This window comes from Saccopteryx bilineata, chromosome 6, assembly GCF_036850765.1.
Source record: "Saccopteryx bilineata isolate mSacBil1 chromosome 6, mSacBil1_pri_phased_curated, whole genome shotgun sequence".
Taxonomy (NCBI): domain Eukaryota; kingdom Metazoa; phylum Chordata; class Mammalia; order Chiroptera; family Emballonuridae; genus Saccopteryx; species Saccopteryx bilineata.
The window spans coordinates 4274192-4413715 of NC_089495.1; the positions used below are offsets into that span (position 1 = coordinate 4274192).

Below are 139524 nucleotides of genomic sequence, written 5' to 3' on the forward strand. Positions count from 1 at the left end.
AGGATAACTGCCTGTCTCACCCAGCAACTTGGTTGTCTCACCTGTGTTGTGGAATGCTGACATACCTGGTCTACCTGTTTTTCCCTGATGGTGCACGGGACCTCAGGAAGCATCTTCACAGATGTAGGTAACCATTCGGCTACTCAGGTTCATTTAAGTAGACTTCCTGATCCAAAGACTACTTGTCCATGTTCAGTCAACACTGCCCCCAAAGGGCTGTCCCGAGGAGCTCACTTCTTGGCCGTCCACTCGTGGTCCAAGTCTAAGCACAGTGGTGTTCTCTCTAGCTGGGGGGCCGTCCACTCGTGGTCCAAGTCTAAGCACAGTGGTTCTCTCTAGCTGGGGGGGCCGTCCGCTCGTGGTCCAAGTCTAAGCACAGTGGTTCTCTCTAGCTGGGGGGCCACCCACTCGTGGTCCAAGTCTAAGCACAGTGGTTCTCTCTAGCTGGGGGGCCGTCCACTCGTGGTCCAAGTCTAAGCACAGTGGTTCACTCTAGCTGGGGGGCCGTCCACTCGTGGTCCAAGTCTAAGCACAGTGGTTCTCTCTAGCTGGGGGGCCGTTCACTCGTGGTCCAAGTCTAAGCACAGTGGTTCTCTCTAGCTGGGGGGCCGTCCACTCGTGGTCCAAGTCTAAGCACAGTGGTTCTCTCTAGCTGGGGGGCCGTCCACTCGTGGTCCAAGTCTAAGCACAGTGGTTCTCTCTAGCTGGGGGGGCCGTCCGCTCGTGGTCCAAGTCTAAGCACAGTGGTTCTCTCTAGCTGGGGGGCCACCCACTCGTGGTCCAAGTCTAAGCACAGTGGTTCACTCTAGCTGGGGGTCTAACATCTGTCTCCAGCTGCTCCCAGTCTACTCCTCACCCAGCCTAGAAACCCATTTAAAAAAATCAACTTTAATCATAGCAGTTCCCTCCTTAAAACCTTTTAGTAGCTTCCCAGGACCTCTGGGATAAAGTCTAAAGTCATCTGAAGGTCGTGTAAGGCCCTGCCGTCACCGAGCCTGGCCGTTTCCTTTCTGGGGGACTCAACCCCGTCATCTTCGTCTCCTTCCCTCGTTCCGCCTACTTCTCCTGCCGTGATCTTCAGATTGGGCCATGGGATCCCAGAAAATAAGTAACGGTGTAGTCATGAGTTTTAAGGGACCCAGTTCTCAGACGCTTACCTTTTGTAAAACTGAGCTATCTGCAACTTCCTGGAGCCCAGACCCGCCTTACATTGGCAATGGCCCCCGGGCTGGGCCCACCCCAGATCTTACCACACAGAACTGCACTGGGTTAGGGACGGGTGGGACCTGAGAAAACCAAAACATAATCTGACAGTTTCTTTTATTTAAGGCACCAGTATGACAGGCATTTCAGGAAAAACTTTAATTTACAGTAATTACGTATCAGATTTCACCATATATATTGACTAAATGGTATTGCTGACAAGAGTAATACCTCAATCCAGAAGAAATATCTACTCTTAAAACTTGAAACAGTCTGATCAATAAAAGACTCTGAAGCAAAAAAGATATTCTGTGGATTGAAAATGTTTCCAAATAGACAAAGGATCAATGTAAAATTCTAATAGTTAAAAATCTTGAGTACCTTTTAATGGATGATAAGGGGTATTAAATCAATGAGTAATTATAATCTAGGGGGTCCGTTTAAAAGATCTGTCACCACTTTATTTTAAAATGTCATTTACAAGCCCTGGCCGGGTTGGCTCAGCGGTAGAGCGTCGGCCTAGCGTGCGGAGGACCTGGGTTCGATTCCCGGCCAGGGCACACAGGAGAAGCACCCATTTGCTTCTCCACCCCTCCACCGCGCTTTCCTCTCTGTCTCTCTCTTCCCCTCCCGCAGCCAAGGCTCCATTGGAGCAAAGATGGCCCGGGCGCTGGGGATGGCTCTGTGGCCTCTGCCCCAGGCGCTACAGTGGCTCTGGTCGCAACATGGCGACGCCCAGGATGGGCAGAGCATCGCCCCCTGGTGGGCAGAGCGTCGCCCCTGGTGGGCGTGCCGGGTGGATCCCGGTCGGGCGCATGCGGGAGTCTGTCTGACTGTCTCTCCCTGTTTCCAGCTTCAGAAAAATGAAAAAAGAAAAAAGAAAAAAAAAAAAAATGTCATTTACAACTCATCAGAACTTCTTTTGTAATTAAACTTATGATGAAACAATTTTAGATATTAATTTAAAACTGTGTGGGGAAATACCTGCTATTGTTAGAGGGCATCTGAATTCAGAAAGAAAAGCGGCCCCGAGGCCTCCAGGTGCGCTGTCCTCACCTGACTGCTCTGCCTCACTCTGGGCTCTAGCCTCGCTCACCCCACCCTCAAGTTGCATCTCAAATGTCACTCTGCTTGAGAGGCGGTCTTTGTCCCCAGAGTCAATGAGAGCTCCATAATGTATGACCCACTGTGCTGTGGACTTCCCCTCCCATAACGGCCACAAGTAGCCCCTTGGCAAATGTCAGCACCAGGGACAAGCGGACAGTCTTCTGTTACCCCCGGGGCCAGTGAGGGCAGGACAGGTTAGCTGTGCTCCTCAAAGGAACCACTGGGGGGGTGGGGGTGGGGGTGGGGAGAGGTCAGCACGCAAGGGGTTAAAATGGTGCCAGTAAGGAAGTGGAGGCAGAGGGTGTGGGTCTTTGAGGGGTCACCTGGTCACCAGGAGGGAGGGGCCTCTCTGCAGTGCAGAGCACAGGGAACAACCTAGCAAGGGGGGCTGGGTCTGCACATACAGAGATGAGAGACTCAGTTCTCAGGTGCCAAGACGCAGCACAGAACCTGACGGCTCGGGGCTAAGAGCCACAAGGGGTCGGCCATGGGGAGTAACACGCTGACACACTCGCGGGCACTTAGGGACTTCATAGCGTGTACCTGCACACTGAACCTGCTTTCTCTCTTCACACCCCTTCCGAACTGCGGGGATGTCGAGTCTCGGTCACCGGAAGAGCGAGAGCGGCTCTGGCTGTGCCCATGGTCCACACCCATGACATCCTCCTCGAAAACGAGGCCCGGTGCTCACAGGAGCAGAAGACGGGAACCTGACCAACACCTTTCTACTGCGCCGCTTCCTGTTGGCAACACAACTGCGCAAATACTTTTTCCCTGAGCAGTCTCGATCCCCTGACTTTGTTCCCCAAGGTCACCCTCTATCAGTCCTGTTAAAATCATGCGTAGTCAGTCAAAGAACGGAGCCACTATTGTTACCCTGATTAGAACTTCCCACTAAAATGCCTTCCTGCATAAAGTTACTCTATGGGTTTACATTAAGAAAAAAAAAATCCCCCCCCCCCGCCCCCACTGAAAGCTTTTGGCCTTCTTTTAAAGTGCAATTATCTCTGGGCAGGGTTCCACATGACACCACACTCCCTGTAGTCCAAGAGCCGTAGAAGGGTCCAGAAAGCCGCAGGATCTGTTTCGCATCAATAGAAGAGCAACCCAGCCTTCCTGGTTTTGGGGACGGTGACAGAAGCAGGTCAGCACCTTGTGTACTGCACGTGCACTCGCAAAGAACATTTAAGTACGTACTACACAGAAAATGAGGTTCCTGGTAAAAAAAAATCAGAAAAAGTGGAAGGGCCAGGCCCTTGGGAAGTGAAGCAGGACAGACATGCAAAGGTGTGCGGGTCACCCGTGCGGGAAGAGCCTCGTAGAAAGGCTGGGCAGCTGCAGTGGAAGGAAGGGGCCCCGCGCGCCAGCTGAGCGGAGGAGAGAAGCCAGGGTGGCGGGGAGCCACCGAGAAGAGGGAGGTGACCACGTGGCTGGGCTGGCCTTGGGCAGATGACCCGTGGCCAGGACCGTGACAGCGCTTATCTCACCCACCCTACGTGACTCCCCCGAGCCTATCCTGCCGTCCTCCCCACGGGAAGCCCGACAAACGCCCGCTGCGTGTCCGAGTCCTCCGAACTGGGGACCGCACGTCTGCAGGTCGTTGCACGTGCAGGGCGGACCTGCCCCCTGCATTTAGGGGGCGTCTCGGCTTCGGGCGCATCCCCCCGGGCGACACGCAGACCGTGCGAACTGCAGGCCAGCGTCCCTCCAGCCGGCCGGTACCTAGAATCCGACCCGGAGGGCAGGCGGCCGGCTGCGTGGCCCCTCTTCTGGCCGGCACCACCTTCACCCGGCTCAGCAAGCCGACCGGTCCGCAGCGAGGCCCAGCTTTGGAGCGTGCGCAGAAGCCAGAACCGGTGGTTTCCCGCGTCCGGACGACAGTGGCTCTTCAACCGTCAGCCGCACGTGACCAATCAGGAGACGTGTTGTTGCCGAGGAGTCCCGCCCCCACCGGGGGACTATGGAAACGGGAGGCCAATCAGGGAGCTGGTTGTTGGCGCGGAGCCCCGCCCCCCGGCAGGGTCCAGGGTGACGGGATCCAGGGTCATGGGGTGTGAGCGCTCCTGAGCCAGCCCCGAGGGCCGCGGCGTCCCCTTGCCCCGCGGCCGCGAGCGGCGCCGCCCGGCCCCGCACTCGCCCGCCCGCCCGCCGGCCCGCGCTCCCTGCGGCGGCGGCGCGGCCCATGCGGCTGGGGGCGGAGGCCCGAGCGGGAGCGGGCCGGACGTCTCGGGGGCGGTGGCGGCGCGGGGCGCGCGGGGCCCGGCGCGGTGATTGGCCGCGGGCGGGGCGGCCGCGCGGGCGGAGCGGCGGGGCGGCCGGCGCGCAGCCGGGAGGATGCTGCTGTCGCTGGTGCTCCACATGTACTCGCTGCGCTGCGTGCTGCCGGCCGCCGTGCTGCTGGGCACGGCCCCCGCCTACGTGCTGGCCTGGGGCGCCTGGCGGCTGCTGTCCGCCTTCCTGCCCGCGCGCTGCTACCAGGCGGTGGACGACCGGCTCTACTGCCTCTACCAGAGCATGGTGCTCTTCTTCTTCGAGCACTACACCGGCGTGCAGGTGAGGCCGCCCGCCGGGAGCCGGGCACACGTGCTGCGGCCCGGCCGCCCCGTCGGGGGCATCTCGGCGCTCACTTCTGCGCTTCGGGCCGGGGCTTCCTTGCGGAGACCCCGAGATCGCCTGGAAGGTAGCAGCCGCGCTGAGCTGCGGATGGGACCCGCGCCGCTCCCTCTGTCCCCTTCCCCACCCCCTTCTCCCCCTGCCCCTCCCCCTCCCCCTGCCCATTGCCCCTGCCCCCCTGTCCCCCTGCCCCTCCCCCTGCCCATTGCCCCTGCCCCCCTGTCCCCCTGCCCATTGCCCCTGCCCCCCCCGTCCCCCTGCCCCTCCCCCTCCCCCTGCCCATTGCCCCTGTCCCCCTGCCCATTGCCCCTGCCCCCCCCCTGTCCCCCTGCCCCTCCCCCTGCCCATTGCCCCTGCCCCCCTGTCCCCCTGCTCTCCCCCTGCCCATTGCCCCTGCCCCCCTGTCCCCTTGCTCCTGCCCCCCTTGCCCCTGTCCCACCCCCTCCTCCTCATCCTCTTCCGCCTGGAACCCCGGGTCGCCGGGCTTGGCGGAGTAGGTGCAGAGGGGCGTGCAGGGAGGGCAAGCGCTGCACGGTGTTTGGCGTCTGGCCTAAGCAGGTGGTCCTGTCTGAACTCCAGAGTGCACTTCCCAAGCCTGGAGGCCCTCTCCTGAAACAGTGTGACCGTTTGGACGAGAAGCCCGCTCTGCCTCGGCCTTCCTCCCCAGTGTAAGGGACAGCTAGGCGAGGAAATGAAGACGTGTGTCACTGTAGAAGCCTTGCAGGAGTCGAGTTCTGGCCAGCTGGGACCGGGTTTAGATGGGAGGCTGATCTTTTTGTATTTTAGTCTGATTATCGTCTGTCTGTTTCTTTCTCTATAGAGGATGGAGTTGTAGATTAACTTTGTAAAAAGTCGAAGGACCTCTTTATTTCTCTGAAGTCTCATACAAAAACAGCAATTGTGAATTTTCCTTTTATCTTCTAAGTTGATGAAAGAGCTTGATTCTTGGTTATAAACTTCTATTCAGGGACTCTCTTTTTTCTTCTTTCTTTTCTTGTCACGGTTTGGTGGTGTGGTTTGGGAATGGGATGGCATTGTTTTGTGTCTTTGTCATTGTCCCCCCCTTTCCCCAGAAGCTCTCTCTTCCACCCTGGTGTCAGTCACCCAGTTACTTTTGATTTTTTGCACTGCTGTTGATCCCTGATGACTTGAGTTTGCCCCAGTTAGAGGTTTTTCTTGGGGGGGGGGCGGGGGACTAGGAGAAGTCTGAGTATCTGTGTTTATTGGGAGATAAAGATTGCTTCTCCAGAAAATGATTTAATGATAGTTGACTTTTAAAATGGGCCTCATTTAAAATGTCCCCTGATGCAGATCTATAATTTCCCCCGGTGCTCTTGACAGTTATCTAAATGTATGGTTTTACCATGATTTAAAATTTAATTTCACATCATAGGACAGCTGGCCTGGACTCGGGACATATGACAGTCAGTTCCCTCTTACAAAAATGATTGTACCTGTGCTGAGTTATTTTATCTTTCCAAGATTATAGCATGTCTCGTGCAATATAATGTAAAATACGCTGTTGAAGTACTTTGTGTTTAGCAACTTCCTTTTTTTAAAAAAAAAGTTGTAAAGTTTCAGTGTTTCTGAAATTGTGCATCGTGCACCGTGTTTAATGCAGACCTCCAGTTTAGTTTTGAGTTCTCAGCGTATTTTATTTTTTAACGTAACCTGTTACTGATCATTGGGTAGTCAGTCCTGGGACTCCTCACAAGCTTCCCCCTGGAACCCATGTTAGATAAAATTTTGAATCATAAGTGAGGGCATCAGCTCTCCATTTATAAATGTGGGTCCCGTGCTGAAGATTGTGGGGAGTCCTGGAACTCAGTGCCCACTGATCATTAGTGCAGGTTATGGACACTTAGTATCAATGTAGGCCTGGGAGTGTCTAGTCCATTCATTTTTTTGGCAAGGAATTGTTTGCTGATAACAGAGCAGGATGTTTTTTTTGGGGGGGGGAATCTTTTTCTAGAATCTAGCTAGCGTTTGTAGACAGACATGGCTACTTTCCATTAGTTCTAATGATTTCCTTTATGATTAAATTAATGGAGGAAAAGTAGCTATATTAAAATATAAGACCAAAGGAAAAGGCTTTATACGGTTGGACATTCTGTCACCTTATTCTTACTGTTTAATAGTTTTCATGAGTGACTTTGTCATTGCAAAGTTTTGATTAAAATTTTAGCTTGTTTGCTGGGGGATTTTTATTTTTTATTTTGGTTGACTTGTTCACCAGCTTTCATTTGCAGTGCCAGTGACAATCTTCTTGTTTGTTCTCTAAAAAAGAATGTTGACTCACTTCTGAAGAAATTTTAGGTATTTAAGGGAACATGTTTTTTTTTTTTTTTTTTTTTAAATAATTTTATTTTTTTAATGGGGTGACATCAATAAATCAGGATACATATATTCAAAGATAACAAGACCAGGGTATCTTGTCGTTCAATTATGATGCATACACGTCACCCAAAGTCAGATTGTCCTCTGTCACCTTCTATCTTGTTTTCTTTGTGCCCCTCCCCCTCCCCCTTTCCCTCTCCCATTCCCCCCTCCCCCCCGTAACCACCACACTCTTATCAATGTCTCTTAGTTTCACTTTTATGTCCCACCTACGTATGGAATAATGCAGTTCCTGGTTTTTTCTGATTTACTTATTTCGCTTCGTATCATGTTATCTAGATCCCACCATTTTGCTGTAAATGTTCCGATGTCATCATTTCTTATGGCTGAGTAGTATTCCATAGTGTATATGTGCCACATCTTCTTTATCCAGTCATCTATTGACGGGCTTTTTGGTTGTTTCCATGTCCTGGCCACTGTGAACAATGCTGCAATAAACATGGGGCTGCATGTGTCTTTACGTATCAATGTTTCTGAGTTTTTGGGGTATATACCCAGTAGAGGGATTGCTGGGTCATAAGGTAGTTCTATTTTCAGTTTTTTGAGGAACCACCATACTTTCTTCCATAATGGTTGTACTACTTTACATTCCCACCAACAGTGTATGAGGGTTCCTTTTTCTCCACAGCCTCTCCAACATTTGCTATTACCTGTCTTGCTAATAACAGCTAATCGAACAGGTGTGAGGTGGTATCTCATTGCTGTTTTGATTTGCATTTCTCGAATAGCTAAAGAAGATGAGCATCTTTTCATATATCTGTTGGCCATTTGTATTTCTTCCTGGGAGAAGTGTCTATTCATATCCTCTTCCCATTTTTTTATGGGATTGTTTGTTTGTTTGTTGTTGAGTTTTATGAGTTCTTTGTATATTTTGGATATTAGGCCCTTATCTGAGCTGTTGTTTGAAAATATCATTTCCCATTTAGTTGGCTTTCTGTTTATTTTGTTATCAGTTTCTCTTGCTGAGCAAAAACTTCTTAGTCTGATGTAGTCCCATTCATTAATTTTTGCCTTCACTTCTCTTGCCATTGGAGTCAAATTCATAAAATGCTCTTTAAAACCCAGGTCCATGAGTTGAGTACCTATGTCTTCTTCTATGTACTTAATTGTTTCAGGTCTTATGTTTAGATCTTTGATCCATTTTGAGTTAATTTTAGTACAGGGGGACAAACTGTAGTCCAGTTTCATTCTTTTGCATGTGGCTTTCCAGTTTTAAGGGAACATGTTTTTGAGTGAAAGGAAGTTCACCATTAAAGTGTATATATTGCAAAAATATTTTTGAATTAGACTTTTTTTAAAGAACAGCATTTTAATACTTGCAAATTCTATATTTAAAAAAGATTTTCCTAATAGTAGTGAGACAGTATTTTCTTATGCGTGGAATGTTTAAGCTAAAGACAACAGGTAGGCCCAGGAAGTTCATAACCAGTGCTTGGCAGGTAAACCTCCTTCCCACAAGTAAGTGCACTCGGTGGATCTGCGGGATTCCAGGAAGCATGTCCTTTCCTGGTTTCACTGCTTTGTGTGGGTGGGTCTACGAGACAGAAGCACATGGTAACTGCTACTGCTGAAATTGCTGTTCAAGTTCTCCTAAGAATCTCATTAGTCCTGAACCTCAACGAAGTATCTTCTTCACCATTATTTCTTTGGGATTTAAATAATTTTACGTATCTATTTCTCGAGACCCACTGACAACTAGAACCACCTTATGTGGTATTTGGGGGAGCACAGATTTATGTTCCTGTGTATGCCATAACAAAGCACCTCAAATTTAGTGGCTTAAAACAATAGACATCTGTCCTGTCACAGTCTCGGAGGCCAGATGTGGGCAGTCAGGGTGTCTGTGGGTCTACCCCCGCTGCGGCTCTGGAGGAAAGTCCTCCTTTCTTTCTGTCTCAGATCTCCCCTGCCTTTGTCTTTTAAGGACATGAGTCACTGGGGATGGGCCGCACCCAGTAATCCAGGATGATCACCCCAACTCAAACTCTGTAACAACCTGCAAAGGCCCTTTTTCCAAGTAAGGTCACATTCATAGGTCCTGTGCTTAGGACGTGGATGTGTCTCTTTGGGGGTCATCATTGAAACCGCTGAGTAACAGCTCCTGAGTTCTGCTTACTCAGTGCTCTGTTGTTTCCTGGTTAAACCTTGCCCCGTCTCTGCAGCCTATTCGGGCATTGTGGCCTCCACGCTCTTCCACGTGCTGGAGTAAAGGGGTCTGGCCCCATTCGCCAGGGTTCCTTTTCAGATTATTTCCCATAAGTTTTCAGGGTCTAATTTTCAAATTTACCTTCACATAGTCCTCAAATAGAGCATATGAATAGTTCTTTTCAGAACCAATCTGTAGGGCATGGACACACCGGCTGGGTTACACACACCTGCACACCATGTAAGGAAAGGATGTGTGTGCTTCCAGACTCCACAGAAGAGGCCGCACCTGTGCCTTGGAGCTGGGGCTTCGGGAAAACCTGAGGAAGCTGAGAAGGGCCACAGGCAGTCAGTACAGAGTGGGAACTGCGGGAGTGGAGGTGACTCATCACTGTGACCGCTGGGTGATGGGAATCCAGCTTGGTCGTGTTTCTGTCCTCCATCTGTCCTAAGTGTTGAGGTCGCCGCATGAGCAATACTTGTAAATAGTTGTGATAGATAATAAAAAATCTCCTTAACATGGTTTGGAAGCTGATAAAAGTTGATGTAATTTGTCCTTAATGTCGACTTCTCTTTTTAAAATGCCTGCTCTCTCTCCTACTGCCAGTAGAACACAGCGAAAGCAGATCGTCAATATTTGCAGGCCAAGAATATCTAGTGATGTGGCGGGTGTCTTCTCACCAACACCTAATACACGTTTTAGTCTCTGCTTTCTTCTGCATAAGTCATTTGGAATTTACTTTAAAATGTGTTTTACCCAAATGGTAGCATAATACATTATAACAGTAAAATGTGAAATTTGACATAAAATACATTAGTTTTTCACCTGACCTGCTTCATGTGTAAAATAGCAGGTGGAAAGTGTACACACAATTTACTTTGGCTCTCATAAATTTGTCTACTTTTGTGGCGCTGAATAAACTGAGAATTGACTCTTCAATGGAATTTTCTCATTATATTATGGTTTCTTTTTTTTTCTTTCTTTCTTTTTTTTGTATTTTTCTGAAGCTGGAAACGGGGAGAGACAGTCAAACAGACTCCCACATGCGCCCCACCGGGATTCACCCGGCACGCCCACCAGGGGCGATGCTCTGCCCCTCCAGGGCGTCGCTCTGCCGCAACCAGAGCCACTGTAGTGCCTGGGGCAGAGGCTAAGGAGCCATCCCCAGCGCCCGGGCCATCTTTGCTCCAATGGAGCCTTGGCTGCGGGAGGGGAAGAGAGAGACAGAGAGGAAGGGGGGGGGGTGGAAAAGCAAATGGGCGCTTTTCCTATGTGCCCTGGCCGGGAATTGAACCCGGGTCCCCCGCACGTCAGGCTGATGCTCTACCGCTGAGCCAACCAGCCAGGGCCTATACTATGGTTTCTTAAACAGAGGCTGCTATTAATAGACAGTCCAAAACCAGTGGCCTCTCCCTATGGAGTCCCTAGACCAGGGGTCCCCAAACTTTTTACACAGGGGGCCAGTTCACTGTCCCTCAGACCGTTGGAGGGCTGGACTATAAAAAAACTATGAACAAATCCCTGTGCACACTGCACATATCTTATTTTAAAGTAAAAAAACAAAATGGGAACAAATACAATATTTAAAATAAAAAACAAGTAAATTTAAATCAAGAAACTGACCAGTATTTCAATGGGAACTATGGGCCTGCTTTTGGCTAATGAGATGGTCAATGTGCTCCTTTCATTGACCACCAATGAAAGAGGTGCCCCTTCCGGAAGTGCAGCGGGGGGCCGGATAAATGGCCTCAGGGGGCTGCATGTGGCCCGCAGGCCGTAGTTTGGGAACCCCTGCCCTAGACCCTGCTCTACACTCATTCATTTAGGATCAGAGGGGACATCTCGCTCCTGGTCTGTGCTGGACACTTCGGGATTCAGTGAAGAAGAGCGTGACAGGGCCTCTGCCCTTGCGGGGCTCCCATCTGGTGGGACACGGCCCCCCAGAAGATGAGAATGTGCTGTGCTCTGCGAGGTGCTAGCCTAGTGGTGGGCGATGGGAGTTTGGGGTGGCTTCCCTAACTAAGCAGGTGGCAGTGCCCGGAGCTCTGAGAAAGAAGCAGTGGCCACCCAGGAGGCTGAGAGCGGAGAGAGCCCCAGGTCTGCCTCAGAGCTGGCTGGCAGGGCGCTGTGGTTGGCTGTGAGGGAAAGGAGAGGGTGGGTGGGAAACACTAGCCGTTAGTGGGTGCTGACTGGGCCGCGTACTGTTCTTCCTGTAAGTCACTGCACTCCGCAGGGTAGCGCCATTCTTCCCATTTTACAGGTGAGGGAACTGAGGCACAAATAGTTCCCAGTTTTAGTGGCCACACCAGGATTTGGTCCACAGAAGTCTAGCTTCAGGGTCAACTTTCCAAAGATGCTTTGCTAGGTGGTATAGGTGTATTGGTTGAAATGATATTCTGTCTCTCAAGGTATTTATACTAGGAAAAAAGTGGACAGTTAAGATAGAAGATCATACTGAAATTGGAGAGTCTGTGTTTATTAGCTTTGTGACGCAAAGGTGAAGACTGCTTGGGTTAGTAAGTGGGCTGTGTCCCTGCTTTGACACTCTGTTTCCAGAAGGAGGAGGTAGCCTGGTGTGTTCAGGGAAAAGAGGTTCTTAACTGAAATAAAGATGAGGACTCCTGGGTTCTGCCCTGGCCAGATTTCCTGGGGGTTGGTTTCCCTCTGCCCAGCTGCTGCTTCCGCCCGCTGCCCCTCCCGAAGGACCTGCCCCCCTCAGCCAGCTGCCTCTGGACTGCTCCTTCCAGGTCAGGCCCCAACCTGTCCTATCGGTCAGACTCTCAGCCCATCTCAGTGCCTGGGTCACCTGCGTGTAACGTTAACATGTGTCCTGCTCACGTTAGCATACTCTGATACAGCGACTTTCCCTTCTACAGGATTGTAACCCCCTGGAGGTGGCAATAAAGGGGAGAACTATTTGATTTTTTATTTTCTTGTAGCAAAAGGGCAAAGCAGTCTACAGCAGAGTCTGCTCTGTGTTGGTGGAAATGTTGGTGACTGTCATTTTAAAGGGTAGCCTTACTAGTTGACAAGTTTTGATCTAACAGGGTCTACAGGTGTAGTGAGACTAATTGTGTTCTTAGGTAAAGGAGGAAGAAACGTGAATTCCGCCCTCAGAAGTAAGAAGGAATAAGGTCAGAGACCTGGTACAGCAAGAGGGCATTCTGGGACGCCCCGCAGTAACACAGAGCAACCTTTGTTTACTTGCTAATGAAGACTTGCACTTTCTGCAGTGTTTGAACCCATCCAGTTGTCTCAGGTTTATTACGCTTCCTGTTTCTCTGTAGGAACTGGCCGGGAACAGCCCAAGCAAGCAGGTGTTGCTTGGATATTTTCGGGGGGCTGTTGTGTGTGTGAGTGTGGTGGCGTTGGGAAGACAGCTGTGCTCTGTCCTGTCCCCGGTGGGCGTTCAGGCGCTTAAAGAAAGGAGGCGGTGATGCCTGGTCGGAGAGAAGACCCTGCTGAGTGCTGAGCACATGGCGGCTCTCACGTTTTAGTTTGATAAGGTATCTCCAAATAACACACACGTCAGCAGTGTGGAAGTCCGTGTAAGAGCCAAACTGTATAGTGAGACAGTGTTAGCAATTAAGCGAGCTAAAGAAGTGGAGCGAGAATTGGGGAAACACAGGAGCAGCGCGGCTGCTCCCCCCCCCCACGCACTGCACGGGGGGCGGGGGGGTGGGGGGTTGGGGTACAGTGTAAGCAGGTGGGTCCTCCCGGTGGACGGGCACCCGGCAGTGCCGCCCTTCCCGCACCGCGCGGGGCTCTGCTGCCGCTCCGGACTGCTGTTTCTGTCGGGAAAGTGTCGTTATGTCAGTTTTTCATTTTAGCGCACAAGTTTTCTTACCTCTTGGTGGGTTTTCAAAGTGGAAAAAGTTATATAAGCTTCTAATACATGAGCAACCTCCTCACTTGACATTTTATATTTGGAATTTTTGCATAAAATAGTTTTGTAACATTTGAAGGAGTTTTAGATCTCAGTGTGGGAAACCTGGGTGTAATTCCCAGTTCTGTGCCACGCTGCCAACCTGGAGAAGTCAGCCGCTCAACTCCGGTGCCCGTCCGAGCCGGAGTGCCACTGGCACGTCCTCTGGAAGGCTGGCTGAGGCAGTGTGAGGAGCAGCCTCGCTCAAGGACTAGCACAGGGGTCTCAAACTCAACTCAGCATGTGGGCCGCAGAGCAAGATCACAGCCGTTCGGCGGGCCGCACTAGGTCTACAAAAGGCAACTGTTACGCAACTTTTCTCACTGCAGTTGAAAACAAAAAAAAATCAGTACAACAAGCACAATCGTATATGCAGTTTACTCAGTGTCACAAAACGACCAGAAACTGTAGTTCGCATCACAACTGCTGTTAACTAAGCTAATATCTAGCTAGGATGCTAGAGAAATGAAAAATACAAGTAGGCCCTTAGGCTTACTTAATTTTATCCAAAATATTTTGAACTTCATGGATTAGTCTGCAGGCCGCACAAAATTGTTCAGCGGGCCGCAAGTTTGAGACCCCTGGACTAGCATATCACAGATGCTCGAGAAAGCACACCCTGTGAAGTAAGCAGTGGGTGTGATGGGTGTGTAAGGAAGCTTGATGAGGCCCTGGCAAGTTGACTCAGTGGTAGCACGCCAGCCCAGCACGTGGATGTCCCCAGTTCGATTCCCGGACAGGGCACACAGGAGAGGCGACCATTTGCTTCTCTACCCCTCCCCCTCTCACTTCTCTCTCTTTCTATCTTTTTGTCTTTCTCTCTCTCTCTCTTTCTCACTGCTCTCCTCCCGTAGCCATGGCTTGATTGGAGCAAGTTGGACCCGGGCAGTGAGGATGGCTCCATGGCCTCTGCCTCAGGCACTAGAATGGCTCCAGTTGCAACAAAGCAACACCCCAGATGGGCAGAGCATCGCCCCCTGGTGGGCATGCCGGGTGGATCCTGGTCGGGCGCATGCAGGAGTCTGTCTCTCTGCCTCCCCTCCTCTCGCTAAAATAAAATTTAAAAAAAGAAAGAAGGAAAGCTTGATGATTGGTAAGGTTCCGTTTACATGTTGTGTAATAGTTACTTTGCATACTGATACTAGACCAGTGCCTGTGTCACGTTTTGATCTTGTCTCAGAGGGGCATCATAATTTTCCTAGTCAATGAAATGTTTCAAATTGGGTGGGAAAAGACTGGTTTGTGTATACATTCCAGTAGAAACCTTATACCGGGTAACTGGTGATATATTTTGTTGGCATAAAGACACATTTTAAAATGCATTTCAAATGACTATAGAGTGTAAATTATATGTGTATATATGCAGTCTTACTCAAACTGAAAATCTTTGAAGCTGCATTTCTGCATAATCAGAGACCTTTATTTAGGAAGACAGACTAGACAGCTGTTTTTCTTATTCGTTCATCATTTAAGACTGTCTTGAATGAAAACTTCCGTTTCTGGGGTGATAACAGCAGCCACACTGCTGTGGACGGTCACTGTGTTCCAGGCGTTACCTGGACTCATTTGTCTCCCCGGGGCCCTGTGAGGAGTAGTCACCATTAAACCACTCATTTCACGGGTGAACAAACGTGTGCTCAGGTCACAGTGGGGTGATGGACCAGGGTCAAGTCCCAGTGGCCTGTCCGATGCCCTGTCCCCATCCGGTCAGCTTGGCACAGTGGCTAACTGGACACTGGGCGGTGTGGCAGAGCCTTTCTGGGGCGCAGTCTACTGAAGTTACAGTTGACCTTCCTAAAAATGAAAAGTTTGAGTTTCATAAGGGAGAAAATCAAAAGTCTTGTGACCAGTAGGGTGTTTCTCACCCTTGTGCTGCACTTTGGATTGAGTTGTGATCAGTTCTAGCAGTTTGCTTTTAGGAAAATCTGTGGTCTCACGGTAGCCCGACAAGCACCTCCCCCCCCACTCCTCCTGCTAAGCACAGTGGGCCGGGTCTGTCCCCGCCCCCCCAGGCCTGCCTGGCTCTGACCTGCCCTGGGCGCAGAGCCTGTGGACTGGATGCGTGGAGTGGGGCTCGTCTCCCCAGCTCCCCTGCTCGCTGCGGCACCCACTGACAAACACCCAGTGACAAACACCCAGACAGCCACCTCAGAGTGCCGGCCTCCTGCTTGCTGCTTCCTCCTCGCTGGCTCCGTCCCGCCCAGGCGGGTACCTGGAAAGGAAAAGCAGACAGTGTCAAGTAGACATTTTGGAGCCTGTGTTGTTACAGCGTGGAGGACAGCGCTTCTCTCCCCTCCTGGGTGTGTTGTTGGGGCTGCGGCCAGACTGGAGAAAGCAGGATTCACAGGAGAAAAGCCACACGTTTTATTGGTGTGACTGTATACACAGGGCTTCAGAAAAGAGACGAAAGTCGAGAGCTTTCCACTCCTCGGTGTCCAGAGGCCGCGGTGTCGGTCTTGTGTGCGCCTTTTCGTGAGCACTCTTCCTTCTCACCCTGGCGGAAGTCGCACAGAGCAACACTGCCTTTGCTCTTCAGTGCTCAGCTCTTTAAACTGCTGTATTTTCATGACGTTTGCATGATGTCTCAGCACACTTGTTCTGTATGCACCTGTGTCTCCCATGGCACTGGAGGGTCTTTGAAGGAAGATATGTCTCAACAGTGCCAGTGAATTACAGCAGCCAGTAAATGCTTGTTGTGTTTCACTATGACCATTAACCTCTCCTACCCCAACTACGTTTTTGGTTTTTTTTCTACAAGAGAAGGTTTATTTAGAAAGTCATGGAGGTAGAAGAAGTGAGCCAGCTGGGCTGTGTGGGCTCGGGCACAGGTTACAGAGGCGAAAGGAGGGCCCTCGGAGCTCAGGAGAGAGAAAGGCAGAGAAAACGCACCTGGGAGAAGAAGGGGGCATGTTCCCGGGAGGGAGTACGAGCTGCGGGAGGGGGTAGAGGGGCAGGTGCATTCGAGAGAGAGAGGAAGAACGTGCCTTACTGAGTTCCTTCTCAGACATACACCACTTATGCTCTGAGACCCGTAAGAGAAATCTAATTTCTGTTCATCGTGATTGGACATAATCGTGACGTCATGTGTTTGTCAGGTTTTTTTACATTGTCCTATTTTGTTTTTACTGCAGTAAGATATCAAAGTAATGTTTCTTTTTGTTTTATCTTTTAGATATTGCTATATGGAGATTTGCCAAAAAATAAAGAAAATATAATATACTTAGCAAATCATCAATGCACAGGTTTGTATTTCATTTGCTTGAAATTTAGGTCTTTTTACAGAAAGTACGTGGGCATTCACAGTAATGCTATTTTTCTGACAGGGCCCCGTCTGCCCTGTGCGGGGGTGGGGCTCCCGGGGGGCGGGGCCTCAGGCGGGGCAGGGCGGCGCTGACCTGCTGTGTCTTTGCAGTGGACTGGATTGTGGCGGACATCTTGGCCATCAGACAAAGCGCCCTGGGCCACGTGCGCTACGTGCTCAAGGACGGGTTAAAGTGGCTGCCCCTGTACGGCTGTTACTTTTCCCAGGTGACTTTTTCCTGTGTATTTAAAAAATGTATATGTTGCTTATAAAAATTTTAGGTTTTAAAATTGGACATACACCTAATATAAATGTATGGGTTGGGGTTATTTTTATGACTTTAATAGCTTCTAAATTGAAATAATTTTATTGCAGGTTTTTCACGGTATATTTTTATATACATGTCTACCCAGATAATTACATTAAACAGCAAAAATGCAATGTATAAAAATTAAATAGGAAATTTACCAGCATAGAATTGATAGAAAATTACCTTATGAAACTCTAATACATAATTATGAACTTTAGGATATAGAAAAGTAGCTTTATATGTAAAGTACTTAGCATGTATTCAACATACATGATTTTCCAAAATGCTCTTTAAAATTACATACCAATCTTCAGGTCATGAAACTGTGTAACAGGCTCTGAGAGGGTTTGGGGCAGGGAGTACATGGGAAATAACCTTCCACTCTATTTAACAGTTAACTTTAAACTCTGAAACAGTCTGTCTTCAGAAAGGGATTGTTAGCATTTGCTATGCCTTTCCTAAATAAATTACCTGATATTTAATTTTTTAAGTATGAAGTAAAAGTTTATGTGGAAGACGAGTTAATAAGACTGTAATAGTAGATAAAAGAATAGGGCTGAAGTTGCAGTGAGTTGGAAAACCGTGAGTGTGAACGCCATCGCAGACAGCGAGCGGCCCACGCCCGCGCTCTCGCTGGGTGACTTGGTGGCGGGCATGGACCTGTGTTGGAGGTTGGAGCACCAACAGTCACTTCCTCTTCCCTCTTCCCGGTGCGATAAAGGAAAGTCAGAGTCACATGTATTTTAATGAAGTTGTTTTAAATGCTGGGTGCCTATAAAAGTGAAGTGGTTACTAAGCGTTGGACTTTATGCCAGGAAGTGAAATTTTCTTTTAAAGACTTGTTTTTCACAATTTTTATGCAGCAGAAATAATGCTATTCACAAATACTTATTTACAAGCAAAATTGAGGGATCAGACTTTCAGGTTTTGGATTTCCTATAATTACTGTGTTTACAAAAAATACTAAGCATTTCATATGCATAGAAAAACACTGTTAATATGTTCTGTTCAGAAAACTAAACATTTCCAAACTGCCAGCTTGTGAGTATTGTAAGGTGCGGCTGAACTTCAGAATACATCACAGGGTCCTTCTTGCCCTCCTCCCCGCGCTCCCCGACCAAGCCGTGGCAGGGGCCGAGAGCTCTTGCTCTCCTGAGCCCTGTGGACATACTGGAGACTTGTAACAGTTGTGGGTGACTTGTTTAGTCACTGATGCTATTTGTAACTGCGTCTTTTTATATTCTTGTGCAGGAATGCTGATGCATTCTAAGTAGGTTACAGATGAGTATTAAAGAATATATGAATTATAAGTGATAAGCTTCATCGAAAGAGGTGCTTTTCCTCCTCTGGTTGTATCTTTACTCTTTGGCTTGGCGTTTATTATTTCTTCCTTTATTGTTTTAAATGCAGAAGTCACTATTATACATCATCAATATTAAGTGTTTTGGACTTCGTTGGTCCTTCCTGTAACTTGATGAACAGACCTATACAGTTTAAATGGTTTTATAGCAAATGTTGTTTGATAATTAATACAAGTGGAGGAAGGCCTGGGATTTAGACGTAGTCGAGGAGAGGAATGGGGTTCGTCTGAGACTGTCTCCTGAGCCCCGTGAGCAGGAGTCCCAGCAGAGGAAAGTCTTTGGTGGAAGGAGGGCCACTCAGAAATAGAGTATGTAATGCTTGGAGATTCTAAAGGAATAGGAAGTCAGAGCACCTTTTAAAATAAACAGTTTTTACCCGAAGTTCCCAGTCAGGGGCTTGTGTCTCACTTTTCCTTTTTTCTTTCATTTCCATTTTGCTAGGAGCAAAATGTTCTCTCCCCTGACTTTCTTAGGTAGGTTCTCAAAAGGGAGAAAAAAATCACAGTTCTATGAAATATTTGAAAACCAGCTTAAACATTCAGAGTCCCTAGAAGGATGCTTAATTTGGAGGGTGGTGGGATTCTAACCATTTAAGTAGTGATCCCCCGGAAGTTACTGCAAAGAGTAGCCTGGGGTTTTGGCCTATTCTGGGGGAGGCATTAAGGTCCCATGGTCAACATTAGAAATCTTACTGACTTCAGATGTAACTGGACATTTCATGTTCGTACTTGAGGTTTCTGAAGCTGACTGGGGCTTTCGCCAGGGTTACTTTGTAGCCTGATTTGTGCCCGACTGACCGGGAAGTATAACATCAGGGATCTGCAGACCCGCTTTAGCTGTTGACTGAATAGCCTGCCCTGTTCTTTGTGTCTCCAGCAGACAGGCTTCTCTGGGGGTGTGCTCACTGGCCCCCACATCCCTGAGGGGCTGCCGTGCTGAGGGGCAGGCTGAGTGCAGTGCCCACTTGCACCCCCCCACGCACTACTTGCTCCTCCCCACACCTGCTCAGGACCGTGTGTCCCCCGCTGCGTCACGTGCTGTTCCCTGGCACGTGGGGCCCACCGTGAGCTCTCCCGTCAGCTGCCTGTGTAGCCCGCCTCCGTTCCTCACTCCGCCTGTCTCCGGCTGTTTCTTTAGCGTTACACCCATCAGGGCCCAGGGTAGGTGTCATCGTGAAGCCCTTCCTGAGCCTACCAGCCCCTCTTCTTCCGTCCTGTTTGTCGTGTGGACTACCTTTATTAAAACCCTTACCAGTTCTCTCTCTATCACAGCTGTGTACATGTGTCACTTCCCACTAGTCGGTAAGTTTCTTGAAGAAAGGTAACTGGTCTTCACTTCAGTATCTTGCAGATATTTTTGAATTAAAATAGATTTTAATAAGCAAGTTAAATGACCAAGAAGAAATATGTAAAGAATAGATGTCATAATGTCACTGAGAGCTTGGAGGAAATTCTGCATTGCATTATATGCATGCTGTGACTTTTAATTCTTGTTCTTGATAGACAGACCAGAATCCCGTGTGTGCCCTGCCCGGGAGCCACCTGACAACCCCATCTGGGGCCAGCGGTTGGACCAACCGAGCTGTCCTCAGCGCCCAGGGCCAACACTTGAATTAATCGAGCTATGGCTGCAGGAGGAGAAGAGAGAGAAAGAGAGAGAGAAGGGAGAGAGAGGAGAGGGGGAGAGGGAGAGAAGCAGATGGTCGCTTCTCCTGTGTGCCCTGACTGGGGATCGAACCCAGGATGTCCATACACTGGACTATCCACTGAGCCAACTGGCCAGGGCCAACTTTTAATTCTAAAGTGAGTTTAATCTCATCAGTCCTCTCTGGTAGCGCACTCTGAGCGTGGCCTCTGCACTCAGCAGCCAGCTTGCCTGTGGCAGGAGCCACGAGCAGCATCGAAGGTCACTGTGCTTCCTCTCTGTGCTGTCCCCCGGCTTCTCTCTGTCCACTTCCTTTCACTCACATTCTCGATCAAGACAAAATCAAACTGCTCATTTATTTTACAGATGAGTTCAACGTAGCGCAAGGGAAAGAAAAGTTTCTGTGAAGTTCAGTTATGAACTTGAGGTGAGGTTACCTGAGCCTTTATGCAGGGGCCTGTCCGTCGCTCTGGCTGCCGTACAGAGACCACAGACGGGGTCACACACAGACACCAACTTCCTCCTGGGTCTGGGGGCTGGGAGTCCACGGCCAAGGTGTTGGTGGGTCGGTGTCTCTTGAGACCTCTTCTCCCTGTGTCCGTCGCTCTGGCTGCTGTACAGAGACCACAGACGGGGTCACACACAGACACTTCCTCCTGGGTCTGGGGGCCGCAGTCCACGGCCAAGGTGTTGGCGGTCGGTGTCTCTTGAGGCCTCTTCTCCCGTGTCGTCCCTCTGTGCTCGCATGTCTGTGTCCTCACTCCCCTCACGTGGCACTCGAGGGGCCTCGCCTCCCCTCCGTGTCTCCCAGAGGCCCATGCCTGCACCCCGTCACCCGGCGAGTCGGGCTTCAACACGAGGAGAGCACAGTCCAGTCTGCCGGGGCTGCATAAACATCTGTGGTTGGGTTCGTTTTAAAAATCCCTAAAGACCGTGAATGTTGGCATTTTAAGAACACTTTTCAGCGATTTTTGTAATTACTGGGAAAACTGAGAACTAAGATCCATCTGCAGTCAAGTTTTGTATTTTACAAATGTATTTTTAAGAATCAAAGTATTTTTAACTACCAGCTAAGTGTTATGTACTTTCCAGTACACTGTGCAGTTTTATTTGAATTATGTGGAAGCATCGGAGGGTTTTCCTCTGATGTTCTTCAGATGCTAATACTTGAATTATTAACTGTAACTTTGTTCTGCGCTCGTGGGAGCCGAGTAGCCTGTGTGCTTCCTGGCCGCTGGGTGTTTCCGTGGTGACCTCTCTTCTCCCGGTTTCTGTGGCAGCATGGAGGCATCTATGTCAAGAGGAGCGCCCGCTTTGACGAGGCCGAGATGAGACGGAAGCTGCAGGCCTACGTGCACGCCGGGACGCCCGTAAGACGCCCTCCTCAGCCTGTTCTCTCTGCAGCGCAGGAAGTGCTTCTAAGTGCCTTGTCCCATGCGTGTCACGAGGAACGATAACACAGTTTGGTTAAGGCCGCAGAAGCCCTCCCACTGGAGGGAACATTCCGTTGGGCCGCGAGGAAGGGGCTGCAGACCTCCAGCCCTGGGTCAGCTGGCAGGGGACAGACCAGGACACTGCCGTCCCGAGTCCTGCAGGGGGGGGAGGGACACTGCCGTCCTGAGTCCTGCAGGGGGGGGGACACTGCCGTCCCGAGTCCTGCAGGGGGGGGGAGGGGAGGGACACTGCCGTCCCGAGTCCTGCAGGGGAGGGGAGGGACACTGCCGTCCCGAGTCCTGCAGGGTAGGGAGGGACACTGCCGTCCCGAGTCCTGCGGGGGGGGGAGGGACACTGCCGTCCCGAGTCCTGCAGGGGAGGGGGGGGGAGGGACACTGCCGTCCCGAGTCCTGCAGGGGAGGGGGGGGGGAGGGACACTGCCGTCCCGAGTCCTGCAGGGGAGGGGAGGGGAGGGACACTGCCGTCCCGAGTCCTGCAGGGGAGGGGGGGGAGGGACACTGCCGTCCCAAGTCCTGCAGGGGAGGGGGGGGAGGGACACTGCCCTCCCGAGTCCTGCAGGGGAGGGGGGGGAGGGACACTGCCGTCCCGAGTCCTGCAGGGGAGGGGGGGGAGGGACACTGCCGTCCCGAGTCCTGCAGGGGAGGGGGGGGAGGGACACTGCCGTCCCGAGTCCTGCAGGGGAGGGGAGGGGAGGGACACTGCCGTCCCGAGTCCTGCAGGGGAGGGGGGGGAGGGACACTGCCGTCCCGAGTCCTGCAGGGGAGGGGGGGGAGGGACACTGCCGTCCCGAGTCCTGCAGGGGGGGGGGAGGGCCACTGCTGCCCGGAATCTGTAAATAACAAGTGGGGCTCCTGTAACCTTACACTCCAGCCAGCTGTCCTGCTCATCTTCAGTGTCAAGAGGGCGTTTTAGAAGGAACAGCTGTTTTCTGTCTGAGTGTAAATTTAGATTTCTAGTGTATATTGAGTTATTTAGAAAGCCAAAAATAGTATCAATATCTACAAAGGCTTATTCAATATAAATATTGTTTTATAAAATTTGCTCCCCAAAAGACTGTCGGTGTTCTGTTAGGAAGATGCCGATGGCTGCCCAGTGGCCCTGCCCCTGGCTGCCGGAGGACACCAGGACGGCGTGGCCGCGGGCTGTGCTGCCCAGTGCCTGGGGCTCCCGTCCGGTCGCTCACAAGCCTGCCTCGGTGCCCAGGCCTTTTTCTTCTTTCCACGTGTCCCCCTCTGTCCACCTCCCCTCCTCTCCCCTCCTCTGTGCAGCCCTCCTGGGTGGCAGCTCATCCAGTGCCCTATGCTCATTGCTTACAAGCATCTCAGGTTTCTGCGTCACCACCGCCTGGTGACCCCTGCTGAGGGCGTCACTGTCGATATCCCGGCGCTCTGCTGGTGTTTGGGTTTGGAAGCAATATTCTCTTCGCATTCCATATGCTGATGAAGGCGCCTCCTATTTTTTAAAATAAATTTAAAAGCTTGGAATAATTTTAGGTTTACAAAATCAAGTGAAAAAGCCACCTATGGAAAGGGAGAAAATATTTGCAAACCACACATTCTGTACGGTGTTAATTTCCAAAAGATGAGAAATTCACGCAACTCACTCACAAGAAAACAAATCATCCCCAAATGGTAGAAGGACTTGAATCGGTATTTCTCCAAAGCCATAGGAGGGGCCAGCGGTAAATGAAGAAGGTGTGTTGCATCATTGGTCATCAGGGCGGTGCCAGTCACGGCCACAGTGAGCCCTTACCTCACACCTGCTAGAATGGCAGGTATCAGAAAGCCGGGGATGACCCATGCCGGGCAGGATGTGGAGGAAGGGACTCCCGGGTGCTGTTGATGGGATGTGAGTTGGTGTCGGTGTTACGGAGAACGGAACGGAGGGACCTCCACGAAAGAAGGGAACTGGAGATTCCCTGTGTCCAGCAATTCTCTGAGTGCATATCCAAAAAATATACATATAACACTATCTTGAGGAGATAGCTGCACCCCCATGTTCATCGCAGTAATAGTCACAGCGGCCAAGATACGCAAACCACCTATGTGTCCATCAGGAGATGAGGGGAGAAAGAAAATACGGTATATGTGTATGTACAATGGGATATTTTTCAGCCTCAAAAAATAAGGAAATGCTGTCATTTGTGACTGCAGAGCACAGGAAACTTTTCTATTTATTGGAGTATTCATAATGATTGGTGACTGAGCACAGTGACTGCAGGGGGCTGCGGTGTAGAATTTGGTGAACTTGGCACTATGTGTGTACCCTAACCCTGCCAGCTCAGTCAAGATGACGGACACGGGTCAGTGCCCTCAGTTTCCTCCTGTGTGTTTGTGCCTTTTTTCTGCAGGCAGTCGCTGACCTGCTTTCTGACCCTGTAGATTCATGTGCGTTTTCTCCAGTTTCACGGAACTGGAATCATACAGTTTGCACTCTTGGAGGCGTGGCTGACTCCTTCCACTTAGCCTGATTGTTTTGAGCTTCATCCATATTGTACGGATCAGTATTTTTGTTTCCTTTACTGCTAAGCAGCGTGACATAACTTCTGTTGTATCTGTGAGTTTCCTTTTCATATTCATTGTGTCATAAAGAACAAAAGTTTTTAATTTTTTACAAGTCCAATTTATTGATGTTTCATAATTTCTGCATTTTGTGTTCTGTTTTAGAATTCCTGGCCAAATTCAGGGTTATGAGATTTTTCTCTTGTTTTCTCCTGAGGTTTTATAGGCTTAGATTTACATTTAGGTCCATCATCCACTTTGAGTTAATTTTTGTGTATGGTATATTTGAAAAAACTTGATGGAAGTCTTATTTTGTCTTTTGGCTACCAAGCATGTTGGTGTAGATTTTGTAACTCAGTTCTTTTTTTCTTTTTTTTTCCTTTTTTTTTTTTTTTTGTATTTTTCCGAAGTGAGAAGCGAGGAGGCAGAGAACAGACTCCCGCATGCGCCTGACCGGGATCCACCTGGCATGTCCACTTAGGGGGTGATGCTCTGCCCATCTGGGGCATTGCTTCACTGCAATTGGAGCCATTCGAGTGCCTGAGGCGGAGGCCATGGAGCCATCCTCAGCGCCCGGGCCATCTTTGCTCCAATGGAGCCTCGGCTGCGGGAGGGGAAGAGAGAGACAGAGAGGAAGGAGAGGGGGAGGGGTGGAGAAGCAGATGGGCGCCTCTCCTGTGTGCCCTGGCTGGGAATTGAACCCGGGACTTCCACACGCCGGCCCTACACTCTACCACTGAGCCAACCGACCAGGGCCGTAACTCAGTTCTTAAATTAGGAGTTTTTCACTGTATAGTTTTACTATTTCTGGTTTGATGTTCCCTAGCAGATAAGTGTAAAAGCTTAGACTAATGGATTACTTAGTAAACATCTGGCTTAATATTCTTCTTTATTTACAAGTACATTATTTTAATTTATGAAGTAGCTTATAAATCAAGTCATTTATAATGTATTAAGGAAACTATAAAATAATACTGTGATTTTTGAAATGTGAACACTGGCTACCTTATATTGTGGAAATTTACATATTTATATATGGTTTTTGTAAATAAGATGTACTTAGGGACACATATATAAAATTTGCGCCTTTTTAAAAATCATTTTGAGAAATAGGAGGGAACTCATTAATTAATGCAGACTTTGTATGAGTCAGCATTTCATGGCCAAATTTCCATGTAGTGAATATTAATGTATGATTAGAAATGTTAGATTATTTTTGTGAAGTTTTTCCATTGATTTGCGAGAGAGAAGCATCAACTCTTTCTTGCTCTTAGTTCCATTTAGTTGTGCACTCATTGTTTCTGGTACTTGCCCTGACCCGGGGTCAAACCCATGACCTTTGGTGCACTGGGTTGATACTTGATCCACTGAGCCATCCACCCAGGGCCAGAAGTACTAGGTTGTTAATGACAGACCTATTGTGAATGTAGGATTGCATTTTTTTTTTTTTCAGAGAGAAAGAGAGAGGGGTAGACAGGGACAGATAGACAGGAACGGAGAAAGATGAGAAGCATCAATCATTAGTTTTTCATTGCGCGTTGCAACACCTTAGTTGTTCATTGATTGCTTTCTCATATGTGCCTTGACCGTGGGCCTTCAGCAGACCGAGTAACCCCTTGCTGGAGCCAGCGACCTTGGGTTCAAGCTGGTGGGCTTTTTGCTCAAACCAGATGAGCCTGCGCTCAATCTGGCGACCTCGGGGTCTTGAACCTGGGTTCTCTGCATCCCAGTCCAATGCTCTATCCACTGCACCACCGCCTGCTCAGGCTAGGATTGCATTTTTAACATAGTCTGTGTTAAACTCACTTGAATTTTCCCAGTTGGGTGGTTCTGTCTGAAATGAAGCTCATATGTAAATGAGATACTCTTCCCACCCAAGGACACACCCTTGTAGCAGGAATAGTGTTGACGCTGAGTTAGCAACAGCGGTCGCACTCAAAACAAACCGGACTTTCTCTGTGCTCACAGATGTATCTGGTGATCTTCCCGGAGGGGACGCGGTACAACCCAGGGCTGACCGAGGTCATCTCCGCGAGCCAGGCCTTTGCTGCTCAAGAAGGTAAGACGTCTCACTGTGTCTGAAAAAGCCATTTCTAAAGATAGTGACCTTTTTAAATTTTTGTGCCTAGAAAAGATATTTATGTTTTACAACAATTGAAATGAATTAACGTATTTTTTCTTGAATGACTGTATTACCTCTTGGGAAGGAAGCTCCTTCTCTCTAATTCGCACACGTGAGCACGTCTGTGAGATGAAACTCGGCAGCTCACGCGGTACAGATTTTGGAGTGTGGATCCAGGTAGTGTGTCTAGGCCCATGCCTGCAGATGAACCTTTCTGAACAGTGTGGGTTCTGTGTGACGGAGCTTCCGGTCTGTTGGCTGACAGACCTGGATCGGAACCCGATTCCAACAAGTATTCGCTCTCTGGCTTCAAGCTGCCTGATGCTCCTGCGCTGCAGTTTCCTCAGCTCTTAGGAAACAGGTGCCCCGCGGGCGGGCGTCAGCCTGTAAGGCTTTGTGGGTTAGGAGACGTGTGCAGATTCCAGTGGAGAATGTCACACAGTTGGTTCACCGTGCCCGGAAGCTGTTTTATGTGCCTAATAGGAGACCGTTCTTGACATCGGTATTTTAGAAAGGTGGATAACTGATACCCGAGTGAACTGTCCAACCTCACTGAGCCGGAAGTAAGCAGAAAGGGGGCTCTGCTGTGTCCTCCCAGGCGTCTTTGAGGACCGACTGAGTTAGCATGTCACCTCGACACGGAGAAGCAGGGACTCAGTGAGCACGTGCCGTGTTCCCGACACTGAGCTGGGCCTGTGCAGTCATGCGGTGTGCCCTCTGCGCTGACCAGCATGGCGGCCCTGCCCGCCGGGGCTGGCGAGCATCACACTGTGGCCAGTGCATCAGAGGACATCGGCTTTTGATTTTCTCTATTTCTAGTGAATTCGTTGTGATCTAACGTGAATCCTCCCCAGAGTGTGCTGACTGTAAGGGTAGCAGCCGTGCACTGGCTTGCATTCTGCCCTTCTCCCGGGCTCCGCAGAGAGGGGACCTGGTTAGCCTCTGCCCCGGGGTGGGCCGTGAGCGCTCGTTCTGCTGCACTGGGGGGGGGGGCCTGCCTGGGACCGAGAGTCCTGGGTGACCGTGCTCGTACGTCAGGCAGTCAAGTCCCGCGGGAATGCACCAGCTCACCTGGTGGGCTATGCCACCTGGGACTTCACCAGCTCACCTGGTGGGCTATGTCAGCTGGGACTGCACCAGCTCACCTGGTGGGCTATGCCACCTGGGACTTCACCAGCTCACCTGGTGGGCTATGTCAGCTGGGGCTTCACCAGCTCACCTGGTGGGCTGTGCCAGCTGGGGCTTCACCAGCTCACCTGGTGGGCTATGTCAGCTGGGACTGCACCAGCTTACCTGGTGGGCTGTGCCAGCTGGGACTGCACCAGCTCACCTGGTGGGCTATGTCAGCTGGGACTGCACCAACTTACCTGGTGGGCTGTGCCAGCTGGGACTGCACCAGCTCACCTGGTGGGCTATGCCACCTGGGACTTCACCAGCTCACCTGGTGGGCTATGTCAGCTGGGACTGCACCAACTTACCTGGTGGGCTGTGCCAGCTGGGGCTTCACCAGCTTACCTGGTGGGCTGTGTCAGCTGGGAGTGGTCAGGCCTCTCTCCTCACATTCCCTTCAGCTTCCCCTCACGTTCTGTATGTACCAGATGTCACTGTCACACCAGGAAGAGTCTCAGAAGGACTCGCCAGTAGCTTCGGGCCACGTTCCCAACCCCTTCCTTCCATAACCTCAGGCTTGTGCTGTTTCCTGATTTGTAGGCAAGGGATGATGATATCTGCTTTATAAGGCTTTTGTGAGGTTCAGTGACATGATGTCTGCAAAGAGCAAGTGTGGAGGGCCCACTGCGGGTTGTCCTGTGCCACTGTATGGAAGGGACGGGAGCACCAGGCCCACTGCGGGTTGTCCTGTGCCACTGTATGGAAGGGACGGGAGCACCAGGCCCACTGCGGGTTGTCCTGTGCCACTGTATGGAAGGACGGGAGCACCACAGACTTGGGTGTCCTCAGGTGTGCTGGAGTGACAACGGGGGTTTTTATGGACTCAGAGTTACAGGGGGATTTTGACTGGGGGAGGTGCTGCCCCTAACCCACGTTGTTCAAGGGTTAAGTGTTCATTGTGTGTGTGTGTGTGTGTGTGTGTGTGTGTGTCTTCCTATTTAAATATTGGCATACTTTTCCAGTTGGGTAAAACAAATGTTTATATGCAGTATTTACTGTGGTATATTTATTCAGTCTCTGTTTCAATCCGGGTTCCAGGCCGGAGACGAGGTGGTGAAACGACAGATCTTCTAACGGTTTTCTGGAAGTCTGAGGGGGGACAGGTGTCCGGGGGTCGGTTGTTTACAGTGAGGACTGTCCTGGCTTGCCGAGGGCCGCCTTCTGGCTGTGTCCTCACATGGCCTCTCCGCAGTGTGCTCACACAGACGTCTCTGTGTCTCCCTCTCTCTATGAGAACACAGGTCCTGTTGAAGTCAGGCCCCACCATGGTGACCCCTGAACCTCAGTCACTTCCTTAAAGACCCCGTCTCCGAGTTCCGGCAGAATGAGCTGCAGGAAGGGCTCGTACCAGGGCCTCAGGTTATGCTCCTGTCTGTAATAAGATTGAAGACTAGTATTTCTCAATTTACTATTTTAAATCAGTTTAAGATGTATCTTTATCATTTATTGTTTAATCAGTAACTGAGATGACTTTAATATATGTACTAAGAATTATTTCATTTTAAAAAATCCACAGCAGTTTTGTAATGCATTTTAAAAGAAGTACTTCTAAGTAAGTCTTACAATAGTGTAATGATATATGTATATTCTAGCTTTTTTAGTTTAATAAGAACCTAGTCACCTATAATTGATCAATTATTGGTTTGTATTTTTCTTAGTTGTAGATCCTTCTCCTTTTAGTGAAAAATTTCGCTAAAATTTTTAGCGAAAGGGGAAGAGAAATCTGTCTTATGGATATAATTTCTAACTGCCTACTGTTCTTCCTTTAAATTCTGTAACTTTGAACACTGTTGATATCTATTAGAAGTATATTTCCTTACGACTGAAGGTAATTATTCCCACCATACACAGAGGAAGTTGGTTTGTGAACAGTATATCTTGAAAAGTGTTTCCTGTTTTCTTTCCTCTTCGGTCACAACTAAATGAGATTACTTGAAACTAACCCAAAAGTACTTGTTTTTTCATCTGTTAATTTTTCTTAAAGAAAGTTGAAACTTACAAACTTACAGCACTTGTTAGTCTGTGATGTGTTTTGCTTCTAAATATTATTAATTTTGTTCCTAAAGTACTTTTATTTCATTCTGACTTAAAAAAAATAAGTAAAAAAAAAACCCAAAACCGACTTGAAGTGTAGGTAATTACAACTTGGTACTTACTCATACGGGTAAGTCATTATACCATGTGCCACCCTTCCGCTCTGTTGACAGTGGTGTGGGCTGGCTTACGAGGTAGGAGGGGTGGGTGTGGAAGTGGCTGGTGTCTGTCTGAACCCTAAATATTTCAGGGCCCTGGTTATAGCTTTTTCCTAGAAAAGTTTTGCTTAAAAAAATAATAGGCAAAAATATGCTGATCCAGTATTAGAGTTATTAAATTGAAGATATATTTGTGTTATAGTGTCACAAATTATTAATATTGTTTACTTCAAAGATTGTCATATTAATGGTTTCTAAATTCCCTTTTTGAAACTAAATGTTAGTTGTTCCTTTAAAAAAGACTTAATCACATTACCACTGAGATCGGGTGTGTTCAGGATGGTCTGGTCGTAGACTTTTTGAACTGCAATCTCTCCAGGACAAAGCTTAAAATTTTGAGAGGTCTGAAATATAGGTAGATTCTTCATAAAACTAATGTCAAGTAAGCAAAGTATATATTGAAGGCTGCTCATTTTTATAATAGTAAATCAGGAAAAGGAGAATTTTCAGAAAGGCTAACATGGAACTTGCCATGTAAAAAGCAATGGTTAACGTTTAGTAAGGAGAGCTCTACATATGATAGTATGTGATGATGATAGTATAACAGTGTATAAATATAAATGTATAAATATGTAAATATAATGTACTATGTAGTGTAATAGCTTTATTTTTTATTTTTTAATATTTATTGATTTTTTTAGAGAGAGGAGTGAGAGAGAGAGACAGAAAGAGAGAGAAGGGGGAGGAGCAGGAAGCATCAACTCCCATATGTGCCTTGACCAGGCAAGCCCAAGGTTTCGAACCGGCGACCTCAGTGTTCCAGGTCGACGCTTTATCCCACTGCGCCACCACAGGTCAGGCCTGTAGTGTAATAGCTTTAAATGAATGGAAATAAAGTAGTGTGGTCGCTAGATGACCGTTCTGTAAGTAGTTTCTAGGCGTCCGCTTTGTTACGTGACTGAGATTGTCCGGATTTAAGTCCAGCCGACCTGTCAGTTGTGCCCCTCCTCCCCCAACCCCCAGCGCAGTGCCCTGTTCGCGGAAGTGTGATCAGGTGTCTGTCCGTCTCCGCAGTGATGGCGGAGTGCTGGAGAATACTGCCTGTTCCCAGGGAGGCCGCAGTGCCTCTCCCGTGGGCCTCGGTCGCGTGGACTCGGACACCGTGAGGAAGGCCACACTGAGCCCTCACGTTCTTTACTGTGGTTGGCTGGTCATTTTCGAATAAGAGTAGGGATGAATCTGGGGAGGGAGGAAGCTGCAGACCCCCTTTATGAGGCACTGGAGAAACTCTTCCACTCTGCACACTCGCTTCTCCATAGTGTCTGACTGCGGCTGCGTGTCGTGTCTCGGCCTTGGCCGCCTTGTTGTTTCTGTGGTGCGGCTGCAGCTGGCTGGGCAGATCCCTGCCGCAGGGGGTGTGGCAGGCAGTGTGCTCGTGAGTCTGGGGGCACAGCAGACCAGGGCCCCTGTCAGATGTGCGCGTGGTGCTGTGGACACAGCCAGTGTGCAGTGCCTTTGAGAGCTGAGTTTTACTTCTGAGGCTGATGCCGCGGGAAGTGTTCTGTTTTCGTGTTAGAGGAATTTCGAAGGACTTGCATTTGGAGAAGCTTAGCCTGGTGCAGTAAGATCTGCTTGGGGTGGAAACAAGGCTGCTCAGAGGTTGCCAACGTCTTCTTCCCATCTCCCCCATCAAGGAAAACGCCCCATCTTGTCTTCACGAAGCCCAGTGTCAGGACCCGAGTCCAGACAGTCTGCACCACGGCTTAGCCCCTATTGAAGCTCTGCCCAGTCCAGGCGCTGCTCCAAGCCAGAACTGGGGACACTGTGTGGCTGCCAGCCCATGTGGCATGGGAGCAAATGGGTCCAGCACCTGTCTCCAAGCGAGAAGGCAGATCTTGCTTAAAGCTTCTGTCTATACTGTTGGGCTGGAAAGGACTAGCTTTTCTTTAAGCTGACCAATGGCTTTCTTTAGGATTTCACAGTTTACACTGGTTCCTCCCACGAATCAATCAGATCCTTCTTCTAGACTAGATGACAGGCTTTTGTGGTGCATCTTGGCTTGCACTGCACATGCCCAGTAGAAGAGCTCCCCACATGCTCCCCTCAGCACTGACCCAAGGTTTTATTATCTGGAGGGTCCCCCTCACCGGTTTCCTTGAGGACCCCTAGATCAGAGACTGTAAGTCACTGTCTGTGTGGGTTGGAGGAGCCCAGGACTCAGATTTATGATCTTGAGGTGACTTCTGATCATCAAAGAAGGGCCAGATTCTGTCTTGGTGCCCTGGTAAGGGTGCCTGACATGACTGGCCGTGAAGGGTGAATAGACCATGTGTTTGTAAATACACACAGGAAACTGTTTTCTCACCTCACACTCTGATCCCCCGCTTACCCCTCTCGAGCTGGCAGTGCTGCCGCTGCCCTGAAACACCAGCTCGGCAGGCAGCCTCGTTGCCCAGGCGCTCACTGCTGGTGCTGGGCCTGCCGGTGTCCTCAGGGAGCATGCCCGGCCTTTCCTGCAGACGCCTTCCTCTGCTCGGCTGTGCTGCCCGGTCTCCTTGTGCTTCCTCCTGGCCTCCTGGGAGCAGAAGCTGCGAGGGGGACGCTGCAGCAGGCGGGGTGGGGGGGGGGGACTAGATAGTGTTGGAGGGTGGGAGCAACCCCCAGTGTGTTCTGCAGACAGTTTCTGTGAGTGCTGGGTCCATGTTAGTGCTGGCAGCTCTCATCTGTCACAGTGATTTTCACTAAACCTTTATTATGACACATGTTTTGAGATACACTTTCTGTTTTTTTATGTTCCTACTAACTTACTTAGATTCTACTAATGAATTGTTCTTACTGAATATACCACAGGGTGATTCTGTGAAGCTGCAGACCTACAATTGGCTGAGATTACATTATGCTGTACACCTGCGGCCAATACAAAATAGTATTAAAAAAAAAAAAAAAGCCCTCGCTGGGTGGCTCGGCTGGTTGGAGCATCGCCACAAAGTGCAGAGGCGGTCAGTTCGACCTCTGGTCAGGGCACGTGCAGGAGCAGCTACATGTTCTGTCTCTCTCCCTGCCTCTCTCTGTTTCTTTACTTTTTAAATTGTGCTCCAGTAGCAAAGAAGGAAGTATTAACTTATTTAATTCACAAATATATACATGTTCCCAGCCTGGTGCACGATTCAGATTTTTTTTTATAAGTTTGTGAGTAAGTTCAGTGGCTCCTGCCCTGGGGATTAAGTCGGATATGTGGTGTGGGAATGTCTGTTTTCCCACACCAGTCTGCATGTTAAAAATTCTTCTGCGGAAGATCCCAACAAGCTGTAACCGTTCTCCCTGTGCAGCTGACATTCCCTGGAGAGGGGAGTGGAAATTCTAGATGAAATTTCTTTCTAGTCTGGGTTCCTGGCCCTCTTCAGAGAGCGGCCCTTCCTGGGACAGTGTCGGGAAGTGTTCTGATCCGGGCACGGGGCAGCAGGACCAGCGGGGAAGAGCAGGTTCTTAGCGCCATGGGCCCTGATGGCCATGGGATTAATGACTAATTTGCAGTGCTTTCTCAGTTAAAGAAGAATTTTAAAAAGAAGCTTTAAATGTATATCCACACAACTGTATCAGATATACTCGAGAATTAAAATCACATGTTCATACAAACAGTTGTTTATATGCAACATTCACATGTACTTTATATGAATGTTCATAGCAGCATTTTTCATAATAGCCAGAGCGGGGGGCGGGGGTGGGGGGTGGTACAAGGGTGCATGTCCTCCGCCACGGGCTCGGGGGTGTCTTTTGGGAGTGATGAAATAAATGGTGGGGATTTGATGGTAGTGGTTGTGCAGCTCTATGAATACACTATAAATCTCACTGAATTGTATACTTTAAAACGGTAAATTTTATGGTATGTGAATTAAAAGTAAAGTATTTCAGGAAACGGGACTCGTATGTTTGTGCTGAGAGCATCAGGCCAGTAGTTCACTGTGTGGGTCACACCACTTCCTGCAGTGGGTCAGAGAGGGCCCTGGTTTGAACAGAAGTAGAGCTAAAAGAACCGTGGGTGTGAGTGAGAAAAGGCTGATTTCCACTGCAGGGCCTTGGCTGATGGTGGCCGGGTGCTACCACCCTTACCCTGTTGCCAGAGGTGAGGAGGTACCTGCCCTTGGCAGGCTGTGCGGGACACGAGGCTTTCTGAGGGCCCATGTTCTGACAGCTTCCCAGCGTCCTGTACAAGGAAGTGTTTAATAAATAGGTGTATGCGAATGTTGGTTTCAATAGTCACGTGAGAGTCCTTCTAAACCCCAAGGCCTGTAGATACGAGATCGAGTCAGTACTATACTCGGGTCAGTGTCTGCGGACCTTTCAGCTGCACATGTTTAGCCTGGAGGTGTTTTGTAACTAAGTTATGGCCACACTGAATCAACTTCTTTTCTAGGCCTTGCAGTATTAAAACACGTGCTGACACCGAGAATAAAGGCCACTCATGTTGCTTTTGATTCTATGAAGAATTATTTAGATGCAGTTTATGACGTCACGGTGGCTTTTGAGGGGACCGTGGATGACAGAGGGCAGCGGAAGGAAGCGCCGTCCATGATCGGTGAGTCTCTAAGTCACGTATGTTCATGAGTGCGTAATTCAGTTTTTAAAAACAGCTACGTGGGCTCTGTTTGATTACATTTACTTGATAGATACTCCCTAGTGAATAGACTTATGTATTCTTCGCGTGTTTTTATTCGTCCGCAGCCGTTTGGCTTTCAGTAGCCCTGCTGAGTTCGGTGCTTCTTGGCCGCCACCTTGGTCCTTTACACCTGCCATTGTCACTAGCCCACCGCTCCTGCCGCAGTCCACAGGGACACGTGGGCGCTCCGTAGAGGGGGGGTGGTGTGGGGGGGGCCACTGCAGGCTGGGTGCGGACACACGTGCTCACCTGCATGTGCGTGTTCGTGTGGTGTTTGCAATTTAATGTCACTGACGAGAAGAAAACAGGGAAGTGGGATGTTCTTTCAAACTTGCTAAGTTTTAAGGACCTTTGAGCTATCGTCTATGTGTATGTCAATTATAACAAGAAAGAGAATTTTAAGTGGGCAGAAAATTTTAGTTAAAAAGAACCAAAGCCGCTCGTGCGTGTCAGAGAGCCTGAGCCAGAGACCCCGGCAGCGGAGTGCGGGGCTGCCCACCCCCCACAGAAAGGGCGCGGGGAGAGCTTCCAGGGGGGCCACGGCCGCCCGCAGGCGTGGAGCGTGACGCCCCGGTCTCGGTCTCAGAACCGGCTGTCAGCACGTCTCAGCCTCTGAAGTCTGAGGGACACCGCCTTCTTCAAGGAAGTGAGTTCTGTAATGTTCTCACTTCTCCGCAGAGAGCTCCTACAACAGAGGGGGTCCCGGCCTCAGGGGCCTCCCCGTCTCCAGTGAATCCTGGCTGTCCAGGTGCCCCAGGCTGGACAAGGGCTGCCTGCCCTTTCAGCGTGGTGTGGAGAGACCTGCAGGGCCGTGGGTCTCCCCGTGAGCTGTGACACAGCAGGGTCAGGGAAGCGGGCAGCGCTGAAGGACAGAGACCAGAAGCGGTCTTGGGGCACACCTGGCCCCACGGCTGTGGTCGCAGGGGTGTCAGCGGCAGGTGGCTTGTGCATGGTCTCAGGGACCGGGACTGGGACGGAGCCCCACGCTTTCCAGAGCACACCACACACACAGCCCCTCGCCACGCTGTGGGCTCGCTGCCTGGTGGGAGCAGGGGTGACAGGTGCTGTGCTCGGGCACAGGGCCCGGTGGTCTCCGGAGACGACCGCTGGGTCTGATGGTGGCTGACAGGGCTCGTCAGAGGGTGGGGACGTGCGTCTCGCAGTCCAGCTCCTGGTCCTGGCTCGGTCCTGGGCTGGCTCAGAAGCCAGGTGTTTGTGGACGTAACTGGTCTGCTGGTTCAGCTCAGTGACGAAGGCGGTGGCGGGGGACATTGACACGGGGGGGGGGCACCGATGTGGGGGCCTTGACCAGGGGGCTGAAGCCCCAGCCACCAGTTATAATCCTTATTTTAGCTACTTTTTTGCTAAGGTATCTGTACTGTCTTGTTTTTAAGCTTTTTAAAAATTTTTGCTTCTTCATTGTTATTTTATATAACCATTAATTCTAAAATAAAAATATGAAATTTTTTTTGTTAGAATTTCTCGGCAAAGAATGTCCAAAAATCCATATTCACGTTGATCGCATAGACAAAAAGGATGTCCCGGAGGAGCAAGTGTGCATGAGACGATGGCTCCACGAACGCTTTGAAATAAAAGATAAGTGAGTAGCCGCAGCTCTCCTTGGGACCCCGGTTCCACCCCGGCCCCAGAGCGGTACACAGACGGTGTGGGACAGACTAGCGGTCTGCCGCAGCTCGGCCCTGGGACCCCGGTTCCGCCCCGGCTCCAGAGCGGTACATAGACGGTGTGGGACAGACTAGCGGTCTGCCGCAGCTCGGCACTGGGACCCCGGTTCCGCCCCGGCCCCAGAGCGGTACGCAGACGGTGTGGGACAGACTAGCGGTCTGCCGCAGCTCGGCCCTGGGACCCCGGTTCCGCCCCGGCTCCAGAGCGGTACGCAGACGGTGTGGGACAGACTAGCGGTCTGCCGCAGCTCGGCCCTGGGACCCCGGTTCCGCCCCGGCTCCAGAGCGGTACGCAGACGGTGTGGGACAGACTAGCGGTCTGCCACGCCTTCACAGTCAGACCTGTTCTGCACGTGCCCGAGCATCGGGACCTTGACTGTGCGCGTCACTGAAAGAACCTGTTGTCCCTTCCTCCGAGCGGCACGATGGAAAACGGAACTTAAAAACGTAATGCGCTCTGAGAGGCCCCGTCTGCCGTCCAGGCTCAGACACGGGGTTGGCACTCCGGGAGCCAGCTGTCCCATGGTGGGCGGCCGGGGGAGAGCGGGACTGCTGTCTGGGCTGCCGCTGAGGCGCACGGGGAATGGCATAGGCGTTTTTGTCGCGGGAGGAAGGGGCAGGTGATACTTTTCCGGCCACAGTGTCTTTCTACTGTTACTATTTTTGGGTCTAAACATTTGCTGGGATGGCCATGCCTGGTCCAGGGGAGACCATGTGCAACAAGGGTGATGGTGGGGTGGGGGCTGCGGGGAAGGGGCGGGTGTTCCCCGGGGAGGGGGAGGGGCGGGTGCACCTGGGCCAGGGAGGCCCCGCCCACGGAGTGCAGAGGGCGTGGCCACCTGAGCAGGCACCAGTCTTGTAGCGGGGACATGGGTACAGCATAGCGTCTGGTTCGCATACATTTCTAAAGGTAGAAACTTTAGAGTTTTCTCTTGAGGAGGCTAGAAAGTGGGTCTTGGGTTTACATATGACATTTAGAAGTCTCATGTTCTTAGGTAAAAACATCAGGACATATGTGTTTGCTGTTTGTTCTGCTGCCACAGGAGATTTTATTCTTTCTGACACATACTGTTTTTTTTAAAAGATACTGTATTTTCACATGTATAAAACGTACCCCTTTTCGAAAAATTTGGGGTCTAAAAACGGGGTGCGTCTTATACACTGGTTGTATCTTTTTCACATGCATTTCCCGCTTTTTTGTGCTTGTTTTTGGGCTCATTGTTGAAGACAGGGATTCGTCATCAGACACAGATGAGGACAAACTAATACATGGGAGTTTTGACAGTTAAGAGTTGTATGAATTTTATGATGAATAAAACTTGAGTTCAATTACTTTATGTAATACTTTCTTATTTTTCAAATTTTGAGCCTCCAAATTAAGGTGCATCTTATACATGGGAAATTGTGGTGCATTTTATACGTTGTGGGGCAGCTGTGTTAGGCTGCTGGCTGGTCTGCTGGCGGCGAGCACTGCCTGGTTGGTGCGTGAGCGCATGTGGCTGTGTAAGGCTCGGGGTGCGTGCGCTGGAGAGAGATGCGGGGTTACAGACGTAGGGATGGCCTGCCCACCCGCCATGGGAGGGGCCCTCTTGCTGTCTGTTTGCTGAGAGGCGGTTCCCTGGGCTCGTCCTCCCTCGCGATTGCCCGAGAGGCGGTTCCCTGGGCTCGTCCTCCCTCGCGATTGCCCGAGAGGCGGTTCCCTGCGCTCGTCCTCCCTCGCGATGGCCCGAGAGGCGGTTCCCTGGGCTCGTCCTCCCTCGCGATTGCCCGAGAGGCGGTTCCCTGGGCTCGTCCTCCCTCGCGATTGCCCGAGAGGCGGTTCCCTGCGCTCGTCCTCCCTCGCGATGGCCCGAGAGGCGGTTCCCTGGGCTCGTCCTCCCTCGCGATTGCCGGAGAGGCGGTTCCCTGGGCTCGTCCTCCCTCGCGATTGCCGGAGAGGCGGTTCCCTGGGCTCGTCCTCCCTCGCGATGGCCCGAGAGGCGGTTCCCTGGGCTCGTCCTCCCTCGCGATGGCCCGAGAGGCGGTTCCCTGGGCTCGTCCTCCCTCGCGATGGCCCGAGAGGCGGTTCCCTGGGCTCGTCCTCCCTCGTGAGGCTTTATGAAACGGATTGGCCTACGCTTCCCAGCCCCGCGGTTCCTTTGCCGTCTGCCCAGATCCCATGTGGCCCTGCCGGGCCTCGGCCCCAGCGCTGCAGACATCCACACTTTTACGTGTTCTTTGGAAGAGCGCCCCCCCCCCATGAGTCTAAGGGTACGCTCTTTCTAAAGGACACGCCGAAAATGCCCTGTGTGCTCAGAACTGTTGGGCAGGTGCTTCCTTCTCCTGCCTGCTCCTGCTCCTGCTCCTGCTCAGAGGGCTGCTGCTCCGCCTTCCTGTCCTGTCCCACTCTGTCCCACGGGCGCCCCTGGGCTCACCGACCAGCTGCTGGCAGTGACAGTGACCAGACGCACACTCACCCTCGGAGACGGAGCTCTGTACGGTTTAGAAACACTAGCTCAGTGTCGCCATTCTGTTGACCATCATTCGTACATGACTTGACTTATTAAACCAGCTATTCAGTGCCATGCACCTTGGTCGTGAGAGAAATTTTATAACTGAGATCTGTATGTTTTGCATGAAAATCTGTTCTCGGGGAAAAAAGCCTGAACAGTGGTTAATACCCAATATATTTATATTTCATGTTGTGGGTCTTTGTACACATTTAGGAGTCTGGACCTTTTAAAACAGTGGCTCTTCCTAGGGGATAAATTATAAGACAAAAGAAGGACTTGTCCTTGTGGTACTTTTGTTTGAAGTTTTAATATTGCGTGTGCTTTGCTATGAAAATTTGACATTTTAAAAAGAAGATGGGGAAGAAGTGACGCTGTGTTTTTCTTTGGTTGCTTTCACACGTGCATGGAGTAAGGGCTGTTTTGGGAGACTGCACATACGTGGGAAGCCTGCCGGAGGAGTGGAGCTGGGGAGGGCGGGCTGAGGAGGGGTGGGGGTGGATGGGAGGGTGGGGGAGGGGTGGGGGTGGATGGGGAGGCTGGGGGAGGGGTGGGGGTGGATGGGGAGGCTGGGGGAGGGGTGGGGGTGGATGGGGAGGCTGGGGGAGGGGTGGGGTGGACGGGGAGGCTGGGGGAGGGGTGGGGGTGGACGGGGAGGGTGGAGGAGGGGTGGGGGTGGATGGGAGGGTGGGGGAGGGGTGGGGGGTGGACGGAGAGCGGGAGGGCTCATCGCCCAGGTGTCAGTCCCCTAATGGCTAACCTTGCAGACCTGAAGTTTCTAAGAACCATGCCCATAGTAGGACTTGAAACCCTTGCATACAGTAAAATTTGCGTTCTGTACTCATTGGGCATATTAAGAATATTTTACAGTTCTGGAAACCTCAGTTAAACCAAGTCTCTAGTGTTTCCCTTTTCGTCTTTATTTCCTGGGACTTGCAACTTTCCCTGTGCCTGGTAGGGACCCACCAGGTATTTGTGGGTTAAAATACTAAAATGGCTAAAACTGAAACTTTTTTCCATTCTGGCCATAGGTTGCTTATAGAATTTTATGATTCTCCGGATCCAGAAAGAAGAAACAGATTTCCTGGGAAAAGTGTTCATTCTAAACTGAGTCTCAAGAAGACTTTGCCGTCGCTGTTGATCCTGAGCGGTCTGACAGCGGGCATGCTGGTGACCGAGTCTGGCAGGAAGCTGTATGTGAGAACGTGGCTCTGCGGGACCCTCATCGGCTGCTTGTGGGTCAGTGTGAAAGCCTGAGACTGCCCGCAGCGGGGGGCACGTGCTCCGTGGACGGCTGCGCCCAGCCCAGCGCCAGCCTGTTCGCTGGGTTTACTGAGAAGTGTAAATAAAGCCTTGTTGATCGAACAGTGGATAAAATAGAATTTTTGATGAGAGCCGACGTGCCGTTGGTGTGGGCAAACTTACCTGGTTTCCTCCGGGCCGGAAGCTGCTGGTCAGGGACAAGCTGAACAGTCCCTGCTGAACTTGGCATTGTCTGTGGACACCTGTCAGCCTCAGGGGTGATTGGGTTGTAGTCCCTGCTGAACTTGGCATTGTGCGAGAACTAGAGTCAGCCTCAGGGGTGATTGGGGTTGTATAATTTGTTACTGTTTTGTAATTCAGACAGCCACGCTCTCATGAACATTAATTTGCAGTATATTTCACTATATTTTGTTACTTTCAATTTTTACAACTTGACTGCTCCAAACTCTTGTACTAAAGTATGGAGTGTCTTGCTTTTGTCATGATTTCTCGCAGTCAGTGGAAGAGACTGCTCACGCACTGAGGATAGGAGGGCGGGGCCTCGCCCGGCTGCGCGGGGATGGCGCTCCCGTGGGCACCCGCTTCGTGGTGTCGCTTCACGTTTGCAGAACAGAGCGTCTCTAATTGTCTTACAGCAGCTCGATTTGCACACCCTGTACTCTATACAAAAGAATAATGTGTAAAACATGAGAATTAAGTGTAAGTTAAAATTGTTACCCCAGTTCTCATAGCAGGACTTAGAGTTGCCCAGCATCTGAAGATACAAGCTAAGCTCTCGGAATGTTGCCACACTCGTGCCATCAGTGCTCGAGAACCTGCAGGCCCCCTTTCCCTTTTCTACACTGAGTCATCACGGGTGCCCTGTTGGACCTGGGCCCCTGATGTTTGAGGTGGTGGCCGCCCTCAGACGTCTGCCTCCCAGTGCTCCTGGGCGCGGAGGTACTTAATCCTCCCATCGTGTCCATGTGCCGTGGGTCTGCACCACGCCCGAGTTCCTGTCCTTGGGGCTGCGGGGTTGCCTGTGACAGTGTGCTGCGTGCCTGGTGGTGCCTGTCCTTCGGCTGAGCGGGGCCGTGGCAGCGCTGGTGAGGGTGGCTTCCCGGCTGCAGAGACATGGGCACGCGTGTCCGCTCAGGGAGTTCACCCTCCTCGAGCCACTGACACGCAGAGCCCGTCTGCAGGGCGGGCGAGCCGATCAGCCTGGGAGTGTGACGGGTGCACAGCTCACCTGTGTGTCCTGTAGAAGACCTTGTCTCACGTGGGTCTGCTCTAGTTCTGTGTTCCCGCTGAAACCTGATTGCCTCCCGGTCCTGCTCACTGCTGACGGGGGCTTGTTCCGGACTGGGTCAGGGCCTGGGTCAGACACACCCACTGACCCATTAGAAACAGGCTGAGAGCAAGCATGGAGGGAGATGTCTGAACTTCTCAGAACAGAGAAGAAGCCGTTCTGAGCAACACCTGGCCGGAGCTGGGTAGTGTGACTAGCGTGTCTGTGGCAGCACGGGGGTGTGTGTGCACACTCACACACGCTCCCCCAGGAAGCAGGTGGCCTGGTCACGAGTGGGGGTGGAAAGTGTTCTCATACCAAATGTAGTTTTCTCTTCCCCGGAAAGGAAATTTATATACTGCTCACAAAAATTAGGAGATACTGCGAAATGAATATGGAGTGAAAAATATCCCCTGACTTTTGTGTGTCTCTGTTCCATGCTTTTTTCAAGTTCTAAAGTTGGAATCTACTTCTAATTAGATCACAATCAATGTAAGTTGTGTAGCTTCCTTTGAGTTAATGATATGCTCTAAATTTCCATATTAAGAAGCAATACCATTAGAATTATATTGATTATAACTGATTTGAAGAAGGCAAAGGGAACTGCATAAGATCATCTGAAAGTCACGGTTTTTATGACAATACTTATATTCTCACAAAAGGTCTATAAAACATTTGTTAATTAAAATTTTTTTGTATCAAAATATTTGAAAGATTAGGAGGTTCTTTTAAACATGTATTGATATGACTTGAATATTATTTTCTAAAATTAAAAGCCCTATATCTACTTGTAAGTCTTTTCACGTAATATCATTTAAGCTTTGTGTCACTGTTGATTTACATCTTAGTTATCTAGTTTTTCTTTATAAGAACGCCATCAATGTGCATGCTTTTGTTTTTCAGAAAAGGGTGTGTTTGGATGAAAGTAAAAGAAAAAATAAAATCTCTCACTGTTTCGCATGTCTGTGCTATTTAACATTTTTGCGACCCCAGAATTCACCATGTTCTATTAGAGAAAACAAGCTTTGTGGTATCCCTGCGTTCTGAATCTAAACTAATTTTTTAAAGTATTGAGCAAGTTTAAAACAGAATACACGGAAACGCTGGAAATTGTGAAGCAGTGTGTTAGGTGGGTCCTGGGCACTCTTCTCTCTGTCTTAGACATGGGGCGAGTACGAATTGCATAACAGCTTGACCCATCGAGATGCTCGCTGAAACGGGCCAGACACCTGAGGTTAGTGAGCCGCTGAGTCAGGCACCGGCTCAACAATCCCGTGTCCTTCCCAGTAACGATTTCTAGCATGTTCCATTCCCGTGGGAGGGCTCTTGCATTTAGTGTGGTGCCGTTTCCCTTAGATCCAGAGGACGTGAGCTGTGTTTCTCCCTTTGTAGTAGTACATGGATGACCGCTCTGTTCACGGACTAGGTCTGTGTTACCCAATCAAGTGATCTACTTAGATTGAACCATTAACAAAATAAACACGAACTGTGCAGGACATTTGCCCATCAAGTACGGACCATGCAGAACCCCTGCCAGAGACACCTGGCCCTCCGCACTGAGGAGACAGGAAGTGCCTGTGATAGCAGGGCTTCCTGTGCACAAATGCAGGGGTCTGGTCACGGCGAGGTTCCGCCTTGACGATACTTATTCTCCTGGACTTGGACGGGAGGAGAGAGTGTCTTGGCTGTCTCCCAAATACCACCTTCCAGTCGTTAGTTACATTATCTTTGTGTATGGTGGGGGGCAGTTCTGGTTATGAACTGCACATACTTTTAGATTAAAGGTCACCTCACTTGGAATATTATGTTGCTATTTGGTATAATTAGCATTAAAAACAGTTTATCTTGACCTAACGCTCAAGCATTAGGATGAATATCAGTACTTGGTCCAAGTGTGGATCATGGGAAACATTTCAGATACTTGGTATTCTGCAGATAAAATGTCCATGTAATTGACTGAATATAAATCTTTTTATTTCTATATTTTGGAGTGCGGTGTATATAATCACCAGGTTATTTCAGGATAGTGTCGTGTGACTTGATGTTATCCCCAAGGTTCACGTGAGGGCTACTCCCAATTTGGATAATACGGTAAATTCGTTACTTGCACTAACTGTGGAGTCATTCTTGGGGTGGTCATGCATGAGAGCAGAGACAGATAAATACCTGGCTATTACCCTGCACGGATCGAGGAAGCTGTTTTTCAGAAAGCCAGCCCGGAGAGCAAGCTCGGCCCTCCGCCGTGTTGCGGGGAACCAGGCAAGTGATGTGGGTAGTGAGAGGGCGGTAGCTTCATTCATACCCAGTGGGTACTGGGTTGGGGTTTTCAGTGGGCGTGTGGAAGAAGGGCGTGGTCTACAATTCTACTTTCATAAATCTTTTTATCTTAAAAAGAGGAGGAGAAAGGAGAAGCCGCTGATGCTCCGTGTGCCCAGCAGGAGCGAGTGTTCGGCGGACAGGCTGGTCTCCTAAGTGTGTTCAGGATCGGTCCTGACTTGGTGCCTGAGTTGATGGGCGTGTCAGTAGTTCAGTGGAAGAAGGGAGATACGAACCTGGTAAGTTATCTGGTGCTGGTAACATGGCCATATCACGCTGTCAGATGCGGGAATGAATTCCTGTGGTACCTGTTCAACGGTGGCTGCTTGGAAACTTGGAATTGCCTGTGTCTGGTAACCTTCTCTTTCTGTTGCTCAGACCTGGTCCACAAGACAGGAAAGGGCGGGGCCTTTGCGCCAACTCTTGTACCCCGAGGCTGCCCCAGCCCCAGCGCTTAGGGGGTGCCCAGCACGGTTAAACTCGTTCAGTAGGTACATGGCTGCGGCTGGACCTCCTACCGTTAGCCTCATCATCGCGAGAGCAGAATTTGACTGAGGTCAAATTCTTTTAGTAAGTAAATGGCTTTTTAATAGTATTTATTAAACATTTAACACGTGATAGGAAAGCTTTGACTTGATAGAAGCATCTGGAAGTGGCCGGTGTTGTAGACAGTGAAGGACAACCAGGAAATAGAATCTGAAGGTAATAGGAAGTCCTGGACGCGTTTGTCCTGGATCGGGCTCACGGTGGAGACGGCATCAGACTGTAGACTGTTCCGTGGAGGGTTTGGGGCTTATTGGGGGGGGGGGGTTGTTTTGGTATCTTTTTAAGTATTTCCAATTTTTTTTTAAATGTTTAGCCTAGGCACATAGGTTGTATTGTTTAGCCTTGTGTCTGAAGGTGATTCAATGTCAGTCAAATACGCTCCCACTTTCCTTGATCACTAGTCCGGGTCGTCTCATCATCTGCAAGGTACTCGGAAAATCTCGCATGAGATTCCGGAGTATCTGAGTGAATGCACTCAGCCCATTGTACGTGGTGCTGTGATTCCAGATAGTGATTTTTGAAAATAGTTGCTGTCGCAGCTGCTTCTAATGAAGAAATCAAGTGTTATTACTTCTGTCCTTTCGTTCTCCCCAAAGGGAGTGGCTAGGGATGAATTGTGTTGACAGTATGTTTTTAGTGGCCTCAGCACAGACATTGAAAATGCTCACAGCTACCGTACGACCCAGCAATCCCTCTACTGAGTATCTAACTGGAACACTCCCAGGTGTCCCCAAACTACGGCCCGCGGGCCGCATGTGGCCCCCTGAGGCCATTTGTCCGGCCCCCCGCTGTACTCTCGGAAGGGGCACCTCTTTCATTGGTGGTCAGTGAGAGGAGCACTGTATGTGGCGGCCCTCCAACGGTCTGAGGGACAGTGAACTGGCCCCCTGTGTAAAAAGTTTGGGGACCTCTGATAGACACACGCACCCCTATGTTCATCGCAGCATTATTCACAGTGGCCAAGACATGGAAACAACCAAAGTGTCCCTTGATAGAGGATTGGATAAAAGATGTGGTACATATATAAACACAATGGAATACTACTTAGCAATACGAAATTATGACATAGTGACATTTATGACCAAAGGGATGGATCTTGAGAATATTATACTGAGTGAAATAAGTAAATCCGAGAAAGCTAAGAACTATATGATTTCACACATAGGTGGGATATAAAACTGAGACTCATGGACACAGATAAAAGTGAAGTGGCTCCCTGACCAGGCGGTGGCGCAGCGGATAGAGTGTCAGCCTGGGATGCTGAGGACTCAGGTTCAAAACCCAAAAGTCACTGGCTTGAGTGTGGGCTCACCAGCTTGAGCGTGGGGTCTCTGGCTTGAGCATGGGACCATCGACATGACCCAATGGTTGCTGGCTTCAAGCCCAAGGTCACTGGCTTGAGCAAGGGGTCACTTGCTCTGCTGTAGCCCCCAGGTCAAGGCACATACGAGAAAGCAATCATTGAACAACTGAGGTGCTGCAGTGAAGAATTGTTGATGCTTCTCATCTCTCTCCCTTCCTGCCTCCTGTCCCTGTCTGTCTGGCTCTCTCTCTCTCTCACTTAAAAAAAAAAAAGTGGAGTGGTTACCAGGGAGAAAGGGTTGTGGGGGGAGGAAAGGACAGCAATAAAGAGAGACAGATACATGGTGACAGAAAATGATTCGACCTAGGGTGATGGTCACACAACACAATCAACAGTTCAAATGCTATAGAGATGTTCACCTGAAACCTAGGTATTCCTGTGGACCAATGTTGCCCCATGAAGTTTAATCTCGAAGTAAAGTTTTAAAAGATCGCTCACAGCAAAAGAATGACACTTGTTAATGAGATCGCAGTTCATCATTCCAGGAAGAGCATAGAATACAAGACAACTCCCCCCCCCCCAAGTTGTTAGAACACTTTGTAACATTTTTTAAAAAATTATTATTTACTGTTTGTTTAGAGAGAAGAAAGAGAGAAAGACCTTGGCTTGTAGGCACGGTGTGTCAATTGACTTTGGGGTGAAAATTGGAGTTCAAGTCAAGCTTGTGGGTAGAAGAGGGAGCCGGAAACCTGGTCTTTGCATTCGAGTCCTTCTGCCGCCCCCTGGTGGCCACTTCATGCCGGAAAAGGGCTTCGGGAGGGGGACGGACCTCAGGTGAGAAATCCCTCTCCAGGAGGGACACCTCACGTCCCAGCATGCCCAGACGGCTCCCAGAGACTCGGGGGGCCAGAGGAAGTGTCACCAGCATCTTCTGTCCCTGCTCCCACCCTGACGGACAGGCTCTGCAGTGAATGCATCCCCTCCACCCCGGCCTGGCCACCCACTCCTCACGGGTCTTCTGTCAGTCACCGTGTGTGGCTCCTCCCTCCTGGCCATATCCCCTCCTAGGGACCTTGCTCTTGTACAGGTCGCTCAGGGCACTAGGAGCAGCCCTGCTGTGTCCCCATGCACCCCAAGGGGGAGGTGACCTGTGGGTGTCTTCCCAGGTGTGTGGTCCCTCCCCATGAAGTGTATTGTCTCCATGCAGGTGAGGGGACGGCCTCCCCAAGGCGGGGCAGTGAACGCTCACGACAGGGTCCTGGGAGAGACAGCCCAGGGCCACACCGGTCCTGCCTCCCCGCCTGGCCCCGCCTGGTCCTTGAGTGTGCAGGACAGTGACTTGCAGATAAGCAGACCAAGGCTCGAGTGTGTAGGAACCTGGCACGGGGCACATCCGCTGAGGCTCGGGTCCCTGACTGGGGACGGTGCCAGCCTTCCTGAGCTGCTCCAGAGACGGGGTGAGGTAGTCTGCAGCCCCCTCAGCTTCAAGGAAGTGAAACCGACCGCTGCTCCCCCAGAAGCCCTTCTGTGCTCTGCTCCCAGGGCAGCTGCAGGCAGGCGGCTGGTGGAGGAGCAGGCCGCCCTCCCCGCCCCGCCCCTCGGTCGGAGCTGCCCACCCCTGTCTCACGGCCCCTCCCGGAGCTGCCCACCCCTGTCTCACGGCCCCTCCCGGAGCTGCTCACCCCTATCTCACGGCCCCTCCGGGTACCAGGTGTCTTCCTCGCGGGGCACAGAGGCTTGGACAGCCTGGCCTCATCGTCCAGCCCAGCCAGGAGCCGGACGGGATGGGCTGTGACCACATTTTCTTTTTTTTGTATTTTTCTGAAGCTGGAAACGGGGAGAGACAGTCAGATAGACTCCCGCATGCGCCCAACCAGGATCCACCCAGCACACCCACCAGGGGGCGACGCTCTGCCCACCAGGGGGTGACGCTCTGCCCACCAGGGGGCGATGCTCTGCCCCTCCGGGGCGTCACTCTGTTGCGACCAGAGCCACTCTAGCGCCTGGGGCAGAGGCCAAGGAGCCATCCCCAGCGCCCGGGCCATCTTTGCTCCAATGGAGCCTCGACTGCGGGAGGGGAAGAGAGAGACAGAGAGGAAGGAGAGGGGGAGGGTTGGAGAAGCAGATGGGTGCTTCTCCTGTGTGCCCTGGCCGGGAATCGAACCCGGGACTCCTGCACGCCAGGCCAACGCTCTACCACTGAACCAACCGGCCAGGGCCACATTTTCCTTCAGTGCGTCTCGGCGTGTTTTCTGTGTGGGAGACCCTTCCCAGGCAAGCCCCTCCCGTGGTGGGTTCACGTGGACGAGGGGGAAAGCGAGGGGGGACCCCGAGTGGGAAGCTGGCTCTGTGTTTCCTCGGGGGACACTCTGGCAAAGAGCTGGTGTGGCGTGGGGGTGGGTAGGTCCATGTTCCATCCCCGTCGGAGGCGCTGTCCGCCGTATGGGTGGTCGAGCAGGGGGGCGGCTGGTGGGACACGAGGCAGGCGGAGGCCCAGCCCCTGACTGTCTCCTCCTAGGACACTCGGAACCTGCTCAGGGTTCAGTCCAGCCCAATTCACAGCCTCTCCCGTCCTGAGAGCGCCTGTTAACGCCCAGGCTATGAACGTTAACAGACGCCATGTTGACCCACTGGCCGCCTTTTCTGGGGCGCAGAGCGGTCCAGTGGAAGCAGAGGCCTTGACTAGATGGACGTGTGTCACCCCCAGCCCCACCCCACCCCACCCCAGGGGTGCCGGCTGCCTGTGCTCGGTTCTGGAATCCTGGGGGTGGCTGTGGGGTGAGCTGTGCACCCCGGTTCGCACGGTGGAGTCCTCACCTCCACGCGATGGCGTCTGGGTGGGGCGTTTGGGAGGTGTGTAGGTTGGGTGAGGTCCCGGGCACAGGCAGCTGTGGGGGCTCCGCTCCGGCGGAGAGGAGGCGGGACTGTGTGAGGGCTCGGGAAGAAGGGGGTGTCGGCGAGCCAGGAAGGGACCCCCGGCCGATGCAGGACCTGCTGGCCCCGTCCGTGTCTCAGATGTCCAGCCTCAGGCCCGACAAAGGCCGTCCCTGAAGCCCCGTCCGTGTCATCTCTGCTCCCGCCGTTAGACGTGACCTGGGAGGTGGCATCTCTGCTGCCGCCGTTAGACGTGACCCGGGGTGGGGGGTGGGGGTGGCGTTTCTGCTGCAGGCGGCCCTGGCAGGGCGGGCTCACAGCAGGCGGCCTCAGGAGCCACCAGGGCGCCAGGCCGAGCAGAGGACCCACAGCCATCCCGGGGTGGTCACTGAAACTGGGGGGTCATGTCCCTGCTGCCGAGGCAGAGAGCACAGTGCTGGGGGCCGAGGGCCGAGGGCCGGCCTCTCCCGCCCTGGGCAGAAGGCCGCTGGTGCTCCAGGCGGTCACAGTCCCAGCCCGGCCGCCCAGGCCTTCCTGTTATCCTGGGACGCACATCCTGCGGCCTGGCCACTGCCGGCAGAGGATGTTGGAGTCCGGAGCTGCTGGGCCAGCTCTGCTCCAGCCCCCACGAGCCAGAGGCCGGGGGGGGGCATGCCCGGAAGGACAGTGTCCACAGCACGAGGTACAAAGGGGCGACCTCCCTGCCCGTCAGGAGATGAGCCCACGGTGGTCCTGACAGATTTATGACCGGCCTTGTCCACACGGGCCGGAGCACGTCCGGTGGGCAGGGCCCCTCCTGTGGAGGCCGAGGCATGACAGCAGGTGTCCCGGGGCCTGGGTGGAGCCGCCGGGCTTCCGACAGGTGACAGGTGCGGAGGCCTGGGGAGAGAGCCCCTGCACAGGGAGAGGGACGCACTCGGCCTCGGGTCCCGGCGGAAGGAGCTGTCCCGAGCTTTAGGGGCTGTGGTGGGCCGTGCCCCGTTTCCCGTTCACCTTTCGCCTTGTGGGGGTGCTCGTGGCGGTTCTCAGCATCCGTGCCCCGACCCCCGGGACCCGGTAGTGAGGCTGGCTCCGTCCTCTCCCGACCGGCCTGCAGCTCCCGTCCGCCCGTGGTGTCCGGCTCTTGTCCTTGCTCCTGGTGAAGGTCTCTGCCAGATCTGACCTCCCTTCCCGCGTCTCTCCTGCGGGCTGCCCCCTGTTAAGGGCGTGCGGGGTGGGAATGCGGCCTTTCTCCAAGGGTCAGTGGTCCGAGGCCGGGGTGGGCACCACCTAACGGCCAGGGCAGCGGGCCAGTGGGCGCGGGGGTGACAGCGCCACTCGGAGTTGAAGTGACCTGTGCACGGGAGGGTGGGCAGAGCGAACCAGGCGGTGAGGATCGCGCCTGAGCGGGCGGTGGCCCGTTCGCAGCAGAGGGAAGGTGCCATCGCTGCCCGGCCTCCAGCCCTTGGTCTTCATCCCACCCTGGGCCTGGCGTGACCCGGGGGGACCTGTGCCCTGTGGCACCCCCACTCCCGTCCTGCCGGCCAGCTGCTGCCCGATGGAACCGCCAGCCCCGTGCCCCTCCTCTGGGGCGGGGGTCCCCAGCACCGCACAGCCGTGGTCCACGGTGATGGCCCCACAGGGAGGGCCCCTGACCCTCCGGCTGTTGTATCTGCCAGGCCCGCGCTCCAGAGACGGGTCAGTGGGTCCGAGAGAGGAGCCCAGGAACTCGCCTTGCTGTCCAGTTGGCCGACGAGGCTGCTCCAGGTGGTGGAGGCCCACTGAGGTCGGGGACCATCTCTGAAGGAGCGTACCGGGTGGGCCGTTGACCTCACACTCGAGAGTGTCACATGCTGGCTGGGAGCAGTGTGGGGCCGTCCTTCCGGGGAGGGTGCAGCCACCGCCTCTCGCAGACCGGCTGAGGCCACCCTGTGGAGCCCCCAGAACTGGGGGGTCCTGCTCTCCCTGAGGCCACCCTGCAGAGCCCCCAGAACTGGGGGGTCCTGCTCTCTCTGGACACCAGAGCCGGTCGCAGTGCAGACACGAAGCTGGGGGACTGACTGAGGCCACCCTGCAGAGCCCCCAGAACCGGGGGGTCCTGCTCTCTCTCTGAGGCCACCCTGCAGAGCCCCCAGAACAGGGGGGTCCTGCTCTCCCTGAGGCCACCCTGCAGAGCCCCCAGAACCGGGGGGTCCTGCTCTCTCTGGACACCAGAGCCGGCCGCAGTGCAGACACGAAGCTGGGAGACCAGCTAAGGCCACCCTGCAGAGCCCCCAGAACCGGGGGGTCCTGCTCTCTCTCTGAGGCCACCCTGCAGAGCCCCCAGAACAGGGGGGTCCTGCTCTCTCTGGACACCAGAGCTGGCCGCAGTGCAGACACGAAGCTGGGAGACCGGCTGACGCCACCCTGCAGAGCCCCCAGAACCGGGGAGTCCTGCTCTCTCTGGACACCAGAGCTGGCCGCAGTGCAGACACGAAGCTGGGGACGCTGAGAGCTGCCGCGAGGGGACCCTCAGAGGGCCCGGCCTGGAGCCCTGCAGGGGACAAGGGCGGCAAGCCTGGTGGCCACAAGGAAACTCCCCTGACCGTTGCTGTCAGTATCTGAAGACACTGTAACTCATTCAGAGCAGTCCAAGGACTTCAACGACATTCCTCTGTGAATGAATGGGAAACTTTCCTTTAGGCTAAAAGAAGAACCATTTTATTTTTCTTTGTGGCTTTTTTTTTCCTCATTAAAAGAAGTCTTTCCCTCAGTGTAAACAAGCAAATGAAGGGGAGGAAGTGCACAGCTGTGGGGCATCATTAAACCCCAGGACACCCTGCCCCCGGGGACTGGGTGGAAGCCACAGCCCGTGGGGTCATCTGAGCAGGCCCTGCCCGGGCTGGGCCACATCATGTGGCTGCTTTTCCATCTGGTCTGTGATGTCCGCCGGGCCGCGCGGAGAGGATGCTTCCTGCTGGCCGTCGACCAATCGGATGCCCACGATGGGGGTGACCGCTTTCTTTCCGCACGGAAAAACCACATTTAATGGGAGAGACCGGGGCCGTGGAAGCCTCCGCATCTCCTGATGGTTAGAAGCATTTCCTGTCTCGTTTCCCCAGAGTCCGGCCACCAGGAGGCATGAGCCTGTTGGAAACATGGATGTCCATCTGACATAACGAGGATGTCCCCCTGGCACCGGGCAGCCCCGGCTGGAACCGTCGGTGTGGCTGCTGCCCGCCCCAGGTGGACACGGCTGCAGCTCTCACGCCGGCCTCGGTCGGGGCCTGGCCGCACATCCCCTGGGCATCTCACATGCTGCGTGGCCGGAGAAGGGCCTTCCCTTCCCCCTGCGTGGGGCCACGTGTGAGCCAAGGGAGCAAACACGGACAGACCGAGAAGAAAGCTGATGACTTCGCCGTGTGCTCGGGCAGTGCTTGTCACAAAAATCAGTGATCTGTGGGAGAGGGAAGGGGACGGTTACAAAGGGACCGTGACCCTGTCAAAACAGATGTTCGGGCCTGACCAGGCAGTGGCGCAGTGGATAGAGCATTGGACTGGGATGCGGAGGACCCAGGTTCGAGACCCCGAGGTCGCCAGCTTGAGTGCGGGCTCATCTGGTTTGAGCAAAGCTCACCAACTTGGACCCAAGGTCACTGACTCGAGCAAGGGGTCACTAAGTCTGCTGAAGGCCCACGGTCAAGGCACATATGAGAAAGCAAACAACTAAGATGTCACAATGGCAACGAAAAACTGATGATTGATACTTCTCATCTCTCTCTGTTCCTGTCTGTCTGTCCCTGTCTATCCCTCTCTCTGACTCTCTTTCTGTCTCTGTAAAACAAACAAACAAACAAACAAACAAACACACACGTTCAGAACGTTTGTATGAGGGTCACACGCTTTCCGCTTACTCCGTGAGGTGCCCCAGGCTACGTCGTCAGTGCGCCAGTTGGAGAAGTTAGTCTATTTCCTGGGGACTTCTGGAAAAGTCTCCAAAATTTGAGATGTTTGTTACTTTTTTAGAATGTTCTCCCCCCTCCCCCCAACAGAAGCTATTCTGGATTGTGCCATTCGCACTGGGAGAAGAATCGACATCTTGCAAGAGCGGGGACCAAGGGTGTGGCCAGAGGCAGCCACCTGCAGACCAGACCTCAGAGGAGGAGGCGGGCTCCGGTGGGCCCGGGGCAAGCCTCCCCCTGACGGGGGTCCACCATACCGAGTGGGAGCACACAGCCCCCCGAGTCCTCTCGTGGGCGGGGGGTGTCATGCGAGGTGACCCCCGTGACGCAGTGCTCTTGTGTGAGGCTGTGTCCTCGCTTGCATGGACTGTCTGCCCCGGGCCACGCATCTGCTGGGCATCCGAAAGCTCGGGACCATTCTGATGGTGACCTCTGCATGTCTGTTCCTTGCAGCCTAAAAGAATCAACCCAACACATTCTTGTCCTAGCCCCTGTAAATGGTGGTCAGTACCAAACCGCTTGTTCTAAAGCAGTCAGGTGTTGGAGACCCTGGTTACCAAGGCGCACTCCGTGGGTAGCACAGGGAGGAGGGGTTTGAGGAATGAGAGAGCGAGACGGCAGGAGAGCCTGTATCCTTGTGCGTGTGTGTGTGTGTGTGTGTGGTGTGTGTGTGTGGTGTGTGTGTGTGACTACTCACGTATGCTTCATTGGTTGATAAAGTCGTTTCTTTGCGTTGTGACACGGAGCGCATCAGCGGAATTGGCAACGGAAAGGCTCGGGCGTGGTGGTTAGAGGGCGTGGTGGTTAGAGAGTTCGCTCAGGATGAGTAAATGTGGTTCCGTCTCTGAATGCGGAAGCCGCACCTGGCCCCGGGGTGGTCCGTTAACCTGCGAGGGGTTGTCGTGTGCCGGGTGGGGGGAAGGCCACCAATTCATCTGGGTTTTCCTGGGACTTTCATTTTAAAATGTTATTTTTAAATGTATTGACATGACCTGGTTCGCCAGCTGTCCGGGCTTCCTGTGTGCCGAGGGTGCGCGATGCGGCGTGAGGGGAAGCCGGCATCGTTCCTGCGGGAGGGGGCTGTCCTGACACCATGTCCCCCGCCCCCCGCCGTTTGCCTCGGCTCCGCGGAATGGTCGGGCAGTTGCAGAGCAGACAGCTGCCCACGACGGAGCAGGGTGACCTCTAGGGGCCTGGCAGCTGGCAGGGTCCGAGGCTGGAAGACGAACGCTTCCAAGAGCTTGTGGTGGAGACCCCGCAGAGGAGTCAGGGTCCAACTTTTGAGGGTTTGAAGCTGCATTCAGTGACGTTGAAGGGGAGCAGTGGTTGGAGGTCAGTAAGCAACGGTCAGCGCTGGACGGTCATTGAGAGACCGCTCAGGAGGCTCCCTGCATTTAAACTGTGTACACAGTGTAAGTCCTCAGGGCGTTCACGTACATCACGGCCGTTTTTAGGTGAGAACTCAGTGGCGTCCGTGACTTTCACACTGTTGTGCCACCACCACCACCACCATCACCCCTAGAACCCTTTCATCTCCCCAACATGAAACTGTCTCCGTTAAACACTCGCTCTCCCCCTGCCCCCGACACCCCCCTACTTTCTGTGTCTATGGAGGTGATGACTCTAGCCACCTCCTACGAGAGGAGTCATTCCAGTGTCATGCCCTTCTGTGACTGGCTGTTTCACTGAGTGTGGTGTCCGCCAGGTTCCCCTAAGTGGCAGCCCCAGGTCAGAGAGGCAGAGAGAGACTCCCGCATGCGCCTGACCGGGATCCACCGTCATGCCCACCAGGGGGTGATGCTCGCTCATCTGGGGAGTCACTCCTTTGCAACCAGAGCCATTCTAGCGCCTGAGGCAGAGACCACAGAGCCATCCTCAGCGCCCGGGCCAACTTTGCTCCAATGGAGCCTCGGCTGCGGGAGGGGAAAAGAGAGACAGAGAGGAAGGAGAGGGGGAGGGGTGGAGAAGCAGATGGGCCCTTCTCCTGTGTGCCCTGGCCGGGAATAGAACCCAGGACTTCCACATGCCAGGCTGATGCTCTACCACTGAGCTAAATGGTCAGGGCCAGAATGGCCTTCCTTTTTAGGGCTTGCTGCTGTTCCCCTGTGTGGCCACCACCTTTTGTTTGCTGGTCACCCACAGGTGGACCCTTGTGTTGCTCCCACATCATGACTGTCCTGTGTCTTTCTTTAGACCTCACTCACGGCCAGGCCCCTAGGCCCCAGGCTATTTCATCCTTTTCATAAATCACCAGTGGATACTTAGTTGCTAGTCTGAAGTTGCCGTTTACACACAATGCTTGTTTTACAGTAGTGGGCGAGCAGACCTCCATACTTGTCTTTCCTGAGAGAAAGAATTCAATCAAGAGACACAGTGCAGCAGTGAAGGAAGAATTTATCCGCCGTGCAGGAAGGAAGTCAGAGAACAGGGGGCCGTGGAGACAGGGTCAAGGGGTGAGCCCGGGACAAGCCACTGCTGCCCACTGCTCCCTGGTTGCAAGTCTCCCGGGGTCCTCGAGAGCTTAGAAGGAACAGAGGGACCAGGAGAACGGCCTGGGGTGGGGAGAAAGGGGGAGCAGGAGCAGGAAGGTGTGGAAGGAAGGGCCCTCGGGGTCCTCCGTCCTCCAGGATTCTACGGGTGGGGGTCTTAGGGGAGGTCCCAGGGAGGACCGCAGTAGAAGATTCATCAGCTCCCAGCTGTGCCCTCTAGGGTCCTGCTCCTCACTGACCGGCCAGTGCCAGGTCAGGGGTCATTAGTGCCCTGGCCCTGAGGTCAGCTCTGGCTTTCCTGCCTCTGGTGTCGGTCTCGCTGCTTTTCTGGGCTAGGGGCTGGATACACGCCTGAGGCCCGATGTCATCCTGGGGGGTGGATGCTTAAGGCTGTTCTCCGGCCCCTTGTCTGTCCCTTCCAGGGGGTCTGAAACCACAGGACTGGCGAGTGATACACAGGGAGGAAAGGCCGGGAGGGTTCGAATCCCCTGACCAGCGATATGAAATCAGGGGTCTACACTGCGTGACCAGCTAAAGGACAGCAGGCCACCCTGGAGGCGGGGTCCCCGTATTCCCACTTCTGCCCGTTGCTAGGCACCGGGGGCTTCCTGCCCTGGTGGCCTGCTCACCCGGGTGGCCTTCTGTGCCTGGCCCACTAGCCTCGCTCTGTCACACTGCCTCCCACACATTCTTCCTCAAAAATTCTCTTAGCTCGTGGGACTAAAAGCGGAACGAACAGGGGACTGGTAGCTGCAGCCTTCGTGAGTGGACTGGGGGTCCCCTGGGGCGGCAGCGGTGGGGGGTGCAGGCGGGGTGACGACCCAGCTCTCGGGAGCAGGGGTGGCCTTGCCCCATCTCTGTGCCATGACAGACCCTCTGCTATTTCTTCCGCCCGGTGGTTGTCCACATGGCCCTGCGGTGGACTCACCTGGTTTTGTTTCAGAAAGTGACCTCCTTTTCCTTCTTTCCCCTCAAGAGGCAAACAGCCCCCCAGCCCACGCTCCCGGGCGAGCAGCTGGTGCAGGGGAGCTGCAGGGACTCTCCCCTCCCCCTGCTGCTCTCTGTCCCGCCTGAGGCCCCAGGGTCCCGTGCGAGGCCAGCTTCAGGGACCACCTGCCAGCGGGGTCCCCGGGACCACCCTGCACTCCCCTGTGGCTCCAGCCAGGGGCCCCTGGGCTCACAAGTGACCACTGCCCTGAACACCTGCCTGGCCCTGGAAATCTCTCGGTCCTTTCCCGCTCATCCAATGTTCTTGTCCCGGCCACCAGGCTCCTGGGCAGTGATGGGCCACCCCGGGGGTGGTGGTGGGGTTTGGGCCTTGACCCTTGCAGCCCAAGGTGGCCGCCAGGACCCAGTGGAGAGCGCTGTGCATCCGCAGGGGTGGCAGGAAGTTCTCTCCGCAGGGCAGCCCACATGTCCTTCTCCTTAATTACATACCACTAGTCCTACCAGTGTCCCCGTGCCGGCCACTGGCCCTTCCTGCTGTTGATACCCTTCTGATGTGTGTGTGCCACTGTCACATCCCACCCCCCTGCTCCTGCTTTAGTGACGTTCTGCTGACCGAGCCAGCTCGGCCCTGCCTGGCTCACCTGTCCCTTCGCCCAGCCCCACAGGGGGGGACAGAGGGACCTCTCGGACACACCTCCCCCTGGACCCCGACGGGAGGGGCGGTTCCACGCGGAGAGAGGAGGTGCCCGCAGCCTTGGGCCCGTGCCTGTCTCCACACCTGACTCAGTCATGTTGTCCTCCCGGTGCGTGCAGTGTGGACACCCCGCAGCGGCCGTGATGAATCCTGTGTCCAGCAGGGGTCGTTCTCCCAGTGCGTGCAGTGTGGACACCCCGCAGCGGCCGTGATAAATCCTGTGTCCAGCAGGGGTTGTCCCCCCGGTGTGTGCAGTGTGGACACCCCGCAGCGGCCGTGATGAATCCTGCGTCCAGCAGGGGTCGTTCCCCCGGTGCGTGCAGTGTGGACACCCCGCAGCGGCCGTGATGAATCCTGCGTCCAGCAGGGGTCGTTCTCCCGGTGCGTGCAGTGTGGACACCCCGCAGCGGCCGTGATAAATCCTGTGTCCAGCAGGGGTTGTCCCCCCGGTGCGTGCAGTGTGGACACACCGCAGCGCCGTGATGAATCCTGCGTCCAGCAGGGGTTGTCCCCCCGGTGCGTGCAGTGTGGACACACCGCAGCGGCCGTGGTAAATCCTGCGTCCAGCAGGGGTTCCGGTCAGGGTTGTACCCCAATTGCAGGCTGATTGTATATACTGCCCCCCCAGGGCATCTTGGGCCCTCAGACAGCCCGGCCTGGCTGCCCTTACTGCCCTTTCCTCGCCCAGAGCCGCGGCGGGCGCAGGAGACCTCTGCCGTGTGGGTGACTGGCCGGAGCAGGCTGGAGCTGCCCTGAGTTCCTGCGTGCCCACACCTCCACTCTGGGGACCAGACAGGAGGCTGACCCGACAGCGGAGCACGAGGTCCCGGCTGCCCCACCCCTCCTGCCTCTCCCCTCAATGGGGCCGGGACCGGGGCTCCATGGGAATGGCGGGGCTCCCCGGCTGCGGTCTTCCCGCCAGGCCTCCCTCGCAGGGTCCCCGGTGCCAGCTCAGTCCCTGGGAGCCACTTCCTTCCGCTCGCCCCCGTCCGAGCTCCGAGCTCCGTCCTCACACAGGAAGGAGGGACCCTTCTGTGCGCTCCCCCTGGGACGTGTGGGAGTGGCCAGCCATTGAGAAGAACTTTCCCCAGCTTTGCTGAGGGGTCACCGAGGAATAAACACTGTGTGTGTTACAGGTGCACAACGTGACCTTGGTGTACGAGTACACGGTGACACAATGCCCACAGTCCAGCGAATGAGCACATCCATCATGTCACAGATGTGGGGGAGCACGTAAGACCCCCCTCAGCAGCTGCAAGCGCATGGCAGAGTGGGGGGCTGTGGTCCCCACGCCGCCCAGCAGGTCCTTCCTCTCAGAGTGGGGAGTCTGCACCGTGGACCAGCGTGTCCCCGTTTCCTGCACCCCCCCAGACCCTGGCATCCACCGTTCCCCTCACTGGTGCCCCGAGTTTGACGGTTTCAGAGCCCACAGGTGAGTGAGATCAAACAGCTTGTCTTGCTGGGTCTGGCTTATTTCACTTAAGAGTTTTTTAAAACGGGGTCAGTCCCCACTGCTGGTTTGGCTGAGGTGTGGGGTCCGAGCTGGGGCCTCACAGGGCCGCACTGGGCGCTCCCCGCAGTGCGGGAGGCTGGGAGGGACATCGGGGTGGGGGGCCCTGGTCACCACCCTCCCCTCCTGCGCCCTCTGCCTCACCGGCCCCCTTGCCGGTCTCTGCAGTCCAGGGAGAGTTCAGGGGCACGCACGAGCCCCCTGGAAGGGACGTGGGACGCCACTCGACGTGCACAGCAGGGGGCAGAGGGCTAGGGGTTCGAGTGTCCGTCCCGACCTGCTGCTGGCAGCTTGTGCAACACGACGCGTCCGTCACCGTCTCTGACTCCCCTTTGTCGCACCTCAATCGGGGGAATGCCACGGGGTCACTGCAGGGTCCGACGAGGCGATGTGCCTGTCAAGTAGATGACGTGGTGTGAGGACGGGGGGTCCAATGAAAAAGCTTGTAATAGCAACAATAACAGAAGGTCACTTCTCAGCCTGCCTGGGGACACAGGCCTTTCTTCTCCTCCCTTTGAAATCACAGGACCTCCCTTTGAAATCACAGGACCAGAAGTCACATGAGAATCACATGACCTCTTCTAAAGGCCTGTCTTTCTTGAAAAATATACACTTTTACCCCTGTCCCAGCGGACAGTCGAGGGGCGTGGAGTGCACGCCTGTAATCCTGTGTCCATCATCACCGCCCAAAAGAACCCTCGCCACCAGCAGGGACGTGCTGGTCGTCCGGTCCCCTCTGCCTGGAGTCCAAGCCGAGAGCCCCCATGGGGACTGAAGTGCCAGAGGAAGAGGTTCCCCCTTTTTCCGTTCCCCAGGCCTGGACCCTGCACCTGCCGGCTTTGCCGGTGGGCCCAGGACAGGAGCACGCCTGGGGGCGCGGCAGAGTGAGGAGGGCTCCGAGCACGTGCACCCACCCCTCCCTGAGCTGCGCCCCGCGCCCGCCTGGTCCTGCCTTCACTGGGGGGCGCGGCGGGGCGAGGAGGGCTCCTTCACTGGGGGGCGCGGCGGGGCGAGGAGGGCTCCTTCACTGGGGGGCGCGGCGGGGCGAGGAGGGCTCCGAGTGCGCGCACCAACCCCTCCCTGAGCTGCGCGCCCGCGGCCGCCTGGTCCTGGCTTCACTGGGGGGCACCTGCACAGGGTGCTGCTCTCCCGTTTCCCACGCGCGGGGCCTTTCTTCCGGAATCGGCCACTGTCCCCACTCGGGCAGGGCTGTCCCCGCCGTGCCCAGACCTCCGCCCTGGCAGGCTGGGTTTTTGTGAGCAGAACTCAAAGCCCCGTTTGTGAGGATATGTGGCAAAGGTCGTGGGCCCCGCGGAGGAGGAGGCCTTTCCATGGGGACACTGAGCCCCGAAGGTCACTCCCCACCGGCAGAGAGGGAGGCCAGTGGGTCAGAGAACCAGGCACACATGTCCGCGGAGGGGACGGAGAGCCACCCGTCTGTTCGGTTGTCCTGTTCTGTGTGCTGAGCGGGGCCGCTGGTGCCCATCGTGTGACTGCTTTGCAACGGCCGTCTGTCTGGCCGGGGTGGGGGCTGGGAGGGGGAGGTGAGCTGAAACCCACCCACACGGGGGTGCTTTTCTGACCTGTGGGGAGAGGCTGTGTGTGAGAGCCAGGGCCACGGCCTTGGAGCGCGTGACGGGCTGTGTGCCGTGCGTGCAGGGGACACAGGGAAGGGTGACGTGTAGGCTCTGTCCTCACGGAACTGACATCCAGGGACGAAGCTCATGTCCAGCAGGAGGTCCCTGGGGCCCGGCTGGCAGCGCCCAGTGCCTGTTGGGAATCTCGGATGGGACCCGTGGGTCTCCTCTGTCCCAGGCCCTGCTGGGCGCTGGGTGAGGAGGGGCTGAGTGCCCCTGGTCTTACCACGCTGTTCTCTGACCCCACCGCGGCCCCCACCGCAGTCCCTACCCCTGGCCGGCCTCCATCGGGAGGGCCAGCTCCCTGGAGCGCGTCCCGCGGGGCCGGCCGAGGCTCTCCCAAGGCTGGAACAGAGTTCTCTGTGTGTGGCAGCTGGAGCCGTCCCAGCCGAGGGCGGAGGGCGGAAGGGGCCCTGCCAGGGCGCGTCTGTCCTCCCACCCACTGGCCGCCCCGTGGGCAGTGTTGTCCTGCAGGGAGGCCTGCCACTCCGGGCCTCGGGCCCCTGTGGGTTCTCCCGAGAGACAGGCGTCTCCTGGGCACTGTCCTGGGCACACCCTGCCCTGCGAGGGGCTGGTACTCAGTGGGTGGGCATTTATTTCCCTTGGCCCAGCACCAAAGCACAGCTAGCCGGGGGCGGAGGAAGCGAACTTGTTAACAGTTCTCAGAGAAAGAGGGGCAGAGGGCAGGTGGGGGAGAATCTGAGGCTAACGCCAGGGCAGAGGCCTGTGAGGGCCAGGCCCAAATACTCACCCAGGTCCCTCAGAGGCCCCCTCTTCCAGGCAGCCTCCCTGCTGACCCCCATCCCCCCAGGCCCTTGGCTCTCTCCCCTGCTGCCCGATGAGCTGATGGGTCCCCTTCTTTTGTTTTCACCCCTGCTTCAAAGTGCCCTGAGCCCCGGGGCGGGGGCGGAGGGGGGGCAGTTTCTAAGTCCGGGCAGCTTTGTTTGTTTTTTCTCTAACAGACTTTATTTTTTTAAGAGCAGTTTTGGGTTCGCAGCTAAATGGAGAGGAAGGAGCAGAGATTTCCCACATCCCCTGCTCACCCCCCCCAGACAGCCTCCCCCCTCCTCACCAGTGTCCCCCACCCAGTGGGACCTTTGTCACCACTGGTGAACCTGCCCGGACACGTCGCCAGCACCCAGAGTCCACAGCTGACATGGGGTCACTCAGTGTTGCACAGGCTGTGGGTTTGGGTGAATGTGTAACGCCGTGTGTCCATCGTCCAGTGTCACACAGAGCTGTGTCCCTGCCTGGAAAATCCCCTGTGCTCCCTCTGTCCGTCCCTCCCCATCTCCCCCCCCCCACCGCTGAGTTTCTACGGTCCCTGTGGTTTTGCCTTCTCCAGAGTGTCACAGAGCTGGAATCACACAGGGTGGACCTCGTCAGGCGGCTTCTTTCCCACAGTCACGAGCACGGCGGGTCCCTCCACGTCTTTCATGGCTGATGGCTCATCTCTGGCCGCTATGAACGCACTGCTATAAACATCCATGTGTGTGTGAGTGTGTGTGTGTGTGTGAGTGTGTGTGAGTGTGTGTGAGTGTGTGAGTGTGTGTGAGAGAGTGTGTGTGAGTGTGTGAGTGTGTGTGAGTGTGAGTGTGTGAGTGTGTGTGAGTGTGTGAGTGTGTGAGTGAGTGTGAGTATGTGTGAGTGTGTGTGAGAGTGTGAGTGTGTGAGTGTGTGAGTGTGTGTGAGTGTGTGAGTGTGTGAGTGTGTGTGAGAGAGTGTGTGTGAGTGTGTGTGAGTGTGTGTGAGAGTGTGTGTGAGTGAGTGTGTGTGAGTGTGAGTGTGTGAGTATGTGTGAGTGTGTGAGAGAGTGTGTGTGAGTGTGTGTGAGAGAGTGTGTGTGTGAGTGTGTGAGTGTGTGTGAGTGTGTGAGTGTGTGTGTGAGTGAGTGTGAGTATGTGTGAATGTGTGAGAGTGTGTGTGAGTGTGTGTGAGAGTGTGTGTGAGTGTGTGTGTGAGAGTGTGTGAGTGTGTGTGAGTGTGTGTGAGTGTGTGAGTGTGTGTGTGAGTGTGTGTGTGTGAGAGTGTGTGTGAGTGTGTGTGAGTGTGTGAGTGTGTGAGTGTGTGTGAGAGAGTGTGTGTGAGTGTGTGTGAGTGTGTGAGTGTGTGTGTGTGAGAGTGTGTGTGAGTGTGTGAGTGTGTGAGTGTGAGTGTGTGAGTATGTGTGAGTGTGTGAGAGAGTGTGTGAGTGTGTGTGAGTGTGTGTGAGTGTGTGTGTGAGAGAGGGTGTGTGTGAGTGTGTGTGTGAGTGTGTGAGTGTGTGTGTGAATGTGTGTGTATGAGTGTGTGAGTGTGAGTGTGTGTGAGTGTGTGTGTGAGTGAGTGTGTGTGAGTGTGTGTGAGTGTGTGTGTGTGAGAGAGAGTGTGTGTGAGTGTGTGTGGGTTCAGTTTTCAACCCCTTTGAATAAATACCAAGCAGCGTGATCGCTGGTAAGAGCAGGTCCAGTGAGTGAGGCACGGCCCAGCGGCTTCCCGCCTGGCTGGGTGTCCATGTTGTGCTCCCACCAGCTGGAGTGCAGCGTGCGGGGGCTTCCTGTTCTCACTGGTGCCCGTGGGAGGCCACCGGTTCCAGATTGAGGCCACTTGGGTAGGTGTGCCCTGCCCTCTCGACGTTTAGTCTGCATTCCCCCAAGGACATGTGACATGACGGGGAGCAAATTTCTGGTGTCTCTTTGCCATCACGGACTCTTCCCCCACCCCCACGATGGCAGCATCCCTGCGGGCCCTGCGTCCTGGGCCCTGGGCCCTGGCCTTACCCCCAAGCCCCCATTCCTGAGATTGGGAAGAGAGCTTCCTAAGGGCAGAGCCCGTGTCTCCTGCCCGCTCTCCACCTTGGTCTGCTATTTCTATACCTATATACCTATGCCTATATCTCTATCTATATCTATATATCATTTATATCTATAGATCTATTTCTATATCATCTATATCTATATCTATATCATCTATATCTATAACTGTATCTATATCTATTTCTATATCATCTATCTATACCATCTATATCTGTATCTATATCTATAGATCAATTTCTATATCATCTATATCTATATCTATATAATCTATATCTATGTCTATATCTATATCATCTATATCTGTAACTATATCTATTTCTATATCATCTATATATCATCTATATCTGTATCTATATCTATATCTGTATCTATCTATATATATCATCTATATATATCATCTATATCTATTGATCTATTTCTATATCATCTATATTTTATCTATATAACCTATATCTATATCTATATCTTAATCTCTATCTAATCTATCCATAGTGCACATATATCTATCTTTAGATATATAGATATATAAACCAGTAACAGACAGACCCTGGTGCTTGGGAAAGACGTAGAGAAGATTAGTTGATGGTGATGAGTATTGATTACCAATTATCCCATTTGCATCTTGGAGGAATCCCTGACTCCAAAGCAGAGCTTAGCCAGGTCAGGACAGCTGCTTGTCCCCTGTGGTCCCTGGCACTGGGAAGCCTAGGAACTGGAATACCCACTCAGTGTTGCTTTATTATGTGTAATCTTGTTCTGAATGGATGGCTGGGAGTCTGGGGGCAATGGGTCAGGTAGGAAAGTGAGAAGAAACGGACCCCACTGTGGTGGCCACTTCATAAACTCCCAACTCTCCAACACAAGCACTTGGCTGGGAAAACACAGTCACAACGTAAGAACTGAATTCAGGGATGAAGAGAAGTCACCTAACTCTGGGACTTCACCCCAGACGCCACGCCGGAATCTCGGCAAAGGGGTCCCAGCGGTGGACACATCCCCGCGTCCCTCGCCCCGGGCCTGGCCGCCTTCCTCACGCCGCTATAACACAGACAGTTAATGAAACCCTGGACCAGGCCCAGACGGGACCTTGTTTAGAACACTTCCTGTCCACTTCACCGGCACAAACAGCTATTCTGGGTTTGGGCTCTTTTCCAAGTTGGGTCACACGATGATAAACAAGTTTTTTCTTTTTTTTTTTTTTTTTGCGGGGGAAGGCGGGTGGGAGGGTGAGTGAAATTTTAACTGGGTACTTCGCAAAACACAATTTAAAAAAAAAGGTTGTTTGGAGGAACGATTAAGTGGAAACGTTCAGGACAAAGAATTGCATGGGGTCGTAAAAATGTTTTTCACGAGGCTCTATTTATGCCTTGGCATCAGGAGAGACCTGTTTGGACACGTTTCTGGCTCCAGAAGAGAGTTTCCCATAGACTCTGGGACTCTCTCCTATAGGCGATCAATAACTATCCATCTTCCTGTAAGGATAAAAGCGAGACGTGACAACGTTCAAGGGACCCGTTAGCTGGCTTGGGTTTGCTGAGACATTCAGAACCACGCTCAGGACTGAAACTTCCAAAGTAAACCGACAGGCTAAGAAGAAGTAAATTAACCCAGCATGACAACACACCAGGGTGGTTCCCATGGAACCCCATAAATTTCCTGCTCGATGCATTTCGAATCTCTGATTTCTAATAAAATTCTCATGAGAACACAGGATTGCTCCATTAAAACTCCTGAACTCTCCCCATGAGAACCGGCCGGTTTGTAAGGGCACAGGGGTTCACGGTTGTGGTTTATTTATTAAAAGTTTCTCAGTAAATATATCATGGCCCACTGATTAGGGGGAGGCCGTGTATCATTTCTGCTGTCCCCAAGTATGAAGAAAAACAGGGAGAAGCACGTCAGAACTCTGAACCAGAAAAAAAAAACAAACCCCTAACTTTCTAAAAAAAAAGATTTTTTTTCCCTGAAGTGAGTTCTATGCAAGCGGCTTTTCTTTTCTTTTTTTTTTTTAAATTTATTTTTATTTATTCATTTTAGAGAAGAGAGACAGAGAGAGAGAGAGAAGGGGGGAGGAGCAGGAAGCATCAACTCCCATATGTGCCTTGAGCAGGCAAGCCCAGGGTTTTGAGCCAGCGACCTCAGCATTCCAGGTTCACGCTTGATCCACTGCACCACCACAGGTCAGGCCTATGCAAGCGGCTTCTCAACTTGCCTTTATCTCTGGTCCCCAAAGACCTCGGGGCCGTGTTTCACACTTGCTGAGCGGAGGTCTGAGCCTCCCAAGATGCAGGGTGCTGGGTGGGCATTCTCCTGTCCCAGCCTGGGGCCCGCCCTCCTGGGGTGCACGGGCCAGGCCAAGGCAGGACCTGCACAGTTTTGAGGGATTTCCGACATCTCAGGAAAAAAAGATGTGTATGGACAGGCAGCCCCCGAGATAAGTTCGTGCCTCCTCCGCCCCCCCCCCCCCCAGGACTCGGGATGTTTGCCACCCGTGTGTCCTGTCTGTAATCTGTGCCGAATCCCCGCGGGGCTGACCACACTCCATCTGAGCACCGCCCCGCGGGCCGGTGGGTGACGACCACCCTGTGTCAGAGAGGGGGAGAGTTCGCAGCACACAGAGGGGTTCAGCAAGCTGCAGAGGTCCCACAGCTCCCAAGGGACAGAGCAGGGACTCAGAGGACAACCTGCCTCTAAGCTCCAGGCCGGACACGGAGGGAGTCCCCCCCCACCCCCGTCCCCCAGGAACTGTGAACCTGGGGGACTTGGACGATTCTCCCTGCTCACCAGGGTCCCCTTCAAACACACTGGCTGTCTGTGACGTCACAGCAAGACCAGGGCGGGGACCGGCTCCGCTGTTTGTGTGACCCTGCCCCACCAGACCCTGACACTCGGGACCTGGACTCTGTCCCCAGTGCTCGCCGCATGCGGCGTCTCAGTGGATAAGAGTAGGCTTGGGTTCGTAGTTGCGAAGGGCGTAATTAAAAACTTAAAAAATAATTAGACCTTTTTCAGAGCAGTTTTAGGTTCACAGAGGGGAAAGGACAGAGATATTTCTTTTTATTTTATTTTATTTTATTTATTCATTTTAGAGAGGAGAGAGAAAGGGAGAGAGACGGAGAGGGAGAGAGAGAGAGAGAAGGTGGGGAGGAGCTGGAAGCATCAACTCTTATATGTGCCTTGACCAGGCAAGCCCAGGGTTTCGAACCGGCGACCTCAGCATTTCCAGGTCGACGCTTTATCCACTGCGCCACCACAGGTCAGGCAGGACGGAGATATTTCGTACACCCCCTGCCCCCCCACGACCCCCTGTACTACCCCCCCCTCATGGTGTCGTGTTACATCTGGTGAACCGGAGTTGAGCACGTCATCATCACCCGAGTCCGCTGTGTGCATTGCGGGTCCGTCCCGGGGTTGGCCTTTCTGTGGGTGTGGACACGTGCACGACACGTGTCCATCACAATGAGGTCACAGGGCAGTGTTTCACTGCCTGAGGCCCCCGGGCGCTGCCCACTCGCCCTCCTTCCGCACCAGCCGCTGCTGACCGGTCCCCCGCCTCCGCCGCTCGGCCACCTGCGGATGGTCCCAGCGGTCAGGTAGCTCTTCCGGACTGGCTTCTTCCACTGAGAAAACACGCGGGAGGGTGTCACGTCTTCCCACGGCTCTGTAGCTCGCGGCGCTGACCCACGTCCCACAGACATGCAAAGCCCTTTCTAGACCCCTGGAACTTCGACTTGAACGTGGGCGCTGGGGGACCCCACAGACCTGGGGGCACATCCGGGAGTTCATTGTCTCCGAAGAGACACAGAAAATGGCTTTTTTTTTTTTTTTTTAAAAAAGGCAAGAGCAAGGAGAGCCTGAGTCATGGATCCCCATCATAAGAACCAGTCTGTCTGGCCCTGTTTACATAACCCGCGGGTGGAGCCTGCAGGGCCAGTCCCAGCAGGAAGCACCCTGAGCCTCTGAGAACGTAGCTTGCTGGGCATCTCATCAACACGGACTGCCCGTTCGAGGGCACTTGCCTCGGGCCTGGCATTCCTCCCGGGCATGGATGACAGCGTTGTGAACCCCTCATTACCTCAGTGAACCCCTGAGCCCCTGACCCCAGCAAGGGAGGCAGTCTGCTTGTTTGCTGGGAAAATGCGGAAGGTACGCCCCGGTCTGCTTTTGGCGAGCTCCGGGGGTCGGTCCACACGGGGTGCTTCAGGGGTCGGTCTCGTGTTTTTGACCGAAGGCAGCAAACTGAACCCCCCTGGCCACCCAAGCTGATGGTCAGCAGGTTCAGAGATGAAGCCTGAAATAGGAAACCCGGGCTGCCTGGGGGATGGAGGGGCACAGGCGCCACCTGCTGGCCCGCAGGGCGCTGCGCAGCCAGAGGAGCCCTGCCACGGCTGGAAACAGCAGCTTGGATACTGTATCCAGGGCCGGGAATGAAGTGAGGTTACAGTAGCATTAATTCTGAAAGCAAAGCATGACTGGGAAGTATGCTGACTTCCCAATGCACCCGGATACACACAGCTTACCCTCCAGAGGAGCGTCTGCATCGCGAAAAGCAGCAGGTGTACAGCCTCTTAACATATTAGCATTAACGCGTCTGGGCCATTGGGGGCTCCCCACAGAACGGGCTTTTCTGCAACTTTGAATCAGGGCTGCATGCTCTCGTGAGTTACGTGGGAGGAGAAGGTGATGGGCCATGTATTTCTCATCCAAGTCAGAACTAAGCCTGATTAAACTTGCAGCTGCCAGTTACTGAAAATAAGTGGCTCACAGTCCTGAAAGTTGTTATAACCTTTCTCAGCTCAGCGTGGACCCTGGCCCACCTCACTCCATTACTCAGATGTGTCACGCGACTTCCTGCCTGGGAGTGGGGGAGGGGAACTACTGACCTCCAAATTCTTAAGACTCCTGGGAGTGGAAAGTGGAATCTGAATAAGAAAAACGTCCTCTGGATCATTCACAAACTTGAGCCTTTTCCTTTCATTCTGTCTTTTTTAATTGAATTTGTTGGGGTGACACAAAATCACTTCACACTTCCTCAAACTTCTAATCATAAGAGCAGAAGACAGAGACTTAATGTTTTTGGAATTCCTAATTGTTTTGTGAGTTGTTTTCTAAGGGCCATTTTATCACCCGGTGACCTTATGAGGCCTGAGTAGAGTCTCTGCCCCCCCCACACCCCGCAGGACTAGTGGGTGGATGAGGATTTTGTCCATCGTGCCTTACAGAGTCACAAGATCATGGCAAGTTGCCCCCAACATGGTTTTATGGCTTTGCAGCAGAGACTATGAAACTTTTCAGTAAAACCAAGCTTACGTCTCCAGGGGGGGTCCAGTGTGCATTTGTTGTGGGGTGAGCCAGGATCCGGAGCAGAGTGGAGGTGTGTCCCTTCTTCTGTGGCCTCAGGGGCACTGGGCCTCTGACCGCACGGGGCTCTCGGGCTCTCTGGGCTCTGGAGAGCTGCTGGGGGCAGGAGGGGAGAGAGCAGAGGGGTCCTGTCATGGGGTGAGCCGCTCACGCCCACTGCCTTGGCAGCTCTATGCCAGAACTCTGTAACTTAGCCAGCTACGAGTGTCCCCGACGTACTGAAGAGAAACCTGCAGTGACTTCTGTGCCATTACAGAAGTATCTGGAAAAAGAGACAGAAAAGAGGCTGGGTCCCACCCGCCACCCTGGTCTCCCTCCAGCACATAGCTTCCCTCAGAGACACAGTGAGCCAAAGCTCACTTCTTCCCTGGCTGACCAAACTTCAGGAGAAGAAGAAAAAAATAGCAAGTGTCAGTTCTTTCAACAACCACTCCATCTTTTTGTGTGTGTGACAGACAGAGAGACAGGGAGACAGAGAGAGGGACAGACAGGAAGGGAGAGAGATGAGAAGCATCCATTCTTCGTTGTGGCACCTTAGTTGTTCATGGATTGTTTTCTCTCAACCTCTGCATCTTTTCAAGTAAGTTAAAGACAAGGCATGGCCTTTAAAATCCCCAACTTTCAGGTCAGTCAGGACACCCTCCGTCATCCTGGTGGGTTGGCTGGTTGGTGGCGTTTTGTTTGTCCTCTTAATTGCAGCTTAAAGAACACACCAGGAACAGAACTCCACACTGTTCATTCTGCTCCCAACCTCGTCCCCCCCTCCCCCCCCCCGTCCCCACCCCAGCCCAGCCCCCGCCGTGCCAGATCGTAAACACGTCAGAGAACTCCCCGTGGGGCTGGAAACCTGTCCGTGGTTAGCTCCGGCTGGGCAGAACCGGCTTCCACCAAGGTTGAGACCCCATTCATAATGGAAACCCTGACGGGCCATCTGGTAATTACAGTCTTGCCATAATGAATGTTTCTGTGTGGTCAAAGTCATGGGTTTTTCCATGGTAGTTTTCCATGGGAGAGTCCCCCCCCACCCCGCGCCCCGAGAGATGTTCACTTAAAACCTGGATGAGAGCTTTGACTCCAGAGCGGGGTCTCTCCTGGCACGGCCGAGCTCACAGCGGCCAGCCGTGTTGACTTTGGTTGTCACAACTAGCAAGGGGCCCGTGAGTCAGCTTGGTTTTTGAAAGATTGACGGAGCGGGGGCCCTGGGGTGGGGGCCATAGGAGCTGTTTCAGGAGACGTGCCTCAGCCCCCAGGTTTGTCACCACGGAATAGTTTCTCTACTTTCTGACTCGGCAGCTATGGAAAGTAAAAGAAGTGAGCAGGCCCTGGCCGGTTGGCTCAGCAGTAGAGCGTTGGTCTGGCGTGTGGAGTCCCAGGTTCAATTCCCAGTCAGGGCACACAGGAGTAGCCTCCTGTTTCTCCAACCCTGCCTCTCCTCTCTCTCTCCCCCTCTCCTGCAGCCATGGCTTGAATAGTTCAAGCAAGTTGGCCCTGGGAGCTGAGGGTAGCTCACCTCAGGTGCTAAAATAGCTCAGCTGTTGAGCAAAGGAGCAGCGGCTCCAGATGGGCAGAGCATCGCCCTGTAGGGGGGGCTTGCCGGGTAGATCCCAGACGGGGTGCATGCAGGAGTCTGTCTCTCTGCCTCCCTGCCTCACTCAGAAAGAAAGAGAGAAAGAAAGAAAGAAAGATAAAAAGAGAGCAATAAGGAGAGGAAAGAAAGAAAGAAAGATAAAAAGAGAGCAATAAAGAGAGAAAAGAAAGAAAGAAAGAAAAGAAAGAAAGAAAGAGAAAAAGAAAAAGTGATCACTGCGAATAGGTATTAGGGTGACAGCTACCCAGGCAGGCAGGCCTGGGACTCTAGTTTTAGCTCCGACATCTCACATTCCAGGGAACTTCCCCGTCCTGGGGAGACGGGGATAGCTGGTCACCCTCGATAACATGGGACACTGAGTCAAATTCAGGAGAGAAGCGCATCGCTCTGTTTGCACGACAGCGACAGGACTAACGGTTTGAAGTAAAAGCCTGCTGGGCACTTGAAAGACCTCCGTGGAATTAGTGTCCAGCTTGAGACCCGACCGGGTCACAACCTGGAAGGAATGTAGAAGTCTCATGCCTGGCACGGCGGAAAGTGACATGAAAAGCCAGAACCCCGCCCCCCCCAGCCCGGCCTCAGGCCTCGTGGGTGGCGCTGACCCTGGTCTTTGGGAAGCACGAGCGAACAAGGCATCTCATGGTCATCTCAGTCCAGCTGCCCGGGGCCCCACGCCCCCAGCCTGACCGCCTCTGCGAACCTCTCCGCTCTGCCCCCCCCAGCCTGACCGCCTCTGCGAACCTCTCCGCTCTGCCCCCCCCAGCCTGACCGCCTCTGCGAACCTCTCCGCTCTGCCCCCCCCAGCCTGACCGCCTCTGCGAACCTCTCCCCTCTGCCCCCCCCGCCTGACCGCCTCTGCGAACCTCTCCGCTCTGCCCCCCCCGCCTGACCGCCTCTGCGAACCTCTCCCCTCTGCCCCCCCCCGCCTGACCGCCTCTGCGAACCTCTCCGCTCTGCCCCCCCCGCCTGACCGCCTCTGCGAACCTCTCCGCTCTGCACCCCCCAGCCTGACCGCCTCTGCGAACCTCTCCGCTCTGCCCCCCCCCGCCTGACCGCCTCTGCGAACCTCTCCGCTCTGCCCCCCCCAGCCTGACCGCCTCTGCGAACCTCTCCGCTCTACACCCCCCCCGCCTGACCGCCTCTGCGAACCTCTCCGCTCTACACCCCCCCCGCCTGACCGCCTCTGCGAACCTCTCCCCTCCGCCCCCCCCCCCCCGCCTGACCGCCTCTGCGAACCTCTCCCCTCTGCCCCCCCCGCCTGACCGCCTCTGCGAACCTCTCCCCTCTGCCCCCCCCGCCTGACCGCCTCTGCGAACCTCTCCCCTCTGCCCCCCCCCGCCTGACCGACTCTGCGAACCTCTCCCCTCTGCCCCCCCCGCCTGACCGCCTCTGCGAACCTCTCCCCTCTGCCCCCCCCCGCCTGACCGCCTCTGCGAACCTCTCCCCTCTGCCCCCCCCGCCTGACCGCCTCTGCGAACCTCTCCCCTCTGCCCCCCCCGCCTGACCGCCTCTGCGAACCTCTCCCCTCTGCCCCCCCCACCTGACCGCCTCTGCGAACCTCTCCGCTCTGCCCTCCCCCCCAGACTGACCGCCTCTGCGAACCTCTCCCCTCTGCCCCCCCCAGCCTGACCGCCTCTGCGAACCTCTCCGCTCTGCACCCCCCCCCCCGCCTGACCGCCTCTGCGAACCTCTCCGCTCTGCACCCCCCCCCCCAGGAGAGGGTGCGGGAGGAGGACCTCGGAGGCGGGTGGGGGAGCTGCCCCCACAGGGCGCCCCACTCAAGGGGCTCCCTCTCGGAACTCCCCTCCGCTGCTGCTGCCACCAGCCGTCCTCACATCCCTCACGCCAGGCCACGCGCGCCAGCCGCACCGCCAGCAGCAGACACAGCCCACTCCACGCAGGTGCGGTCCACGAGGAAACTCAGACGGACATCAGCCCGCCTTCCTGCGGCCGTGCTGCTGGGCTGGAGACGGCCGTGACGTCCACGCGGGGACTCCGCAGTGTCCAGGGCCCTCGGGCCCCTTGGCTGCCCCCAGGAGCTCCGTGGGCAGCGGGGGAGCCAAGGAGCCTTCAGAAAATCCAGGACGGCGGGCGGACAAGAGACGCACGCCCTTGGGGCCACTCACCCCCAGGCAGTGGAGCTCTGGGGGACAGCCACTCGCTGGATGTGTGACGGGAGCAGGCCGTGCAGGGACCCGGGCGGGTCCTGGGGCCCCCTCACAGCAAGGACGTGCCCCGGTCTCTCTTCGTTCAGTGCCTGGTCTGTACGTACTCCGCACACAGGGCGGAGAGGCTCCCGGCCCTGCGAGCCGGTCCAGGGCTCGGGAGTCTGAAAACAGTGAGCAGAGTCCTGTGCGCTCCTCTCTCTGCCTCCTGTGACACGGGGGCCCTTTACCAGGACGGGCACTGCCGCAGCCTGGGACGTGTCACCCCGGACTTCATGTGCTGCCCCCCATGGGATGGTGTTTGGAGGGGGGACTTCGCGTGGTTGGATTTACTTATTTACTTATTTATTTGGTGAGAGGAGGAGGCAGAGACAGACTCCCACATGCGCCCAGGGCAGGATCCACCCGGCAAGCCTACTAGGGGGCGATGCTCTGCCCATCTGGGGCCACCGCTGCATTGCTCAGCAACCACACTATTTCAGCGCCTGAGGTGGAGGCCATGGAGCCATCCTCAGTGCCCGGGGCCAAATTACTCCAAAGAAGCCTTGGCTGCAGGAGGAGAAGAGATAGATAGATAGAGGGAGAGGAGGAGGAGGGGGAAGGGTGGAGAAGCAGATGGGTGCTTCTCCTGTGTGTCCTGACGAGGACTCAAACCCAGGACTTTCACACGCCAGGCAGACGCCCTACCACTAAGCCAACCGGCCAGGGCTGGGCGGTGGTTGGATTTAGATGAGGTCATGAGGGTAAGATTCATGCCCTTGTAAGAAGAGACACCAGAGAGCTCCACTCCTGCCCTGTCACATGAGGACAGAGGGAGAAAGTAGTCGTCTGCAAGCCAGAGGTGGGTGCTCACCAGGACCTGTCTCTCTGACACCTGGACCTGGGGCTTCCTAGCACCCAGCGCTGTGAGAAATGAACAGTCTGTTGTTTAAGCCGCCTGTCCACGGTATTTGGTGACAATGGCCTGTGAGGACCAGGACGTGCAGCAAAGCTGAGATTCAGGACGAGGCAGTCTCTGAGTCACATCCTACGGAGCTCCGATGCCTGCTTCACGCCAGGCACTGCTGAGCTCACAGTGAGGATTTGCAACCCTGCATTGGCCTTGGAGGGGGGACGACTCATTCAAGTTTAGGAAGAGGTCACTAGAGGGCAAGGAGCTGCGAGTGCAAGCCTAGGCTGGGGGACAAGGTGGCCGACGGCTGGGCTAGGTCCCTAGGAGGCGTGCAGGACAGCAGGGGGGGGCAGGGGTCTAGGAACCGAGGGAGGGGGCCTGACTCCTGACTGGGGGGAGAGACGGAGGGGGGGAGGAAGGACCCACATGCAGCACAGCTCAGCGAGGGTCACTGTGGGGGGGTTTCCTTCTGCGGACAAACTCTTTCCTTCACGCCGACCTGTGGAGCAGCAGCTCTCAGCCGCTGCTGCCATCTGGAATTGACCACGTGGCTGGCAGCACACTGGCCGCTCATGGTCTGGGGCAGGGGTCCCCAAACTTTTTACACAGGGGGCCAGTGCACTGTCCCTCAGACCGTTGGAGGGCTGGACTATAAAAAAAACTATGAACAAATCCCCATGCACACTGCACATATCTTATTTTAAAGTAAAAAAACAAAACGGGAACAAATACAATATTTAAAATAAAGAACAAGTAAATTTAAATCAACAAACTGACCAGTATTTCAATGGGAACTATGCTCCTCTCACTGACCACCAATGAAAGAGGTGCCCCTTCCGGAAGTGTGGCGGGGGCCGGATAAATGGCCTCAGGGGGCCGCATGTGGCCCGCGGGCCATAGTTTGGGGACCCCTGGTCTGGGGGCTCGCTGCAGTCTGCACAGGCTCCCGCCTGTCTGAGCGGGGCTGCCCTACCCTACACCCCCCCACCCCGGGGCGGGAATGTTGCCTCTGACCACACAGATGTTTGGGAAAGGTCAACCGTGCGGCCAGCGTGCAGCACCCAGCCCTCCGTGTGGACTGCCTTCCACCCCGTGGGTTACGATGGGGCGTCCTTAACCGGCTGTGGGTGGGTGGGTGGGGCTTGCAGGCGCGATGGAAATAAACAGACTCACGGGGCAAAGTCAGGAAGAGACAAAGCCCAGGTATTCTTTCCTGTCGAATGGGTTTAAATCACAGACAGTGTCTCGCGTCACACGGAGGAGAGCGTGAGACCTGGAGGTCACGGACACGGCGTGGAGTCAGTCGTGGGCAGAGCAGCCCATCGCCTGGCCTGGCCTGTGGGGAGGGGGCTGTGTTTTCGCTGAAAGGTATCCGTTCGGCTCTGCCAGAGAGGTCACCGGGATCGCAGAGCGACACTGCGTCTTCTGTCAGGCTGATGACAAGGAGCACGCGTTTCACACCCACTTCCAGAAGGGGCTCACACGATCTGGCCACGCTTTCCGTGAAATAATGTGGTTAGAACGCAGTTTTGTATGGAGAGAGATGAGTAATCACTAGCATCAGGAGAAGCTGACGGGAACAGGAACCCGGAATGAAACAGGACTCTGGGTCCCACCTCAGAAGCCACAACAAAAAATGTAACAGAATAGGGGTAGTCACGTTTATTAAAAGCAGCCGGAGAATTTGACTGGCAGCTCTGTCCTCATCCCACGCGTGTGTGTGGCAGGCGGGGTCCACAGGGCCTCTTAGCACGGTCTGTGGCCCCTCATTTTTCAGAGGGCTGCAGTGCTACACAATGCCAGGGTGTGGGGCCAGAAGGGGGATCTCTCCTATTCCGACGCCCAGGGACCAGCTTCTCATCCCATCCCGCCGTGACCGGTCACACGAAGAAACTCCTCTCGGCCTTCCATCCGTCCTTCCAGCGGCAGCCCCCACGGGTGGACTCGGGTTTGGGGGTGGACGTGAGGCGGGGCTCATCAGCGGGCCTCTGGCTCATCTTTGACAGCGACCCCCGAGCACCAGCGGTGGCAGGACTACCTTGCGGGTCCCCTGCGGGCACCTGCTGCTCCCCAGGCTTGGAGCCGCCCGGGGCTCTGCCAGGGGAGCCGGCGTGGGGGCGGGCCCTTCCCATGGGGCCCCTGCCCAGGATGGGGCTGATGTTGGCCGTGGTGATCGGAGAGGGCCTGGTGGCCAGCCACAGGGAGGCAGGGCTGCCCGTCCCCGGGGTCTGCGGGGTTGCCCGCCCACTCTCCTGGTGCCAGGACGCGGCCCCTTCCGCCGTGGCGCTGAAGTACAGGGTGGAGCTCTCCTGCCCCTCCCCGCCCCTCCGCTGCTCCCTGGAAAGACCCCCGAGGTCTTCTTCCAGGCCGCCCTCCTGCTGGGCGGTGGACGGCGTCCGAACAGGAGCTTGGACACAGTCATCACTGTCCAGAGAGACATAACTCGAGTCACCTCGACACTCAGAGCCTTTCTCTGAGGTCAGAGGGTCCGGGGGGCACGAGGGGAGCTCTGGCTGGGAGAACGACCACCTCCCCTTCCAGGTGTCCTGCTGGCTCCACCCCCAAGGGGGGGCACAGAGGCAGCCGGCTTGGTCCCCAAAGGCGGCATTGATCTTAGACACGTTGCCCGTTTTGAGGGCGAGTTTCACCAGCAGCCAGTGGTGGTGGCTGAGGAAAGAGTCCTCCCTGGCCACCTGGCTTTCTTGTCCAAGCGCCGGGGGTCCCCACTGCGGGCTGGCGGGCGTCCCCAGATGTGTTGGCTCCCAGCCTTGCCCTTGGCCCGTGCCTGGGCCCTCCGGCCTCTCGTCGGCGAGCACGGTGGCCCGGGGAGAAGACTCTGTCTCTGCTTTGTCACCCTCTGCAGCGCCACAGGTCCTCCCTAGAAAGCCCTGCCAGATGTCTGTGGATTTAGGGTGCAGCAGGCTGTAATAAACGACCAGTGAGACGCTGCCTGAAAAAGAAGGGGGGGCACCAGGTTACGTCCTGCAAAGTCCTGCACCCTCCTGTGCTCCCAGAGTCCCCGGCTCAGAGGTTTCGAGTGGAACACTGGAATTTGGACCAGAAAACCAGGACTGTTGGAGCATCAGGACCGGACTGTTGGGGAGGGAGGTGCGGGGGGATTTATGTTGCTTCCAGCTTCCCTAAGCTGCAGATATTTCTAAATTTAACCACATAATAACAAAGTTTAAATCCTTCATTTTGGAGGGAGCCTCCCAGCTGAGCGCTGCAGACGTGTGTGGGCGCCCGTGCCTGTCTGAGTGCGTGCGTGCACGCCGTGCCGGAGACTGTCAGCAATACTCCTCTACCTCCAAGAACTGGATCGAGTACTCAGAGTTCAGCCACCCACACACGGTGGACGGAGTCCCAGGCCGGGCCCGGGGAGGTCAAGGAAGAACCTTCCACAACAGGACCCAAGGAGGTTCAGCACAGCTCCCGAAAGCCCGGGTCCAGGAAGTTCCATGAGCAGCAACAACACTTCCTTTGTGCATAAACATCTTAATCACATTGTTGTCGGGTTCATTTATTTGGATCCGAGTGTTGACTACGGCGGTAACTTCTCTAGCAGAGCGTTCCAGCAGCCTCCCACGTCCTTTCCAGTTTCCTGTTGGACTGGACCGCGGGCCCCGGCTCAGGGCGCTCCTTATAAACAGCATGGAAGCTGGAATCGTGCGGGGGAGGCTTCGCAGGGGCCAGGCCGGGCCAGAAGGAGCCCAGCCGGACCCCCTCGCCCCTCTCTGAGAACCGTCCTTATGGGATGAGGGGGGGAGGGAGCCATGCTTCACGTGGGGGGATGGAGGCTGAATTTCTATGGGACTTAGTGCCAGAAGCACGGATCAAACCTTTCTGTACATTGTTCTCAACTCTGAAGATCAGCTGCTGAAGGAGCTATTGTCACCCTTTTACAATGAGACCCCCCCCCCACAAGGCCAAGAAAGGGGAACGCAACCCCGGATCACACAGCCCTAACACGCAGATTCTGTGAAGACGGACTCTCGGGCGGCTGTGGGGTTCTGGGTTGCAGCCCCCGGGCGGCATGCAGTAGGTGCTTAATAAATGTGTGTCGTGGCATGCAGTAGGTGCTTAATAGATGTGTGTCGCAGGAGCTCAGGGTGAGAGGCGGAGCTGCTGACTGAAGGCCTGTGTCCCTGCGACTATTATCTGGGCACCACCCTCCGCTGGGGACGAGCTCCTGACCCCCCGGGGGGGGGCTCGGGGTTCGGGCAGTTCCAGGAAGGTGGGAAGGACCGCAGGCCTGGCTGTGAGCCCCTCTGGCCGTCTGAGCTGCTGCTGCTGCCCCTCGGCTGTGCTCCTGCTCCCCGCGCCCGGGGTCAGCACGCCGAGAAAAAAAATACCCCTCTGGAGCCAGACTGGTGGGAATCGGGGTGCAGGGCACGGTTTAGGGGCGGTGTGGGACACGCGGTTCTGAGTCAGAGCCTGCAGATACCTGGAGCCAGCGGGGAGGGCGTGTGCACACCCACCCGAACAGGACAGGAGTGGTTAGACATCCAGCTGGCAGCCCCACCCCAGGGAAGGACTGCTGCTCCAGGCAGACCACGTGAGTGAGCACACCTGGGCGCACCTGGGCCAGCTCTCTGTAGTCTCCCTCCCTCCCTCCCCCCTCCCTGCTCGCTTTCACCTGTGCACCACTTGGAAACACAGCCCTCTTGACAGCTGGGGTAGGGAGGGAGACAACAGGAAGGCCCACTGGGTCTCACCAATCAGAAATCCCAATAGGACTCCGGCTGCGGCCCACAGGCTGGTCCACGGCGCCCCCTGGAGGAAGTCAGTGGCCAAGAGCAGCAGGATGGTGTTCTCCAGCAGCATCATCTGGGGAACAAAGGGACAGTCAGCTCCCTGGTCAGGGGCCCATAGCCCGGGGGACGCGGCTGTCCCACAGTTCTGCACGGTTTCCTTCCGCGGGGAAGGCTTGGTGCCCAGGGGGTGCCCCTGGGGGTGAGCCCTCCTGCAGACGGGGTCTGGGTCCCAGAGCTTCTCTGGCAAAGCGGGCTTGTCCCTGTCTTCAGAGCTGCTCAGTGCCACGTCTGCAGAGTCATGAACACCCCGGAAGGGCAGGGAGGGACGAGCCCACCTCGCTTCCCGTGGCCCCTGTCCGTGAGTCAGGTGGGGCTGCGACAGGAGGCTTCATCTCCTAGTTTACATCTCTCACAGGCTCATGGGAATTGTCTGCCCGCATGCTTTCTCTTTAACACAATAATTACACGTATTTGCAGAACTCGTAGTGCCAGTCAATTCCAGTAAGCTCGAGTCACCAAGTTTCAAGGTAAATTTGATCTTTGGCCACCAGGGGGCAGCAGAGGGAGTAGCGCTGGCGGCTGAATAAAGGCCTCTCCTGGGTGACCCCATGGGGCAGCTCGGCTCCTTGTTCCTCCTGCCGGGCAGCTATATTGACTTTGCTTTCCAGTTTTCAAATATTAAAATATATTTCTTAAAATAATTAAACAAACGAGACATAATTCAAAGGTGATATACTGAAATATGTACTGTGTATGAGACATTAAAAAAACAACACTAAATTGTCATCCTGTGGTGCCGCGAGGCTTTGGACGCTTTGCATGGTCATTCACTGGCACTGCTGCGACTTCAGCAGAGTCAAATAAAGAGAGAATTAAAAACGTTATTAGGAGCTGCTTAACAATCCAATTTGAGCAAATAATGGAAATTTTAATTAGCCACTAAAAAAACCCACCCAGAATTACTTCAAGCAGCCCCAGGCCCATTCCCCCTTAGAAAGTGGACCCTGTGGCCTTTTGGCTTTTAGACCTTCCTTCTTTCCTCCTCCCCGACAACCAATGGCTTTGACTCTTTCTTTGCCAACACAACACAGTTGACGCCCCAAAGGCGCAACTTTCTTTTGGGGTCAAGGGCTCACGTCTCTCTACTACCAGGGAAGTGCCCGTCAGGGACTCCCTTCCCGTGGGAGGACCACGTGACAAGAGTGTTGGCAGGAGACCTGGGCTTGGCCTGGGCAGCGTCCCCCGCCAGCCGTGTGACCCTGGACACGCCACTCCACCTCCGTGAGTCCACTTCCCTGGCTCCGGTGGGGACTGTCACGCCCCACGCCCCAGAGGGGCTCTGATGAGTCTAAAAGAGCCCGTGAGTCCAACAGCGAAGGGCGCCCCGGCCGGCCTGTGTCACCTGCAGGCGTCCGGCCACCGCGGCGGACCCCACCCCGGACCTCGGGAGTGTCTGACTTCTGGGCTTCCCACGCAGCCGCCTTTCACCCAGTGATCCGGTGACGGTGACGGTGACCGCACGAAGCCATGAAGTGTTTTTCCCTCTGCAACAGGCAACAGCCTCTAAAACGCCTGAGAGTCGCTATGGCGACCAAGGTATGCCGGTGACCAAAACAAACCAACCAAAGCAGCAGGTGCGGGGCTTTGCCTCGTTCAGCTCCTGCATCCCCAGGGGCACACACGGCTGGGCCCCGGCAGGTGAAGAAACTGCTTCTGCCAACGGACGACAGAATCATTCCTCTGCTTTATTCACGCGCGCGTGCACGCGGGCTGGGGCGCTGCCACCCGCAGGGCGCCGGGTGAGGACCCCGCCTCACGCAACAAATCCATCCTCACCCCACGAGGCAGGTGGAAACGGATGCTGGCTGGGGCTCCGTGACTTGCCCATCATCGCAGGTCCTCTGTTGTCTGTCCGTCTCATGGCCTAGGGGTCACTGATGCTAGGGTGCTCGCCTGGAACAGGAGGTGACCGCACCGCCCACCTCCCCGGCCAGGAGCGGCGTCGCCAGCCTCTCCCATCGACTCACGGCTCTGTCCTGGAGTGCCACATGTCTCTCCGTACTTTATTATTAGTAACGGCCACTATTTGTTGGTTGTTTCGTGCCAAGTTGTTTATTTTATTTAACCTTCCCAGGGACCCCACAGAGGCGGGTTCTCTGTAACTGCCACGGCGAGGCTGTGGGTGGCCTTGTGCCCGAAGTGAACGAGAGTGAGCTCTGAGAGCAAGCACTCTGGGTCACACCAGCTGGGGACAGTCACCGGTGGAGCCTGGGCTCCGTGCAGGCTTGTCCAGTTTCCATAGCTGGGCTCTGTCTGAGGCTGGAGACTGTGTTTTCTCCTCTGGGCTCTGTCTGAGGCTGGGGACTGTGTTTTCTCCTCTGGGCTCTGTCTGAGGCTGGGGACTGTGTTTTCTCCTCTGGGCTCTGTCTGAGGCTGGGGACTGTGTTTTCTCCCCTGGGCTCTGTCTGAGGCTGGGGACTGTGTTTTCTCCCCTGGGCTCTGTCTGAGGCAGGGGGCTGTGTTTTCTCCCCTGGGCTCTGTCTGAGGCTGGGGGCTGTGTTTTCTCCCCTGGGCTCTGTCTGAGGCAGGGGGCTGTGTTTTCTCCCCTGGGCTCTGTCTGAGGCTGGGGGCTGTGTTTTCTCCCCTGGGCTCTGTCTGAGGCAGGGGGCTGTGTTTTCTCCCCTGGGCTCTGTCTGAGGCAGGGGGCTGTGTTTTCTCCCCTGGGCTCTGTCTGAGGCAGGGGGCTGTGTTTTCTCCCCTGGGCTCTGTCTGAGGCAGGGGACTGTGTTTTCTCCTCTGGGCTCTGTCTGAGGCAGGGGGCTGTGTTTTCTCCCCTGGGCTCTGTCTGAGGCTGGGGACTGTGTTTTCTCCCCTGGGCTCTGTCTGAGGCAGGGGGCTGTGTTTTCTCCCCTGGGCTCTGTCTGAGGCAGGGGGCTGTGTTTTCTCCCCTGGGCTCTGTCTGAGGCAGGGGGCTGTGTTTTCTCCCCTGGGCTCTGTCTGAGGCAGGGGGCTGTGTTTTCTCCCCTGGGCTCTGTCTGAGGCAGGGGACTGTGTTTTCTCCCCTGGGCTCTGTCTGAGGCAGGGGGCTGTGTTTTCTCCCCTGGGCTCTGTCTGAGGCAGGGGACTGTGTTTTCTCCCCTGGGCTCTGTCTGAGGCAGGGGGCTGTGTTTTCTCCCCTGGGCTCTGTCTGAGGCAGGGGACTGTGTTTTCTCCTCTGGGCTCTGTCTGAGGCAGGGGACTGTGTTTTCTCCCCTGGGCTCTGTCTGAGGCTGGGGACTGTGTTTTCTCCCCTGGGCTCTGTCTGAGGCAGCGGGCTGTGTTTTCTCCCCTGGGCTCTGTCTGAGGCAGGGGACTGTGTTTTCTCCCCTGGGCTCTGTCTGAGGCAGGGGACTGTGTTTTCTCCCCTGGGCTCTGTCTGAGGCAGCGGGCTGTGTTTTCTCCCCTGGGCTCTGTCTGAGGCAGGGGACTGTGTTTTCTTCCCTGGGCTCTGTCTGAGGCTGGGGGCTGTGTTTTCTCCCCTGGGCTCTGTCTGAGGCTGGGGACTATGTTTTCTCCCCTGGGCTCTGTCTGAGGCTGGGGACTGTGTTTTCTCCTCTGGGCTCTGTCTGAGGCAGCGGGCTGTGTTTTCTCCTCTGGGCTCTGTCTGAGGCTGGGGACTGTGTTTTCTCCTCTGGGCTCTGTCTGAGGCAGCGGGCTGTGTTTTCTCCTCTGGGCTCTGTCTGAGGCAGCGGGCTGTGTTTTCTCCCCTGGGCTCTGTCTGAGGCAGGGGGCTGTGTTTTCTCCTCTGGGCTCTGTCTGAGGCAGCGGGCTGTGTTTTCTCCCCTGGGCTCTGTCTGAGGCTGGGGACTGTGTTTTCTCCCCTGGGCTCTGTCTGAGGCTGGGGGCTGTGTTTTCTCCCCTGGGCTCTGTCTGAGGCAGGGGGCTGTGTTTTCTCCCCTGGGCTCTGTCTGAGGCTGGGGGCTGTGTTTTCTCCCCTGGGCTCTGTCTGAGGCAGGGGGCTGTGTTTTCTCCCCTGGGCTCTGTCTGAGGCAGCGGGCTGTGTTTTCTCCCCTGGGCTCTGTCTGAGGCTGGGGACTGTGTTTTCTCCTCTGGGCTCTGTCTGAGGCTGGGGGCTGTGTTTTCTCCTCTGGGCTCTGTCTGAGGCAGGGGGCTGTGTTTTCTCCCCTGGGCTCTGTCTGAGGCTGGGGACTGTGTTTTCTCCCCTGGGCTCTGTCTGAGGCAGGGGACTGTGTTTTCTCCTCTGGGCTCTGTCTGAGGCAGGGGACTGTGTTTTCTCCCCTGGGCTCTGTCTGAGGCAGCGGGCTGTGTTTTCTCCCCTGGGCTCTGTCTGAGGCAGGGGACTGTGTTTTCTCCCCTGGGCTCTGTCTGAGGCTGGGGGCTGTGTTTTCTCCCCTGGGCTCTGTCTGAGGCAGGGGGCTGTGTTTTCTCCCCTGGGCTCTGTCTGAGGCAGCGGGCTGTGTTTTCTCCCCTGGGCTCTGTCTGAGGCAGGGGGCTGTGTTTTCTCCTCTGGGCTCTGTCTGAGGCTGGGGGCTGTGTTTTCTCCCCTGGGCTCTGTCTGAGGCTGGGGACTGTGTTTTCTCCCCTGGGCTCTGTCTGAGGCTGGGGACTGTGTTTTCTCCCCTGGGCTCTGTCTGAGGCTGGGGGCTGTGTTTTCTCCCCTGGGCTCTGTCTGAGGCAGGGGGCTGTGTTTTCTCCCCTGGGCTCTGTCTGAGGCTGGGGACTGTGTTTTCTCCCCTGGGCTCTGTCTGAGGCAGGGGACTGTGTTTTCTCCCCTGGGCTCTGTCTGAGGCAGGGGACTGTGTTTTCTCCTCTGGGCTCTGTCTGAGGCTGGGGACTGTGTTTTCTCCCCTGGGCTCTGTCTGAGGCAGCGGGCTGTGTTTTCTCCTCTGGGCTCTGTCTGAGGCAGCGGGCTGTGTTTTCTCCCCTGGGCTCTGTCTGAGGCAGGGGGCTGTGTTTTCTCCCCTGGGCTCTGTCTGAGGCTGGGGACTGTGTTTTCTCCCCTGGGCTCTGTCTGAGGCAGCGGACTGTGTTTTCTCCTCTGGGCTCTGTCTGAGGCAGGGGGCTGTGTTTTCTCCTCTGGGCTCTGTCTGAGGCAGGGGACTGTGTTTTCTCCTCTGGGCTCTGTCTGAGGCAGGGGGCTGTGTTTTCTCCCCTGGGCTCTGTCTGAGGCAGGGGACTGTGTTTTCTCCCCTGGGCTCTGTCTGAGGCAGGGGGCTGTGTTTTCTCCCCTGGGCTCTGTCTGAGGCAGGGGACTGTGTTTTCTCCCCTGGGCTCTGTCTGAGGCAGGGGGCTGTGTTTTCTCCCCTGGGCTCTGTCTGAGGCAGGGGACTGTGTTTTCTCCCCTGGGCTCTGTCTGAGGCAGGGGACTGTGTTTTCTCCTCTGGGCTCTGTCTGAGGCAGGGGGCTGTGTTTTCTCCTCTGGGCTCTGTCTGAGGCAGCGGGCTGTGTTTTCTCCCCTGGGCTCTGTCTGAGGCAGCGGGCTGTGTTTTCTCCCCTGGGCTCTGTCTGAGGCAGCGGGCTGTGTTTTCTCCCCTGGGCTCTGTCTGAGGCAGGGGGCTGTGTTTTCTCCCCTGGGCTCTGTCTGAGGCAGCGGGCTGTGTTTTCTCCCCTGGGCTCTGTCTGAGGCAGGGGGCTGTGTTTTCTCCCCTGGGCTCTGTCTGAGGCAGGGGGCTGTGTTTTCTCCTCTGGGCTCTGTCTGAGGCTGGGGGCTGTGTTTTCTCCTCTGGGCTCTGTCTGAGGCAGGGGGCTGTGTTTTCTCCTCTGGGCTCTGTCTGAGGCTGGGGACTGTGTTTTCTCCTCTGGGCTCTGTCTGAGGCTGGGGACTGTGTTTTCTCCTCTGGGCTCTGTCTGAGGCTGGGGACTGTGTTTTCTCCTCTGGGCTCTGTCTGAGGCTGGGGACTGTGTTTTCTCCCCTGGGCTCTGTCTGAGGCTGGGGACTGTGTTTTCTCCCCTGGGCTCTGTCTGAGGCAGGGGGCTGTGTTTTCTCCCCTGGGCTCTGTCTGAGGCTGGGGACTGTGTTTTCTCCCCTGGGCTCTGTCTGAGGCAGGGGGCTGTGTTTTCTCCCCTGGGCTCTGTCTGAGGCAGGGGGCTGTGTTTTCTCCCCTGGGCTCTGTCTGAGGCAGGGGGCTGTGTTTTCTCCCCTGGGCTCTGTCTGAGGCAGGGGGCTGTGTTTTCTCCCCTGGGCTCTGTCTGAGGCAGGGGGCTGTGTTTTCTCCCCTGGGCTCTGTCTGAGGCAGGGGACTGTGTTTTCTCCTCTGGGCTCTGTCTGAGGCAGGGGGCTGTGTTTTCTCCCCTGGGCTCTGTCTGAGGCTGGGGACTGTGTTTTCTCCCCTGGGCTCTGTCTGAGGCAGGGGGCTGTGTTTTCTCCCCTGGGCTCTGTCTGAGGCAGGGGGCTGTGTTTTCTCCCCTGGGCTCTGTCTGAGGCAGGGGGCTGTGTTTTCTCCCCTGGGCTCTGTCTGAGGCAGGGGGCTGGGTTTTCTCCCCTGGGCTCTGTCTGAGGCAGGGGACTGTGTTTTCTCCCCTGGGCTCTGTCTGAGGCAGGGGGCTGTGTTTTCTCCCCTGGGCTCTGTCTGAGGCAGGGGCCGGTGTTTTCTCCCCTGGGCTCTGTCTGAGGCAGGGGGCTGTGTTTTCTCCCCTGGGCTCTGTCTGAGGCAGGGGACTGTGTTTTCTCCTCTGGGCTCTGTCTGAGGCAGGGGACTGTGTTTTCTCCCCTGGGCTCTGTCTGAGGCTGGGGGCTGTGTTTTCTCCCCTGGGCTCTGTCTGAGGCAGGGGACTGTGTTTTCTCCCCTGGGCTCTGTCTGAGGCTGGGGGCTGTGTTTTCTCCCCTGGGCTCTGTCTGAGGCAGGGGACTGTGTTTTCTCCTCTGGGCTCTGTCTGAGGCAGGGGGCTGTGTTTTCTCCCCTGGGCTCTGTCTGAGGCAGGGGGCTGTGTTTTCTCCCCTGGGCTCTGTCTGAGGCTGGGGACTGTGTTTTCTCCCCTGGGCTCTGTCTGAGGCAGGGGGCTGTGTTTTCTCCCCTGGGCTCTGTCTGAGGCAGGGGGCTGTGTTTTCTCCCCTGGGCTCTGTCTGAGGCTGGGGACTGTGTTTTCTCCTCTGGGCTCTGTCTGAGGCAGGGGACTGTGTTTTCTCCCCTGGGCTCTGTCTGAGGCTGGGGGCTGTGTTTTCTCCTCTGGGCTCTGTCTGAGGCTGGGGGCTGTGTTTTCTCCCCTGGGCTGACTGCAGTTCCCCTGCTGGTTGGAAACCTCTCTGGTCACCCAGCGGGGCGTGGGCTTTGGACACCCTTTCCCTCCCAGCGTTCACCCGCACTCTGCCTTTTCTTTTTGGTTGTTTGGGTGTAAACAGCTGGTCTCCCGTGCTGGCTGAGGACCAGCCCGCAGGCAGGTGCCGCATCACCTTCCGGTTCTGCACATGGTGGGACCATGGCCGGAACACAGTGACGAGCCACCTCACAAGGACACTGCGTGTACCACCTGGTCCCGTTGTGATCATACCTATCAGGTGGGCTGGCGCCCAGAGCGGCTGCAACACATCCCCGGACACCCCCCAGTTCTTGCTACAGTCAACATGTGACAATAACGGGCCGATGTTACTCTTTCCAGAGGCCAGCCTCTCTGTTCAAGTCAGTGATTCCTTCCAGCATTTACCCCGGAAACGGAGCTGTTCCCTCTGAAACACACGCTCACGCACAGGCGCAGCCACCTGCCCGCACACCGGGCGCCACCTGCCCGGTACAGTAAGGATTAACCGTCTGCACCACTTGCCGTGTAGAACGCGGCCATCCTGCTCCCGGAGGGGCGGTCCCAGAAGTTGAGGTAGCAGAGGATGTACACGGCCCCCGCGAGCACGTTGAACAGCCTCCAGTGGCAGGTGCTGTCCACGACGTCACTCTGCTGGGCCACAAGCCAGAACGTCATCACCAGCCAGTGGGCACCTGGAAGGAGGCGGGACGTCAGGGTCCAGGTGGGGAGGCGGGGAGGGGGCGTGGCAGGGAGGCGGACACCAACGGGGGAGGGGGCGTGGCAGGGAGGCGGACACCAGCGGGGGAGGGGGCGTGGCAGGGAGGCGGACACCAGCGGGGGAGGGGGCGTGGCAGGGAGGCGGACACCAGCGGGGGAGGGGGCGTGGCAGGGAGGCGGACACCAGCGGAGAGGGGGCGTGGCAGGGAGGCGGACACCAGCGGAGAGGGGGCGTGGCAGGGACACGGACACCAGCGGGGAGGGGGCATGGCAGGGTCGCGGACACCAGGGGAGAGGGGACATGGCAGGGACCCAGACAGCAGGGTCTCTGAGCTCCTCTCTGATCGGACTGCACCTGCCTCGCCACCTGGGCGGGGAAAGCCTGGGCCCAGGAGCCCCGAGGGGCACAGGACACCGGCCTGTCAGTCCTGTGCGGACTGCCTCACCTGACTGCATCAGGGAGAGCGGACCTAATTTGGGGGTGAGGTAACAGAGGTGACCTTCGGCCACACTCACCAGACGACCTGCACTACGCCCTTCAGTTCCAGAAAGGGTTCTGGGAGGCGGGGGTAGGGGGACCCGCTCTGGCTCAGCCCCGCTGGGAGAGCTGTCTGTGGGGGCGTCTGGGAGGTGGGGGGGGACCCCGCTCTGGCTCAGCCCCGCTGGGAGAGCTGTCTGTGGGGGCGTCTGGGAGGCGGGGGGGGGGACCCGCTCTGGCTCAGCCCCGCTGGGAGAGCTGTCTGTGGGGGCGTCTGGGAGGCAGGGGGGGCCCTACGCCCCCTCCTGTTTGAGCGACAGCTTTCCTACAGGAAGGACTCCAGCCCAGGGCTCGGAGCACGGTGGCCAGAGCCCTCGCGGCCCCTCGGCTGTGCCCTGGAGCCTGTGCCCTGGAGGTGGCGGGGACGTTGGGGGCCAGCCTGGTCCCTCCTTCCCTCCCTGTTCCCATGGGGGCGCCTTCTCCTCCTCTGCCTCTTGAATCTGGGATGGCCGTGGGCTTTGGCAGGTCACATACAGAAGTCCTGCTGACCCAGTGGGGCCGCTTTGAAGAGGACCGGCCGTTTCCACTTTCTCTCTCTTGGGTCTCAGCTGCCGTGGACAAAGTCCAGGCTGTTTGCTGAAGAAGGGCCTGGGAGATCGTGGGGTGCCTGCCCGGTGTGGGGTAAAGGTGCCGTCCGGACGGCCAGACCGCTGGAGGCTCCCTGTGAATCCAGACACCCACTGTCCTGCCACACGGTGCGAGCCCCCAGGAGCCCAGCCAGCCCCCAGGACCGGGGTCGGCGGGCACGAGCGGTTCCTGGAAGGCGGTGAGCCCTGGGTGCCATGGCAGGCGGCGGGAGACAGGCGGGACCGGGCTCAGCTTACCTCCGACCACCAGCCCCCAGGCGTGGTACGCTCTGAAGAACAGCGCGAGGCTCAGGACGCGGGCGCCCAGCATGCCCATCCTCCAGAGCTGCTGGCAGAGGAGGGCGGCCCAGGGCACGCGCACGGGGCAGCGGCCCGGCCTCACGGAGGCCGCAGAGCACGCGTGGCACACCAGGGCCCAGGACAGCACGCACCAGGAGCACAGGGCGCTCATGCCTGCAGGGAGGGGACAGCAGGGAGGGCGGGACGTCTGACCTCTCACCGACACCTGGCTTCACGAGGGCATCCGCGCGCTGATGGTGGGCACCGGACCCGGGCACGGACATGCCCGTCTACGCACAGGAGGAGCAGGGGACCGGGCGGGGCCTCTGTGTGACGCAGTGGGCGCTCTCCCCGGAGGCGAGCCGGACCCTTCCCGCTCGCCCTTCAAGGAAAGGGTCTGTCTGAGTCACTGACCCTCCAAGCCCCCCAGGTCTAAGCTCTGTTCATAACGAGGCAGGTTCCCGCAGTATTCCGTCCCGAAGGTGCGCTGTGGTCCGACCCACATGGAGGAGGTTTGATCAAGGAAGGAAAACCCGAGCCGGGACAGGCCTTTGACAAAGGAGGGTGCAGCCACTACTTCCCTGTGTGTCACTCACACACGGACGAATGTGGACACTCGGCAGAGAGAGAGAGAGAGAGAGAGAGAGAGAGGGAGGGACAGGAGGAGGAGAGAGAAGGAGACGAAGAGGGCGAAGCAGGAGGCGACCTAGAGACAAGGGCAGAAGCGGACACCTGTGCCCTGGGGTGAGCGCGTGCTGGAGGCGGACACCTGTGCCCTGGGGTGAGCGTGTGCTGGAGGCGGACACCTGTGCCCTGGGGTGAGCGCATGCTGGAGGCGGACACCTGTGCCCTGGGGTGAGTGCGTGCTGGAGGCGGACACCTGTGCCCTGGGGTGAGCGCGTGCTGGAGGCGGACACCTGTGCCCTGGGGTGAGCGCGTGCTGGAGGCGGACACCTGTGCCCTGGGGTGAGTGCGTGCTGGAGGCGGACGCCTGTGCCCTGGGGTGAGCGCGTGCTGGAGGCGGACGTGGCTGGGGGGGGCCTCAGCCCCCGCCTGACTCCACAGGGCCCCCCACCCCGGTGTCAGCCTCAGGCTGCCCGGACCCCGTCCAGTGACTGAAGATACCGGGAAACCGGGCACGGTGATCATGCACAGAAGCAGGGCGTTTCCAGGAGTGTCTGACTGCCCACAGTTTCTGTCACCACATGGACTGACCCCAGCGGAGGGGGCCGACCCCCTGTGAACGAGTCGCCCCAAGCGAAAGCTGATGTTGGCCAGGACCATGCGCTAGTGAGGGCGGCTGCCCGCCCTCTCCCAAGGAGGGGACTCTGGGATGGGGGGTTTCACGGAAGAAGAAGGCGAAGGTTTTGGGGACGAAGGCCTTTGTCTCTGCCACCCCTCCCCCCACCCCCTCCTGAGAAAGCGGACAGCCTGGGCTCGGGGGTTGGAGTCACTCACCTGGCACGATGTCTGCGAAGTCCGAGGCGAGGAAAGCATAGGTTTGGAGCAGCAGATGGGGCCCGGCCTGGAGCAGGGCCTCCAGGAGGCGGAGGGCTGAGAGGTCGGCTTCCAGGAGCAGCAGGGGGGCAGGGTGGGGACCTGGCCCTGCCTTCCGTAGGACAGCCGAGGTGACGTCCCAGTGCCTAAGACAGAGCAGGGTGCGTGGTCCAGAGCCCGTCTGTGCCAGCTCACCCCGCACACACACCCTGTCCTGGCTTGTTGGGACCTGCAGCATTCTAGGGAATCACCTGTCATATCCACACTGGGGTCCCTGGTCTCTGACTCCAGACTGAAGAGGCTGCTGTGGGTGACCCCACTGTGGGGAGGGCGGGGGTGGCCGGCTGGGATCCTGCACCAGGCAGGTTTGCTGGGGGCCCTCTCTGAGCCCTGCAAGGTTTGGAGCTAATCCCGACCTGCGCTATGCTAGGAATGAGTTCGCTCAACAAATGCTTGTGTCCAGGTACCACGGGGTTGTCTCCAGAGCGCCGGAGATGAGAAGACTCGGCCCGGTCCTTACAGAATGGAGAGCTCTGTGTGCCTCCCTGGGACAGGCTCAGGGCAGAGCCCCGAAGGAAGAGGGGACGCCAGAGGCCCGGTGGCTGGAGCGGGTGGCAGGGTGAGTGCGGAGTCACCGTCAGTGTCAGTGTCAGTGGCGTAAACGTGACACTCTGGGAGCCTGGGGCGGCCCTGGCGTCAGTGTGACACCCTGGGAGCCTGGGGCGGCCCTGGCGTCAGTGTGACACCCTGGGAGCCTGGGGCGGCCCTGGCGTCAGTGTGACACCCTGGGAGCCTGGGGCGGCCCTGGCCTCAGTGTGACACCCTGGGAGCCTGGGGCGGCCCTGGCGTCAGTGTGACACCCTGGGAGCCTGGGGCGGCCCTGGCGTCAGTGTGACACCCTGGGAGCCTGGGGCGGCCCTGGCGTCAGTGTGACACCCTGGGAGCCTGGGGCGGCCCTGGCGTCAGTGTGACACCCTGGGAGCCTGGGGCGGCCCTGGCGTCAGTGTGACACCCTGGGAGCCTGGTGCGGCCCTGGCGTCAGTGTGACACTCTGGGAACCTGGTGACACCCTGGGAGCCTGGGGCGGCCCTGGCGTCAGTGTGACACCCTGGGAGCTTGGTGCGGCCCTGGCGTCAGTGTGACACTCTGGGAGCCTGGTGCAGCCCTGGCGTCAGTGTGACACTCTGGGAACCTGGTGACACTCTGGGAGCCTGGTGCGGCCCTGGCGTCAGTGTGACACCCTGGGAGCCTGGTGCGGCCCTGGCGTCAGTGTGACACCCTGGGAGCCTGGGGCGGCCCTGGCGTCAGTGTGACACCCTGGGAGCCTGGTGCGGCCCTGGCGTCAGTGTGACACCCTGGGAGCCTGGGGCGGCCCTGGCGTCAGTGTGACACTCTGGGAGCCTGGTGCGGCCCTGGCGTCAGTGTGACACCCTGGGAGCTTGGTGCGGCCCTGGCGTCAGTGTGACACTCTGGGAGCCTGGTGCAGCCCTGGCGTCAGTGTGACACTCTGGGAACCTGGTGACACTCTGGGAGCCTGGTGCGGCCCTGGCGTCAGTGTGACACCCTGGGAGCCTGGGGCGGCCCTGGCGTCAGTGTGACACCCTGGGAGCCTGGGGCGGCCCTGGCGTCAGTGTGACACCCTGGGAGCCTGGTGCGGCCCTGGCATCAGTGTGACACCCTGGGAGCCTGGTGCGGCCCCGTTGTCAGTGTGACACCCTGGGAGCTTGGTGCGGCCCCGGCGTCAGTGTGACACCCTGGGAGCCTGGGGCGGCCCCGTCGTCAGTGTGACACCCTGGGAGCCTGGGGCGGCCCTGGCGTCAGTGTGACACTCTGGGAGCCTGGTGCGGCCCTGGCGTCAGTGTGACACTCTGGGAGCCTGGTGCAGCCCTGGCGTCAGTGTGACACTCTGGGAACCTGGTGCGGCCCTGGAGTCAGTGTGACACTCTGGGAGGCTGGGGCTGCCCTGTCACCGAGGGGGCACTGGGTCAGGTGGGCCCGAGGTGTCCCCAGAGCCCAGAGGCGGGTGGGTCCCGCTTCTCTCACGTAACTGGCATTGACCTTAATTCTTCCTTTGAACTGTCAATCAAAGGTTTGCTCAGGGGACGCCAACTCATGGTTTCAATAGGCAGTCTGTCCTCGAGGTCACCTACTCGAGGACTGCAAGGAACCAGGTGGTCTCAGGAGGGCCCTGGGCCCTGAATGGTTTTCTTACCAGGCTGGGCCTGGCAGTTGTGCCCCTTGGAGGCTCTGAGCCTTTGTGAGTCTAGCCAGCAAGAGTCCGATCTTTTCAGAGGATCGGCCTGGCTTCACCACAAGGGCCCAACGTCAGGCAACGTGGCTGTGGCTGAAAAATGCACTTTTGGTGCCTTTGGGGGTCTAGGGTCCCAGCCCCGAGGGCCCCATTGGGGTGGTTGCTCCGCGTCTGTGTCCGGACAGGTCAGCCCTCGACCTCTGACCTTCGGGGAAGAGTCTGCTCCGGGAGGAGGGGAATCGTCCGTTCCCTCCTTGGACTCCGCCCAAACGTCCGGAACGTCAGCTCGGTCCCACAGTGGCCCCGGGAGCCGTGTGGGTGACGAGCAGCCGGCTGGCAGCAGCCCAGGGTCTGCACCTGGGAGTGACTCCCGGACACCCTCCCAGTCCGCGGCGGCCATGACTCAGGGGACACGGAGCTGTAGGGCTGCCCCGCTCGGATCCCCGAAGCTCTCCCTTTTTATTCCTGGTGGCTGTGGATGAGGCAGCTCAGAGCCGAAACTCGTCCTCTAAGTACCCCCCCATCCCCCAGCCGGCCAGGGAGCCCAGTGAAACAGCACCTGGCCCGTGGGGGGGGGGGGGCTCCAGGCATGCCTAGGCTTTTTTTTTTAATGGGAAAAACTGGCCCTGGCTCCCAAATGGCTTCTTCCTGCCTCAACGTTTTGATGTGGATGTCACCAGCCCGGCCCCCCTGACCTCTCTGTGGTCAAAGCTGTGCCCCCTCCCTTGACTAAGAGACCGGGTTGACACTACCTTAAGCCAAGTCACTTTCTATGGTTCTAAAGGCTCCACTCACAATGGAAACAATAGTAAGACCGAATTTGGCTTAAGTCAGCCGGCTTTGGGAGGGTCATAGTTGGCCGGGGACGGATGGAGGGCGCCCCCTGCTGGCAGACGCCTGGGGAAGGGCAGGTGAGGTTCGCGGAGTGGCTCTGAACCCCTCCGGACCAGAACACCTAGGACCCTGTGGACACAGAAGAACCCTCCCACGCACTTCCACACGCACACACGCTCACCGCTTCCACACGCCGAGCTGTAGGAGGTGCAGCAGGGCCAACCAGCAGCGACCTGGATGCCCATCCGCTCGGAACCACAGGTAGCTCAGGCCCTGGACCAGGAAGCCAGGCAGTAGCACAGCAAGGGCCAGCCAGCCCCAGAGCTGCTGTCCTGTGGCGAAGTGGTGGGCTGTGGCGCAGAGGCCTGGGCCCCAGGGGAGGGGGATAGGCAGAGGGTGAGCGGATGGCAGAGAGAGCCCGGGAGCCTGCCAGCCTGGTCCCCACCAGGGCTCTGCCAGACCCCGCTGGGGAGCCTGCAGAGCCAGCCGGCAGGCGATGGGGACATGAGGCCGAAGGAGAGCTCTGGGCTGTCCAGGGCACCCGGGGGACCAGACGTGGTGTCGTATCAAGGGGCTGTTCGATGGCATAGGCCCCATCCACGTGAAAAATACCTGTCACCTAGTATTGCTCCCACCCGGCCACGCCTCCTGTCTGGGGACTGCTGTGTGGTGTCTCCTGGCTGAGGAGGGGAGGGGGACAGGTCTCCTGAGGATCTGTGCTGCCTGTGACAACGGCCGGTGCTTCTGTCTGTCCAGCACTAGGGGGCTTGGGAATCCAGCCATTGTTTCATCTGACAACTGCTGGGGTTTTCCAGTGCTAGCGTTTAAAACGGGCACATAAAGCTGCCAATTGTAGCAGAAACAGAGCAGGGCCCTTCCTGCAACTAGGGACCTGCAGGTCTGGACAGAGAGGGTGAGGTCAGGCTTGGGCAGCCATCCCTGGCCCGCGGGCTCTGTCTCCTGCTCCAGCCACCCCTCTGCGTCGTCCTGCCAAGCGCGGCAAGCCAGAGGCCCCGCACACAGTCTTTGGAGGAGGGATACTGAAGCCAGGCCGCTCCAGGAGGGGACGTCTGTCTCAGGGCCTGGTGGCTGCTGAGACTAGGGGGTGCTGTCCTGCCTCTGTCCTGCTCTGCGGGGGGCCCTGGGGGGACCCGCAGGGACCCAGCTTCCAGCAAGGGACCCCACCGACCCGGAGGCAGCACCTCGCTCCCATGGGTAAAGGGCAGAGCCAGCGCCGCAGGGCACCCCGCTCTGCGCGCTGGGGAGGGGCCGCTTCCCTGGGTGGTCTCAAGGCTGTAGCCTCATAAGGGAGCCCCTCCCCCTCGGACCCTCCCGAGGTAAACCCGTTCGCACCAGCCCAGCGGAAGTGGGCGGAGCCAGGACTCCATCCCGGCACCGAAGGAGTTACAGATTCAAACTAGGAAGGCGCTAAAAGTGTTGCCATCTTGCAATGCCTGGGCAGGCGGGACCGGGTTCACGGGCCCGCGGTGTCCCCAGAGGGCCGCATTCGGTCCTGTTCTAAACCCCGAGGCGGGGTCACACACTTCCATGGTGGTCCGGCCCAAGCGGCCTCATCCCGGGCGCCTAGCAGCCGGTCAGGGTGGCGGGGGGTACAGGGACCCGCCTTCAGCCTATTTGGAACCCGCAGCACTTTGCTGAGTCCGGGAAGCCTTTCTGGAGGAAGGGGCGGGACACATGTGCCAGGGCTTCGCGAGAGGTCTATGCATCGGCCAGGAAGGTGGGTGGGTGGGTGGGGAGGGGAAATGCCCTTGCCTTCGCGGGGGGGGGGGGGTGCTGTGGGGTGGGGGGAGGGAACCATACATTGGGGAGGGCTCGATTGCGCTTGGGGATCATGCACCATAGGTGGGGGGCAACGGAGCGGTTGTCCTCGGGGTCCGCTCGGGACTGGGCGGGCTTGCTCAGCAGGCTGGTGGGGACCCTGGCGCGCAGTGCTGGGCGCAGGTCGGGCCAGGCTGTCTGCTGGGGCAGGGGTGGAATGTGGAGGGCATGGGGTGTCGGAGGGGTGAGCATGGCAGGCGCCCAGCCTGGGGCTGCCCGGCACTTACGCGCGCTCTGCTCCGCCGCCAGCAGGAGGGCGGAGAGCCCCAGGAGCGCCGCGTGCATCCTCGCCGCCGGCTCTGCCGCCGCCTCGTCCCCTCCCCTCCCCTGGCCTGGCCTGGCCTAGCACCCCCTCCTCTCCCCTCCCTAACCCTTCCCTCCCTTCCGCTCCCCTCTCCTCCTTTCCCCGCCCCTCCCCTCCCCGTGCTCGCGCTGGGGCCTGTGAGCCCGAGCCGTTAGGCCACGGTGCGTGGCTCTGGTTTCTCCCGAGTTGTCGGCAGGGAAGGCAGGGCGGTCAGCGCTGAGTTCTGGATGGTCCGGCCTCGGCCTCTCCAAGTGGGAGGGGGCGTCTTCTCTCTGTTCCCCAGCCTCGGAGAAGTGCTTCGTGCTGTCAGGGCTGCAGGTGGCTGTCCGGGCGGTGGACTGGTCAGGGAGTGCGTGGCTGCCGACCAGGTGCAGGAGAGCCCTTAGCGGGTCTTTCTGGAATCTTACAGGGGATGCTGACTGGTTTGTCTCTCAGTCTCACCCCGAAGTCCACCCCCACCTCTGGCATCACCAGAGCTTCCTCTGCATGGGCCTGAGGGCTAACTGAGGTTCCAGTCTGCAAGAAACAGCACCCGCTGGAAACGTTCTTCCTGGAGTCTGCAGGGTGTGTGTCTGTATATATGCCTGTCGTATAATTTAAGAGGCACAGTGACGGTGATGATGATGATGATGACGATGATGATGAACTCCGGTCTGTAACTCCTAAAGCAGGGAATTAGTCAAACTATTCCTTTTTATTGGGGAGGGGGGCTTCGCCATTTCTTATAGGGTGTCGCTGCCCTGGTCACCTGGCCCAGTGAGGTGGAATAGTCCCCTTCTCCCTACAGAAGCCCTGCTGTGGAAAAACCACAGGCGAAGAACAGCTCTCCTGAAGGGAAAAAGGAGAGTAGGGTGAATCAGGTGAACCTATAAAACTCTTAGCATTATTTTCCTTTGAGCATTCCTGGTTTTCTCAGCACGGTGGATTCTGATTGAGGACTCCACTCTGAGATGATCAACCGCCCTGTAAGCCTCTGAGTCTCTTCCCTCTAGCCTGATGGGTAGAAGGTGCCGTTCTGAGGTCTGAGTTTACCTTCCTTCAGCTTCATGTACCCCCAAAACCTCAGTGTCAAAATCACACTCTAGCTCGCCGACCACAACCTCCCTTTCCATGGACTTCCAGCCCCCAGATCCTGCCTTTCTGGGCACCCTGCAAAGGGAGTATGTCACCATTTGAGCATATTTGGGGCAGGACTCTCACCAGCTAGAATGAGAATAGGAGATTGAAACGGCACACAGGAGTCAGGATTGGGAGCCGCGGATGTTTATGGTTGGGAAGGGGTCATTGTGCTATTCCATACCTACCGTAACATTTCAAGTTTAGAAAGACTGTTTCTCCTAATTTCTTGCTATTATTTGAAGCATAGACAGAACCCCATACCTCATGTGTTAAAAGAGAATCCAGTGATTAAAGGTTTTGAAGAGGGTCTTTCTCCTGGGACAGTAGCAGTTTAAGTAAGAGTCTACATCTTCTGTTTTGAAGCTGTAGGAGGGTTTTTGAAGGGAAAAGTAAAAAAAAAAATTATTCTACATCAAATCACAGACATGGGGTGAAATAGTTGGTGGACACCATAGATCAGGGGTCCCCAAACTTTTTACACAAGGGCCAGTTCACTGTCCCTCAGACCGTTGGAGGGCTGCCACATACAGTGCTCCTCTCACTGACCACCAATGAAAGAGGTGCCCCTTTTGGAAGTGCGGAGGGTGGCCGGATAAATGGCCTCAGGGGGCCGCATGGTGGGGCTGGGTTGTGCGGGGACTTTGGAAGATAGAGAACTGAGTGTTGCTCAGGTGTAGACACCTGACCCTGCAGCCATTTGGAGAGAAGGCCTTTAAAGACATGATTGAATTAAAATGAGGTCTTGAAGGTGGGCCCTTATCCAGTCTGACTGTTGTGCACTGGCCGGATAGCTTAGTTGGCTGGAGCCTCCCCCTGATACACAAAGGTTGTGAGTTCGATTCCCAGTCAGGGCAAATACAGGAATAGATCGATGTTTCTGTCTCTCTCTTTCTCTCTCCCTTCCTCTCTCTGTATAATAAGTAAATTAATAAAAAAAATAGAAATAAGGGCTTTAAGGTGGATCCTACTCCAGTCTGACTGGTGTCCTTACCAGAAGAGGAGATTTGGACGCAGGTATGCAGAGAGGGAAGACCCTGTGAAGACACCATCCACCGGCTGACGTCTAGTAGGGCAGACGGCCACAGGAGACCCCAGGAGAGACCGCAGAAGAGACCAGCCCTGCCGCCACCTTGAGCTTCAGCCTCCAGGAGGGTGAGACAGGACGGTTGTTGCTTGAACCTCCCGGGCTGTGGCGCTTTGTCATGGCCGTCCCGGAAGAATCAGACACCAGGTGAGACCGGGAGACTCAGCCCCCTGAACCCCGCACCACTGGCCAGGGGATCACGTGGGGGGTGTGGTGGTTCTGAGCAGCTCCGTTTTGGGGGTGTTGTCTCACACAGTCAACTTGTGAACGTCCGAGGGGCCAGAACATGGTCCAGCATTATCTAGAAAGCAGAGTAAAATAAATTTCTGGTTAAACACGCCGGCTTCCTTCCTTGTACATGCCCTGCACACGCATCTGCCTATGCAGGCACACCGCACGGCACAAACAGCGGCCCTCCCCACAAGCCTCCCTAACACGCAGCTGAAACCCCAACATTTCCTGCAAAAGCAGCTGCCGTTTCAGGTGCCCCGGCCTCCCGGGCCTCCCGGCCTCCCGCTCAGAGGGCCTGCGTGCGCACGAATCCTCTCTCTCTGCTCCACACACACATTCCCCCGACGTCTCATGCACAGTGACACACACATTCCCCAGACGTCTCATGCACAGTGACCGCTGCGAATGGCTACAGCACCAGGTCACCTTTCTTCTCAGGCAGTGACACGGCGGCCTTCAGAGTGGACCTGAGTGCTTTCTGTCCCTCCCTCCTGGGCTCCTCCTGACCTCAGGGGGTCCCTCCCTCCTGGGCTCCTCCTGACCTCACGGGGGTCCAGCCCTCCTGGGCTCCTCCTGACCTCACGGGGGTCCCTCCCTCCCGGGCTCCTCCTGTCCTCACGGGGTCCAGCCCTCCTGGGCCCTCACAGTAGGTCTCTTCCCACCGTAACGGGCCGACAGGGTCTGGCCGGTTTTGCAAGAAAACTGACCGTGGGCACCAGACGGCGGGCGCTGAGATGTTTTCTGCAGGACGTGGGCTGCCATGAGGACAGCGGGTTTTGGTGGCTGAGCTGCGAACAGCCTTCCCCGAGAGCAGGGGGCAAGGGCGGCTGCTTCTGCAGGGGCCTCTCTCCACAACCCGGGGAGGGGCATGACTCTCTGCGGCCGCGGAGGCTGGTGGTCCCTGGCTAGCGGGCAGCTGGGACTCAGGCCAGATACTGACGTGTCTGCCCCCAGTGCTGACGCTGACCTCCTCGCCTGCTGTCAGCCGCCAGCCCGGCTCCAGAGGCCCAGGGCCGTCCACATCCCCATGCAGCCTGGTGAGAACCACGCACGCTCTCACCCCTGAGTGCCCTGGCAAGGGGATGCCAGGGGCCCAGGGCTGGGTCCTGGGAGGAAAAGTCTCTCTCTCTCTCTCTCTCTCTCTCTCACACACACACACACACTCTCTCTCTCTCTCTCACACACACACTCTCTCTCTCACACACACACACACACACACTCTCACACACACACATACTCTCTCTCTCTCACACACACACACTCACACACACACACACTCTCTCACACACACACTCTCTCTCTCACACACACACTCTCTCTCACACACACACACACTCTCTCTCTCACACACACACACTCTCTCTCTCACACACACACACACTCTCTCTCTCTCACACACACACTCTCTCTCTCTCACACACACACTCTCTCACACACACACACACTCTCTCTCACACACACACACACTCTCACACACACACATACACACTCACACACACACATACACACACTCTCACACACACATACACACACACACACACCAGGGGCCCAGGGCTGGGTCCTGGGAGGAGAAGTGACACACACACACACACACACACACCCCTGCACACCAACGTGCATGCACACTCACGTGTGTGCATGCCCTAAACTTGGACTTTCTGCTTCCCAGTCGCCGGGCTGTGGTGGGGACTCACTCCCGGGAGTCTGTTCCGACGGGCTGGATTGGGGGTCGTCTGTGCCCCTGACCACTGCTCTCCAGCTGAGAGGTGTCTGTGTTCAGCCTTTAGGGCCAGTGGTGCACGCTGTCCTTCGGGCTGGCCATCCCAGTGCCAGCAGGTGACCCAGGGGTCAGCTAGGGGGTCTCCTCTCTGGCTAGATCATGTCCCTTCTCCCCTTTAGGTCACTCTCTGGGTTCCTGTCACCCAGACCTTGTTGGCCCCGCCTTCTTTCTGGGTCTGACCCTGAAGCAGGTGGTCCCGTGTGAGAGGGAGCCCAGGAGACGCTGGCGGTGAGGGAAGGCGTGAATGTGGGAAGACAAAGCCTTCCTGTCCTGTCTCTGGTGGGGGCTCCAGGCCCAGGCTTCTCTTCACCTGCCTTGCCAGGTTGACATGGAAGTGCGTGTGTCCCCAGGGGAGGCCGGGGCAGTGTTTCAGCAGCGTCACGGGTCCCTGCTCCATGTCAGTCACTTGCAGGTGAGCCTGTCAGCTCCTCCCGGAGCCCGTGGACGTCTGTGGCAGCAGCACAGAGGTCCCTCCGGAGCGTGAGTCACTTGGACCAGGGCAGCATGGGTGCCCTGCCCACACCCGTGCTGGGTGCAGCTCTCCTAAATTCTTGGCGTTTCGGAAGGCTCCAGACTCGGGGTTTCTGCTGACTTCTGCAGCGTCTCCCTGAGCTCGTTGCCATCAGCTGCCAAGGGGACGTGCGTCTGACTGCCTCTGTTCGCGCCGTCGTGATTCTTATTTTTTGTCTGCCCTTGGAACTGGGCCGGGTGCCAGCCCCAGAGTGACAGGCACCTGCCCAAGAAGGAGCAGCCCCGCCCTCGCCTCCCAGTCCCCGGGAAACTGCCCTCGGGCGAGACCACCAGTCGAGGCTTCTCCATGCTTGTTTCAATAACAAACAAGCCACGTTGCCAGAACCACTGGGGAGAGGAGAGCGGGAGGGGTTGGCACGGCCTCCCTGGCTGTGGAACCAGGGTCGGTTTGAGCAAGTCTCTGCTCTTCACTCAGCTTGCCGGATCTGACTGGTGGGAATCCATCAACAGTGTGAGACTGGTCTTCCTCAAGGTCTGACGTCTGGACGGAGCAGGAGTGGGGAAATCCTCTCTCTGACCCCGAGATGTTCCTACGGATGTGGCACCACTGGGTGAGGTATGGCGTCCGTCACCCCCAGACGCGAGGTTTGGCGTGCTCCGAGGATGTGGGATTCCAAGGACGCTGTGGTAGGTTAGATTATCGGTGGCTTCCAAACACAGGGTACTGATAGAAAACTTGAGGTTGTAGTATTTAGGGGAGACTTTCTCCCCCTCCAATTAAAGGTCCAGTGGTCACGGAACCCAGAGAAAAACCCATAGGGGTGGACCGCATGTCATACCAGGATCCTTGGACCTCAGGGAGGGACGACAGGCTTGGGTACAGCGCCACGCCCAGCCAGGCAACCTCTGGTGACCAAGGTCTCCAAAGAAAAAGTATTAAATGTTGTATTTTCATTTTGATTATAATCTGCACGTTATTATAACCTTATTTCAGTCCGTACGGATGTATTCATTCATTCCTATCTTTGAGGAGTGCGTGTCAGGAGCGGCCACACGGGGGCGCCCTGTAACAGACAACGAACGCTTTTCTCTCGTGGCTTGTCCCCGCTGAAGCTGAACGCTGATAAACATGACCTCGGTTTCTGAATTCGCATTCCGTTTACAACCCTTTGGCGCTAAGACGTCCCAGGAAATGATTTCATTGGGTTGGTTTGCAAGATTGCTCCTGGCGGGCCGGCACGTCTTACTGCCCAAAAGACAGAAAGCCGCCAACCCGTGAAAACCAATACACCGACTGTAGAGTATCATTATTATTATTGTTTTATTTCTTTTTTTTTTTTCACAATGATCTTCCCAGCTTTATTTTCAGAATATGTAGTACATAGCTCTCAAATATGAAACACTTATGGCACTATGAAATAGAAGATGACATGCAACCCAAGATATCAAGCATATTTAATTAAATAGCCTTCATAAAAAATTCAAGTAAACAATTGTTTTAGAGTTAGCAAACCCCGTTGGATAGCTTTACTCATTTCATGTTTGCTATTGCACAAAGGCATGGTTTGTCTTGTGATTTGTTATGATGCCAAATTGCATGCCAGAAATAGTCATGAACAGTTTTGTAATTTAGCTACATATTTGTACAGCTTTATTACACAGTTGATTTTTATGAATGTATCGATTAAATATCTCTCCTGTAGCATTTGCTTAGTTTCTTTTTTTTATTTTTCTTTTTTTTTAATTTTTATTAAATTTAATGCAGTGACATTGATAAATCAGGGTACATATGTTGAGAGAAAATATCTCTAGATTATTTTGACATTTGATTGTGCTGTATACCCCTCCCCCAAAGTTAAATTGTCTTCTGTCACCTTCTATCTGGTTTTCTTTGTGCCCCTCCCCTCCCCTAACCCCCCTCTCCTTCTTCACCCCCTCCCCCCCTCCCCCAACCCCCCGCCCCTGTTGCCATGACATTCTTGTTCATGTCTCTGAATCTCATTTTTATGTCCCTTCTATGTATGGATTCATCTTAGGTTTTTTTTTTTTTTTCTGATTTACTTATTTCACTCCGTATAATGTTGTCAAGGTCCATCCATGTTATTGTAAATGATCCAATGTCATCATTTCTTATGGCTGAGTAGTATTCCATAGTATATATGTACCAAAGCTTTTTAATCCACTCGTCCTCTGACGGACACTTGGGCTGTTTCCAGATATTCGCTATTGTGAACAATGCTGCCACAAACATGCGGGTGCATTTCTCCTTTTCAAGCCGTTCTATGGTGCCCTTGGGGTATATTCCTAAAAGTGGGATAGCTGGGTCAAAAGGCAGTTCGATTTTCAGATTTTTGAGGAATCTCCATACTGTTTTCCACAGTGGCTGCACCAGTCTGCATTCCCACCAGCAGTGCAGGAGGGTTCCCTTTTCTCCACATCCTCGCCAGCACTTATTCTGTGTTGTTTTGTTGATAAGCGCCATTCTGACTGGTGTGAGGTGATATCTCATTGTGGTTTTAATTTACATTTCTCTAATGTGTTTTATTTCTTTTATTTAGAAAATTAAATTTAACGGGGTGGCACCGGTCAAATAAGAGCACACAGGTTCCGGGTAAACATCTCTGCGGCATTTGAACTGCTGATTGCGTTGCGTGCCCATCACCCAAAGTCAAATCATGTTCTGTCACCATCTGTCTGTCCCTCCTTACACCCCTCCTCACCACCCCCTGCCCCTGGTGACCACTGCCCTTTAGTCTGTGTCCCTGAGTCTCCATGTGGTGTCCCCCCTCTCAGTGTGAAACCGACCGTGTATCTTGTACCAAATGATACATTGGCTGCACATGGATTCATCGAGTTACCAAGCTGCTGAATAGAGGGGTGTTTCAAAAATTCGAGCTGCACTGTGTATTCGTCATAAAGTGTCGCTGCTCCGGTTTCGCCAGATGTCTGGCTTCTATTTCAGTCAGGAACTCTTCCACTGCCCAATATTAAAGGTCAGTGTGGGAGGTGGCACTTACGGAGGCGCGTGACCGCCGTGTTTGCAGGTTATGCTGGCCTTTACCCCCCCTTTTGCTCTTGTATTAGTGTCTGGCCTAAAACTCCCCCCCATGCTTGTGCCTGACCTGTCACCACTGTCTCCTAGTCCCATCTGACCCTCCTTTGCCCCTGGTTGTGACCGGGATTTGCTGCATTGTCTGAGACACAATGTAAAGCTGTAGCGCAATAGCTCATGAGGCAACGTGTATTCAGAGAGCAGGGTTTGGAAAACGAGATAACGCTGAATTGGTCATTCAGAGTTGATTTTGAGATACTGCTAAAATCCTAGAGCCAGGAAGACGCTATCCGCAGGCGGCTGGAGCCTTGTGACGCCTACTGGCCACTAGATGGCGCCCGGGGAAGGTAAAACGCTCTTCCCGCTTTCCTGGGGACCAGGTGGACCTGACCTTGACATCGACCCGTTGTCAAGGGCCTGACCCTGCTTGTCTCATGCGTCACCGGTGACACGCAGGTGACCGCTCCAGACGGCAGCGTCAGTTCATGATGGAGCTGCAGACGTACGGCCTCCTCCTTCAAACATATCACGTAAAGAACAGTTGCGAAGGGGGCTGTTCGCCGTCGGTCTCCCACGGGAAGGTCCCACGGGCGTGTGGCGGAGTCACGTCAGCAGACAGTGGCTCCCGGGTCCTGCGAGTGGTGGCAGAGCTCTCTGCCTTGGCCAGTACAGAGAGGGGGCAAGGATTTCAAGAGATTCACATCCCAACACACAGGACTTGACTTCGTTTTGTAGAGCAGCTTTGAATTCAGATATTTCAAGAGCTTCATCACGTTAAAAGTTGTCCTGCTCATTTGAAATGTGAACCCTTTGGGACCTGGGCGTGTCAAAGGCCCCCCACCCCCCGCAACTGGGAATCTGTGGGGAGCCACTGGTCAGACCTGCCCCAAGGGCTGGCGGCCTTTTAAAGGATGTTTATGACCCTCTAGGTGAAGGGACTTTTAAAGCCCTCTGTGATTTTTAATTTGTGGTGGTAAAAGCTAAGTCATTATGTTGTTCAAGAGAAGGAAATAATCATTGTAGAAGTGATGAGGCTATGTTCTTTTATGTTTATTTATTTAAGGTGAGAGGAGGGGAGAGAGTGAGACAGACTCCTGCATGTGCCCCAACCGGGATCTACGCGGCAAACCACATCTGCGGCTGATGCTGGAGTACTGAGCTATTTTTAGTTCCTGAGGCTGATATGCTCCAACAGAACCATCCTCAGCGCCTCGACCCATGCTCGAACCAGTCGAGCCACTGGCTGAGGTAGAGAAGAAAGAGAGGGAGGGAAGAGAAGCAGATGGTCACTTCTCCTGTGTGCCCTGACCAGAGCTGAGCCTGGGACGTCCATATGCCAAGCTGACGCTCCATCCACTGAGCCACCGGCTAGGGCTGAGGCTATGTTCTAAAACTCACACATTTTCTCTTTCTCTCTCTCTCTCTCCTCTTCTTCCCTTCCTCATTTTCTTCCTTCTTTTCCCTCAAAATGACTTCCTTACTTCTACTGTGCTGCACAGTTGCAGTTAATCACAGGTAGTGTTTAGTAGCGTGTTAACCGCACTAGGTCACACACGGTTCTTCTTCCCTTCCGAGTGTCCGTTTCCTGCGGTCCTGGCCCCGCTGTGTTCTCAGTGAACTTGGCATCCTGCCTTCTCTGTGGAATTGCAGGTCGGCCTTTGGGGGCTGCACTGCCCACCCGTCCTCTCCTGGGGGGGGACCGCAGACACAGGCTGTGTCTTCCTCCTGCTCCCCGGAGTGCAGAGGTGACGTTTCCACCAGCCGCTCTCACTGAATTTTGACTGGAGAGCTCTCTGGGAGTGCGGGGGGCGTGGGGAGGGAGGCCGGGCATGGGGGCTGCGGTGCGGTGGTCTGCACACCCGCAGGACATTTCGGGCAGGAATTCTGCAAACGGCTGGCCGTGGGCCTCCTAGGCGCCTTTGCGGAGCCACCGACTGGGCGGAAGGATCTCAGAAGACAGAGTCTGGGGCCGGTGCCTCTGCAGGGGGCCAGTGGGGAGACGCAGCGCCCGGATGGATGTCCTGTGCCCGTGACCGGGGTGGGGACACCCCTGGAGGGCCTTCCAGCGGAGGCAGCCGGCCAGAGGGCGGACTCGGCGCCTGCCGCACAGAGGGGGCCTCAGTGCTAATTGGGAAAGCATTGGCGGGCGACCCCCCGGCGCAGAACCCTGGCTAACCTAGAAAAGGGTGGTTCTCCGGGGGAGCAAACGTTCCACGCCCCTCGTCCCCACCCAAGGGGCTAAAGACGAGGGGAAAAGGGGGGCCAATGGGGGAGCCCCGCCCCCCAGCCCTCCCGGTCCCGGAGGCTCCGGTCCAGCCCCCGCGGCAACGGGACTAGCCCTCCACGAGGAGGTGAGGTCGCGGTTTGAAAGCCCCCCACGAGGAGGTGAGGTCGTGGTTTGAAATCGGACGAGGCTGCGTCTGTCCCCGGAAGGAGACCCTCTGCTGTGACAGTTACTGACACCTCACCTGCTGTGACAGTTACTGACACCTCACAGACGTCCGCCAAGACGGAGGCCGTTACAGCTCTGGAGAGGAGACAGGTTCAAGTCCGGGAGAGGCTCCAGGTGACGGACGGGTGCTCCTTCTCATAAACGCTTTGTGGTTTAGTTCCTGTGATGGCCGTGACTCAGTGGGAGGAAAGTGAGAGGCCGAGAGCATTGGGAGGCGCTGGGGCGGGGCTGGGGGCTCCCCCGGGGTCTCTGCCGCCCCCCCACGAGCTCTCAGGCCTTCTTCAGGTTCAGGGTGGCGGTCCCGCCCCACCCTTTGGGGCCCGGCCTCTGACTGCGGGAGCTCGTCCTGGTCCACGGGCTCTGAGCCAGCCCTGAGTCAGACGTGTGTCACAGCGGAGGCTCCTCAACCCGCAGAAGCAGAAAAACCAGCTCGTTAGCACCACCGGCAGACGGGGTGATGGCGGAGCCCCGGGCAGATGGGCCCGACAGGCTCCCTGTCACTGACCAGCCGGACAAGATGCCAGCCCTGCTCCTCCTCACTGCTCTCCCAAGGGTGAGGGTGAGGCCGGGGACGGGGAGGGAGCTGCCCTCCCCGGGTTCCTGCGGGTGCTGTTCACACGTTACCCCCCGAGTGCCCACACCAGCCCCCCACCCTGGGCAGATCTGCTCTCCTGTTCCCAGGACCTCACGAACGCCAAGGGTCGGGGAAGGGAAGGCGTCGTCCAAGGACTGGGGTCTGAGTGACCCGGACATCGGCGTGTGGTCCCCCCACCGCTTGGGGCTCAGTGTGATCCACCCTAGTGGTGGGTCCCAGACGCGTCCCGTCCCGGTGGCCGGAGGGAGAGGATCTAAGTGGGAGAGGGACTCCCGGAGCGCAGAGCGCAGGGGAGGGTGACAAGGTGGGCGTGGGCACACAGGAAGAGCCGGTCACAGAGCGTGGCTGAGGCAGAGGCAGGAGCAGTGTTTGGGGATGAATGTGGTGACAGTGGTGCCACCCGGTTGGCTTCTGTCCCCAGAGAGGTTTCGGATGCTCTGCCCACACCGTGCCCTGGTGTTTGCAGAGCGGAGTTGCCGGGCTAGTTTCTAAGCCCCAAACGTGAACCTGCAGGCCCGGACTGGGTGGCCACCCTCTGTCCCGCCCACGGGGACACTGGGGACCCCGCAGGCCCGGACTGGGTGGCCGCCCTCTGTCCCGCCCACGGGGACACTGGGGACCCCGCAGGCCCGGACTGGGTGGCCGCCCTCTGTCCCGCCCACGGGGACACTGGGGACCCCGCAGGCCCGGACTGGGTGGCCGCCCTCTGTCCCGCCCACGGGGACACTGGGGACCCCGCAGGCCCGGATTGGGTGGCCGCCCTCTGTCCCGCCCACGGGGACACTGGGGACCCCACAGGCCCGGACTGGGTGGCCCCCTCTGTCCCGCCCACGGGGACACTGGGGACCCCGCAGGCCCGAACGGGGTGGCCGCCCTCTGTCCCACCCACGGGGACACTGGGGACCCCGCAGGCCCGGACTGGGTGGCCACCCTCTGTCCCGCCCACGAGGACACTGGGGACCCCGCAGGCCCTGACTGGGTGGCCCCTTCTGTCCCACCCACGGGGACACTGGGGACCCCGCAGGCCCGAACGGGGTGGCCGCCCTCTGTCCCGCCCACGGGGACACTGGGGACCCCGCAGGCCCGGACTGGGTGGCCCCCTCTGTCCCACCCACGGGGACACTGGGGACCCCGCAGGCCCGGACTGGGTGGCCACCCTCTGTCCCGCCCACGGGGACACTGGGGACCCCGCAGGCCCAGACGGGTGGCCGCTCTCTGTCCCGCCCACGGGGGGCACTGGGGACCCCGCCAGCCGGGAGAGGTGCTTCCCTGGTTTCTGGTGGGTTTGCATTTTCGAGGCCCCTTTTCTGGCCAGGATGGGAACACACCCCAACAACTCGGGTTCCTGCGGGGGTCAGAGTGACTTAATGTGTCCGGAAGGTGGCACGTGACTAATGAACGACACAGGTCTGCACTCTGGGTTGGGGTCCAAGCGGCCATCGTCCGCAGTGGTTAAAACAAGCCGCGCTCGGGTCAGAAGAGAACCTGTGTGGAGGTGGGGCTCTGGGAACGCCCCGAGTCCTCAGTCACCGGTCCGTACAGTGACAAGACAAGCAGGTCATGCCAGGTGTTAAGACTGCAATGTGCCAGACCCTGGCCAGTTGGCTCAGCGGTAGAGCGTCGGCCTAGCGTGCGGAGGACCCGGGTTCGATTTCTGGCCAGGGCACACAGGAGAAGCGCCCATTTGCTTCTCCACCCCTCCGCTGAGCTTTCCTCTCTGTCTCTCTCTTCCCCTCCCGCAGCCAAGGCTCCATTGGAGCAAAGATGGCCCGGGCGCTGGGGATGGCTCTGTGGCCTCTGCCTCAGGCGCTAGAGTGGCTCTGGTCGCAAACTGGCGACGCCCAGGATGGGCAGAGCGTCGCCCCATGGTGGGCGTGCCGGGTGAATCTCGGTCGGGCGCATGCGGGAGTCTGTCTGTCTCTCCCTGTTTCCAGCTTCAGAAAAATGAAAAAAAAAAAAAAAGACTGCAATGTGCCACGGTGACTGATGGGGCTGTTACTCTCCCACTCCTGCCCCGTCGCGTTCACCCCTCCCAGAACTCAGATGCGCCCGTGCCACTGCCTGGTCCGTACGGAAACCTGTCTGACCGTCCCGGGAACTTCCCCGTGCGGTCGGTCCGTTCACACAGGGTCCAGACGGGGCCCGCGGGCGCGCCCACGCCTTCTCCCCTGTTTTCTGAAGGGGGCTCCTCTTCCCCTCCCGCTGCTGGGCTGGGCGGAAACCAGGTCGCCGGTCCCGTGGGTGTCTCGCCTTGTGGGCTGGACGGGCTCCTTCCCTGAGCTGTTGCTGCTGTTGCCTTACCTGTTTCTCTGACTCTGTGCTTCCTGTCAGGTGTTAGATCCAGAGACTCAATTAGGTTCCGGTTCAACTACTTTTTATTTTTGTTTTTGTTTTTGAGAGGAAAGGGGTGAGAGACAGAGAGAGAGAGAGGGAGAGAGGGAGAGAGAGGGAGAGAGAGAGTTACCAACTTGTCCCGCTGGGCCGTTCCGGCTGGCTGTGTCGTCAGTGATTGCTCCTGGTCCGTGCCCTGACTGGGGGTGGAACCCATGGCCTCTGGTGCTCCGTGACGCTTCATTGTCCGAGCTGCCCGGCCAGGGCCCAGTGGATTCTAACGCAATCTTTCATTTTATATGGGTCTTCTCTTAGGCTGCCTCTCTTGGTTCTCGTGATTTTCATTCTCCCCCCACTTTTGTTTTGAAGGGTTTCGGACCCCCATGTCCGCGGCACAGAGAGACTGCCCTGTCCCCCCAGGTGCGCTGGCTGTCGGGAGGGGTTCTGCTCTGAGCCGTTTGAGAGGATGTCGAGGGCATCGCGGCGTGTCAGCCCCAAACACCTCTCAGTGTGTGTCTCCTGGGAACAGGAGCGCCCCAGAACGACAATGCGTGTCTCCACAACCCAAAGGGTGCTGGGCAGCTGCGTGTGGATGGTCACAGGTCACAGGGCCGGGGTCTGTCAGACCCTCTGATTCCGGGAGCGCCCGGGAGGCAACCAGTCATTTGTGGTTTTTTTTTTTTTTAAAAAGACTTTATTTATTTCATTTTTAGAGAGGAGAGAGAGAGAGAAGCAGGAAGCATCAACTCCCATATGTGCCTTGACCAGGCAAGCCTAGGGTTTCAAACCGGTGACCTCAGCATTCCAGGTTGACACTTTAACCCATTGCGCCACCACAGGTCAGGCCACCTGTGGTTTTAAGGGTGCGTCGCCCAAGGCAGAGAGGAGGCAGGTTTCTGTATTAGACGCCACTGGGCAGCCAAAGGCCATCATAAGTGGCCCAGAAAGCCCTGGAGGCGGCCTGAGAAGAGGTGGCCCCGCCTCTCCAGTGTAGGGGTCCCTGAGGCACAAATGGGGGTGATTGTTGATCTCCTGGCAGTTTGTAAATGAGATCTGTTGCCACTGGAACCCCACATGGACCAGAGGGGGTTGGACTGATGTGTCCTGAATAAGTGTGTCCAGCGACCTTCCTTGGAGGAGGATGCCATCCACCTGACATCATACCTGTGCCCCCGGAGCAGGGCAGGTGCGGTGAAGATGTCACCTGCAAGGGGTGTGGCCCCACAGGAGGGCCGGAGAAGGCCACCGCCGGTGAGAGCCTTTGAAGGAGGCCCTGGGCCGAGAGTGTTAGCCAACTCCGTAGGAGCATTGTGTTTCCTGGCCGTTGATGGAATAGAATTAGCAAGTTTAATAATAATGGTTATTGGGCATGGGGGCCCCCGGACAGAACCACTGTCTTGAAGGTTGTGGTATCCACCCTTTATTTTTTCCAAGTTTAAGAAGAGATGAAACTGGGCCATCAAATGGAGAAGCGGTGGGAATAATCACCCCCTTTATAAATTAAATTCTTCATAGTAAGTGTTAAGTCTTGATTTCAACTTTCATTGGACCAAGTTAACTATGTCATCTGGAGGTCCATGACGTCCCATTTTGTGTCACCAGTCGCCAGCTCTCAGCTGTGTGGGGACCAGCTGGCACGCCCCCCCCATGAGCCTGGGTGGCAGTGGGGGTCGCCCGTTCACTGTCCCCTCTATCCCAGGGGAGCCTGTCCCCTCACCGGGGTGGGGGGGGCCCGGAATCCAGGCTGGACAGAGGCTTTCTTAGAGGACCAGACCCATTGTTCAAGGTGGGAGGCCCCGGTGGAACCCAAGGAGGCACCACAGCTGGTCACGGGGGCGGAGGGTGGTCCACTCTCCAGGTGTGGAGCCCCGAGGGACTAGACCGTCCATCCACCAGCCGGGTCACAGGGGCGTCTCCCGAGTCCCCTCTGGCCCATCACCACCCTGCTCTCCTGGCTGCCCAGTGCCCCTTCCTGAGATGGTCAGTCAGGGGTGGCTGTGGAGGAGACAGCAGAGAGGAGGCAGGAAACAAGGTGTATTATACTCCCAGGGCCTGGGGGCGGGTGGGCGGGAGCAGGAGACAGGACCGAGGGGTAGGGCTGGGCCACCCTCTGAGGGAGAGACGGGCAGGATGACTAAGCTCTGCTGCAGGGACAGCCGTGGGCCTTGCCGGTCATTCCCTGGTGGCATTCAGGTGGCACCTGGTCAGCGTGGCCAGGTCCGTGTGGCTCGTGCCGGCCGCCCGAGTGGCTTCGCTCAGTGTCAGCTGGGTCCGTGGGCCCCAGCGCGGGAAGGCAGCCGTCTGAGGGGCCCTGGCGCTTTTGCGGGGCAGCCTTGCAAAACTCGGATGCTTTCCCCACGCGGGGTGGCCGGCAGGTTTAATAACTACGAGGGCACACGATTCAGCGACCCCCCCATTGACAGCCACCGTCATGAAGGGCTGGACCTGGAAATGCCCTGTTCAAATGGCCGCCTTCTCCTTCACTGCGTGGGAGCTGGCGTGGGAACCAGGCCCTGGGGCCTCGCGACCATGCAGGAGTGAGGGGCACCGTGACAGCTCCGTGCGTGGCCTTGCTGCAGGGACTCGTTCCCTCTGGAGGGGCGGGGGGGGGGACGCGTTGTGTCAGCCTGACAGGAGGGGGCGCTGACACAGCGAGGGTGACGGTGACGGGGTGGAGGTGTGCCGGGGGGGGCAGTGGTTTGTTACATAATCGGAAGTCATTCTCGGGGACACGTGGGGTGACGTCCACGGCCCTGCCGAGGGGACAGGGTGAGGAGGTGCAGGGCCCCATCCTGGGAGGTCGGGCTCGGGCTCGGGCAGGGCTGGGGCTCCAGACACTGCAGGCCGGAGCTCAGGGTGCAGGACGGAACGCGAGGCAGCCAGGGTGCAACTTGTGTCGCGGGAGCGCTCGAATGGGGGTGACGTGCACCCTGGCGCCCCAGGTCGCTGGGATGGGGAAGGGCTGCAAGCATCTTCTAGTCTTTCTGGTTCTGGCCTTGTTTCCTGGGGACAATGCTATTGAGGTCAGCTCACCATGTTCCTGAGATTGGTGGGGACATCCTGGTGGCTGGGGACACACAGAGACAGGCTCTGGGGCGCTCGAAGTGCGCCTGGGAGGGTGGGCCGAGTTCACCACCGTAAACTGAGACGGCCCGGCAGCCCAAGTGCCAGGGTCACCAGGTCGGGGTGGGCCCTTCCGCATCAGGAATCGGGTCTCCGGACCCGCATGCCGGCTGAGGTCGGAAGGCCCCGCCGGGAACCCGTTTTCAAAGACACATCGAGAGGCTGACAGCAGCCTGAAGTGTCCCGGAGGATTACTTAGCCTTTTTTATTTTCATATGAATTTTAAACATGTTTCTTTTATTTTATTAAACATTATTTCTTCAATTACAGCGCACACTCAGCATCATCCTGCATTACATTCAGGTACAGCCTCGTGGTCAGACGAGCGTGGACTCGACACAGCGCCCCCGCCTGGCGCGCCCGCCCGGCCGGGTACCCAGGACTTCTCCGCTTTCCTCGGCAGGGGAGGCCTGCAGGCCCCGTGGAGGGAAACACAGGTGGCGGGCGGGCCGCAGAGAACGCCTGGGCGCAGGTCAGTGTCCACAGCCGAGGGCGGCGTCTCTGGCCCTCTCCTCACCGGGGCCAGGGGGTTGTGTCTGCAGCGACCACAGGGGTGAGGGCGGACGACGTGTGTGGGCACCATCGGGCGACGTGGAGGCTGCGCCCTGCCTCGGCCAGCTGGGGGACGGGATGCTTGGTCGGCGGAGGCAGGTGCTGGACGAGAGGGACGCGCCCCCGTCTCCAGCAGCTGGTCTGCAGGCTAACGGGCGCAGAGGGACGTGCCGCGCAGGGGTGGCCCCGCAGGCGCCTTCTGCGTGACGCGGGGCGAGTTCTGATCCGTCCCCTGGGAACCCAGACGTCAGGCCTGGAGGGTGGCACTGCGGAGGAGGAACCGTGTTGCGGTCACACCAGAGGCTCTCGGACGCTCAGCGGGACCAGCGTGCAGCCCCAGGCCCGGGCCGCGGGGTCACCGAGTGCGGGGCGAGTTCCTGCTGGGCCCGCGGAGGGCCGGAGCCTGTCATCTGTCCCCTCGCCCCGCGTTCCTGATGGCACGCGGCCCTCGGCGTCGCTCCACGTTGGTTTTGTCATAAAAGGAGGAGGCGGTGACGTCGCTCAGGCCCTCGTCCCCCCGCCCCCGCCCCGGCTGGGCTTGCAGGCTCCGCCCTGGCCCATCGCACTTCGAACCCCCATTCTATCCTCACCTCCTCCGAAAGGACACACAAGATTGATTTTGGTCTGAAGGAGGTATGCTTAAAAGAGAAAAATAATCCAAGGCCTTCTTTTATTGAAACAGCACCCCCAGCAGGCGTGGGCCCCGCGGCCGCGGCTCCGGCTCAGACGCAGCACTTGGCCTTGCCCTGGTAGCAGCTGCCGTCCGCCACGGTGAAGCGCGGGCACGGCGAGAAGTTGCAGACCCCGCCCTTCTTGGCGCACCGGTACTCCGGGTACCTGTGGAACAGCCCCGCGAGGAGGCTGGCGCCTGTGGGAAGGGAGAGAGCAGTCAGACACATGCTGGTGGCCAGGGGTAGGGCGGCCCCTCACCCAGCGCGGAGGAGGGTTTCTCCCCCGAGAGCTTTGCCCTCACTTGACCTCCGAGGCTGCTCACGGAAAGGTGTTTGAAGAGTGCCCTCTGCCTGATGTCTGTCCCTGCCGTTGAGGTCTGTGCCTGCCGTCTGAGGTCTGTCCCTGCCGTCTGAGGTCTGTCCCTGCCGCCTGAGGTCTGTGCCTGCCGTCTGAGGTCTGTGCCTGCCGTCTGAGGTCTGTCCCTGCCGTCTGAGGTCTGTCCCTTCCATCTGAGGTCTGTGTCTGCCGCCTGAGGTCTGTCCCTGCCTCCTGAGGTCTGTGGCTGCCTCCTGAGGTCTGTGTCTGCCGTCTGAGGTCTGTCCCTGCCGCCTGAGGTCTGTGCCTGCCGTCTGAGGTCTGTCCCTGCCGTCTGAGGTCTGTGTCTGCCGCCTGAGGTCTGTGTCTGCCGCCTGAGGTCTGTGGCTGCCGTCTGCCGTCTGTCCCTGCCGCCTGAGGTCTGTGGCTGCCGTCTGAGGTCTGTCCCTGCCGCCTGAGGTCTGTGCCTGCCGCCTGAGGTCTGTGTCTGCCGCCTGAGGTCTGTGTCTGCCGTCTGAGGTCTGTCCCTGCCGTCTGAGGTCTGTTCCTGCCGTCTGAGGTCTGTGCCTGCCGTCTGAGGTCTGTCCCTGCCGTCTGAGGTCTGTGCCTGCCGCCTGAGGTCTGTGTCTGCCGCCTGAGGTCTGTGGCTGCCGTCTGAGGTCTGTCCCTGCCGCCTGAGGTCTGTTCCTGCCGCCTGAGGTCTGTGCCTGCCGCCTGAGGTCTGTCCCTGCCGCCTGAGGTCTGTGGCTGCCGCCTGAGGTCTGTGGCTGCCGTCTGAGGTCTGTCCCTGCCGTCTGAGGTCTGTGCCTGCCGTCTGAGGTCTGTGCCTGCCGCCTGAGGTCTGTGTCTGCCGCCTGAGGTCTGTGTCTGCCGCCTGAGGTCTGTGGCTGCCGCCTGAGGTCTGTCCCTGCCGCCTGAGGTCTGTGCCTGCCGCCTGAGGTCTGTGTCTGCCGCCTGAGGTCTGTTCCTGCCGTCTGAGGTCTGTGCCTGCCGTCTGAGGTCTGTCCCTGCCGCCTGAGGTCTGTCCCTGCCGCCTGAGGTCTGTGTCTGCCGCCTGAGGTCTGTGGCTGCCGCCTGAGGTCTGTGGCTGCCGTCTGAGGTCTGTCCCTGCCGTCTGAGGTCTGTGCCTGCCGCCTGAGGTCTGTGTCTGCCGTCTGAGGTCTGTGGCTGCCGTCTGAGGTCTGTGTCTGCCGTCTGCCGTCTGTGGCTGCCGTCTGCCTTCTGTGCCCGCTGTGGCCAGACTAACCCTGACGGCGCTCAGCAGGACTCTGAGAGGGGTTTTCTGCCCAGAGAGCGTTAGGTGTGCGGAGAATTCTAGTTGGTCTCCAGATGAGGATTCGTCTGCATCGTGCTGTCTCCCGAACACACGGACTCTGTTCCACAAATGCTCAACGGTGTTTTCTCTCTTTCTTTTTTAATAACTCACAAATTTTAATTGCCATTTGCAGCTTTCATGTTTCAAGTTTAGCCAGCTTTGGTCAAATGATTGCTTCATCAACCATTAGCTTGCTACTTCGTTTAGGATCTATCAACCCATACTTGTTTTAAAACCAACATGGGAATTTTTAAATGGGACTTTCTCTGTTCTTACGCGCACTGATCCTGTCCACACTGAGGTGTCTCTCTCAGTCCCCGTGCACCTGGACGTGCCTGCCTCCCGCGCTGTGCACTGGGCCACCCGCCCCACCTCGACCTCGGCTGCCCTGCCCTCCCTCTCCCCCACGGTTTCTGCCTTTACTCTCAGGTTGAAATGATGGCTGCTCCAAAACCCTTTCCTTGTTTCCGAAAGTTGGAATTTATTCTGCCTTCCTCCCAGGAGCACCGAATCGCCTAATTAGAGGTTCCCCAGACTGGTTGCAACTGTCTGCAGGTGAGAACAAAGCTGGCCTACAATGTCCCTGGTAAACGAGTGACTCCCAAGCCGCTGTTCTGCACTGGTCGGTGTTACAGATTGAATGGTGCACCCCCCCCCCCCCCAGAATCTTACGTTGAAGTCCTAACCAGCCAGGACCTCAGGATGCGACTGGTATCTAGAGATGGAGCTTTAAGAAAATACGTCTTTGTTGGTTAAGGGACCCACACTATGGCATTTCTTCATCGCAGCCCTGGCTAACCAGTGCAGTAGGCCACCGCCACCCTGGGTACGGCCATTCTCATGTCACGTGTCTCTGCTTGTGAGAGAGCTTGTTTTCCTACTGATGGGCCTTGCTCTCTTATTCCGTCCTCAGCCCTGTCGCAGCTACCTGTTCCAATCTAGAGCTGTGGGTGTCGGGTGACTGGGCATTGGCAATCTTTGGGGACATTGTTGATTGTTGCAGTGGTGAGGGTGTGTGGGAGGCACTGTAGGCGTCTGGTGGATAGAGGCCAGAGATTCTGTTAGATACCCATAGTGCATAGAATAGCCCTCATCACCAAAATATCTGGCCCCAAATGTCTGTAGGACCAAGGCAGGGAAACCGTGGTCTAGACCAGTGGGGTCTTCATGCTGCTTACACATTAAAACCGGCTGGAATACTCTGAAAAAGACTGATATATTGTTCTGCAGTGGAGTCTATAGACTGGTATCTTAAGACGCTCCCCAGATGAATTTAATGTGCAGTAAAGATTCGAGGACATCTGGACCACTGGGTTTCAAATTTTAGTCAGAGAGCTAACCGTAAAAGAAGACTCAAGAATTACTGGGTCAAGATCTGGGAGCAGAAAGGAATGAAGGCAAGGGGAACATATTCATATAAAAATGTAATTGTTATGAATTTAAACACTTGAGGAGTGATTTGAAATAGTTTTTTCTATTTATACACTCAGAGAAAGATAGGATATTCACTTGAACACATTTGAAAATTTAGTTGATATAGAAAAATGCTCAGAAAAATACCACTTACTAATAAGAATGAGAAAACCTCGATAATCCCACAAGTATCAAAGACATGGAATCTGTAAATAAGACTCGGGGTCAAGATGTCTTCATCAGCGAATTCTACCAAGCAGTAAAAATAAGGAATGGTGTCTACACTACACAAGCTGTTTCTCAGTGAAAAATGGTGAGCACTCACCAGCCCATGGTGTGAAGCCAACAGGGTCTCATAGCAGTACCTAACAAGGTTAGTAATATCAGGAAAGAAAAGGAAAACTATAGGTCAACCTCCCTGATCAGCAGAGGCAAACATCTTTAAATAAAGTATCAGTAAACAAACTAAAACCAGGTTCAGTGTATTTCCCAAACTCAAGGTTTCATCAAACATTTGAAAATCAGTCAGTGCCTATTAGGAATAAAGGGGGAAAATCATATGATTATCTCCATAGATACAGAACAACACTGGAAAAAAATTCAACATTGACTTATGATTAAAAAAAAAAAGAAACTCTTAAGGAATAAGGAACTAGAGGGAACCTCCTTAATATGATACATAACATCTACAGAGGCCTAGAACAAATAGTACACTTAAGGATCAAACATTGAACACTTTGCACTTGAGTTGGCAACAAGCCCAGCATAGCTGCTGCCATCAGTTTCATTCGACATTGTACTTGAGGTACTAGCCAGAAGAGTAAGATAAGAAAGATAAATAAAAGTTGTAAGTGCTGGAAATGAAGAAATAAACTTGTCACTATTTGCAGGCATTGCGATTATATGTAGACAATCCAAAAGGAATTAACAAGGACATGTAGCAAGTTTGCTGGATAAGATCAATGTACAAAAGAAAAGTCAATTTTACTTTTGTATACTAGCAACCAACAGAAAAAGTAAAATGGAAAGAAAACACCATAGAGACTAGCATAAAATAGCCAACTTCTACTTATGAATCTAAGAAAATTAGGGGCAATACCTCTATCTCTAAGGAATAATATATATATATATATATATATATATATATATATATATATATATTTTTTTTTTTTTTTTTTTTTTTTTGCTTAGGTAAAGACCTAAACTGGGGGAAATGCTGTTTAAGCATTGGATGTTTAATTATTTTTAAAACATTACTTCCCCCCACCCCAAATTAGCCTACAGATATAACCCTACGCCATAAAAACCTTAGAGACTCTTTCGGTGAAACTTGACAAGCTGATCTTAAAACTTATACAGAAATTGAAAGGGCCAGGAATACCCAAAACACCCTTGGAGAAGAAGGTAGGAAGACTTGCTTTACTGGGTTTCAAGACTAATTATAGAGTCACTGTAATTAGACCATGTGGTGAAGACACGAGGACCGGCAGGTACACACATGGGACGGAACAAAGAATGCAGGGGACCCAGGCTCTCGTGGAGAAGAGGTGTGGCATGACAGTGACTCAGCATGCATGGTCCTCTCAGTAGCTGGTTCTGGGACAGCAATATACATATGGAATAAAGCTCCACCCTCAGCTCACACCACACACACTGCCAGATAGATTATAACCCTAAATGTAAAAGACAAAACAATAAACTCACAAGAGACAACATTGAAGATATTCTTCATGGTTTTGGACTAAAAAAAAAAAAAAAAAGATTTCTTACGTTGCAGAAAAAATTTAAACCCTAAAGGAGACACCATGGCACATTTATGAGCCTCATTAAAGTAATGTAAAAAAAAAAAAAGCAAAACTCTAAGGAAGGTTTTCATTAAGACGGAACAATCAGGGCACGAGGTGGAAGGTTCTTTGTCATGCAGGTAACTGACAAAGGGCGTGTGTGCAGGCTGTAGGGAGAACTCCTACGAAGCAGTAAGACAAGACTATAATCAGATAGAAAACATGAGCGTAAGCCAAGCAGGCATTTCACAGAAGATGTGCAGGTGGCCGGGGACTGCGCACACATGTGCTCACCTCATTATTTATCAGGGAAATGCAAACTAAAACTCCGGTGAGATACTATGTCACCGACCAGATGGCTGCAGTTGAAAACTGACAGGTGCGAGCAAGCGTTGGCACAAGTATGGAGCCGTGGGAGCGTCCTGTCACCGATTCTGAGTGTGAGCTAGCGCAAGCAGTTTTGTGGAGCGGTTGGACATCATCTGTTACCATCAACTACAAGCGTGTCCTATGAAGCCACAAGGCCACCACCCCTTGGCCTCTAGCCACTTCAAATGCGAGCACAAACCAGGCTAGATGATTCAGCATGGTAATACTATAGTGGCAAAAGTGCAAGAAATGCAGGAAGTTATCGCATGAAAGTGAAGCCCTGGTTCCCCCAGGGGAAGGAGGGATTTGTGACCAAGAGGCTGAAGGAGCACTTGGGAGGGGCTCACCCGGTCCTGGTTCCAACTCATCCTGATTACAGGGTGCTGTTTTATAGCAACCGAACAAGTCATGCATGCTGCTTTGCCCATACTTTTCTAGATGCATGTTATATTTTACACTTTTTTTCCTTCTTTTCCAAGTGAGAGGAGGGGAGGCAGAGACAGACTCCCGCACGTGCCCCAACCAGAATCTACCAGGTGGCCCCCACCTGGGGTCGATGCTCTGGCCCTCTGGGGCCATGCTTGCAGCTGAGCTATTTTTAGCACCTGAGGTGAGGCCATGGAGCCATCCTCAGCACCTGGGGCTGATGTGCTCAAACCAATCAAGCCATGGCTGTAGGAGGAGAAGGGGGGGGAGGGGCAGGGACAGGGGCAGGGGCAGGGGTAGGGAAGCAGATGGTCGCTTCTCCTGTGTGTCCTGACCAGGAATCAAACCCAGGACTTCCAAACGCCAGCCCAACATTGTACTGCTGAGCCAACCGGCCAGGTCGTCCATATTTTACAATTAAAAAAGGAAACACATAAGAGTGGCTTCTGAGAAGGCCTCCTGCAGGTCCCCAGCACTGTGGCCTCCGTGCTGTGTGCGGCCCCCCAGAGTCCTGTGCCCCAGTGTCCTGCCCCATCCCTGCCCTGCCCGTTTCTGCCCACGGTCGGGGCCCTGGAGCTCCTCAGAGAACCCATAACCCCGCTCTTCTCCACCCCTTTCCCAAGAACGGGAACGGCCACCTCCCTGACCTTGGTGCTTCCTCTTGCCTCGGTCCTTACGAAGCTGGCCTGAGAAGTACAGCCCAGAGCATCCTCGGGCCCCTGGAGTGCGGGGAGGCAGGGGACCCTGGGGAAGAGAAAGCTCGCTTACGGGTGAGTGAAGGAGGCCGCGTGGGGTGCAGGCCTGCTGGGGGACGTGGTCCCTGCGGCTAACAGAGCGACCCTTTCAAGGGTGTGTTCATGAGGCCAGTGACAGCCGGATGGCCAGTGATTCTGCCCCCTGCGGCTGCTACAGCAACCACCGTCTAGTCCAGCGCGATCACGCGTGTGGGGTGAATGAGGGGTGGTCGCGATTAAGCTGCGGGCAGTAACTGGGAGCACGTGGCGGCGGTCAGTCAGTCGGGGAGGGGAATGAGCCGGCAGCGGGCACTGCGGCTGCGGCCGTGGGCCCAGGAGAGGCTGGGCTTCGGCCTCATCGCAACCAAGTCCGCAGAAAGGCAGCACCGCCACCTCCCCGGCGCTGCCGGGGTCACAGGTAACCTGCGCAGGTCACATGGTGGCGCTCTGGTTCCAGCCGAGAGGGGAGCATGGGGGTCCAGCGGCCGAGAACGCAACTCGTTCTCTGCCGTTGGACTCGGAAGTGTGGCCACTGAGGCTGGCTCCGCAGGATGCAGCCGGAGCACTGGACCGGCAGGGGACAGGGTGGGGACACTTGGAGAGCCTCCGACCGCAGTGTGAACTCCTTAGTCTAAGGACAGCCGGGCTGAGGCAGGAGGGGACTGCCAAGGCCACCTGGGTTTTGGGGAAGATGAGACCTGAGCTCAACTGCTGCCAGGACCCGCGCCCCCGCCCTCCGTCTCCCCCAGGACTTGGCGACAGAATCAGCAGTGAGGGCGCCGGCCTGGAAGAGGTCAGCACCAGGGCGGCGGATGTGACCCGCTGCGTGGCGGCGTGAGGGAGGGGCAGACGCAGACGCAGGCGAGCCACCCCCGCTCCAGGGTGCCTTCCCCCCCACCCCCCAGGGGTGGCCCGTGCGTGCATGGGCGTGGCTACGGGGAGCAGCGTGAGGCTGGTCAGAGGTGCGGACTCGGCTTAGGGGGCCCTCTGGGCCCTGACAGGTCAGCTAAGGTCCTTCCCGGCACAGGACAAGGGGGCTGCTTGGCAGTCACGCCAGGAGAAAGGCTGCCCACGCATGTGGCTCCCTGCCGTGTGTGCTCGTTGACGACTCAGGGCGGTGCTGTGTTTGTGGGGTCCCAGCAAGCAGCAGAGGCGGGGCGGGGCGGGGGGATCCCACTTCACTCCTAGGAACCCTTTAAAGTGTCTGGGGACAAAATCAAACATAAAAGGCTCTCGTGCCAAACAACAAAACAGCAAACCAACCAGGATATCACCAAGATCCCAGGCCCCTTCCACAGAGGAGTGACCGGCGGGGTCCCCAGGGGACTCACGCTGTTAGCGGAACCGGCAGCGCGCTTCCTGTGAAGCTCACACGCCTTTGCGTTCAGCTCCTGTCTACTGTCTAGGCGACTCTTGAGATAAATCTGTGTGCCTGGTGGCGTCCCCAGGGGCTCCGGGAGGTGAGGGGAGGAACGAAGGGCTCAGAGTCAAGGCTGGGTTCGGGGGTTGTTGGGTTGCTGGTGGAGCATTCGAAGAGTCAACCTCTCTGAGATTCACTATTAAAGAAAACAAGCTGGATAGGGCAGTCAGCACGTCGCCCCAAAAAGCCAAGGTTGTGGGTTCGATTCCCCATCAGGGCACGTACAGGAAGCAAGCGATGAATGCACAACTAAGTGGAGCAATGAATGAATGCTTCTCTCTCTCTCTCTCTCTCTCTCCTCTACCTCTTCCTCTCTCTGTCTCTCTAAAATCAATCAATACATTGAAAATAAAAGTCTGTAACATGGGCTCAAATCTAAAATGGAGACTGCCACGGAAAGGCGTCCCTGCTCGGCAGGGACATTTCTGAGATGGTGGTCACAGAGCTGCCTTTACAGCTGCAACGAGCCACAGGTGGCGTCTGTGCCTGGTGTGTGTGAGGACCCGTTTGTGTCCCTCTGCCAGCCTCGTTCTGGCCACAGGACCACGGGGACTGTGCGCCTGAGGCCGCGGGAGCTGGCTCTGCCAGAGGGGACCCAGGGGACTGTGCGCCTGAGGCCGCGGGAGCCGGCTCTGCCAGAGGGGACCCAGGGGACTGTGCGCCCGAGGCCGCGGGAGCCGGCTCTGCCAGAGGGGACCCAGGGGGCTGTGCGCCCGAGGCCGCGGGAGCCGGCTCTTCCAGAGGGGACCACGGGGACTGTGCGCCCGAGGCCGCGGGAGCCGGCTCTTCCAGAGGGGACCCAGGGGGACTGTGCGCCTGAGGCCGCGGGAGCCGGCTCTTCCAGAGGGGACCACGGGGACTGTGCGCCTGAGGCCGCGGGAGCCGGCTCTGCCAGAGGGGACCCAGGGGCCGGAGCCGGCACATTCCTGGTGGTTGTTGCCTGAGGTCTGACAGGTGGAAGGAATTTGGGCCAGCAGGTTGGGGTGGGGATGGCCGAGGGAGACTCCCAGGTGTGGGCAGGGCAGGCGGAGATGGAAGGTCACAGCATGGCGGAGCTGGGAGTCCGTTTGCCCAATGCCCTTGTTTTCCAGGTGAGGACACGGAGGCCCAGCCTCTCCGGGACGTGTCAGAGGGAAAGGGCGGAAGGGTATCGCGGAGTGACCGATGCCCTTGCTGTGGGTGTGGCTGACTTTGCCGGTCACCTGGCAAAGTGCTGCTGGACTGATGTCTGTGTCTGTGGGCGGGGCTCCTCACTGCGCCTCCCCCACGCGGGGCCAGCCTCCATGCCAAAAGCCACCGGACTCGTAAGCCATCTCTGGCTCTGTCACCTCTCAGTTCATAAACCTTGTGGGGCTCACCGAACGCAGATGTCGCTTGACCTGGTGCAGGTCTGGCCCCCATGACGCTGTCCGCACGCTGTCTGCTCCGAGCACAGTGTGTCTGAGAGACGGGCGGGGCCTGAGTCGGACCTGGCAGCTGAGGTCTCAGTCCTTGCTCTGCTGGTGACAGTCGTGTGACTTTGGCCTCGTTATCTATCCACAAAATGGGGGAGTGATTGTTCCCTCTCCCTGGGGGCGCTGTGAGGTCTGAACTGAAAATCAGGGCTACCTTTTATTTTATTAAATTTTAACATCTCGTTATCTCTGGGATTTCACACCTGATGTCTTTTCTGTCTGGAATGTCCCTGCTCCCTGCTCAACTGTCACTCATTTGTCTAACTCAGAGCTGGCTGTTATCCAGGTGCCCACTGAGCCGACAGGTAACAGGAGAGGCAGTAGGGAGTGGTGGGGCTTGCGGCAACCTGGGGAGCATGCCCAGTGAAACCAGCAGCCGCTACTTAGGGCAGCTCACTGTCGCCACATTTTCTTCTGCTTGTAAGAGAAGACAAAAATCTAAACTTCCCGTGACATATCCTGATTTTTAAATGTCGAGAAGGAATTAAGTTCACTTAAAAACAAACAAACCAACCAACCACAAACACTAAAACGACTCCTATTTTTCCTTCCCCTCTCTGCTTCTTCCAGGCAGCCTTCCAGGCTCCTCCTGGCCAGGCCACTGCCCGCCCCCACCTGTGCCCTCAGCCTCCTGTCCTCAGGAGCATTCCACAGCACGGGCTGTAGTTAGGAGATAATTAACTACATAACCGGGGCTCCTTGCCAGGCCCTGCTTCTAGAATGTGAAGTCACAAGGTCAGGGCTGTGTCCCTGGTCCTCCAAGGTCCCAGGGCAGGGCCCGCACATGGGTGCTGTTAGCTAAATATTGGCTAAAGCTGTGAGTGCACAGCCTCAATCTGTCTTGATTGCTAAACAACCTGGCTGGGATCTTCTTAACTAGCTGATTCCGGGACTGGAACCACCCACCATGTCATGTGGACCTCAGTCTGTCCTCACAGGAAGACCATTTGGATGAGACCAATGTGGGCAACTCATTCTCCCCCCCCCGCCGCCCCGAGACAAAAAACTACTAAGGGAGAGTGTCAGCTCACGCTCTCCGGCGATGATCCTGCAACTCCCGCTCTCCCCGGCTTATGTGTGCCTCAGTTTTCCCGTGGGCGTACCGACCAGCTTGGACTGAATTGAGCTCCCTCGGCCCTTCCAGAAAGGGGAGTGGGCTAAGCCCACGGGATGGCTCCGGGCTCCGGGCTCCGGGCAGTGGGGGTGGGGCTGAGGCGGGACCTGAGCTCACCCGGGGGCCGGCAGCCCGGCACCCTCCCTGCTCTGAGCACAGACCTGGTGGTCACGCACAGCAGTCCATGCAGCCTGTGGTCAGTGGGATAAAACACAGGCGGCGGCCACCGTAGCAACCACATAACAATGACCACGGCAGTAACAGCCGCAGAAGAGGCCCAGGACCGTGCCTGAGGAGCACAGCACAGATGCGTGGCTCTGCAGGGGACATAGGCGGGGAAACCTGCACGTGTTAATGCAGAAGACCCTCTGGGGGAGGTCGCTGTCCCCCACCCCCTGGCACCCCCATCCAGACAGCACGTAAAATCCCAGCAGAAGATATTTCACAAAGTACAGCCTTTCACGACATGCACATCTCACACGGTGGTAGCAACGTTGGTGATGTCCGGCTGGCGGAGGTGGCCAGAGCGCCCCCTCCCCCGCCATCCTCAGCCCGGAGGTGGCCATGGGCACAGCTCTCCCCCATAACACAACAGCCACCGTCCCCAAAGGACGTGCCCTCCTGAAGTGTCCTGGTCCCCATACCGGGAGCCCATGGACTGGTGGGTCTGTGCAGACAGAAGTCACGTGTTGTAAAAGGACAAAGCAGAAGAGTCCCTCCCGGGAGTGTCCTGGGCTGACCCTGTGTGACCCGGCGCTCCCCAGCCTCAGCTGGTGTTTTTATGTGGGATGGTGACTGAGCTCAGCTGCTCCTGCCCATCCTTGCAAACACCTGTACGTTCTGTGCTTTGACTGAGATGCTCATTGTCCTGGTAGATGCCACAGACTGAGAGCAGCTCTTCCCGTGAACAAAGTGGCCTTCAGACTTTTAGGGTCGGAGCTGAACCGCTGTAAGAGATTCTGCATGGCTCCCCTCTGCACGCACGACCAGAACGAGGATAATAAAACAGCACGCACACTGACACGCGGCATGTGCTGCCAGAACAGAATAGAAATAATATTTTAAAAACCCCATGGTTGTGGCCCTGGCTGGGGAGCCCAGCGGACAGAGCGTTGTGACCACGCACCGAAGTCACGAGTTTGTTCCCTGGTCAGGGCAGGTAGGAGAAGTACAATGAGTGCACAACTAAATGGAATGATTTCCCTTCCTCTCTCTCTTTCTCACATCAATGGAAAACTTGAAAGAGAGAAAAATAAAGAGAAAGAAAAAAAGAGAATAAAGAAAGAAGGAAACGCCAGGTGGCAGCTCTCTAAGTTGGCTCCCCCGCCTCTCTGGCAGGCTACAGTCAGAAACACGAAGAGCCTGCATCGGGACCCCTGGTACCCAGGGTGCAGACGGGGAAGGAGGCACCGTGGGGTGGCTGACTCAGCGTGTCTGGGTGACACGTGCTGAGCTGGAGAAGAGCGAGGCAGGGACTCCCGGAGCGGCTCAGAGCTCGGCCCCGTCAGGGCCGCCGTCGGCTCAGGCTGCAGAGGAGGGGACTAACTCCCAGAGCGCATGTCCGCTCAGGGCCAGACCGAGAGAGAGGTGGGGCTGGGACAGAGCGTGCTCCCGAAGGGCCCACCTTCTCTTCTATCAAGGACTTGGCTGCTCTGACCCGGAGGAGCTGGGGTCTTCGGGCCAAGGGACAGACAGCACGCACTGAGTGGATTCCCCACCGGGAGGTGGTGAATGGACCCCGCAGGGACGGTCTCAGGCCACCAGTGGGTTCTGACCACCTGTACCAGGTGAGTCGAAGGTGCCATTGAGCTGGCCTAGTGGGAGGGGCGGGCAGCACCTGTCTGCAGCAGGGCACCTGGGGAGATGCCCCAGCCCGAGGCCCTGGGGAGATGCCTCACCCTGGGACCCCAGGGAGATGCGGCCGGCAGCCTGCACCTCTGTCAGCTGGATAGGAAGTGGGCTTCCCTCTGTGAGGGACCATCTTGCAGGTGGAGTAGGTGACCCTCACTGAGGGTCCTTTCTAGATGCCCAGGACCTGATGGGGGTTGGAGGGTCCTGGCAGCTGCCTGGTCCCATGTCCCTGCCAAGTGCAGAGGGCATGGAGCCCTACCTAAGGCTCAGTCAGGGAGCCAGGTGTGAGCCCGTCTGTCCTGCGGCTAGGTGGCCCCAGGGTCCGTCTCACGACAATGAGCGGGGTGTGCTCCCCACAGGCCAGCTGATCAGGGTACAGCTCAAAGATGCCCAGGGCCAGCAGGCTTCCTGCCACCATCTGCCGGGAGCAGGTCACTCAGCCACTCAACCTCGGGATGCTCTCTGCTGCTCCTCCCTGAGGACAGTGGAGGCAGCTGTCCTCACTGCTCACTTAGGCCCGGAGGAGTTCCCAGCCCTGGGCCAGCGTGTCCCCGCTGGTCCCCAAGCTCACCTGGCGCCACCTGGGAGAAGAGCAGGCAGAGAGGCAGCAGCAGGAGGTAGAAAACCCTCATGGTGTCTGCCTGCCGGCGGGACGCGGGAGGAGGTGCGGCTCCGTGGAGGCTGAGCCAGCAGCTTCCCCAGGCCGGGCGCCTCGGTATTTATGCGGCTGGCGGTTGCGCAATCCCCCGGCGGGGGCTGCGGGGGCGGCGTCACCGTCCTCAAGAGAAACTCTAACACACAGCCCCGGGCCCCTGCCCCCACGCCGTCCGCCAGCCTTGTGGGCACACTTTCCTCTGTCTGGGCTGCGCGCTCAGCCCGGGGATGGGCAGTGCTGTTTCTTTCCTCTTCCTTCACCCCTCGGGGGCGGTTCCGGGCAGTTCCTGGAACAGGTGGCTCAGGCTGCGCCCTTCCCGGGTGCAGTGGCTCAGGGAGCCCCGTGGGGAAGCGGCCGGGGCGGGGTGGGGCGGGAGCAGCCAGCAGGCCAGGGCCAGGCTCGCAGGGCTGGACTGTGTTTCCCCAAGCTGGCCGCAGGCTGGTCCTCTTCCCCGACAGAGCCTGGCCAGCCGGGTGTCCTCTCCCCCGACAGAGCCTGGCCGGCCGGGTGTCATTTAACCCCGGGGGAGCAGCGTGCATCCCTGCCCCCAGCTCTGCTTCTTCCGTGAACGTTCTCTCTGACTCGTCAGCACCAGACCTTCTTTCCTTTCCTTTTTTAACAAATTAATATGTCTCTCAAAATCAAGTCTAAATCAAGACTCTATATATTTATTTATTTAATGGATTAATTAGTTTATTTATGTGACAGCAGTTTTAGAGGCATGACAAAATTCAGGGAAAGGTTCAGGTATTTTCCACACGTACTTCCCACCATCCACATCCCCAGCCAGGTGGGAGACCTGTTCCCGCTGGTGAACCTGCCCGGACACGTCACCGGCACCCAGAGTCCGCAGCTGACGTGGGGTCACTCAGTGTTGCACAGGCTGTGGGTTTGGGTGAATGTGTAACGCCGTGTGCTCATCCGTCCAGTGTCACACAGAGCAGTGTCCCAGCCTGGAAAACCCCCTGTGCTCCCTCTGTCCGTCCCTCCCCATCCCCCCCCAACTGCTGACTCTTCATTGTCCCTGTGGTTTTGCCTCTTCCAGAGTGTTGTGGGGTTGGAATCACACAGGGTGGGTCCTTTTCAGATTGGCTTCTTTCGCTTGGTTTCATTCTTGACTTTCCATGACACTGATAGCTCATCTCTTTTTCTTTCCTTCTCTCTTTATTTATTTTTATTAAGTGAGAGGAGGGGAGGCAGAAAGACAGACTTCCGCATGCACCCCGACCAGGATCCACCTGGTAAGTCCACTAGGGGGCAATGCTCTGCCCATCTGGGGCTGTTGCTCCATTGCTCAGCAACTGAGCTATTTTAGTGCCTGAGGCCAAGGCCACAGAACCATCCTCAGCACCTTGGGCCAACTTTGCTCAAACCATTTGAGCCATGGCTGCGGGAGGGAAAGAGAGTGAGAGAGAGAGATGGAGAGGGTGGAAAAGCAAATGGACACTTCTCCTGTGTGCCCTGACCGGGAATCAAACCTGGGATATCCACATACTAAGCTGGCACTCTACCGCTGAGCCAAATGGCCAGGGCCAATAGCTCATTTCTTTTTAGCGCTGAAAGGAATCCACTGTGGGGATGGATCACTGTTTATGTATATTCATTGCCGAAGGACATCTTGGTTGCTTCCAAGTCCTGGCAATAATTAAGAAAGCTGCTGTGTATATTCATATGCAGGTTACTGTGTTGATGTCAGTTATCAGCTCCTTTGGGTAAGAATCAAGGAGCACAGCTGCTGGGTCCTATGGTAAGAGTAGGTTTAGTTTTGTAAGAAATGGCCCTGCTGTCTTCCAAAGTGGCTGCGTCATGTTGTGTCCCCACCAGCAATAAATAAGAGTCCCTGTCGCCCTGAGTCCCTGTCTGCACTTGGTGTTGTCGGCGTTCTGGAGTTTGGCCGCTCTGAGAGGTGCGCAGTTGGTGTCTCACTGCTGTTGTAAATTGCATTTCCCCAGTGACCCATCTTTCTACATCCAGCCTTTCTTTTCTCCAGCTAGACATGTGTCCTCAGGAAGTTTTCAATGAGTTTCCCAGAGACGGGGCTCCTAGCGTGGCCCCTAGAAGTCAGAATGCCTGGGCTCCAAACTGGGTTGAGTCTCACTGGGCCACAAGGGTCAGAATCTCCTTCTTTCTGTCTACTGGGGTGTTAGCTGAAATCTAAGGAGTGCTCAAATTTTCATCGATTCCACAGGTTAAAAACGATTTTAAGTGGTAGAGTGCTGGCCCAGCATGTGGAAGTCCCAGGTTTTATTCCCGGCCAGGGCACACAGGAAAAGCACCCATCTACTTCTCTACCCCTCCCCCTCTCCTTACTCTCTGTCTCTCTCTTCTCCTCCCGCAGCCAAGGCTCCATTGGAGCAAAGTTGGCCCGGGCACTGAGGACGGCTTCATGGCCTCTGCCTCAGGCGCTAGAATGGCTCCAATTGCAATGGAGCAACAGCCCAGATGGGCAGAGCATCGCCTCCTGGTGGACATGCCAGGTGGATCCCGGTCGGGCATATGCAGGAGTCTATCTGTTTGCCTCCCTGCTTCTAACTTCGGAAAAATACACCCCCCCAAAAAAAAACCCCAAATGATTTTATTTATCAGTAAGTGGTCACTGTAATTCTGTGCTCAGCGTTCCTGATGTCGGGGTTCTTGTGGGTGAGCGATGGAGCCGCTCGGGCTTGTGCAGCAGGAGAGAAGTGTCTCAATGGATGCTGGGTAGACCCCAGAACACCGGGGGCCTGGACAACCCGTGTGCAGCTTCCAGGAGCAACGTTTGGTCTGTGCCGCGGAACCGGTCTGCTGAGGACCTCTGTGCCGGCCACAGGGCGTGAGGCCCCGGGTCATTTCTGAGCTCTGAACTTGGAGAAGTCCCCAAACACTCAAAGCAGAAAAGGTATTGGGTGAATAAAAACAGAGGCAAGAGTTGATGACATTCAAATTCACCAGTTCTTTCATTTGAATATGTTTATTTGATTCCCATTGTGTGCAGGTGATTTTTAGGGGCTGGGGGAATATCTTTATGACGTTGGCCCTCAGAAGTCTGGCTGGGGAGGCCCTGGTGGGGGGGCTAATGCTGTCCCAGCACACCAAGGTCATGGGTTTGATCCCTGGTCAGGGCACATACAAGAAGCAACCAACGAGTACACAACTACACGGAACAACTAAGTGGAACAGAGAGTTGATGCTTCTCTCTCTTTCTCCTCTTTCCCTTCTCTCTCTCTCTCTCTCTCTCTCTCTCTCCCTCTCTCAAAAAAGAAGCCTGGTTGGGGAGGCAGATGAGCAGACAGACAGACAGGCTGACACTGACAGGGGCTCCAGTGCGGTGTGTGGGGCCACGCCCAGTGTGCCTCAGGTGTGGCGTGAGCCCAGCCTGGTACAGGAGAGGTGGAGGTGTGCTTAGGCCGCACTGAACCGTTCGGGTTTCCTCCTTAGGCAGCAGGAGGGTTGGAGTAAGAGGAGGTAGGTGGACCGATTGCCATGTTGGGGAGTGTTTGAGGAAGACTGGGCGGGAGAGGGGTGGGAGGCCCGTGGTGAGGGGACGATGAAGAGACATGGGTTCAAGGGACAGAGGGGAACCAGAGTCACCCAGCCACGGGGAAGACCACACGGGCTGACGGGCAGCACTGCCAGCTCGGATGGGGTCACAGGTGACGCCGTGGACCAGCTAGGACCGATTCGGGAAACGCTGGTGAGTGGTGTGAGCGTCTGAGTGCGAGGAGTGTCCGCCTCCCTTGGGTGTGAGCTGAGGATCTGAGCGGTGGCGGTGAACACAAGAGGGGGGGGGGAGAAGTGATGTGGGGGAGGGGACAGCCCGGGAGCTGTGCCGGGAAGACCACTCCTGGAGCGAGTTCCACGTGGAACCTTGGGAGCCAGGCGGAAGACCAGCCCAGGACCGCCCAGGCCCAGGGGAGAGGGGCTGGGGTGATAGTCCCCCTGACCGCCTGCCATTCGGGGACAGCTGCTCCCAGCGGGACGCTCGTTCCTAGCTGTGCTGACCCCAGCACTCACGAAGGTCAGAGGGTTGTGCTCCTGGTGGCTTTTAGAAGGTAAGTGAAGGGGGCCCCCGGGAAGAGGCGTGCCTGCGGGCCTTTGACTCTGTTTCCAGATGGGGCAGGACCCCTGTGATTAGGACAAGGGGCCACGACAGGGGGAGGCGGGGAGCTCAGGCCCCTGAGAGGGAGCATGGATGTGTGCAGGGCTTCAGTGAGGGCCTGTCCTGGCCCAGGAGGGACAGCCAGCGTGAGGCTGGGAGGGGCCGGACGTGGCCCAGGGGCGAACAGTTGAAGTCCCCTCTCTCGAAGTCCGGCTTCCCTGTCGGCTCTGAGGAGACGCCCCTTCCTGACCGTGATGGAGAACAGGGCTGGGGCGGGGGCTTGAGAACAGCGGGGAGGGTCCCATTTCCCCTGGGAAGGGGGGAGACGGCTGAGAGGACATCCAGAAGAGGTGCGGACAGCGTCTCAGACTCCCCACCCCCAGCCTGAGGCTGGCGTGTCCCTGCCTGGCACCATTTTCCAGGTGTGCTCCGTTCTAAGTGGCTGTAGTCAGATACTTGGGACGTCAGCTCTGCCAGAGTGGGCACTGGCCTTCTGACCTCTGTCCCTGAGGTGTCCTTGGCAGGTCACCTGCCGGCCGCCCACAGAGTCCATTTCTCCTTTAGTTCTGACACCTGAGGGTTCATTTCCGTTCGTTCACTCTTGGCCTGGTACTAATCTTTCTTTAGCCTTCTCCCCTCCCCTATCTGTCCATGTGTTTGTGCTGGTGGCGGGGTGTCAGAGCCTGTGACAGCATGTCTGTGGCCCAAAGTCCCCAGCGGTGGGGTCCCCAGAGACCTTTCCACCCAGGAGGGGACACGGGGGGTGTGAGAGTTGCCCCTGCAGCGCCTGGCCCAGCACCTGCCGTGAAGAAGCGTCAGGGGCTGGAGCTCTTATCCGTTTGACGGGGATGAGAACGCACAGCGGCCGGGTGTGGAGAGAGCCTGCCCCTTGGCTCTGTTTGCTGGGACGTGCTGGCCTGTGCGGGTGGATGGGGTGCGGGAAGCTGGACGGACGGGGACAGGCGGCAGAAGTGACGCGTACGCCCGCTGACTTCCCGTTCCTCTTTCCCTCCCCGAGGTCAGGGAGGTCCAGGCAAGTTCAAGGCCCCCTCTCCCGGGGAGGCCCAGCCCTTCTGTCTCTCCTGTCTGCTCTCTGTTCGGAGCCGGCAGGGGCAGGGCGTGCCGGCCCTGTGGGCTGGGAGCACCATGGCTCCGGCCTCAGTTTCCCCATCTGTGGAACAGGGAGATGTGGCTGGCTCTCCCAGGGTCGAGGGAGAGGCGTGTGTGGTATTCGCACAGACCGGCAGAGGGGATGGCGGTGAACTCGAGTTGTTCCCAGGCGTGCAGTGGGGATGACCCACGGGTGCGCACGCCGTCACATATGTAGTGCAGAGCGAGAGCCGAGAGCCCGAGAGGAGAAGCACGCTGCGTAAGCAGCGTTCGCCTCCAGGGAAGAGACAACAACACCTCTGTACCTGGTACACTGTTGTTCTGTTTGCTTATTCGGTCCCTGTTTTGTTCTGAGGCCGCATATATCCCGGAAACGGTGGTCAGGGCGGCCAGCCCTTCTCCTCATCCTCTCCCTTGCTCCAGACCTTGCAGGCTCCCTGCCGAGGTCAGGTCCTTGGCCAGCTGGTCTTGGGTCACGTAGCACAGGCCACACTGTGGGTGCTGCCCGGGGGCAGGAGCTGTTTGCTCTGGGTGTTTATCGCAGCGTGAGACCTGGGCGCAGAGGGAGGGGAAGGCGGGGTGGGCAGGGTGGGGCTGTCGCACCTGCCATGGGGCCTCACCTGCTGAAGGTCAAATGAGACACATTCCTTCCATGGTGGGGTTGAGCCCGTGCCAGGCCCAAGCCGGGCACTCTCCGAGAGTCCGTCTGAGCTGCGTCTGCTGGGGCTGGCTCCTCCATGCCAGGCTGGAGGAGGGTGGGAGCACGGGCCCATGGGGCTGGAGGAGGGTGGGAGCACGGGCCCATGGGGCTGGAGGAGGGTGGGAGCACGGGCCCATGGGGCTGGAGGAGGGTGGGAGCACGGGCCCATGGGGCTGGAGGAGGGTGGGAGCACGGGCCCATGGGGCTGGAGGAGGGTGGGGGCACGGGCCCATGGGGCTGGAGGAGGGTGGCGGCACGGGCCCATGGGGCTGGAGGAGGGTGGGGGCACGGGCCCATGGGGCTGGAGGAGGGTGGGAGCACGGGCCCATGGGGCTGGAGGAGGGTGGGAGCACGGGCCCATGGGGCTGGAGGAGGGTGGGGGCACGGGCCCATGGGGCTGGAGGAGGGTGGGAGCACGGGCCCATGGGGCTGGAGGAGGGTGGGAGCACGGGCCCATGGGGCTGGAGGAGGGTGGGGGCACGGGCCCATGGGGCTGGAGGAGGGTGGCGGCACGGGCCCATGGGGCTGGAGGAGGGTGGGGGCACGGGCCCATGGGGCTGGAGGAGGGTGGGAGCACGGGCCCATGGGGCTGGAGGAGGGTGGGGGCACGGGCCCATGGGGCTGGAGGAGGGTGGGGGCACGGGCCCATGGGGCTGGAGGAGGGTGGGGGCACGGGCCCATGGGGCTGGGGAGGGTGGGGGCACGGGCCCATGGGGCTGGGGAGGGTGGGGGCACGGGCCCATGGGGCTGGGGAGGGTGGGGGCACGGGCCCATGGGGCTGGGGAGGGTGGGGGCACGGGCCCATGGGGCTGGGGAGGGTGGGGGCACGGGCCCATGGGGCTGGAGGAGGGTGGGGGCACGGGCCCATGGGGCTGGAGGAGGGTGGGAGCACGGGCCCACGACGCACCTCCCCAGGCCAGGCGCCGTGCGGGCACCCTCACGCCTGTGCATGCCCCTGGTCCCCAGAACTGCACGAGGACCCCGGGGAGCTGAGTCACCCCCTGAGTTAGACAGCTGGCATTTCAATCTCGTGGCCCCTCCCCTGGCAGGGTCACCCGGGCCAGGCATTCAGCTGCCCTCTGTCACACAGGAAGGATGCGTGGTCACAACACCGCCGTTGTTGGTGTTGCTTGGTGGATTTGACACGTTTATGCCTAGAAAGAGAGTGACAGACGGGGATGTCCACTAAGTACTCATTCCTACCACTTTCATTTCTGTTCTTCTTCCTGCCACGGGGGTGTTGGGCCCTCACTGTCTCAGGGGAACACAACCGAGAGCAGGAGAGACTTCTAAGACGAGCGCCCGGCTCAGTCAGCTGCGTCTCCCGGCTCCGAGGTTGCGCAGGACGGCGGTCACTGCACCTGGCGGCCCCGGGGCCATTCTGCATCTAGCACTCATGCCCCGCTGGGCATTTTTTGGTGTGCCACAGAATTATGGTCATTAGTGTCTGTGTGCCGTGAGATGAGAAAGGTCGTCACTCCCCGGCTTAAAGGATGCCAGGGGCCGACCTCAAAGTAGGAGACCCCAGCCTTCGGGCATTGTGGCCCTGGGAGATGTGCGCACCGGGGAAGAAACCCAGACCGCAGCTTGCCCGGCCCGAGATGGGTATCAGAGCAGACTGTGCTGGCTCCCACCAGCACCCCAACAAGAGACACAGCCCCTCAGTTCCCTTCCTTCTGCCTCCCCTCTCCGTGAAGGAAACCCCTGCCCGCCCCGAGGGGTGCGATGGTGTTTATGACGAGAGTCCCCCCTCTTGCAAGCCGCCGGCTCTTGGATGAACCCACTTTCTTCCCGTCAGACCCTGTCTCTCAGGACTGGCTTTAGAGCAGGCCGCCGAACCTGGGTTTAATATCACCGTGACATTGTCCTCCACACCTCTGGAGACGCCCATGCCCAGAGGTCTCTGTGCCCACGTCTGTCACAAAGGGGACCAATCTGTGCCCACATCTGTCATGAAGGGGACCAATCTGTGCCCACATTTGTCACAAGGGGGACCAATGCAGCTCAGCTGGGCAGCTGCTTCCCTTCCCCTGGCATTAGGGCACCCTTCAATATCATTGGGTCGACGTCATTGTGATGATGCGTTTGTGGTACGTCTGTGTTCCATCTACGGAGCCATACTTTTGGAAAAACTGCCTTTGGAAGTTGTGGTAAGGTTGTCCTCAAGAAGACTCACCAATGTAAGTGTTAGGTTTGCCGAGAGGAATCACACAAGGCTGAGGAAGGTAGCACAGCGGACTTTATCAGCGCATCTGGTGCAGATGGGCTGAGGCCGAAAGAGGAGTCAGCTCCTGCCAGGAGGGCATCTGGAGGCCTTCATAGGGTTGAGGAGTGCTTGCTGGCATGCGTGTTGCTAGGGAACAGGTAACACTTTGTTCCTCAGAGTTCAGGTGGGTCAGTCTGCAGTGGGTTGGTTCCAGAGACACCGGGGTGGTGTTTACAGCCCTTGAGTCTCTCAACCATGTCCGTTCCCCTTGGGTTAGGCTGTGGTCACTGCGATCCGCAAAGTCCCAATGAAAATGGCAGTTAGGAAGGGCCAAATGGAGCCACCTTTGTTCTGCCTAACACTGACCATCTCTGAATGTACAGCACAGCAGCGTGGAGCCCAACACTGACCATCTCTGAATGTACAGCACAGCAGCATGGAGCCCAACACTGACCATCTCTAAGTGTACAGCACAGCAGCGTGGAGCCCAACACTGACCATCTCTGAATGTACAGCACAGCAGCGTGGAGCCTAACACTGACCATCTCTGAATGTACAGCACAGCAGCGTGGAGCCTAACACTGACCATCTCTGAATGTACAGCACAGCAGCGTGGAGCCCAACACTGACCATCTCTGAATGTACAGCACAGCAGTGTGGAGCCCAACACTGACCATCTCTGAATGTACAGCACAGCAGCGTGGAGCCCAACACTGACCATCTCTGAATGTACAGCACAGCAGCGTGGAGCCTAACACTGACCATCTCTGAATGTACAGCACATCGTTCTGCCCAACACTGACCATCTCTGAATGTACAGCACAGCAGCATGGAGCCCAACACTGACCATCTCTAAGTGTACAGCACAGCAGCGTGGAGCCCAACACTGACCATCTCTGAATGTACAGCACAGCAGTGTGGAGCCCAACACTGACCATCTCTGAATGTACAGCACAGCAGCGTGGAGCCTAACACTGACCATCTCTGAATGTACAGCACATCGTTCTGCCCAACACTGACCATCTCTGAATGTACAGCACAGCAGCATGGAGCCCAACACTGACCATCTCTAAGTGTACAGCACAGCAGCGTGGAGCCCAACACTGACCATCTCTAAGTGTACAGCACAGCAGCGTGGAGCCCAACACTGACCATCTCTGAATGTACAGCACAGCAGCGTGGAGCCCAACACTGACCATCTCTAAGTGTACAGCACAGCAGCGTGGAGCCCAACACTGACCATCTCTGAATGTACAGCACAGCAGCGTGGAGCCCAACACTGACCATCTCTAAGTGTACAGCACAGCAGCGTGGAGCCCAACACTGACCATCTCTAAGTGTACAGCACAGCAGCGTGGAGCCCAACACTGACCATCTCTGAATGTACAGCACATCGTTCTGCCCAACACTGACCATCTCTGAATGTACAGCACAGCAGCATGGAGCCCAACACTGACCATCTCTAAGTGTACAGCACAGCAGCGTGGAGCCCAACACTGACCATCTCTAAGTGTACAGCACAGCAGCGTGGAGCCTAACACTGACCATCTCTAAATGTACAGCACAGCAGCGTGGAGCCCAACACTGACCATCTCTAAGTGTACAGCACAGCAGCATGGAGCCCAACACTGACCATCTCTGAATGTACAGCACAGCAGCGTGGAGCCTAACACTGACCATCTCTAAGTGTACAGCACAGCAGCGTGGAGCCTAACACTGACCATCTCTAAATGTACAGCACAGCAGCGTGGAGCCCAACACTGACCATCTCTAAATGTACAGCACATCGTTCTGCCCAACACTGACCATCTCTAAGTGTACAGCACAGCAGCGTGGAGCCTAACACTGACCATCTCTAAGTGTACAGCACAGCAGCGTGGAGCCCAACACTGACCATCTCTAAGTGTACAGCACAGCAGCGTGGAGCCTAACACTGACCATCTCTGAATGTACAGCACAGCAGCGTGGAGCCCAACACTGACCATCTCTAAGTGTACAGCACAGCAGTGTGGAGCCCAACACTGACCATCTCTGAATGTACAGCACAGCAGCGTGGAGCCCAACACTGACCATCTCTGAATGTACAGCACAGCAGCGTGGAGCCCAACACTGACCATCTCTAAGTGTACAGCACAGCAGCGTGGAGCCCAACACTGACCATCTCTGAATGTACAGCACAGCAGCATGGAGCCCAACACTGACCATCTCTGAATGTACAGCACAGCAGCGTGGAGCCTAACACTGACCATCTCTGAATGTACAGCACAGCAGCGTGGAGCCCAACACTGACCATCTCTGAATGTACAGCACAGCAGCGTGGAGCCCAACACTGACCATCTCTGAATGTACAGCACAGCAGCGTGGAGCCCAACACTGACCATCTCTGAATGTACAGCACAGCAGCGTGGAGCCTAACACTGACCATCTCTGAATGTACAGCACAGCAGCGTGGAGCCCAACACTGACCATCTCTAAGTGTACAGCACAGCAGCGTGGAGCCCAACACTGACCATCTCTGAATGTACAGCACATCGTTCTGCCCAACACTGACCATCTCTAAATGTACAGCACAGCAGCGTGGAGCCCAACACTGACCATCTCTGAATGTACAGCACAGCAGCGTGGAGCCCAACACTGACCATCTCTAAGTGTACAGCACATCGTTCTGCCCAACACTGACCATCTCTGAATGTACAGCACAGCAGCGTGGAGCCCAACACTGACCATCTCTAAGTGTACAGCACAGCAGCGTGGAGCCCAACACTGACCATCTCTAAGTGTACAGCACAGCAGCGTGGAGCCTAACACTGACCATCTCTAAATGTACAGCACAGCAGCATGGAGCCCAACACTGACCATCTCTAAGTGTACAGCACAGCAGCGTGGAGCCCAACACTGACCATCTCTGAATGTACAGCACAGCAGCATGGAGCCCAACACTGACCATCTCTAAGTGTACAGCACAGCAGCGTGGAGCCCAACACTGACCATCTCTGAATGTACAGCACAGCAGCGTGGAGCCCAACACTGACCATCTCTAAGTGTACAGCACAGCAGCGTGGAGCCCATTCTCGCTGTTGCGACCATCACCACCATCCTTCACCAGAACGTTCACCTGTCCAAAGTGAAACCCTCCCTCATTATGCACTATCGCCCCTCCCCCTCCCCTGGTGACCACTGGGCTCCTCTCTGTCTGTATGGATTTTGAAGCCTTGGGGTACGTCATACATGTGGAATCATTTGTACTTTTGGGACTGGCTTGTTTCACTCAACATAATCCTGCTCAGTTGATCCGTGTCGTAACATGTGTCAGAATTTCCCTCTTTTTCCTGGCTGTGTAGTATTTCGGGGCACTGGGAAGAAATTCTATAGTTCAGAAAAACCTCTCGTTACGGACTGCCCTCTCTTTCCTCCGTTCACATCCTCTTTTGTTTTTAGGGGCACGTCTCCGAGATGGCGAAGATGAAGGTGTGAACGGATGCTCTCACCTTCCACCCCGCCTCCCGTGGGGGTGACGGTGCCAGAGCCAGATGTTGGACGGGGTTCCTCACTGGGATATAAACACATTATGTAAAGGTAACATTTATAGTCATGACCAGTTCACTCCCCTCAGGCAGCCGCAAGCATGACCCCACACACGGGCTCAGGGCAGAGCCAGCTGGGGAAGCTGCGTGCAGAGCAAGAACGATAGCTCTCCGCGAGGGGGCCCAGAATGGACACCGACGGCCAATCAGACCTGGGGTCTCACGACATCTGAGCCGGAGGGACGTCGGCATGTGCTCCGGAGAGTGTCCGAGTCTCAGGGAGACTCGGGTTCCACCCGGTGTCCCCTCAGGTGCCAACGAGGACTGGGCGGGATGCCAGCCCTGATCCAACTTCCAGCCGCAGCCCAGAGACGGCCACTGAGGTGCCAGGCTCAGCCTAGAGACGGCCACTGAGGTGCCAGGCTCAGTCATCCCAGAGACGGCCACTGAGGTGCCAGGCTCAGCCCAGAGACGGCCACTGAGGTGCCAGGCTCAGCCCAGAGGCGGCCACTGAGGTGCCAGGCTCAGCCCAGAGACGGCCACTGAGGTGCCAGGCTCAGTCATCCCAGAGACGGCCACTGAGGTGCCAGGCTCAGCCCAGAGACGGCCACTGAGGTGCCAGGCTCAGCCCAGAGACGGCCACTGAGGTGCCAGGCTCAGCCCAGAGACGGCCACTGAGGTGCCAGGCTCAGCCCAGAGCCGGCCATTGAGATGCCAGGCTCAGCCCCAAGCTGCTGTTTGACGAAGGGCTTCTGAGAGTTAGGAGAGGAGACAGCACGCCCTGCCCCACACGACCGGGAGTTTTTACAGAGACACCAGGCACAGAAACTGGATGCCGAGAGTGTAGGGGTTTCTCCGGAGAGTCACGACAGCAGGCGGCAGGGGACACTGGTCTCACTGTGTTTGCACCTCTCCGGGTCTGGGACGGGGCTCTCCCATCAATCAGCTAGGGGTGTGGTGCTGTGTCTCAGACCCTCAGCACCTGAGCCCCTGTGCGGCTCCTTGAGATCCTGGATCGATGGGGACTTGCTTCTCTCGCACAGAGACGGAGCCATACCTGCCCCCACGAGAAATGCCTGCCGGGTTGATTTTCAGTGTTTGCAGGGTTGAAAACAAAGGCCGTTGGAAGCGTTCAGGAAAGTCAAGGGGATGAGTCATTCATTTCCTTCTGGGCGGGGAGCAAAAGAGTGGCCAGATCCGAAGGAGAGAAACCGGTTCCTGTGGGCCCCTATCACTCCCCATCGGCAGGTCCCCGGTCCCCAGTCACCCCGGCCACGCCCTGCTGTAACCGCCCCTCCCACGGCCTTTCCTGGAAACTGAGCCCATCTCACAGCAGGAGTGGGGGCTGCCAGTCATCCGGATCTGGGAAAGCCTGGGCCGGAGCCCGCGCTGTCAGGATGCTCTGCCGGGAAGGCCCCGGGGAACAGACGGGGGACCAGTGCTGTCTCGGCTGGGTGCAGCCTGGGGCAAGTCACGGGCTGCCCCACCCTGGCCCTGTCACCTCCAGCTGGGCCGAGCCCAGGCTCCCCGGCCAGGCCACACCTGTGTTGGCACCATCAGTGGAGGGGATTGACCCAGAGGGACACGTCCAAAAGAGGGTTCGTGGGCTCATGAGGAGACTGAAATGCCTTGTGCTCTAAGGCGGGGTCTTAGCTCCTAAGCACCTTTGACCTTTTGGACTTGGGAAATGAACAGAGTCTGGAAGGCGGGTGCGAGGGGGTCTGGTCCTGTTCAGTGATCTGGTTAGTGGACGGCAGGTGGTCTGGACACGTGAGTCGCTCAGGGGGGTGGTCAGAGGGTCATCTGGAGGTCTGGAGTGGGTCGCCCAGTGAACTCATGTGTATCTGGGCACTGACACAGGAGTGAGAAGTTCAAAGCGTTCAGTTCCCAGGCTCGTTAACCCCAGAGCGGAATTGCTTCCTCATGCCTCAGCCTTCATGGTGTCAGGACCCCCAGCCGCTTGGTCCAAGGGTGTCCACTCTGTGCGCCTGCAGCCTTCACTTTCCTCCTGTCCCCCTCCGGCCAGGAGCTTTCTTCCAGAAAACATGGTGGATCAAACAAAAAACCTTTTAAAGTCCTCATTGCCGGGGTGGCAACACCTTCCCTGGGTCCGTCGTGTCCCTCGGAGGGGGACAGGGGTTAGAGACACGCTTGCCACCTATGGGTCTTACAACCAGCTCGATATCTGTGCTGGTCTTGAGGCCGGCGTCTTAGGGAAGGACCGATGGCGGCGTTTTTATATCATATATCAGTTTCCGATAACCGGGCTCCGTCTGGAGGGCGCGTCAGTTCAGTGAAACAGGTGTCTCCCAGTTCGGCAGCTGGTGACACAGGTGGCCCCCAGAGTGGGGCCCTGGGGCAAAGCCGTCGGGTATTTAGTAACAGGCTTCTCCATGGAGATGGGAGGACACCGTGTAGCGGTGGGAGCAGGCTCCAATCCGTTTCTGAGACCTGAAGCCAGGCGTGCGAGGAGGTGTCCGGGTGCCCGGCTCCAAGCACCGTCACGTGGAGTGAGGACAGGCAGAGGCAGTGCGATGAGCGGCTGGAATGTCTCTGTGTTTTTCTGCAGCAGGTGTGACGACTGTCCCTGGATGAGCTGTGTGGTGATTTCTCTGCAGCATACATCGTGTGGTCCAGCGTTAGCTCTCGTGGCTTTGGGGAAAGGCCATGCTGGCCCTCCTCAACGACTCCAGGTCAGAGGATGGGAGAAACACTGCTGGACGTGTCAGTTTGGAGAATCACAGCCAGACATCAGGAGAAACTAGAAAAACTCAGCACCCAGTCCAGCATGGTTAGAAACAAAACCTCAGAAGACAACGAACAGCCCTAGAATCTAATGTCCACAAAGGTGTATTACGGATGCATAGATAATTTTTCCTCTCTAGAATAGCCATACTTTTAACCAAAGATAGCCAGATTAAGACTCATTTCCAAAATAGGTCTAAGTGCCAAGAAGCTTGGTCTGCTTTTTGCATAGGAGCTGCAAGAAGAGTAATTAACCATGTAGGCTCTTTTAAATCTGTTTTGTTGGAATTTTTCGTAATGAATCCCCCGACTGAATTTTGAAAAGGCCTCTTGAAGCCAGAAAGGCCAAGGCCAAGACTCGCCATCGGACTTTGCCTGCAATATTTATCCAATTATATTTGGGTGAATTCGTCTTTATTTTGAAGTCTCCAATATATCTTGAGTTTCCTGCACCTGCCAGCGGGTGACCTTCCTCCTTACCTGGTAAGGCTGCTGGGAACCCTGTAAGCAAAGTAGCAGGCTGATCATTCCAAAGGTTTGGTTGACTTTCATAAAGCCATCTTATTTCTTTTCTTTTTTTTTTTTTTTTGTATTTTTCCGAAGCTGGAAACGGGGATAGACAGTCAGACAGACTCCCGCATGCGCCCGACCGGGATCCACCCGGCACGCCCACCAGGGGGCGATGCTTTGCCCACCAGGGGGCGATGCTCTGCCCCTCCGGGGCATCGCTCTGTGGCGACCAGAGCCATTCTAGCGCCTGGGGCAGAGGCCAAGGAGCCATCCCCAGCACCCGGGTCATCTTTGCTCCAATGGAGCCTCGGCTGTGGGAGGGGAAGAGAGAGACAGAGAGGAAGGAGAGGGGGAGGGGTGGAGAAGCAGATGGGGGCTTCTCCTGTGTGCCCTGGCCAGGAATTGAACCCGTGACTTCTGCACGCCAGGCCGACGCTCTACCACTGAGCCAACCGGCCAGGGCCTCCATCTTATTTCTTTAAAGCTTCCTGGTCACCTCTGAGTCTGTGCGTGTCTCTCTCAAATACGACATTCCAGCCAAAGCCTTGGTAATAGAAGCAGTCTCCAATTGTGTTCTGTTACAAGGAGAACAGATGCTGCTTCAACTTACGCAAATAACAACATTGGCACGAACGTACTAATACTCACCGAGAGCTTCTGAATTCTGGGAGGATGGAGTAGAGATGGAATGGTAAACGATAAAATGATAAAAAATCAATTCTGCTCACAACCGTGTAATTTACCAAGTTGCTCTGAAGTCATAATAGGTGTCTTAAGAAAAAAAGGTTTCTTTAACCCTGGAAAACAAAGCTTAAAAAAACAAGCAATCTATTCAAATAATCATGAAGACGGCAGTCACCCTCATTGGTTCATCCAGTCCCAGGCTATTAATTCTCGTTCGTCAAGACCAATGAGACCTATTCGTTAGTTCTCTTACGAATCCAGTTTCCTATAGTTCTGCAGTCCCGCGTCCAGTTCAACGGAATAATCTAAAAGTTTATCAGAAACCGGTGTATTAGAGACAGGGTCAGAGCCCTCACCATGAACCTCTCTGTAGATGAAACATTTTTCCAAAGCATATCAGAGTGAATGACACGCTTGAAACGACAAGGTTAAGGATCCGATCACAATGCAAGGGACAAAAAAAAAAAAAAAAAGTGCTTTCCTAGACATTTATGTTATCAACCATCATAGAGGCATAGAAATACAACATAATTATTATTTCTTATTTGACAACGCTTTCCATGTAAACTTAACCTTTCGAAGAGGCCTAATTAGTTTAATTTCCCCCTTTTATGAAAGAGATCTGTGTTTTTTCAAATGTTTTTGGGATCCTTCTTAAAATATCTCAAAGTTATTTATGTATTTATTTATTTCATTTTTCCGAAGCTGGAAACGGGGAGGCCCCTCGCCCCATCAAGGCACATATGAGAAAGCAATCAATGAATGAATAAGGTGCCACAACAAAGAATTGGTGCTCCTCATCTCTCTCCCTTCTTGTCTGCCTGTCCCTATTTGTCCCTTTCTCTGTCTCTCTTTCTCTCTGTCTCTGTCACACACACACAAAAAAGAAAAACACTTTAATTTTTGAATTTTGGGAAGTTTGTCAAAATATGCCAAAAAATTTTAAGATGTTGGGTCCAATAGCATCATACAG

The 139524-nt window shown here is 56.1% G+C and overlaps 3 protein-coding genes across 3 annotated transcripts; 1 reads left to right on the plus strand and 2 right to left on the minus strand.

Moving 5' to 3' along the window:
• The first annotated feature begins 4315 nt into the window (after positions 1-4315).
• AGPAT5 (1-acylglycerol-3-phosphate O-acyltransferase 5) lies at positions 4316-41768 on the plus strand. Its single transcript, XM_066235373.1, has 8 exons — positions 4316-4863; positions 16564-16633; positions 16804-16919; positions 21288-21377; positions 25932-26022; positions 33862-34023; positions 35581-35704; positions 39310-41768. The coding sequence occupies exons 1-8, from the start codon at positions 4645-4647 to the stop codon at positions 39533-39535; spliced, it is 1098 nt and encodes a 365-aa protein (XP_066091470.1). The 5' UTR covers positions 4316-4644; the 3' UTR covers positions 39536-41768.
• An 8780-nt stretch (positions 41769-50548) lies between these two features.
• Positions 50549-57107, minus strand: LOC136308480 (uncharacterized). Its single transcript, XM_066235848.1, has 3 exons — positions 57065-57107; positions 55846-56753; positions 50549-51262 (listed from the first exon to the last, which is right to left on the minus strand). The coding sequence occupies exons 1-3, from the start codon at positions 57105-57107 to the stop codon at positions 51071-51073; spliced, it is 1143 nt and encodes a 380-aa protein (XP_066091945.1). The 3' UTR covers positions 50549-51070.
• Positions 57108-73117: 16010 nt separating this feature from the next.
• On the minus strand, positions 73118-92719 carry XKR5 (XK related 5). Its single transcript, XM_066235608.1, has 7 exons — positions 92606-92719; positions 90721-90904; positions 87416-87600; positions 85916-86131; positions 84359-84528; positions 76562-76673; positions 73118-74796 (listed from the first exon to the last, which is right to left on the minus strand). Exons 1-7 carry the CDS (start codon positions 92661-92663, stop codon positions 73727-73729), a joined length of 1995 nt encoding a protein of 664 aa, XP_066091705.1. The 5' UTR covers positions 92664-92719; the 3' UTR covers positions 73118-73726.
• Positions 92720-139524: the final 46805 nt, after the last annotated feature.

Excerpts from the sequence above, each read along its gene's own strand:
- AGPAT5 (XM_066235373.1), top strand. The coding sequence starts at position 4,645 with ATGCTGCTGTCGCTGGTGCTCCACATGTACTCGCTGCGCTGCGTGCTG. Across the intron at positions 21,378-25,931 it reads ACGTGCACGCCGGGACGCCC|ATGTATCTGGTGATCTTCCC; the intron begins GTAAGACGCCCT and ends CTGTGCTCACAG. Across the intron at positions 34,024-35,580 it reads GGAAGCGCCGTCCATGATCG|AATTTCTCGGCAAAGAATGT; the intron begins GTGAGTCTCTAA and ends TTTTTTTGTTAG.
- LOC136308480 (XM_066235848.1), bottom strand. The coding sequence starts at position 57,107 with ATGGATGTGCTCATTCGCTGGACTGTGGGCATTGTGTCACCGT. Across the intron at positions 56,754-57,064 it reads TGTGGGCATTGTGTCACCGT|GGGAGAGGCAGGAGGGGTGG; the intron begins GTACTCGTACAC and ends GGCCCCATTGAG. Across the intron at positions 51,263-55,845 it reads GGGGCTGGGCGAAGGGACAG|ATCACTGATTTTTGTGACAA; the intron begins GTGAGCCAGGCA and ends CCTCTCCCACAG.
- XKR5 (XM_066235608.1), bottom strand. The coding sequence starts at position 92,663 with ATGCACGCGGCGCTCCTGGGGCTCTCCGCCCTCCTGCTGGCGGCGGAG. Across the intron at positions 86,132-87,415 it reads CTTCGCAGACATCGTGCCAG|GCATGAGCGCCCTGTGCTCC; the intron begins GTGAGTGACTCC and ends CCCTCCCTGCAG. Across the intron at positions 84,529-85,915 it reads CTGGGGGCTGGTGGTCGGAG|GTGCCCACTGGCTGGTGATG; the intron begins GTAAGCTGAGCC and ends GCCTCCTTCCAG.